The following is a 144,179-nucleotide window of genomic DNA, read 5'->3' on the forward strand; positions in this document are numbered from 1 at the left end:
CACACACAAAACAAAAAACAAAAAACAAAAATGTACCAAAGCTTGAATAGAAGAATTACTCAGTTATGTGATTAAGCCTAGTATTGATAGATGATGCAATGCATTCTCATTACTTTGGGTTTATGGACAATTATCTTTTCTGTACAAAAGGGGTCTTGCATTTGTCTTAAAGCATACAGTACAATATAAGAAAGAAAGAGATAAGAGACTGCAAAACACACAACAACGTTTGCTTTAAGTGAAGTAAACAGGAGCTCACATGAAAGTAGAGACATTTACATTTTTAACAGTTTTTTGTCCAATGTAAAATGCTTGAATGCTTTTGTCACATGTTTGGCTTTAGAACATAATGGAGGTTCTATAATGTGATTTAGTACTGTCTATCACTCAATATAAATTTAGGTTTGAAAATGTGAATAGTCTTTCTCTAACCTGCATCATCATATAATACAATGTAGATGTAGTTCTTCGTGATTTGGTTGCAAATAGTGCGTTCGTATTTTCAGACTAAATTGCAGAATAGTGTGTTCATTTGATGTGCATTTATGATTTATTTTTAAACGGGGAGAACTATTGATTTTACGTTGTACAGATTCTTCATATCCTGTCTGAAGACCTACCACTATTTTGATGCATACTTAAGCTTAGAAAGCAGACATGGATTAAATAAAGTATATACCCGGCTTATCAACACTTCTCATTTACATGTGCACAAATTGAATTTGCAATTCTTTCCGTTTATCGGTCATACAGCTTTGATTAACTACTGTATCACCAGGTTATTGAACCAAAACATTTCCAAATAATAGTTTCATGATGTAACACCATTCTTACGCTTAAATATATGGTTTCCTGAACTTAAAGAATTTATAGGGCCTCAACAAAATCACCTCAAAATGTTGGTTGTTTTTCTTTAGCTGTTGCTTTACAAAAGATATGGTTAACTTTTGGCAAACAAGCCGTTATGGACGGTCTTTCTTATGATCCTCACACAGAGCTCTATGGATGAGCGTTATTACTGAACGTGTAGTTAAAAACCGCAAAATTACAAATGCAACATATACAGAACCAAGATTACAAAAAGTAGTTTTAAAGTAAACAGACGTCAACATATTGCAACCAGCCCCACTGATTGCTTAATAAAACCCATCCAAATGTGCAAATTAAAGCTATGGGAAAGACTGGATTCCAATTTAAGATCATACAGCTTTTACTGGTCTGACAGACAGCAGAACCTATTCAGGTTTGTGGAAAAAGGTTTCAGATAAACATTGGGTTTAGAATTTCATTTGTATACTCATTCGATTGTGAAAAGTCTTTGTTTCGGTACATTTCAATACCTTTATTTTATAGTCCGATATCATGCACAGGACAGTAGCAGCTTGCAAATGTGTGTTTGTGTGGCCATGTATGATCTTGCGTATTTACTACAAATACTCTTGATAATTCTTCATTTAATGCTTGGATGTTTAACACAACATGTTGTATTTATCTTATTATTATGAAATCAACACATGTTTAAATTACAAGCCAGCTTGAAGCCCAGGTAGCTGTAAATATGAGAAGAGTGTATTTCACCCTGGCGCCTTGGATCTGTTTGAGTCAGTGAAAAGAGTTTATAATACCCTGCTGGCAGGAAAAACTCGCTGCTGTTCAGTCAGCCAACCTGAGTTGTAGTTCAAGTGAATAAATAAGGAGATATTGGAAACATCTCAGCAGTTACACTCATTGGATTAGTCACTGGTGGTGGAGGATCCAAGAAGCACTCTCATCTCGCTTTTAGTCTTTCCGATTTTCACCGATTACAAAGTGCAATCTATAATACAAGAAGTTACCAGCTCCCGTAGCAAAGGACAGAAACACCCAGAAACAAGATGCTTTCATCTCCAACAAACTACCAATGGAATCTTCAAAAGGAGAGCTGGGTGCGTTACACAGAGCTTCCAGCTAATTCTATATATCAGTGTAAATTAAAAGTCTTTTTCCCTGCATTCCCTAGAATAATTTTTTCCAAAAAGTTCAAAAAAATTGAAGAAAAAAAAAAAAAAATACAAATCCATTCTCCCCTGCGGAAAACATCTGGTTGTTACATATATTTGGTTGTAGTAGCTTTAGCTTTGTCCATTGAAATATTTTTCTTTTTTAATTTACGTTTTGTGTATATTTATTAGGCACAAAGGAATTAGGGAGAGGGAAATTAGGTTAGCTCTAGATGTTAAGCAGGTCCTCGTCACTGTCATCATGAAAAGAAGCTACGTTCCCGCTGTCTTTTTTACTATGGTTGGACCTGCCTTTTCCCGTCTTTCGATTAACACCGTTTGACATGCCAATCATGTTGTCATCACTCCCAGAACCGAAATGGCTCTTTGACCGGTTAGCATTCGCCTCTTTCATTCTGGCCGAATGAATTCGTACTTCCGGTACGGTGAGAACTTCGTCTTCACTGTCAAGGTCATCCACATGTAGTGATGTGAAGGTTCCAGGTGCGGCATGCCTGATGCTGCCATTTTCATGGTGTGATTTTGTGTGGTTCATAGACACTTCTTCTATGAGCCATTCCGTCTCGTTGCCATCAGCTTCTTCTTCTGTATTAATCTACGTGAAAAGAGGACGCAAGAAATATATATTAAAATATATGAAAATATTCACCTAATTAGTGAGCTATACAATACAGTGCTTCCGGTTAGGATCTGAGGTTTACTAGATATTTGTAGGCAGCATATTTAATGTCTCTAGATGAAGAAAACAAAACAAAAACACCATGCTCCAGCAGAGTATGCAAATCATTGCAGTTTTATTAGTATTAACAACCTTGACATGAGGAACTGCACTACATGGGGGAGCCAAAGCCTAACACATTTTAGACCCAAATGCCCTTGGTCATAGGAATAAGCATACTAGTTACATACACCTTTATGTACCCAAGACCCATATACCCCACCGTGGATGTCAAACTCGTCTCTTAGAGACACAGACTCAAAATTGCAGACAATATACAAAAAAAAAAAAAGGGGGAAAAAAAGAAATATATATTTACACAGAAAAACAATAAGTTCATATTAGAGTATAAATATACAAAAGGTATATATAAAGATACATTCAAAGTTAGAGTAAACTATTTAAGGTATTTTACTATATTATATTTAGCATATTTAAGGTTTTGCAGCGTTTCGCAATATACGAAAGCGCCTTAGCTAAGCCCCTTCATTGTATCTGTGATCCATAATGTGACGGGGTCAGTGTCTGTGTGTGTGTGAAGGAGTGTCTGTTGTACTGGGTTTATTGCATTTTGGTTTGTAATACTATGGAAATAATGGCAAACTAAAATGCAGGTTAATCTTAGAAACCAAATTTGCCTGGTATGGGGTACCTATTCTTCCACAGCCAAGTGTTGTGAGTGCACCAGGCTACGGAAATGCTGTTCAGACGAGGTACACCTGCACAGGCAAATATGATTTCAAATAACCTGCATTTGAGTTTACAATTAGTACAGAGAGAGCATTGTAAACTGAAATGCCATTATAGTTAGAATGTTGAGATGTACTGAGATGATTCTCAGAGAAACTGGTTGAAGTTTTAGCATGCCAGCAAAAACTGGAAAGAAAAATTTATTAATAAAGAATTTGTACAAATTTTATAAAATGCATTTTTTTTAAAGTTCATACAGAACTTGCTAAATTTGCTGAAAACGCTTAATATCAGCCTGGAGTGTTCATTTAAGACGTCCTTTGATGGAAGTATCCGACCAATAGCAAAAGAGTACAAAAACATGATCAGAGATCCTGGATAAGATTATGATAAGTTGCTTGTTGAAAGATTACCTTGCTGTATTTGTAGGACACATTAGAGCTTCTTCGACAGCAGTTTGATATCTTGTACATCACAGTTTCCCTAAAAACAAAACATACAAAACAAGTTAAACCAAATTAAGACATTTTTTTTTTTTTTTTTTTACATATTTTAGCATTAAAAACTTATCTTGGTGCTTGGATTAATAAATCAGGCAATATCTGCTTGAGATAAAGGAATTTTAAAACAAACCAAATAAACCAGAGACCAGTAGATGCTATGCTATAGACACAAAGGAGGAGATTTATCAAAATGATGCTGACACTTGTATATCTAAGTTTGGAGTAATCTATTAAATTTTTAATTTTTTTAAAATGTAATTTTTTTTTCTGCAGTGCTACGGATTTATCCTTCCTCTTTTGGCCAATTCGTGCACATTCATTCGTGACATAAACCTGTTCTGTTTCACTTCTCATTTTTCGGCTTTGCTAAATCGGATTTCTGTAATGTACATTTCAGCAAAAACATTTGATTTACAGTGAACAAAAATTTAGCTTTTCAGATTACTTTTAGAACTTTTAATATATATGATCAAAATAATGACAGAATCGAACAGTCACTGTTCAGAACACTTTGATAAATATCGCCATTAACCTTTGAGGTTTTTTTTTTGTTTGTTTATTTAAGCTATTTTTACATGACACCATCATATAGCTAGGCATGGTGCAAGTTCTGTATGACATCACAAGCATTCTAATGTTTTCGATAATATCTCAGGCATAGGAGGTTTACCTTCTTTCCTTCTTGTAAAGCAGGAGAACGGCCATACAAATGACAAGTATTACAAGTAGCACACAAAGAATGGCTCCCACTGCTTGACTTCGTCCTGATAGACCCTGATAGTTCTGATCTGTTCCTGTAGGATTGTTTTCAGCTCCCTTAGGGCTGCAAAGAATGTTAAAAGCAACACATTTAAAACCTACATCATTATATGGAAACTACAGCCATACATGAAATGTGAAGGCAATTAAAATCGGAAACCAAACTGATTTTATTCTAGTCTCTTCCACAGCCTATACAAAAACAATGTTTGATTCGGGGTTCATGGATTCCTCAGAAATCAGTGACAGAGCTCAGCTCAATCGTGTCTCTATCGTCCTCCCATAAGCCATATCTCTTCCTTTGAATGCAGAGAATAACCATATCCAAGTAAGACTGTGTCAAACAATCCTCTTCCAATGTGTCAAAGCTCTGAAGTTTATTTTGAAAGTAATGAGCTTCAAATTGTACACAAATATAATTATGATCCATTTCTAAGTAATTTGTGTCACATCTGGCATAGTTATAATCTTACTCATGCTCGCTTGTAAGTGTATCAGAAAGTGCAACTTAATTTATGATGTATTGCATACAGATAGGTTTGCTAAACATGACCATAAGAAGTTGCGACCTTGCCCTTGTTAGGTCTTCTAATGCCAGACTAGTGACTGAGAATTCGATTTTCTTTTGTTTGCTAGTGTTGGGAGTTTACTGATGTAAGAAACAATGTATACAGTAATACGTTTTGTAAATGAAAATCAAAAGAGAATAGCCAGACCTTAAATAAAAAATAAAATAAAAAATGCTCTTCGCAAGTGTGTACAGAAGGACATAGCTGAAACAGAACAATTCAAACCTTGGACAATGGGTCCTTTTGCTTGTGATTAGCAGAACTGGGCAATAAGCATTTGATAAAACTAAACTGCTCCATTCACAAGGATAGTACCAAGTTACAAAGAAACATCACAAGTTGATGGCATTAGCATAGGAGTACTTCAGCTTACTTTCAGCCCCCATTCTCTTATGTCTATTGGCCCCTCTTCACTTTCCTATCGTCCTTCCCATGTGTACCATCACTCTCTCTTCCAAGAGACTACCTTCCTCTATTTCCATTACCTGCCCAAGAGTTGGGTCATGGCATTGGTGGTACACTTTTTACAAACACTAATAAAGCATGACTTTCATGTATTATCAATGAATATAGATTGATATTTCTTTTGCTAGTGAATATATGAAGGACAGCTCACCATTACAGTCCATGTCCCAGAAAATGAGTAATGACATGTCTAAGGTCAACTAACTCTTATTTGTATGCAAACCAGATGTCAGAGCGATCTATGATGGTACGTACTAAGCTATGCATACCATATCGTTAACTATTGAACCTATGGAAAATAGCATGTTGAAATTCTATTTTAACTTACACCAAGGGACAAACAACAGACGTTTCCCAGGAGAACAAATACTGGCAATCTGTGGTTTCATGGAGGAACTCCGGGTGTCCTTCACCAACAGATGGACTGCACTGGAAGTACACTGTGGAGGTGGCATTTTTAGATTTATCTTTGCCACACTGTGAATTGGAAGTAAAGACAGCATCCAAGTCATCATCTAGAGGGAAAAAAAAAAATATTAAAAAAAATATGAGTTATTCAATACGAGCAGAAGCATCACCCAATGCTTTATATTCATTGGGGAAGCTGATGAGGCTGAATATTAACACAATTGAATATTTCACTATAAAGTACATTAATTTACCTTAATTTAGCCCTAAATAATGCTACCCACTTAGACTGGCTTGATTAACTCAAAGGGGGAGGGGAGATCCTTACCTGCAATGTAATATTTTACGTTGTTTGAAGAACCGACAGCCCTGGTGAAGTCACCGTTCATTTTAACTTGACATATACTGGCTCCTTTACATTTAGCATAAGGGACATTTTCAGATCCAGAAAGCTGGATTTGATACATATACTTATCATTTTGGGCACCGTCCAATCGAACATCACCAGTAACGTTGTAAGACCTGTAGGGAAGGCAATTATAAGAGATCTGTTCAATCTGCTTATTTTTCAACAATGTTTTAAAACACATGTTGAAGTCAATGAAAGTTAAACAAGACTATATACACTTATTAATAATAAATTAATTCCAGAAGAAAGAAAGCATGACAGCTACCACTAGGGTGAAAACAGCATTAAAGTGGCTTAGATTTACTCACTTATTATAAATATTGCTGAGGCTGATGTTCATTCCATTATCCATACGTATCGTACCATCTACCATCTCAACCTCTTGAGGAGTTATGGCACAGGCTGCTCGAGTTGGCCATATAATGCGATATTCACACTGCTCCTCATCGTATCTAGAACACAGGACACAAACATTCCATTTCAATGCATTTCAAGGTGTCTTGGGCAGCCTACAAGATCTTATTCTGGAAACGTTTTCTGTCAAATTGCTGCACTGAAGGGTTAGTCTGAGTTGCACACCTTTTTAACTATCCCTTGTGGATTGTTTAGTGCAGTGTTTCCTAACCCAGTCCTCAAGGCACACCTACCAGTCCAGGATTTAGGGGTGACACAGTTTTGTCTAAGGTGTTTTTTCTTTTTTTTTTCTAAAAACACCTTAGACAAAACTGGGTAATCCTTAAATCCTGGGCTGGTAGGTGTGCCTTGAGGACTGGGTTGGGAAACACTGGTTTAGTGGATATGCCTGCAACTGCTCAGTCTGGTCTATGAGAACAGATCTTAGGCTTCTCCTTTTGCCACTTGCCTCTATATATATTCATGAATATTTATCTTTTCTTCCTTGCACTGGATCGCAATAACCAGGAGCCACCATGTTTTTTCTCCTCTGCCTATGAGGTCTGCAGCTTGCCCTTGTGGGGGATTATTTTGACTGATGATGTATGCAAATTAAATGCAACCATTTAGCTTAAAGAGCAACTGTCACAACGAAATGTAAACAAATTAGAAAATCTCATCCCAACCTTTAGTATATGACAGGATTCTTCAGCCATATACATGTGCCTTTGGTCAGAAAGAGATTGAAAACAGACAGGTCTTCCCTGTTTCGCTATACACTAAAGAGACTGTTTTCAAACACTGTCTGAACCAAGGTGCATATATACATGACTAAAGGTTCCTGTCACATAATAAAGGTAGGGATGAGTTTTTCAATTTTTTTGCATTTGTTTTCACTAAATCCATTTATCTAAAAGAAAAAGCACAGTTAAGCTGCAGATCTGCTGTCTGCAGCCTTTGCAAACCCTGCTCTTTTCCCAATCATGGCTTTCTGTGGCTGTCCAATTACAGACTTCCTAATGCAGATCAATGAAAAGTCTTGAGCAAATGTTGCCTTTTGAGTTTAGCTCCACTGAGTGACCCAACCAGGAAGTCACATTAATAAATGTGCCAATAATATCCACAGAAAATCTACTCCTTTTAAAAAACAAAAAAAGAGAACACACTCTTCACACAAAGCACTTCAGCAAGCAACAAGTGCGACACTATGTGTAGAAACCATTACCAATGCAACAAAAACGCAGATGGGACCGTTTCATTTTGGTTGTGGGTTGCTGGCAAAAAAAAAAAATCAGGCAGACCTCTAGTCGACATACTTATATTCATATAGGCATTATCACTAGGCCATTGTCACGATTACTATAGGATCCAACACGCAGAACTATGTAAAACACAATGAACAAGGATAACGTATACCGGGCCTTAGAATGGCCGGACTTAACGTAAATAAAGAATGGTCAAAATCTGAGGTCAGGGACACAGAAAGAGACACAACGAGGCAATAAGCCAAAAGTCAAGGATACCAGAAATATGGGAAAGTCAAAATACAAGCCAAGGTCAAATACTAAAATAAACTCGAATAGGAATTCACTCTCTGTTAACCAACTAGTGGAAACCATGACAGGGCACTGACCAAATGCTATTTTGACTTTAAATAACCCTCTTAAGGCTCTGATTGGTTGTACATAGCCTTTGACCCCCAAAATGTGCATGTGCGTCAGCGACATATTTGTTGGACGGAGGCGGGGCTACATAGTTTGAGGGACCACAGCGGCCAGCGTTCGTTCGGGAATTGCTCCACTAGGGTGTTGAATGGCAAGCTGACATGCTTTAGGTAAGTTTTTTATTATTTTAACAGCATGACCGCAGAGATCGGATGCGGCCACGTTGTATGTAGGCACGGGGGACGTGACAGCCATTAACGAGTTTAGGAAAGTGTTTGGGGAAGGCTTTTTGCACTCAGAAATTTAAATGGACACTACACTTTGAGAAATCAAAAGGTTTATAAATCTGCTTAGTAAAATCTCCCAGCTGTCAAACAGACAATGAGGAGGATTTCCTGCCTCACTCACATTGAACTATAGTTTCTGTGTTGGTGTGTCCCAATGCTTCTTTGTAGGAAACACCTGATTTGAATAAAGTCATCAGTAATGACGACTTTAAAAGGATCAAAGCTGCAATGAGGAGATTCACCAGGAGCTAGAATAAAGGCAGGATCAAGTGATTTTAACAACACATTCAGTGCTGAAATGGGTGATGGTAATCTAAAGCAATTAAGGAAAACTTTAATTAAAATATCGTATAATATATCAGGGCTCACAATTTGAAGTCCTGTTCTTCTAATAAAGCGTTAAAATGTACTCACCACCGCAAGCCATAGCTTACTTACCAGGGTTGAATTTTTACTCACTAGGGCTAAATATTGACTCAAAAATTGCTAGTGGAGATTTTGAGATGTAGATCTCTCAAAATTTTCACTAGCGAGTAAAGATTTAGCAATGGCGAGCTGAAATTCAACCCAGTATGTGTATAATATATACACCCATATATATATATAAGCTTATTATCCTTGATGTTAAACTCACCTTTGAAGACTTGGTGTACCAACAGTTTTAGAACACGTTAACTCTAGCGTGGTAGATAGCCTTTTGCCTTTTGCACATGTATCTCCATTGGAATATGTCACATAGATTTTATTATCTGGTGAATACATTAAACCAATTCATTAGTGGGATAAAACAGTCACTGAGACAATTGTCAGCCAAACAATGTCTTAATTTAAGAATTAAAAGAAGAGGTCTATCCAACGTTGAATAATGAAAATCACAAGTTACAACTCAATACACTTAAAAAAAATAAATAAAAAAAAAATCCTAATAAATGAACCTAAATAAAAATTCAAAAACATTGCTGCATCTAAAAGAAAGGGCCAAAGATCTCAGGAATTTGTATATAGATGGTTCTAGTTCTCCAAGACTCTTATCAGCAAAAACTTTTTAGGAATCCTTAAAGTAAAGAATTCCATAAAGAATGGACCAAGCACTCGTTCAGTTAATCTAAATAAATCGTACAGAAGCAATTCACATAAAAAAATAAAATAAATAAAAATATTTTATATCATAGCAGGAAGAACATTTAAGCAGCTCTGAATTTAACATTTCAAATATTCTCTCTTTTTGGACTTTAAATGAGGAAATCTTGCAGCCAAACACTGATATGTAATAATAGAGGAGCAGAATTCAGATATTGGGTTGTACAAGTAACAGGATGCTACTATTCAGGACCATCTAAAAATCAGGTTTACCTTTCACACTAAAAGTCTGGGTATGCACCTGACCCAGGACCTTAACGGCTCCTAACTGGCTTTTCATGCACACACTGGAACTTCCTGTGCAACCGGATGGGCCCTGGTTCACACGCTGACAAAGGTTCAGGAAATAACTGTAGACACAAATAGGAAAATAGAGCTTTGTGAAAAAGGCAATTATTTTGTCTCAACTCTCCTCTTTAAATAAAACAAACATGTATGGAGCAGGTACAATGACTTTTCAAAAAATAAAAAAAATATTTTTACAAAAATAAAAATTGATTATGACAAATGACTATCCAGATGAAACTTATCTTTATCTGAGGTTCCTTTTTTCATGTGTGTGTTTAGTGGTTGCAATGGGGACAGATTACTTACATATAGAGAAATATGAGGTATATAGTAGCCCTTCCTATACAGCCCCACCACACCAGGGGGGACTTACCGTATATACTCGAGTATAAGCCGACCCGAATATAAGCCGAGGCCCCTAATTTTACCCCAAAAAACTGGGAAAACTTATTGACTCGAGTATAAGACTAGGGTGGGAAATGCAGCAGCTACTGGTAAATTTCTAAATAAAATTAGATCCTAAAAAAAAATATATTAATTGAATATTTATTTACAGTGTGTGTATAATGAATGCAGTGTGTGTATAATGAATGCAGTGTGTGTATATGAATGCAGTGTGTGTGTATGTGTATGAGTGCAGTGTGTGTGTATGTGTATGAGTGCAGTGTGTGTGTGTGTGTGTGTGTGTATGTGTATGAATGCAGTGTGTGTGTATGTGTATGAATGCAGTGTGTGTGTGTATGTGTATGAATGCAGTGTGTGTGTGTGTGTATGTGTGTGTGTGTGTGTGTGTGTGTGTGTATGAGTGCAGTGTGTGTATGTGTATGTGTGCAGTGTGTGTGTGTGTGTGTATGTGTATGAGTGCAGTGTGTGTGTGTGTATGTATGCAGTGTGTGTTGCAGTGGTGGGGGGGTGGGCAATTTTATTATTTTATTTATTATTATTTTAATTTTTTTTTTCATTATTATTTCTTCTTCTTCTCTTTTATTTAATTATTATTATTTCATTTATTTTTTCGTCCCCCCTCCCTGCTTGCTAGCTGGCCAGGGAGGGGGGCTCTTACTCCCTGGTGGTCCAGTGTCATTAGTAGTTCAGTGGGGGGGAGAGGGGGCTGCAGAGAGCGTTACTTACCTGTCCTGCAGCTCCTGTCAGCTCTCTCCTCCTCCGCGCCGTCCGGTCAGCTCTTCTGTCAGCTCACACTGTAAGTCTCGCGAGACTTACACTGGGAGCTGACCGAGGTGCTGAACGGACGGCGCGGAGGAGGAGAGAGCTGACAGGAGCTGCAGGACAGGTAAGTAACGCTCTCTGCAGCCCCCACAGCCCAAGTCTGTCTACATATCCTTGAGTGGGGATCATTCCACTTCACACATTCCAAACCAGAGCTGGATTTAAGCTCTGGATATTCCTTTACCCGTGACTACACATCTTACCTGTTATTCCACCAAGATCTCCCCTTACTGCTGTGGATTACTTTACTCTGGACTATTGCAGAATTACTTGGACTTTAACAGATTATAACAAGCATTATTTCATATTATTTGTTGTTTAGGCGCACCCTTCTCTTCTCTTTTCTTTTACCATAACCATTTAAGTAAACCAGATTTGTGATAGATTTTTCTTTAGAACAATATTAGATTTATTCCAAGCATTTGTGAGTATTCCCATCATCTCTGTGGGGAAATAATTTCAATCTTTAACACACTGCCTGATTTTAATAGATTTCAGGTACCATATGCATGTCTTCACTTTGAATACCTCAAAACTAACTAGTAACTTCTTTTTCTGAACAACTAAAAGAGATTTTAAATTCGAAGCAGTCGTCATACTGCAAATGATCTAAAACCAAAGACAGTGACACTTTATTTTGCGGATCCCTCTCTGAGTGCACATGTGTTTTCAGACAATTTACCTCCCAGCAGGCTATGTTAGTAAGATGTAGGCCCTAATTTTAGACAAACTAACATCATAAAATGGAGGCAGATAATGGTGCACTTCTTAATAATGATTAAACCGTAATTACTTTGGAGATGTACATTTTCCAATTGGTACATATTAAGAATAACATTTCATAAGCAATCAAAGGTAGATCTTTGGAAATGAATACATTTTAGGTAAGGCTTTTGCATCTGTACTCACACATTGCCTTCATGGGTAAAAGTCCAGGATCCTGTTAATGAAGAAAGCATTCTCAGGTCATAGGTCTTATGCTGCTCTATAAACTTGCACTCCACCCTTCTTGGGAGACAAACTGCTCGGGTCTTCCACTCGAATGTAGCCGAACAGCCCAATGTTTCACTCAACAGTACAGGACTTTCTTTGTCAGCACTTTCATCACATTTAAATAAGATGATAGATTGCCTCTGCTCAGTAGCTGGAAGAGAAGGATTTTGTGATTTAAAACAAGTAACTTTGAATGTTTAGATTTTAGCCATGCGTACGATACAACGAATGTTTTGGCAACAATCATCATTTAATAATCCTGAAAAGATAAAGGAAACTATTCATCCACGGTGAGTTTCAATGAAGTTGCTAGTAAAGACGAGTCAATTTGAATCAAGATTGTCCAATTATTAGATTGCTGCAGGATGGATTACTAGTAGGGCAGACCGATTCTTTTATTGTGGATTAATTATATGAGTCAATGTATGCACTAAAGTACTTTGGTTTTGTTTTTTTTTAGGTTAAATTATTAATAAAATAAAGCATACATTTTTGGAATGATATATATCATTTAAATATGTCAAACCTGGGGAAAGAAATTCAGTTTGAAGAATACAACACTAAACAGCTCGGTTTATTTTATAGATACAAAGACTGAGCCATGTTGCAATTTGTAGACATGGCGAAACCCAAATAATATTGTAAAGAGAAGCATTTACTAGCTTGGGTTCCAATCCAATAACTATTGCATATAATAATAATTATATAATAATTATTAATAATGCCAATATTGTAAAAGTAATCGTCACATCTCTGGAACTGATATCAATGAACTGAACATTGAAAACCTCTATAAATTCTATTATAGATTTTTATTTTCATGTGTTTTATCGGTTTACTAAAGATTTAGTAATTGACATTACAGCAGATTTAAATGAACATCCTCTTTTGTTGCTAGAGGCAGCTGCAATTTAATCAGGAGTATTAATTATTCCACTATATAAATGAATGTCAATGTTGGATCATGGACACTGGGCATGAGCAATCGGCAGTGGAAGCAGGGCATTTTGAGACTGGAAAGAACCAAATTGGATGGATGTAGGGAAAAAAAACTATTTGTTTTGGTTTTATATTTAGTAGTATCTAGATAACATTCGTCAGGAATATCAAGCAGAGGTAAATCATTTAATAAAGATCACATATGCCAAAGTTCTTCGTGTGCATGTGAGGTCGATTTAATTTCTTTCCCAGCAAACAAAAAAAAATGGATAGGATTTAAAAATGTAATTTTGATACTTACAAGCAGAACAAAAGCCCCATTTTCCATCACTGTCATAGTCTGAGGTTGTTGCACACCATGCTCCCGCGCGGTCTTGCGTAATGCATGTATTAACGGTCTTTCCCTTGTATTTGAATGGAAGGACACATAGATCCCCTTTATCAGTCACTGAAATTAGAACCAATAATGGTCAACATTAGAAACCTTGTCAATACATTTTCTCTACATACAAACATAAAATGTGTCCCTTGTGTATTCTTTAGTCTCAGAGGGTTTAAACAATATGTCTGCTGTAAATTAAAACAAAAAATGTGACTTCGCTGCTAAAATGGAATGGGTAAGCATGCAGTGGGGAATTAATCTCACCCACCTAACACCAGGTGGGACCTCAGGTTCCCCCTATTCACATCACTCAAATTGTAAAAGATGAGAGGCTAACTTTAAATAAAAAGGGCACACTACTTGGATGCATTGTGTCAGCAGCATTATTCCGTGAGCAGTCCAAAACTCACTACTGATGATTAGCCCCTCAACTCGCAAGGGAGATAGAGGAAATGGGGGAACTAAAATCAAGTTTTCTCCTCCTTATTAGGGGGGGTCCTATGAATCCCTGCTAATGTCCATTTTTAGTATTTTTTTTTTTTTTAAACACTTTGCCTATGGCCTATTTATTAGGTGTTAAGCTCCACATTTCCAGCGTTTAAGTACAATTTGACTGTAATTCAGTTTTTGATGAATACTTGGATTGAGATGCAGACTATTTTACTGCAGGGCTAATATTTTTAAACTATAGTCCAAAGAGGAAAAGAATGCTTCTCATGGAGGAGCATTTTTGTCAAAGTGCTTCCCTATGAAATGCATGTGACTAAACACAAGTCATCAATAATGATGATTTCACAGGAGGCAGATGAGGAGGACTCTCCTGGTGCTGGATTAAAGAGCTTACTGGATTTTATCCCTATGAGTGCTCAAATAGAGGGTACAGTAATCTAAATAATGTATGGAACACTTCAATCAAGAACATATATTTACATTTTCAGAGTTTTTTTAAATTGTGTTTTCTTTCGGAGAACATAAATACCTGGTGGGCAGGGATCTCCTCCTGCATACTGCAATTCTACAGTTTCCTCTTGGTGGAGATAGTTCATTTTCATCATCTTCACATTGCCAAAAGAATAGGAATCCTTTCCTGATACAAGGCATACAGCTCCATCACACTTGGCGGACGGAACAGTCTTTGCTGCCGAGCATACACCAATGTAATATGTTCCGTGGCCAGAAGTCGGCTGAGTCTAAAAAGATCAAGCATTACAAAATAGTTAGCGAAGGTTAAATAGATGTAAGCTTTAACCAAGAGGAAAATGAACAGCAGGAACCTTTATACATAATGCTACAGGTAGACATAGAATTATTTCACATAAATGTGGATTATGACAGTTTGATTTGGAATCAAACTATCGTCATCAACATATAGAAGGCCTGCTTGTCACTTGACCTTCAGTCTTTTTCCTGTCCTCCACAGCAGTTTGGAAGTTGCACACTTTAGCAGGCCAGAATGCTTACTTTATCCTCACCAACCCAATATTTTTGTAGGCTGTTCAGCCTCTTTTCCATGAAGACCCAGCAAATGGCACATGTGACAAATGCCCCTTCCCACGAACGTTTGCCACGGACTCTGGGAGGAGTGTGGAAGCCGGCCTCCTGCCCAGGTCTGGGACACCATTTGGGAGTTACTCTGATCAGTCGCCACGTACAGCTTTTTCTGGGTGCCCCTGGTTCTGCACTTTCCCTTCATACTAACGGAACCGAATGCTGGCTCTCTGGCCGCTTGCATGAACCATACCCACGAATAGTCCAAGGGGTACTTAGCCGCGACTGCTATGGAACTAAATTCAACATGAGGACTTCGTGGGTTCCCTGTCACCTCACCGGGACTTAGCCACGAATGTCATGGAACAGTTTTCAGCATGAGGTGACCGTGCAGTTCCCGCACAATTTTGTTCGTGGTTTTGAACCACTTTGCAATTCGCCAAGAGAGCGCTTTTTGGAGGGAAGGTGCCTGAGACTAAGGGCAACAAACACTACCTAAGAGCCAGGCGGAGCACCACTTATTGCGGCCACAGGAGCTCCCGAAAGTTGATCGTCAAAAGCACCAAACGCCCTAGAACTATTTTGGGCATAGGACCACCTGTGCGGCTGGTCAGAACCTTAACACGGTGGCATTTCCCCTACACTTCAGGGATCTGAGCACTTTTCTGAGAACTTGGGCACTCAGATCAGGGCTATTTAAAGATGTCTTATTTGTGGGGTTATTTTATGTTAATTTGATGTTTTGGGGTATTTGTATGTTTTTTGTTGGGCTCTCTGTTCCTGGGAGATAATTAGCTTACTGGTCTTTAACGCAATTATGTCCCAGGCCCAGAGATTCCAGGGAGGGGCTTGTGCTGAATACAATGGAGACCCCCTTCCTGGGGTCTGTGCATAAAAGGCAGAGTTTGGATAATTAAAATCAGTTGTACTCCCAGAACTATGTGTCGTCTAGTTACTGGGAGGGGAAGGACTATAATCACTGCTTAGCACGTTGTTCCAGCTCTTGGAGGATTAGGCGGGGAAAGTCCTTGTAAGGACTAGAGTTCCCAGGACTGTGTGTCGTCCAGTCCCTGGGAGGCAATAGAGCAAGTTCCCTTTCCTGTTCCAGTACAGAGAGACTCCAGCAGGACCCCAGTCAAGTCACGGTGACTGGGGCAGAAGCCGCTGAGGTTTTCCCCTGTTCCAGCTAGGAAGCGGTCCTTGGCGGAGGTACCAAGCCGGGGTACAGGGAGCTCCGCTACAGCACATATGCAAAGGTGACTCCCTGGGTGTACTTATTTTAGTTATTGAGAGTCAGTCCTAATTTTTCTACTGTACATGGGATGCAGAGGGAATTCTATAGTTTAAGCATATCAGGCTGCTAATTTGTAAAATCTCCATTTGCCAGCAGAATACAGACCCGCAGCAATATGTCGGCTATCATCATGGCTACTTTGTTGGTTCATGTCTCACGTAGAGCATCAGTAAATTAGATGTCTGGGAAATATCATTAAAGTGGCTTCTGTTTTTTCAACATCCCTTTTACTTGCTATTAGGACATTCTTATAACAGACGGGTCACAAAAACCAAAACAAACTTGAATGTGAGCATGCGTGTCTATCAACAAGGTGCTTTTTATCAAGCCACTAGGTCAAAGAGCTCAAACCAAGTATGCAGAATCACCACGTTCTTCGCTATTGCTTTTGTTTTCTTGCAACATGTGTGTTTACAAGACATTGCATTTGGCAGGGAATCCAAGCACTTGCACATGCAAACAGCACTATAAACCTGACTTGCCAGCATCTTATGCAGAAAAGAAAATATGAAGGTCATCAATTCCGCTGTATATTAAAATCCAAAACGTGTGTTTTATGTGCTCTACAACAAGATTGCATTTAAAAAAAATATATATATATATATATTATTCACACCAGCGTTCGTTCCCTACATATGCACAAAAACCTTGAAAGTCATTCAATATTTTTCCTGATAGGCATCTTTTAAAAATAAGTTTGTGAAAGTCGTCATAGAAAAGAAACCATACTGTCAATGCATCTCTGACATTAAAATAAAACGACATTATTGAACAACTATAGATTACCACATTTGACCCATGTGGTGCCTTCTAGCACTATGGACTTCCATGCTTACCTTGTATTCACCTCCTTTAAGGCTTGATAAGCTAAATGTGTAATTAAGGCGCTGGTCAGTCAAAGAACATTCTGAACTGGTGACTTCATCTGGACAGACTACTGGCGTTTCCCAGTCAAACACAAAACTGCAGCCAGATGTTTGTACAATTCTTGGTCTTCCCTAATGAAAACATAAAATAGAACTTCAGATCGAGAAAGTAGTATAATAAAATGTGTAATCCATAAGCAACCACTTAAAAATAGGTAACTTTTGGCACCCCAAATGTTGTGGACTACATCCCCCATAATGCTGGCAAAGCATCACGGGAGGGGTAGTCCAAAACATCTGCCGTTCCGAAGGTTGCCTATGCCTGCTCTAGACTATATCTCTCTGGATCTAAAGCAGGACCAAAAGAGATGAAGAGTAACATGCAAATTACTTTCCGCGTGCGCGCGTACACACACACACACACACACACACACACACCCCATTTCCAGTTGATTAAAATGCAAATCCTCTTTACTGAACATCAAATTAGGATTTGCATTTATTTTAGACTGAAAGTAGTATCCACTTGAAATTAAGGAAACTTTTAGAACTACATTAAAAGCAGCTATTATTTGTTGGTACATGTGCTTTCTGGCTGTGCTCAGTACTTACCAGATCGGTTCCAACCTTACAACGAAATATGATGACAGAAGAGTAGTTCATGTGTGGATATATGGCACATGGTGTTGGACTTTCCAAAGTAACGAACACATTCAAAGAAGCTTCGCTGATTTGAGGAGGACTAGGTGTGCGACCAATGTCCTAAACAGAAAGAAAGCAAATAAAATCTTTATGGTTATCGTTAAAAGTCATCCAATGAGTGCACACAATAACCAATAAGATAACAATTGTCATAAATGGGCAATTGTCAGGTATGAGTGTGGGAAATTGCGATACACAGTGACTCGATGTAACACAATCATGGAACTGTAGACAAGTTTAGGCGGCTTCTAGTAACCAGACATAGGGAAAAAATAAATCTGAAATGTTTATGGGGGGGGGAAAAAAAAAATGTACCCTTGCTTTGTGCACAGTTAAAACAAAGCTGCATTAAAAGCCACGATCAAAGTGTACACGCTTGTTTATGCATATTCCCATGTTGCTGTATATGTACTGCTTGTGATGTCTTGTCTTGGAATAAATAAAGAATAAAAAAACAAAAAAAACAAAGCTGCATTGCTAAGCATCTACCCATACTTATCTGAAGTGTCACACTCGTTAATCACCATGACTGAATTCACAATCAATACTGCATTAAATCAAATCCATCCTTGCTCTCTAAAGGTGGGTGAACAGGTGTGAACTCATTCTTGTTTCCATCTGTGAGCTCTCAAGACTTCCTCCACTGCTCCCATTTTTCGGTTCAGTCTGGTCTATTTCCCCCTCTTTATCCTAACATGTGCTGAGAATCTATTGAGGACTTCTGAGAAACATACAACTGGTACCTGGCCCTTTAAGGTTTTCACTGATATATTTTGTATTACTGTATCATTTTATTTAGTGAATTTTATTTACTGCAATGTCAATTTTTTGACTGTTCATTGCCTTGATTTTATATATATATATATATATATATATATATATATATATATATATATATATATATATATATATACATACATATAAATAAATTTATTTTTTTACTGCACCCTTAACAAGAAATAAAAGGAAAAAAAGAATTTGTGATGAAATGCATTGTCCCTTCAATTTATATAGAAAGACAAGGTTTTACTTACAAACGGTTGTCCATTAACCGGATCCATGCACACGTATGCTCCTGGTGGGCACTTAACATCTTCAATTTGGTTTAAAGGCTCGCATATATTGATGTAATAATCAGACGGGTCTTTCTCTGTACCGCTTTCCTCTGCTTTAATATATCCCACATGCTTGGTCAAAGGACTTAGGTCAATAAGAGAGCTGCCATTCCACACAGAACACTTTGTCTATTAGAGAAAGAAAAATAAATAAAGACCTGAACATGGTGCAAACCGGAATTGGTTCTGAACTTTATGAGAATCCACAAGAGAACTAATAAAACACAACAAATTAACGTCTGATGGTCAAACTAAATTGTTGGTGCAACAGAATACTAAATACAAAATAAAGAAAGATAGGGATGTTTGGGTTGCTACTAAAATGCTTTCTTTTACGGTATCCATTATATTTATATTCAAGTTAGTTTGTTTGTTTTAACAAAATGGCATGTTTAGAAATGCCTAGTCTATTTCATAGCTCTCAAATTTACACCAAAATTCTTAGTGGAAAGGCAACAAAATAATTTGTTCTAGAAATAAACCAGTTAAAACTAGAATCTTTCTTGCAAAAAAAACAAAACAACCTATTGTTTAAGAGATAATGTTTTTGAGGATGGTCTGGTCATCTGGAACTGATGCAGTGTGAAGGAAAATTTTCATCAAAAATCACTTTCATTTTAGTTTACTTTACTCGACTGCCCTGTGAGCACCCATTGGTGCCATTCACAGTTTTTTGCCTTCATCACATCTTCGCATTGAGGGCTAATTTAGCACGACTCCTTGACACAACTATACCACACTCTACAAGTCTATTTCTCATCCCAACTCTGGCACATCCTCTGACTTCCTCTGTATCTAAACATGACTGGCATACTTGATGAAACTACCATTGTATCCTTTATATAAAAAAATAAAAATAATAATAAATAAAAAAAAAAATTTGATTCATATCACCTATGCCATACATATGTTTCCAATTGATTATTATTATTAAGCCTATACCTGCTGCCGTCGCATTGTAGGCGTTTATGTTTTTTTGCTGCTTATCGGCTGCCAAATCTCACAAGTAGCGACAGGAAGTTACCGGCTGCCACTACTGAAATCCAATCCAATTCCCTTATTATCTATAAGAGGTGCTACCCACTAAACTTGTTTTTGACTGGTTTACAAACCAATGACTTTTGGTGAAGTGGTTATTGAATAATGCAGTCTTAAGTTCAGTTTGCTGTACCTTGTACTCGCAGACCAGTGGTGTGTGCCAAGTAAAGTACCATGTGCAGGTTTCCTCATCAAAAGACTCAGGGACGGGATGGCTGCCCATCATGGTGTCTGAACCGCAAACAAAGTTAAAAACACTCTTGTGCTTCAGAATGCTGTTTGCACTGCACACATTTCCATCTTCATAAACGAGACTCAAAACCTGATCTGTGTATGTGATTTTATCCTGAGACATTCCAGCGCTAATGTGCTTACCACCTTCAGTGACACACACACCTGTTGGCAAGATTTAAAAAAAAAAAAAATGAGATTTTTCCCTGCTTGATAAAATATGTACATTTTCTGTACCTGTAGCTCACAATAATAAAAACATTAACAACCAATATATTATCAGCCCAGTGATGCAGATGTAAAATGACAGATCAAATTTGTATCTTGTAATAGCTTTTTTACTGGACTAACAGAATTTTGTAATGACAAGTGTAGTGGAGCTCCCTGTACCCCGGCTGGGTAGTTCTGCCAATGACCTCTTCCTAGCTGGAACCAGGGAAAACCTCAGTGCTTCTGCCCCATTCGCCGTGGCTTGACTGGGGTCCTTCTGGAGCTCCTCTGTCCTGGAACAGGATAGGGGACTAGCTCTATTCCCTCTCAGGGACTGGACGACACACAGTCCTGGGAGCTGTAGTCCTTACAAAGACTTCCCCCACTGAATCCTCCACGAGCTGGAACAAGATGCTGAGTAGGGATTAGCCCTTTCCCCTCCCAGTAACTAGACGATGCATAGTTCTGGGAGTACAACTGATTTTAATGAGCCAAACTCAGCCTTTTATGCACAAACCCCAGCAGGGGGTCTCCACTGTATTCAACACAAGTCCCTCCCACGAATCTCTGGGCCTGGGACATAATTGCGTTAAAGACCAGTAAGCTAATTATCTCTCAGGAACAGAGGGCCAAACAAAAATATAAAAACATAAAAAGTACCCCAAAACCTAATAAAAACATAAAGTAGCCCCACAAATAATACATCTTTAAATAGCCCTGATCGGAGCGACCAAGTTGTCCAAATAATGCTCATATCCATGACGTGTAGGGAAAACGCCACCGTGTTAAAGTTCTATGCCCAAAACAGTTCCAGGGCATTTGGTGCTTTTGCTGGTCAACGTTTGTTCCCCTTAGTCTCAGGCACCTTCCCTCTAAAAAGCGCTCTCCAGGAGGGTTGCAAAGTGGTTCAACACCCCAAAGCAAGTTGTCCGGGAACCACAAGGTCACCTAATGCCTAAAGTCCCACTGAGGTGACCGGAAACCCACAAATTCCTCATGCCGAAATTAGTTCAATAGCGGTCGCGGCTAAGTACCATTGAAGACTATTCATGGGTTTGGTTCATGCGAACTGCCGCCAGAAAGCCAGCGTTCGGTTCCATTCCCATGAAGGGAAAGTGTTGAACCAGGGGCACCCAGGAAAAACTACTAATGGCGGCTGGGTAAGGTAACTCCCAAACGGTGTTCCAGACCTGGACCATAGTTGGTGGGCAGGAGGCCGGCTTCCACACTCCTCCAGGAGTCTGTGGCAAACCTATGATGGAAGGAGTTTTTGTCACAAGCTTTCGGGAGGACCTCCCTTTCTCAATAAAAAAGGTATTACAAGATATGAATTTTAGCTGTCATTTTACATCTGCATCACTGGACTAATACGGCCACAATCTCTACTTTATCTCGATAGATCAATATAGATAATACATTGCTAAACACAAATACATTCCAGTCAAGCCATAAAACCTGCTATTCCCACAGAAATCTCACTTTAACAGTGCTCTCACTACTGCAAGGGATTCTGGGTAGGCATATGCAAATGAGCTCAACAAAAAACATATTTTTGCCTCAGAATTTCACTTTATACATGGATTCCTTGAAGTATGTGTGTGCTGTATACAAAAGCTTTGAAAGACAACTCAGGAAGAGGAGCAAAGCCAGTGAACCACTCATGGACAGCTGTTTCATTGTTAATGCAACTCATCAGCATGAGGTTGGTTACTGGCTTGTTACGGAGGCTAGGCGTTACTCGTAAAGTACATACCAATAGAGTTGTGGTGGGGAACAAAGTGTGGTCCACGCTTTTTTCCCCCACCACAACTTTATTGGTATGTGTAGAATATATATATATATATATTTTACTTGCTGTAAATTTTCCTTTTTCCTAGCACTAGCTGCAGTACAAACCTGTGGGTTTGCCTCCATTACTTACCTTTACAAGCAGCACACGGACTAGAAGCCATTAAAACAAATTAAATATGCAGGGAATGGCATTATATGAAATGTCAATGAGATTGTTCTTAGGAGGGTTTCTTCCCTAAATGGGCAACAATGGATGAAAACGAAAACCTTTGAGAAGGTTCCATCAGAACTGCCAATAATTGTTCTTCTAATATTTCTGCCATCTGCCTCAAAGGGAAATGATTGTGGAAAGCAGACACCCTACAAGCATTCCATTGCGGACCATAAACATAGTGAAGACAAGAGCAGCACTCTAAAAGAGAAAGGACTAGAAACTCCCAGGGAGCAGCCACTGTGACCCCATTTTCCAATTCTGAATAAAATAAAAATGTGAATGCTATAAAAAAGGGCCTGTGCTGTACAGGGACAGGCAAGAACTTGGGTGTTTGGTGTTTACATATACAGTGCTGATGGGTGGTGTTTGGGGTGTTTCTCTGCACATGTAATTGTTTTGGGGACTTTTGGTAAGTGGAGGCAAAACCCATAGATTCACACTGCCGCTATCTCCATGAAAAATGCAGGATTTAAATAATCGTATAGCAAGACAAGATTAAACAAAGTATTTAAAAAATAAATCCTGATGACCTACAGTCAAATCTGCAGATATTTTAACTTGCACTGCTTGTGAATGGCAACAGAGAAGCAATATCACAGTGATGGGTGAGAAAATTAGCCAAAACGAGCAAAGATAAAATATTCCCTATTAGAATAATGATATGCCTGGCAGCCAGAAAGAAAACAGTCTTACGAACGGTTCCAAAACAGGCCAGTTAAATGGTACTTACCAACTCCATCTCCACACTCACTCTTAACTGCACCGCAGATGTTTAACTTAATCGTTCGTTTGTGGTCTTTTAGAACATAGCCATCATTATTTGTCAACGAAGAAAGATCAAAGGAGTGACCTACAGGAACAAAAAAATATATGATTTGCATGCAGGTAACGAATAACACTTTTCAAAATCATGCCCTTATGAGCACGCAATTGACAGCAAGGATGTTCTTTAATCCTTGTGTCAGAAAAACCCTCTCGTAGATCATCCAATAAAATGTGTACAGTATATGAAAATACAGGATAAAATTAATAAACATATTTCCTCCTAAATGTACTACTACACAAAAACATTCTGTTGTACAAGAAAGTATGAATCACCCCATATAGTCTAATTTTATACCATTAGTATATATATATATACACACATATTATATATATATATATATAGTTTGCACGTTCTTATGTGTGAAAATTAATAAATGAGAATTCTGATTTATAAAACAAAAAGCCACAAATCTCTAGCAAAGTTAATCACTAAATTGAGAATTCCCAGTGAATTCCAAAATGTAAGGCCAATATAGCCGAACTCGAGAAATTCTCTAAGTCAGCTATGCTACCAGTTCAGCTGCTCTGGCCGAAAATTTGAAATTCACTTTGATTTCTTACTTTATTGAATAACGCTGTGAGTAGGTGGCATTTGGACATTCTAGTTGTATTTCATTTAATTGTATTGTTAAATGAAAGTCACTACCCCAGCTGGATCCCCTAACTGAGCTCAATGCAGTCCTCACCTGTAGCAGGGTTAGATGTTCGGCATTTATCCTGTGATTTGCTCTTTAGTGGACAGGCTGCGGCAGTGATCCAAAGGAAGTTATACTCACAGGACTGCAAGGCAGTTATGAACTGAGGTTTGCTATCCTACAAAGGAAATTACCATTATACCAAAGATTAATAAGAAATTAAACTTAACTAGGAGTCTAGAAATGATTATATTGTCAGTTTTAGAATTATACACAGATATTCTTATTACGAAACAAGACAACATAGTTTTAGTGTGTACTACAAAATAGTAAATAACAAAATTAATTGAGTTACTTTTTTGATGGTGTATATGATTGTTTTTTTAAGGGACAAATATCTTTTTTTAAAACTGCATTAAAAGAGTATGTGTGAGAGTTTTCATGTTCTAACTTACAAGGCCGGGCCTGGATTTCTGAGATAAAGTATTGCATAAGGCATTATAAAAATTCCGCAGGATACTCCGTGTACAGATTATTCGCCATACCACATACATAAAGCAGGCACTGATACAAGTCCATAAAAACTACACACGAATATCAGATCCAGTACAGGTTTCAAAAGGAGCTTCAGGTCAAAATGTCATGAGATCTTCATTATTTAAAATTGTCATTACATTTTCAATAAAATTAAAAGTATTCCTGACCCTATAGTGTTAAAACCACCATCTAGCCCCCCTGGCCTCCCTAAATATAGTAAAATCGTACTTGTATTTAAGTCTACAGCTGCTGGCAGAAGTGGTGGTCTGAGCTAATTAAAAATAAATTTTTCTATAGGATTGGCTGAAACTGTCAAGGAGGCAGATCAGGGGCAGAGCCAGCACAAGTCAAACACAGCCCTGGCCAATCAGCATCTCCTCATAGAGATGAATTGTAAAGACCGTGTTTACAGCAAAAAGCCTAAAGAGAACGATTTTACTCACCAGAACAAATACAATAAGCTGTAGTTCTGGTGACTATAGTGTCCCTTTAATATCATTCATCTTTTACTTGAAAATATACAGGGCAATTCACTAAAGCATGGGTGTCCAACATTTTCGTTTCTCTGGGCTGCATTGAGCGCAGAGGAATGGTCTCTGGTCACACATCAAAAATATAATATAGATCAAGGGTAGGCAACATTTGGCACTCTAGAGGTTGTGAACTACATCTCCCTTGATGCTTTGCCAGCATTATGACTGTAATAGCATTATGGGAGATGAAGTTCACAATATCTGGAGTGCCAATGGTTGCCTACCCCAGATATAATGTATATAAAGTATTATATATTTAGAAGCCCTTTTCTTAATTTTGATATTTCAATTGGATTATTAGAAAACTTCCTTATTTGTTATCCTTATGTGGAATTGGCATATTTAAGGATTATCAAATTAGGGAGCAATCTACCAAACACATACATGTGTGTATACATATGCACACATAACCCCAGATACACACGCGCGCACACACACACACACACACACAATCACAAATACAAATACACACAATCACATACAAACCCATCTCATTAAGAAAGCGTGTGGCCTCCCAGAGCAACCTCTACATCACATACCAGTCTCTTGCACTCTCCTAAAGGGCTGCACTGTACTCGCTCCTCCAACTCTGCCTCACTCCCACCTTATTTGATTGCTATTTCCTGTCCTAATGTGTTTTATACCCCACCTCCTATAAACTCTAAGTTTTCTTGTAATTGTCCTAGTTAAATCCCCCCCTCTAATAATATTGTAATGCCCTACGGAATCTGTTGGCAATATAAAAATGACAATAATAATAATAATAAAATACATACACAGACATAAAATCACATACATACAGGCACACACACAATCACAAACTTACACACACAATCAGACCTCCCTCTCTCCCCCACACCTCTAATCCCCCCCCCCCAAAAAAAACCACAGCCAATTACTGACAAAACATACATAACAATCACATGCACACACATTTAGAGGTCCACCCACCCTCCCTACCTTGCTCTGGAAGGGTTGGAATGGACTCTCTGTCCCTGGTGGCCAGCGGTTGCTGCTGGGCGGTAGCCGGAGACCTCAGTGCTCTCCCTGCACAGGTCCCTCAGGCGCCCAGCAGTGATGCCGGGATGATGTCATATCCAGGCAGCCAGCTGGGCAGTGAGGGGGCAGTACAGGAGGAGCACAGAATGCAATAGGCTCCCTGCCTCCCTCTTTGCCCGGCAGTGCAGACGGCAACCGGGGCTTACTGCTAGTGGTCCCGAGCCGCATGCGGCCCGCGGGTTGGACACCCATGCACTAAAGTGAGAATTTAAAGGGAATTTAAAATGTACTTACAAATTGGTTTTCATCACACTTGAAACGTATTGTTGTAGTTCTGTTCCTTTTTTTATCAGAACAAAGCTCTCCATTAGTATATTGAAGAACCAACACTCCATTGTCCCACCTTGGTCCACTAGCAAGTTCACCCAAGTTTATAGACTTTGATCCATCCAGCTGACAGGCAGCAGCACCATGTGGGCATGAAGATGGGCCTAAATAAACAAGATATAGGAATTAATATTATTTTGGTCCTTAAGGGCATATATATATATATATATATATAAAAAACGAAGAAGAGATAGCACTCCCAGGACTTGTAAGTAAATATAAAACTTAACTTTTAATCAATCGGCAAGAGGTCGACGTTTCAGTCTGTTAACCACAGACTTTCATCAGGAGTCCTGATGAAAGTCTGTGGTTAACAGACTGAAACGTCGACCTCTTGCCGATTGATTAAAAGTTAAGTTTTATATTTACTTACAAGTCCTGGGAGTGCTATTTCTTGTTCGTTTTTTGTATTTTGCTGGACAAGCACCGGGCATTCACGTTTGGATTGTGGAGTGCAGGATTATTTTGTATGTATATATGTATATGTATATATATATATATATATATATATATATATATATATATATATATATATATATATATATATATATATATATATATATATATGTGTGTGATAGTTATAAGTATTTTTCTACAAGAGGAAATAAGCACAGAGTCTTACCAGGCAAAAGCAGTTACTTTTTGGTGCCAATTCCCCATCAACCCTTAACACTTCTCATCACTGCCAGAATGAAAACATATACTTAAAGGCAAACTCCACTGCCCAAATACAAAATAAATAAAAATCACTGTTTAGTAAATATACCCCATATGAAAACATGCATACATTGAATTATGGAAATAAAAAAGAGAAGTAGATGGCGCTTACACAGTAAAATCAAAACACAGTACTGGAGTGAAAAAAGGTGTTCCCCAACACCCTATAGTCAAAGTAATAAAATAAGGTATTGAAAGCAACAAGTGCCAAATACACACACCACTCCCTGTGTCTAAGATAAGAGATAATAATACTTATATATATACAGGTACATATGGAAGATGTTCCATGCAGTCAAGTCCTATAAAGACAAAAAATACATAGTATAGACTGTATGTATAAAAAGAAATATATGAAAGTGATTGAATACACTCACGGATTCCAGAGCCGTACCAGGCTCTGTATATAGTGCCCAAGGGTGCCTTAGAAGGCTATATGGAGAAACTTGGATGATGTCCCCCAGAAGCAGGAAAAAGCAGCAAGTGATGATAAAAAAAGTATTACATTTATTGTAAATAAAATTTTTTAAAAATAACTGTGCAGGTCCCATATGGTGACACACAAAATCACAGTAATGCAGACGCGTTTCAACTCAGTCCGAGTTTTCATCAGTGCATAAAACATCCAGCTGCTGTTCCGTTTTAAGTTCTCCGCTTTTCTGATTGCCGGTCACATGGGCGGAAGTTCGGGTGGCCGGCGTCTGACGTCACTTCCGGTGTTTTCGGCGCTCGTTTTCTGGCTTCATTCTGTTCAATGCATTTGCCCAATTGAAGCTGGAAACTCCATATTATGAATGGGCACCTTGTATAGTCCTTAAAGTGCATACATATAAGCAGTAGCTTGTAATAGGGAAAATGACATGGTTATATATACAGATAACGGAGAATGATATAGTAGAGGGACTTAATGACTTAACAACTTATAAATACATAATGCATAATGTCAATATTAATTTGTTGGTGCATTTGCCCAAATGATGCAAAGGTCTCCATATTAAGAATGGGCGTTTTTCATATCTTACAAAATACATTCATATAAACAATGATTAGTAGAAAAAAATAATAACATAGTTGCTTATATAAATAGCAGCAATGAAGCAGAATATATATATGTATTAATAAGCAACATATGGGCACATAATATGTAATGCCTTAAAGGTGTATATCGCCTCCAATTTATATGGATATAGCCCCTATAGAATGAGATTGATGGAGTGGAAGGACCAAAAATGAATATAGATATAAATGTAAAGAGAGTATATCAAAAAGTATATAAAAGACTATGTAAAAAAACCGTATTTATAAAAAATATATATATTATAAAAAATGAGCCAACTCAAAATCTAAATTTAAGCCATTGGGGGATAAAGTATTTAGTTCGAATATCCACCTACTTTCAATTTTGCATAGTTCTTTAAAATTATCTTCCCCCCTCCAATCTTTTTTCTTTTGGGCAATGGCAATAAAATTAACGTGTGAAGGATCACTATTATGGCATTGTGAAAAATGTGCAGAGACACTGTGTTTGGCATACCCCCTCTGTATATTACCCAAGTGTTCCAGTATGCGGGTTTTTAAAGTTCTCGTGGTCATTCCCACATACTGTAATCCACAGGGGCACCAGAGGAGGTATATCACATTGCTTGAGTGGCATGTGAGAATAGAATTAATTTTATATTCCTTTTTGGATATGTTGGAAGCAAAATTAGTACGTGTATCTTTTTTAAATTTTGTTCTTTTACAGGCTGTGCACATTTTACATGGATAGAAGCCATGTTTTTGATTAAAAGTATTAATATTGGCAGTATGGGTTTTTATATGATTTTTAACCAATAAAGTTTGGAGATTTTTTGTACCTCTATATACGATTTTGGGTTTATCACCAATGATGTCATTAAGACCTTCATCAGTTTTCAAGATATGCCAGTATTTCTGAACAATAGATTTTATATGTCTAGCATCACCACTATAGTCCAAAATTAATGGAGGTTCCTTTCTCTGCTCGATTATTTGTCTATCTCTATATTCTAATAGGGACTCTCTATTTAGTTGTCTAGTTTCCTTGATTTGGTGATCTAAAATAATCGGATCATATTTCTTTTCAACAAAAAAACTTTTTAAACGTCCTGCCTGTTCCTCATATTCCTCAATGTCACTGCAGTTTTTAAAGATACGGTTGAACTGACTTTTGGGTACATTGCGCAACCACGGGTCGTAGTGACAACTCGTGGTGTCAATGTACCCGTTAACATCCACCGGTTTAAAGTACGTCCTAGTGGAAATATGCTTGTTAGAGATATAAATCTCTAAATCTAGAAACTGGACCGACGTTTGGCTAATTTGACTAGTCAAATTAGCCAAACGTCGGTCCAGTTTCTAGATTTAGAGATTTATATCTCTAACAAGCATATTTCCACTAGGACGTACTTTAAACCGGTGGATGTTAACGGGTACATTGACACCACGAGTTGTCACTACGACCCGTGGTTGCGCAATGTACCCAAAAGTCAGTTCAACCGTATCTTTAAAAACTGCAGTGACATTGAGGAATATGAGGAACAGGCAGGACGTTTAAAAAGTTTTTTTGTTGAAAAGAAATATGATCCGATTATTTTAGATCACCAAATCAAGGAAACTAGACAACTAAATAGAGAGTCCCTATTAGAATATAGAGATAGACAAATAATCGAGCAGAGAAAGGAACCTCCATTAATTTTGGACTATAGTGGTGATGCTAGACATATAAAATCTATTGTTCAGAAATACTGGCATATCTTGAAAACTGATGAAGGTCTTAATGACATCATTGGTGATAAACCCAAAATCGTATATAGAGGTACAAAAAATCTCCAAACTTTATTGGTTAAAAATCATATAAAAACCCATACTGCCAATATTAATACTTTTAATCAAAAACATGGCTTCTATCCATGTAAAATGTGCACAGCCTGTAAAAGAACAAAATTTAAAAAAGATACACGTACTAATTTTGCTTCCAACATATCCAAAAAGGAATATAAAATTAATTCTATTCTCACATGCCACTCAAGCAATGTGATATACCTCCTCTGGTGCCCCTGTGGATTACAGTATGTGGGAATGACCACGAGAACTTTAAAAACCCGCATACTGGAACACTTGGGTAATATACAGAGGGGGTATGCCAAACACAGTGTCTCTGCACATTTTTCACAATGCCATAATAGTGATCCTTCACACGTTAATTTTATTGCCATTGCCCAAAAGAAAAAAGATTGGAGGGGGGAAGATAATTTTAAAGAACTATGCAAAATTGAAAGTAGGTGGATATTCGAACTAAATACTTTATCCCCCAATGGCTTAAATTTAGATTTTGAGTTGGCTCATTTTTTATAATATATATATTTTTTATAAATACGGTTTTTTTACATAGTCTTTTATATACTTTTTGATATACTCTCTTTACATTTATATCTATATTCATTTTTGGTCCTTCCACTCCATCAATCTCATTCTATAGGGGCTATATCCATATAAATTGGAGGCGATATACACCTTTAAGGCATTACATATTATGTGCCCATATGTTGCTTATTAATACATATATATATTCTGCTTCATTGCTGCTATTTATATAAGCAACTATGTTATTATTTTTTTCTACTAATCATTGTTTATATGAATGTATTTTGTAAGATATGAAAAACGCCCATTCTTAATATGGAGACCTTTGCATCATTTGGGCAAATGCACCAACAAATTAATATTGACATTATGCATTATGTATTTATAAGTTGTTAAGTCATTAAGTCCCTCTACTATATCATTCTCCGTTATCTGTATATATAACCATGTCATTTTCCCTATTACAAGCTACTGCTTATATGTATGCACTTTAAGGACTATACAAGGTGCCCATTCATAATATGGAGTTTCCAGCTTCAATTGGGCAAATGCATTGAACAGAATGAAGCCAGAAAACGAGCGCCGAAAACACCGGAAGTGACGTCAGACGCCGGCCACCCGAACTTCCGCCCATGTGACCGGCAATCAGAAAAGCGGAGAACTTAAAACGGAACAGCAGCTGGATGTTTTATGCACTGATGAAAACTCGGACTGAGTTGAAACGCGTCTGCATTACTGTGATTTTGTGTGTCACCATATGGGACCTGCACAGTTATTTTTAAATTTTTATTTACAATAAATGTAATACTTTTTTTATCATCACTTGCTGCTTTTTCCTGCTTCTGGGGGACATCATCCAAGTTTCTCCATATAGCCTTCTAAGGCACCCTTGGGCACTATATACAGAGCCTGGTACGGCTCTGGAATCCGTGAGTGTATTCAATCACTTTCATATATTTCTTTTTATACATACAGTCTATACTATGTATTTTTTGTCTTTATAGGACTTGACTGCATGGAACATCTTCCATATGTACCTGTATATATATAAGTATTATTATCTCTTATCTTAGACACAGGGAGTGGTGTGTGTATTTGGCACTTGTTGCTTTCAATACCTTATTTTATACATTGAATTATGCATTATAATTTTTTTAAGAGTATATCTAAAAACTGCAATTCTCCTGTCTGCTGCCTTTGCAGGCCCTCCCATTCTAACTCCGCCCAGACTTTCTGTGGCTGTCCAATCACAGACTTCCCAATGCAGCTCAATGAGAAGTCTTTGTAAGGCAGGTGCTCTGGGCAATTGCCTTCGGTTGAGTTTAGCTCCACTGAGCAATGACAACCAGGACGTAGCATTACCTGTTGTCTGCTTGAAAGCCGGTGTAACGATTTTAATTTAGCAAGTTACAATGCTTTAGGGGCCTGGAGTCTCCCTTCAGGAGATGGAATGGTAAATAGTAATGTACAAAAATATGCATTCTGCATCTCACAATCAAATTTTTAATTAAATTATTATTTAACCCCTTAAGGACCAAACTTCTGGAATAAAAAGGAATCATGACGTGTCACACACACGTCATGTGTCCTTAAGGGGTTAAAAAAAGGAACCCCCACCAATGCAAACCCCCCCCCCCCCCCAAAAAAAAACACTATCTCCACCAATAATTTCGTCTAAGTTTTGCAAATCTGTTGACAGCTCAGTACAGTTAACCATTTAGTGAATACTCCAAGTTTATTTATCTTACCATTTTGAAGTGCTAAAGGCTTGCACACATTCAAACGGTACTTTTCTGTTAATCCAGGTGTAGGCTCGACCTCCCAGTTATCATTATATCGCGACAATGACGAAAGGTCATAGGAATTTCCTTCCGTGTCCCTGGAATAAAAAATTTAAAATGACAGACTTTGCAAAACCTAAATTTGGATAAGTGGCCATTTTAAAAGAACTCAACCCTTAGAGCCCACTGTAGTGTTTATGGTGCCTGGAGTCCTCTGGCATCATCCCACAGAACAATGTTAAGCCATTTCAGCATGGTTTGACAACTTACCTGGGTCCTGACAGGTGCCTGCACCACATATGGTCTTACCCAGCAAGAAGAGTCAAATGTCTCTGTAAAGCAAAGCACAAACGATGCCAACAGCACTCAGCCAACGAGTGTGGTGCTGCATGGCCCTGCTTTGTTCTATAAAGTGATTCCGGCTTCTACTGCTGAAGCAGGCCGGATGTAGTGGATACAGTGCTGGCGCCCTGGCATGCTGTCAAGTCATGCTAAAACGTTTGGACACCTTACCGTGTGACGGTGCTAGGACACTCTTGGCACCAAGACCACTAAAGCAGACTGTAGCAGTTAAGCTGCTGGTAGTTAACATTTACCAATGGTGACATTACCTTAAAGAACAGTCGATGGGCTTGAAAGGAAGACAAGCAAGGGGTGTACGCCATTCAAACGTATATGAGCAATCTGGGGTTTCCTTTAGAAATACTGGCTGGAATTAAGAAAAAAAAATAAGATACACGTTAAAAAAAAAAAAAAAATGATAAAGAACTCTTATTTGTCTGCTTTCTCTACTCAATCCTCTGAAATTGTTGGGTTCTAATTTACACATTCTTCACATAGTAAGCAAGTTGCCCTTTGGAGGCCCAAGATCCACCTTTGAGGGCAACACAGGTGCGAGAGCTGTTATCAAGCAACTCTCAATGTGTTATCTCAGGAAACCAAGCATTAATCCCTTGCTGGCTTACAACCAGAGACAGCGGTCCAGGCTGTGAAGCTGGGAGGATGGTTGTAACATCGCCCACCACATGGCAACACCGAGACACGATGGGGAGGACAAAAAGTAATTATGGGCCCCAGCTACATGCTCAGATCAGGAAAAACCCATTCTGACAAATGTAATGAGAGAATATAAAATGTTTGTGTGTGCGTGCCTGAATGCTTATGTGTCTGTATAGAAAACAGTGCATTTCCGGTCTTATCACTACTCAATCTTCATTGGTCACAAGCAACACATATCTAAAGACAATGCAGGTAAGTGTGCGGGTTCTAGTTCTCATGTGCAAATGACTGACTGGCATCTCAAAAATGAGAAGTCTTAACAGGAGCACAGAGTTTCCAAACAGGACATGGCCGCCACCACCTCCACCACCACAGAGCAAGGGAGTGCCAAAAGATGCACTAGAAAAAGAGATATTTACTAAAATGTACAAGAGGCTAATAAAATCAGTGATAAAGCATGAATTTTATTTGGAGGGCCTTGTAAAAAATATTGAAAATTTGAAAATAAACCTGTACTGTACAAAACATTTAAATGAAGCAGACATACCGGTATATATATTACCAATAATAATAATATTTATGATAATAAAAGTACCTGTATAGGTTAAATTGTATAGTTAACAGAAGATAGCAGCCAGGACAAGATATTGCACATATCCCATCCATGGAATAAACAGGGAGTCGACACTTACATTAGCGGGGGGAAATAAAAATGTTCCAATGTAATACACATCTTAGAACAGCGTATAGAAGGAAGTGCTCTCTTATATATTACGATGAATATGTTTTTCAAGAAAGAACACTTTGAAGGTACACATCCCCAGTTGAGGTGTATGCATCCAGAACTAACAAAAAAATAGTTTTTTGCTTTTTAACCTTTTAATACAAACCTGTTTATTTTCACTGTCACAGGAGAAAATTATAGCAGTTGAGCGGTTATAAATCTTGTGACAGACATCTCCGCCTGTGTAGTTTATCATTAGGAGTCCATTTTCAAATCTAAGTTTTTGTGTAATCAAACCTAATTTAAAAAAAAATAAGAAAAATAAAACACACACACAATATAAAGTATGACAAAAGGCTCTGAATAGGGAAATCGTAATTTCATGGACTGCGCATACACGTAAATATTCAGTCATAGAAAATGTGCTTTTGTGATTTGCGCCTTTAAAGAAATTGGAATGGCTTTTTAATTTTAATTCTTTTTTTTACGGGTTTACTGAACCATGTGAGCGGTTGATAAATCTAGAAAAGCCATTCATTTTCCATTTTCCTGGATGCAAGCTTGAAAACACCTTTAGATTATTATAATAGCTAAACTTTTCATTTACAGCTCTGCCATCAGACTTTGGGTGCAGTGAAAGTCATAGTAACCATTTTAAGAGCTGCTCTTGCAGACTACCCATCCCATGATGCATTGATATCCTTGCCATGTTATTCAAAATATTGACAGCACTTGTTAAATGTAGCTGGAGAAGTTAACATCTAAAGCATGTTTACACAAGCACATCAGTACTTGAAACCGACCGACAGTATAATGGGAGCTGGAAATGGACACACAAAGAAAATTAACCAGATATGGCCCATAATTTATAGAAGAGACCAAAATGTGCACATGGTGACCAGGGCAGGGCTGCCCAAAAGTTAAATCCCAAAATTAATTAAAAAAATATATAATAATATTTTTTATTTTTTTTTATAACTACAATTTCCATGATGCTTTGCCACTCTAAATGCTGGCAAATAATCATTGGAGTTGTTCTACAACATCTGGGGATCTGCCCTTTTGGCTCCCTAGACTAGGAGGTATTGAGAAGGTTGGTCGCGTAACCGATGCTGGACGTCCTCACGCTATGCATTAGGACATTTAGTGTCACCCAAAACCCCATAGGAAATTATACAATGCTTTCCTATGGGGGAAATACTAATGTGAGCGAGACCATCACTGCATATGCGCATTAGGTCTCTCTTGCCGGCAGGAGCGGAGGCAGAGCCTGAACCAGTGATAGAAGGAGGTTTTTAACCACTTCTACACCATGGGGGACTTTAACGGAGGGAGACACTACAGGGAGCTATAGTGCCAAGAAAACAACTTAGTAGGTGCTGGGCAGCTGGCAATGATCCTGCTACATGTGGCAAAAAGGAGACCTCATCAGGATCTTTTCAGACCCTTGGAGTCTCCCTCACACTGGGGGATATTGTGCAGGCTGTGGAGAGAGGGCATACTGCTCTCCCCCAGCGCCATTTGAAGGGCTATGAGCAGCACTCACATTGTACGCGCAAATAGCTCAGCTGTCAATCTGGGGCCACAGCGGACAGAGGGGACTCCAAAGTATCAAAAGATACCCAGGGGTCCTTGGTACCTTTATGGCATGATGGACTATGCCATCAGTGAGCATGAAATCCCTGCACTGCATGACAGCACAGTCTGTCATATGGCCCTTCAGTGGTTAATATAGGCATGAAAATGTTTCATGAACATGTTATATACCAAAACAATAACCAGAGACTGAATACAGAGCCCAAAAGACAAATGGTTCTGTGCACGGAATACAAACAACACAGAAAATGCTTACCAGCTATTTTGGAATCAGTGCCCTTAACCTGACAGGAAGACACAGTTGTTCCAGGTTTTGCTTTGCTCAAGCAAGGAGAAGAAGTGATCCCACCACAGACTTTAAACTGGTAAGTATAATCATTAGACTTGACTTCAACATCTTTGTCTCCAAGAGCCTTCAGGTCAAAGATGTGGCTATATTTTGGGTGCTGTACTTGGCAATTCTCACCTGGTAACAGACAAAATAAAAAAACTGTACAAAAGAATAGAGTGACAAAATCTCTTAGCGACAGCACCTTAATACAATGCAGGACTTTTACCACGGCAAAACAGGTGCTATTTTAGGTGTAAAGTGCTACATTTTGAGAAACATTCTATTGGTTTTAAGGGGCGATTGCTCCTTATTTAACTCTTTGCCACAGAACAGCACCTGTTTTTGTCTTGATAAATCTTCCTCAAGACACCAGGCTATAAGATTTTTAGAAAATAATTATTCACCTGTCCATACACAAGTTCTGATCTGATGTTGATACCGGTCAAAGTGGCAATTTATACAAATGTGGTCAAAATGTACACAGGGAAGTATAATGGCCTCCTAAACAGAAATATTACTTAGGTCCCAATAGAGTTTCTGCCCTTATCTACAACTCATATCAATACATTTCTGCTTTCTTGAACAGGCTTGTGCTCATCTCTCTTCCTACCTATCCATCCCATACGAACAACTCGAAGCCCTTTGTCATCTTCCTTTTTCTTTAGTATTTTAGCTTTCAGCTTTCTACTTTACACTAGGCTGTTATCCTAAATCAAGACAGATCTCTCTCTTCCACATACATTCACCTCTATCCACACACGACCCAATCTTATTTTTTATACTCCCACTTTATTATTGGAAGATGGTGTCTAACAAAATAACTGAGCACCCTCACTGACTTGCCCACTTTTTTAAAATGATGGTGACACATTGAGTAGGCGATCTGTGTTTTTACAATTACAAAGAGATCTGTGCCACCAAATTCAAAGTTCTTCTGGGCTTACACAATTTACACAAACATAAAGGAGAGCAACTGTATAAAGGCATGTCCAGATGCAATGCACGAGCTAGATTTCCATCCTTTAGTTTGCAAAATTAAAACGGAGGCACTCTTGCTTTTTCTACACTGAGATACTCTTGCTTTTTCTACACTGAGATACTCTTGCTTTTTCTACACTGAGATACTCTTGCTTTTTCTACACTGAGATACTCTTGCTTTTTCTACACTGAGATACTCTTGCTTTTTCTACACTGAGATACTCTTGCTTTTTCTACACTGAGATACTCTTGCTTTTTCTACACTGAGATACTCTTGCTTTTTCTACACTGAGATACTCTTGCTTTTTCTACACTGAGATACTCTTGCTTTTTCTACACTGAGATACTCTTGCTTTTTCTACACTGAGATACTCTTGCTTTTTCTACACTGAGATACTCTTGCTTTTTCTACACTGAGATACTCTTGCTTTTTCTACACTGAGATACTCTTGCTTTTTCTACACTGAGATACTCTTGCTTTTTCTACACTGAGATACTCTTGCTTTTTCTACACTGAGATACTCTTGCTTTTTCTACACTGAGATACTCTTGCTTTTTCTACACTGAGATACTCTTGCTTTTTCTACACTGAGATACTCTTGCTTTTTCTACACTGAGATACTCTTGCTTTTTCTACACTGAGATACTCTTGCTTTTTCTACACTGAGATACTCTTGCTTTTTCTACACTGAGATACTCTTGCTTTTTCTACACTGAGATACTCTTGCTTTTTCTACACTGAGATACTCTTGCTTTTTCTACACTGAGATACTCTTGCTTTTTCTACACTGAGATACTCTTGCTTTTTCTACACTGAGATACTCTTGCTTTTTCTACACTGAGATACTCTTGCTTTTTCTACACTGAGATACTCTTGCTTTTTCTACACTGAGATACTCTTGCTTTTTCTACACTGAGATACTCTTGCTTTTTCTACACTGAGATACTCTTGCTTTTTCTACACTGAGATACTCTTGCTTTTTCTACACTGAGATACTCTTGCTTTTTCTACACTGAGATACTCTTGCTTTTTCTACACTGAGATACTCTTGCTTTTTCTACACTGAGATACTCTTGCTTTTTCTACACTGAGATACTCTTGCTTTTTCTACACTGAGATACTCTTGCTTTTTCTACACTGAGATACTCTTGCTTTTTCTACACTGAGATACTCTTGCTTTTTCTACACTGAGATACTCTTGCTTTTTCTACACTGAGATACTCTTGCTTTTTCTACACTGAGATACTCTTGCTTTTTCTACACTGAGATACTCTTGCTTTTTCTACACTGAGATACTCTTGCTTTTTCTACACTGAGATACTCTTGCTTTTTCTACACTGAGATACTCTTGCTTTTTCTACACTGAGATACTCTTGCTTTTTCTACACTGAAATACTCTTGCTTTTTCTACACTGAGATACTCTTGCTTTTTCAGAGTGGGCTCCTTGTACATGACATAAAAGGGCTATTAGAACATCCAAAGCAACAGCACTAGTACTTTCTGACACCATTTGCAATAAAAGACAATTTGTGAGAAATGCAACCCTACACACGATCACATGGATCTGGCTCATTATACACCTAATTATGTACTTACCTTCTGCTACTTGAACAGGGCAAGCCTCCGGTGTCCTCCAAAAGAAGACATATTCACAACCATCCTGATGTTGGAAAACTGGAGACCCCTAAAAAATGCATACAAAAACCAAGTAAATATTTGGTTGAATGTTCCTTTCTCTGACACTTATGGCGAGGTTGGAGCCTATGCAACCCATGATAAAATCTCATATATGCTTCATTTATTAGTCCATGAGATAGACTGCTTTATCTCAATTATTCCTGAACAAAGTCTGCTGGAAGGATATCCTTGGAATCTGCTATTTGGTAGTATGGCCCACATATTGATTCGAGGTGTTCTACAACAAACTTTATGGTTTTAAGAATTTGAAACAACTGGGCAAGGTCCGTAGCATATTCCCTTGTAGTGTCTAAACGACAAAAATGCTGTATATGAATATTTACATAGATCTAACAGCAAGGGAACACAATCTATCGAGTTTTTGTGGTTAGTAGATACAGGAATGTGTACACAAACTATTATGCGAGATGACCAGGATATGTCAAACGTATCAAATGATAAATGAACAGGTAAATATGTGTATATTATTAAATATGATTGTCTTACTATTTCATGGTCACACTGAAAGATGATCCGTGTCGAGTAACGCTGTTTATCTGTGCATTTGTCACCATTCATGTAAACAATACTAAGAGAACCATCGTCAGAAGCCTGAGGGCTCATCTGGATATATCCAAGATTTAAATATTTATTTTCTGCAGTCTTCATGCAAGATCCTATTGCACCTCCTAAATATATAAACACGCAATTACAGGTATTTCACTATTAAAATCAAATGCAACTAAAATAGCACAGTCCACAGATAATGTCTTTATCCCATTATGTACTACTGTAAGAATTTCCCTCTGCTCTGTAAAAAGGTTCCTGTTCTAATCGAATCTAAATTAGATTCATTATTTCAAACCCAGGCTATAGGTTTTTTCTTCTTACATTCAAATGTTTGAGATGACCTTATATTCACACGAAAATCATAAATTTCAAGAAAACGGACGTATGCAGTTTACCGATGCCTCCATAACCTTAACACACGCATCACCCTATGCATCTGTTTGTTATATGCATAACATATGTCATTCTAACTGCCCCTCTACGTGCTTATTGTGGGAGTCGTGCTGGAAATAGAAATACAGTGTTAGAGGGGCAGTTAGAATGACATCTGTTACAGTAGGTTATAAAGATAGTAGCAAACAGACAGCCATTTGTTTGGGAATCTGGAAATATATACACTGATCAGTCACAAAATTAAAACCACCTGCCTAATATCATGTAGGTCCCCTATGTGCTGCAAAACAGTTCTGATGCATCGAGGCAACAAGACCTCTGAACGTGTCCTGTGGTATCTGGACACCAAGACATTAGCAGTAGATCCTTTAAGTCCTGCAAACTGCGAGATGCGATCTCCATGGATCAGATTTGTTGTTCTAGCACATCCCCAGATGCTCAATCAGATTGAGATGTAGGGAATCTGGAGGCCAAGGCAACATTTTGAATTTTTTGTAATGTTCCTCAAACCATTCCTGAACATTTTTTGCAGTGTGGCAGTGTGGCATGGTGCATGCTCTTGTTTAAAGAGGCCACTGTCATCAGGAAACACCATTGTCAAGAAGGAGTGTACATCAGACCTGGATACCTTCTTCCATCGCTCTATGATCCATGCTCATGTCCCCATTGAAGGCACTTTCAGCTTTGGATGGACATCACGGGCACTCTGATGGGTCTAAGGTTACACAGACCGAGATACAGCTAACTGCGATGCATTGTGTGTGCTGACACCTTTCTATCATGGCCTGTATTACAGTTTCAGGAATTTGAGCTGCAGTACCTCTTCTGTGTGATCTGATTTAATGGACTAGCCTTTACTCTCCAAGTGCATCAATGAGTCTTGGGCGTCCATGACCCCAACACTGGTTTTCCTGCTGAGACTGTGAAGGAGGCAGATCAGGGAAAGAACAAGCACAAGTCAAACACAGCCCTGGCCAATCAGCATCTCCTCATAGAGATGAATTGAATCAATGCATCTCTATAAGTTAAGTTCAGTGTCTGCATGCAGAGGATGGAGACAATGAATGGCTGTGCTGCTCACTGTGCAGCATTGCCCCAGAAAGCACCTCTAGCAGCCATCTGAGGAGTGGCCAGTGAAGTTATCACTAGGCTGTAATGTAAACACTGCATTTTCTCTGAAAAAAAACGTGTTAACAGCAAAACGCCTGAAGGGAATGATTCTACTCACCAGAACAAATACAATAAGCTGTAGTTGTTCTGGTGACTATAGTGTCCTTTTAAAAGTTACAGAAAATGTGATTCATAGAATGATGCTGATACTGTAAGCATAGTTTCTTATTAGGTGTAATAAAATACTGTAAAAACCAGGGTGTGAAAAAGTGAGATGTTAAAATGACAGATAATGTTATTAGGTAGATAAATATGCACATTATGTTATTTGTGCACGTGTATACATATAGACACACAAATCTATGTAACTTGCCTGGGCATCCACGGACATTTCTGAGAGGTTTACAAACATTCATATAAAAGGTTTGTTTATTTGCTTTATCCGAAGTGTCAACAGCTGTCCAAGGTTCACTATCTTTGCTTAGGTCACTCAAATCATACTCCTGTCCACTAGAATCTAAAAAAAAATAAGGTAATCAGCATAGTAAATGAATTTCTCAATGTCCAACGAGAGCCCTTTCTCTTTTTCTTAACGTACCTGTAACTTGGCAGTTAACCTCAGCTGGGAGACAAGCCAGGGCGGTTTTAAACTCAAAGAACGTGTCGTACAGGTCAGTGTTAATCTCCTGCTTGCGGAATGAAAGTTCTCCAGGAAAAAGGTCATAATCACAAACAAACCTTATTGTGTATGTGTCCCAGCGCCCTTTTAATGGGGAGAAAAAAAAAATTATTTAAATTTTTTATCAAAATACATATATATATATATATATATATGTCCTGTAGGATACAAAGGTGCTAAAAATGCAACAACAACAAAAAAACTATGTAAATGCATCACAGTTGTACATTCCCTGTGTGCAAGTGTACCCAGCGAAAAAAAGAGGACTTGGCACACATGTAATCTGTACAGTGGAGGGCATTTATCATTGATAAAGGGACAGGGCCCCGAAACGTCTGTACTTTGAATAAACTTAAGCTGCACTAGTGGGCCTCTATAACTAAGCTGTGCTTTGTGGATGAATACTTTGAATCTGTACAGTGGTTTATAATCAAAGCTGCCCACTCATTGCCAAAGATGGTGGCAAACATAAACTGATCTATAGATTCTCTAGCACAGTGGCCAGCAAAATCGAATTCAATTGTATGCTTTAACACAACGTAGGCTTTGCCATCTGCCTATTTGTATGCCTATATTGTTAGAACATTTAGCCACAGGCCACATCAGAGTCAGTACACAATCCAAGTACACAAAATAAGTTAAAAAAATAAATAAATAATAAACTCTGTGCCTACTATTATATATTTGGCATATACACAGATATTGCCCCTCAGCCACACAACACACCGTAGGTCAGTATTGAACTGTTCCAAAACTAACAAATTACATTACTAAGACGAGCCGACATCTGTGAATTATGATTCAGACTCACCTGAAACTGGTTCAAGCTCCCCTCGGTAGATGAGCGTGAGGTCATCTTCTGCTGACAATGTCAGGGACTGATCTACTTGCACTGGTCTTATGGCTGCTCCGCTCTCAAATTCACACCCAGCGGCTGATTTACTGTTGACAGAGCCACATTCCTTCACAGGGCCACAGATATTGAGCTGTAGAATTGATCAGGAAGAGGACTTGTGTATGGTTATCAATAGGGTCCAGAGACAACTCTATGCAAATGAATTCTAGTTCATACACAGAAACACTCTAGCATTACAACAAATATATAACATGTGATAAGTAGATTTAGATATTAATGAAGACACAGGAATACAAAGTTCTCTCTGTAACTATATTTTTAGATTGTTTTTTTTAGTTAGTGTAAATTCCAGTGATAATTATATACACACACACACACACTTATTTACCTTAAATGTTTTTCCATTTCCAGAGACCGTATATCCAGAGTCATTTTTCAGAGCTTGGAGGTTGAAAACAAAGCCACGATTTGGATCTTCCACCGAGCATGTCTACAGGAAAAGTAAAACAAATAGCCTTATATTAATTATATCTTATTTACTTAATTTTATTTAACAACAACATGTGAAATCCCAAGATTAGGCTTTTTGATGCATCACTGACAAATTAAACAAACTTATTATCTGCAAAAGGTTTTAATGAAATGTAAGAAAGGAAAAACGACATATAGCCAGTCTTTAATGCCTAGATATTAAGTACTGAAAATGCCTTAAAGGGGCATTCTAAGCGTCATCATCACTGTTGCTCTTTGTAGTGGTTATGGTGCTAAGCATGTGTATTATCTTCCCCCACATCCTGGTCTGTGTCAAATGGTTTGCACGATTTGGCAACAACCAGAGCTCTCCTGGTCCATCTGATGTGACTTGTGAACTTCCACATTAACCATCTGATGAGACTTGTGAACTTTTCGCATTAACCTTTTTTTTCCCCCATTTTAAAGTTTTGTTTATTTTTCCAAAATAATAGGTGGGGACGGGGTACAGCTGTTTAGTTTCGTACACAGATGTGTTGTCCACATCACAATGAAGTATCAAGTAGTATCATACGTACAATTGTTCATGGGTTGGCTTACAATATCCATTAACATTAGACTATCAGCAAGTAAACACAGCTTTTAGTACATGTACAGGGACTTTCTAATCATATGACCAGTATGAGTTGGTTTGTACAGAGTGGTTCAGGTACCCAATCTCCATGTGTCCCGCAGTTGCCATGAATCAAGGCGAGTTTTATTGGGTGAGAATATGGGGTTAAGGTTCCGTTCAAATGAGCAATGCTTATCAACTTCAAACAGTACCTCTTTAACAGAAGGTCCAGCGCTTGATTTCCAAGCTCTTGCAATTGATCTTTGCCTCTGTCAGCGCTACATGCATAGTCAATTTCATCTTGCATTTTGGTATGATGGCCGGTAAATACAAGAGAAGGAATGTGTGGGGTGAGAAGGGGAGTGTGCACTCCGCCAATCGTGTAATATTGGTGTGTATGACAGTCCAAAAGGGTAGTAGGGCTCTACACTGCCACCACACATGTAGCACAGATCCTATTTCTGTTTCGCATCTCCAGCACAGTGGGGAGGTATCGGGGTATAGTTTGTGTAGGCGGCTGGGTACCATATACCACCGGTAAAGGGTCTTGCAATGTTGTTCTATGTGAGCTGCTGATTTTATCAGTTTCCTAGGTAGGTTAATATATTCCCATTTTTCTGGGTATATGTGCATTGCCAGCTGGCCTCCCAGTGTGTAGCCAGGTTGGAGTTTGCAAAATGTATGTATTGCGATAATAACTTGTAACACATGGAGATTGGTTTACACGTTGATAACAAGGATTGATTACTGCACATTTGTGCCCACCCAACTTTTAATGACCACGATTGGCTGAGTGAGTTAGCCTAATGCTTGTGGTGCATCCCCTTTTGTAAAAATAGTAATAAAATTAATAAAAAAGAGTTACAACAACAACTATAACAACCAATGACATTTCCTGGAAGAGATAATGAAAATGACCGTGAGAATGGCCCCACATATCATATGATAGAAACAGATAACTTGAACGGGTCACGAGCTTCATCCTTTACATATGTATGGTAAACTGTACTCTCACTCAGTATACATATTGACAGGGTTCCATTAAATGGTTTAAAGGAATTGCATGTTACCTACCTGAGCTCCACTTTTCGATAGCATAAAAGGACAGGCTACTTCAGTTTCCCAGACAAATGTGACCATGCAATCCTGATTGGACAAAAACTCTGGGCTGCTGGACTAGAAAACAGAACAACATTGTTTTTAGACAAATATATTCATGTATGTTAGAACATTTTATTAGTACAGACACTTAATAAAAAATAAAAAAATAAAAATCCACAAACACGTGTTTTCATTAATAAAATCACATACATTCAAGGTAGGCATCCACTTTTTAAAAGGAATGGTCAATTCAAGATTTTTAATATTATATCTACCTATAATCTATAATTAACAAATGTGTGAAGTACTCTGTCATGTCCGAATATTCCACCAGTAATACTTATTAATGCTACCTTGCTGAGTGTTTATGTCTGACACTCAAGGTTACCCACATTTCTACTCTATTGAACTCTGTCGACTTTATACAATTGAAACTCTTTAAATAAAAATTGCAATAAAAAAAAAAGTTTTAAAAGTAAAATTGTAGAAAGTCACATTCCTGCATTTAGCTCTATCCTGGGACTGAGTGTCTATCTTGGCTCCCTGTTAATTACGGTTATAAGCTCTGACCTTTACTCCTATGTGTCAGTATAGATAGAGAAGAATCAGGAACGTTTGTTTTTCCTCCTCCAATACAATGTCGGCCTTGGCTGTGAGAGGAGTGAAATGATTTGTGATGGCAATTCCTAAATCTTTATCATACATTTAAAGGGACACTATAGTCACCCAGATTACTTGACCTCAATGAAGTGGTCTGGGTGTAGTGTCCCTGTCCTTTTAACTCTGCACTATAAAACATTTTTGTTTGCACTGCAGAGTTAAATCCACCTTTAGTGGTGGTCATGCTGACAGCAATTAGAGGTGCTTTTTGCTGCACTGACCAAGTAGAATCACATGATGCAGAAGCCCCCATAAAAAAAGAATTGACTCAAAGCTTTCTAATGGGGAAGCTTGAATGTGTGCAGCCCTTGCCACTCATTAGGTCCTCAATGTTCCTCTATAGATTGTACCATGCCAGAGGAGGTCATGCCTCCTCCAGGACATGGGTAGAGGGCTAGGGACTACAGCTAGGGACTTGGGCACTCTAGTATTCGGAATAAAGATTTGTATTCCTAAACCTATAGTGTTCTAAAGAAAAGAAAAAAAAGGAGTAGCTCATGAAAAAAAGGTTAACATAAGGTTAACATAGGATTTCTAGGCAATTTTCAACATAAGAAAGGTTTTGCTAGGTGGCCAGTGATAGGCTGAGAGCATACGCTGACACTCTCAGCCCATCACTGGCCACCCATTGAGTGAAATAGTATGAAATAGCGGACATTCTGGCATACTTACAATAGCTTTCTCTTTGCAAATTAGATGTATTCTTGTTGTATAGAAGGTATTTTCACCTTGACCATTGATACATTCAGAGCCATTAATATACTCCAGAAGGATTCTTCCACTATCTTCAATGACGGGACCTTTGCTGACAACACCTAAATTGCTGATGGCTGCAGCCTCATGTGAAGAATCCTGTAATTTGGAAGGTGTTTAGATTATTAACTCAGCAGGTTGACACAATGCATGTTGCAGACTGACTAGTGCCAACAGTAACACATGAGGGAATCATAAAATCAGCGAACGTAAAACTGGGGGAAAGGAACACTCGAGCATGGGAGCGGACAGACTGACACACATCATTATGTAGCTAAAAACGTGTGCGCAAAATTATGTTTAAGAAAGTAAAGATTTAGCAATTAATAAATAAATGTGGCATGTAAAACATGCATACATTGTTCTACCTTCATAATCTGCTTTCAACAAGAAACAAACTCCAAAAAGTAGTTGAAAATATTATAAACCGTAAAATAAAAACAGTATTGCTATGGGAGCTTACATTTAGGACACCAAGCTCTCCCTCCATGGGAGCATTAAAATCATACTACGGTGATGTTGGAGACATTGCTACAGTATCTAACGGTTAGTCACGTCAACAAATGTTCATTCACAAACATAAAATAAACAATTCACTGGAGAAAATATACTTACGCCATCCTTCTTGTATTCCATAAGGCAGGCAGAAGCAAAATGGTCACATCCTGGAACTGGCAGCAGGGACCGGCACACATTAATGTAGTACTTCTTGGGTTTATTAGTGGAGGAATCCATTGCAAACCAGTTTACAGCATGCTCTTCATTTGTTTTAGATAATCTGTACAGAAGACAAAATGACTTTACAACAATGACTTTTCAACATAACTATTACATAGCAATTAGTGTTATTTTTTCAAATCAACAGCTAGCAAAAAAAAAAATTTAAATCTCCAATAAATTAACTCCTTAAGGACTGGTCCAATTGTACAAGTTGTGATCAAAACAAAACGTAAACAAAACCTGGCATTTGCGCTGTGTGTCTGTTCAACCGTAATTCACCTCTTTCATATTATGTGCACCCACACTTATTACCGTATTTATCAGCGTATAACACGCCCCGGCATATAACACGCACCTCATTTTAAGAAGGAAATTCCCCCCCCTCCCATAGTATTCTCCTCCCTTCCCATAGTGTTTCTTCCCCCCCTTTCCATAGTATTCCCCCCCCCCTCCCATAGTATTTTCCACCCCCTCCCATAGTGTTCCCCCCCTCATCCCATAGTGTTCCCCCCCCTCATCCCATAGTGTTCCCCCCCTCATCCCATAGTGTTCCCCCCCTCATCCCATAGTGTTCCCCCCCTCATCCCATAGTGTTCCCCCCCTCATCCCATAGTGTTCCCTCCCTCCCCTTGTCCCATAGTGCACTTTTCCTCCCCTTGTCCCATAATTACTTACCTGTCTTGAAGCGTGGGCCGGCTTCACAGCACGCACCGCGGTACAGGAACTTAAATTTCAGGTTCCGGTTTCCGGCAGGACTGAAAGGAAGTGTGCACACTGAGTGCGCACTTCTTTTCAGTCCCGCCGGAAACCAGAACCTGAAATTGAAGTTCCAGTACCGCGGTGCGCGCTGAACACCGGCCCACGCTTCAAGACAGGTAAGAAACCCTTCACATTCGCTCCATAAGACGCACAGACATTTCCCCTCACTTGAGGGGAAAAAAAAGTGCGTCTTATGGAGCGAAAAATATGTATATCGGTGTATAACACGCATACATCATTTGCCCCCTATTTTCAGGGAGAAAAAGTGCGTGTTATACGCCAATAAATACGGTAATCATCATTTTATTTAGGGGAAACAGGGCTTTCCTTTAACGTCAAATATTTAGGTATGAAACATATGAATAAAATATTTTAAAAATGGGAGAAAATAAGAATTTACATTTTTTTTTTTAGTTTACGTGACATTCTAACTGTGAATGTCATAATGCTGTTTGCCTTTACTGCAATAAAATACACATATTTGTATTCAGCGATGTCTCACATATAGAACAGCACCCCCTATGTACAGGTTTTATGGTGGTTTGGGAAGTTACAGGGTCAAATATAGCGTGTTACAGTTTTCACACATTGAAATTCGCCAGATTTGTTACGTTGCCTTTGAGACCATATGGTAGCCCAGGAATGAGAATTACCCCCATGATGGCATGCCATTTGCAATAGTAGACAACCCAAGGTATTGCAAATGGAGTATGTCCAGTCTTTTTTAGTAGCCACTTGGTCACAAACACTGGCCAAAGTTAGTGTTAATATTTGTTTGTTTGTGTGTGAAAAAAGCAAAAAACTCATTTGAACGCCAATTTTGGGTGGGGGCCCTAAAATATAATAGAGGGGGGAGACCTACTGCCTCAATGGGTGACAGGTGGGGGCTAAATGTAAACATTACACCACTCCAAGATAACTGAGTCCCCAAGCCCCAAGTCACCCCCTCAAATAAAATAAAAGCCTACCTACCCCCCTCACTTTAAAAATAGTGAGGGGGTGGGGTGGAGGGGAAAACCAATAAACCTAAATACCTGGAAAAAAACTAAAAACTTAACATTAGAATTCTTTTTTCTAAAACCTTCTTTTCACAGCCCCCAAAAAGGCCAAATAAAAATCCATAATTCTTGTCGAACTTATAAAATAAAAAAAACTGACCCCCAAAAAATAAAGAGCGTCGGAAAAAAAAAAAAAATCATCCATCTTCACCCAGCGAATGCACTGCGCAGACTGAGTTCCGTAGGCGAGGAAAGGCTTATAGAGCAATAAGAGTGCTCTGATAGGCAACTCTTGAGCCTTGCCTGATTGGTTACTTGCAAGGCTCAAGATTTACCCGATCAGAGCGTAGAGCCTTTCCTCGCTCTACGGAGCTCAGTCTGCGTGGTGCCCTCGTTGGATGCAGATGAATCATTTTTTTATTTTTTTTTATAATTTTGATGGGAATTATGGATTTTTATTCGGCCTTTTTAGGGCTGAAAAAATAAGGTTTTACAAGAAACCAAAGGAAATGGAGCGGACTTAGCTCCTCCCCGGGTCAAAGCTGGGCAAGTGTAGGAAAAATACATAAGTCAAAATAGTCCCTACTTTGTCTTATGTTTTAAAGAAAACTAGTTCAGATAGGAAGAAATGAAGAACAGATCCTGAGAGAGTGAGAGAAGAGGAAGCGATTGGGGAAAGGTCTGCATTAAACAGAGTTACTGGTTACCATTTCTAAACCCAAAGTCATGCAGTTCTCCTAAAGAATGACTGTTCATATATATCCTGGATAATCCCAAAAACCCCAAAACCCATATCTCTCCAACATTTGCATACTTAACAGATAACACGTTCCTGTTCAAATACTGCAATGTCAGGAGAAAGATTTGCATACACAGTGGAGAAAAATAATTGCACAGTATATCTTGGCACAATAAATACCATTTCCGTCTCCTACCTGGATAAGTCATACTGTTCACCTTTCGATTCATCCAGCACAACACATTCAACAGGTATCTCGGGGCAAGCGTATTTTGTATACCATTTGAAGTTGTATGTCTGGTTATCTTCTTTCTACATAAAAATAAATAGGCGTGAGATCATGGCCAAACTTGTATCATCTCAATAGACTAGATGTATTTCAAAGACAAGAAAATGTCAGCAGTTATGACACCAGTTATCAACATAACATTTAAAGATTTATTAAAATCAGAGTACTGGAGAATCCAGTGGAAGACTCTAAGCCATCTAGTGTTTTGGGGTGTTTTCACTATTTAATTTGTTTCTATATAAAGATAACAAGTAGGGTTTAGTCTCTGATGGAGAAGGTACTTTACCTTTGTGTAATTCAGGCCAGTGGGAGTGGATGCAATGAAAAACTGATAGAGTGGCAAGACATTGATATAATCTTAAAACGTTGTACTCGGTTGGTACATGCTCAGTGATACACAATGCATCACTGCAAAAGGATAGATTTCAAAAAGTTGACAAAGAAGGCAGAACTCAGTGGCAACACAATAGTTCCCACCAACTTCATGTGTGCACTGTAGCTCTCAATGCGGTGAAATTAAATACGTCAGGATCTGAAGTACATCATTCTCCAATCCTAGCGTAGTTGTCCTAGGTCTTCAAGCAATGTTGGGGATGATGGGGTTTGTGGGTTCCAATCCAGATTTTAGTAACAGCTTCAGAAATAAAAGGGAATAATGATGGAATATTTCCGTCATGTGTTCATAAGGGCTTCAACTCTATGTCCCACGAACTTAAGAATATTGGGTGACATTACCAATCTTCAGGGGATGTAGCCAAAATGGGAGGTCAAGCATCACTAAGAGGAAAATCTCAAGTGTTTATTATTACCTGGCTCTTCACTAGTACCAAAACAGTAGAGGCCTAATGGTGCAAAAAAGTCCCATAATGTATCCTTTCAAATCAGAATGATGGAAAATATGGTCAAATGGACAGGAAAATGTTTAGAGTAAGCATTTTAACATGATACACATACATATAATCATAAATAAAAAGAAACATGTAAGCCTTCCAATCCATAATTGAACTTGTCACTTTCAAACATTTGTACCTGATATTCCGGCTGGCCAACATCGACTCCCCTGTCACATAAAAAGGTAATGAGGGAGGAGCGATGGGTTTTCTTTTCATCATTGTAGGGTGTCCCATCCTTGTAAGCAAGCTGAATGATCCCATCATAGTACGAGAGCTTTGAATTGGGAACCCCGAGATTCCAATGATTATCTTTACTGCAAAAATAAGTTAACAAATGGAGGAAGAGGAAGAAGAAAAAAAAAAAGGTTACAAAAAGGTTCACAGTGATGTACAATTTATCTATAAATCTAACTCATAATTAATCAGAGCGTCACGTGAAATAATCAACATATGTGTGCCATAGGAGGGCTGCATAATCGCGATTCAAAAGGATTACTCCAATTATCATAACCACTACAGCTGCTGGAATAGTTAGGCATAGTTCCCCGTATGGGTGGCAGACCGTTCCAAGCAAGCTCTGATGCTCCCTAGTGCTCCAATGATGACCTTCTGGCTTCTGCTGAATCGCAGAAGACAGAAGCCTGGTCTTCGCTATTCATTGGTAGAGGAACACATCCATCAGCAGTGGGGTTTAACTCTATATGTGAAGAAAATCTCTGTAGGCAAGTAAAGACTCACGCTGAATGTTAGAGCACGAGAAGTTTAAATGTATCTTCATCCTAGGAGTAGAATGTGCAGGTTCTGTAACTGCTTAGAACATGAAGTTGGGCTTCATGTTACTAATGCTTAAAAGCAAAATACTGCACATTCAGGTTCCAGGAACCATGACCACATCAAATCACTAAAGTGGTGATGGTGCTTATCATAACCCTCCAACTCATAAATTGCACAATTATTGAGCCATTACACTGCAGGACATGATCATACACCATAACCACTTTATTAAGCTAAAGGCTCTTTTGGTGCTTGGCCTTGGCTTAGGTTGCAAACCCAGTGACCTAGCGGAGTGTTGAGCTTTAATGGAAGGAAATGTAGAAGAGGAATTATGGGTAATACCTTTTAGTCACCTGGCAGACTCCTGCATTGTCTTCACACAGTGTTTCTGTTACATTGCCACAAACATTGATAGAGAACTCATAATCGTCATTAGTGACACTATAACTCCCACTTTTCTTAGTTAGAGGTGACAAGTCAAATGAAAAACCTATGAAAAGAGGAAATCAGTAAATCATTTTTAAAACCACTAATCTAGATATATTTTCTAGTACTCCGTCTTATCATTTTGCATGTCCTTTAGATTTCATATTTCTGAGAAACCACAGATCACGTTCATTCCAACAGTTCAGCAAGAAAGACCGCATGTACCTAAACTCCGAGACTGTACTGCACCTGCGTACCTGATGCTGAATATTGTGTTGAGTCCTGCGTATGATTCTCGGACTCTGCTTGTTCTTTATTTTTGATGTGTATCCTGCGTGTGTCTAAAGCTAAAAGTCCTTAGAATAGCCGGTTCGTTGATACCCTTCATCAACCTTATCCAATAAAGACTGTGGTTTTCTAGATTTATTTCCTTAGTTGAACTCTGTTCCTCTTTTAGACACCATTACAACCTCAAGATGTAGTTGAAATTTGTGATACCTGCCTCTGCAATTGTATCCTCTAGATCAGAAGTTAAAGCCGTTTACTTACTAATAAAGTAAATAGATGCACATAGCTCGACTTAGTGTGAAATATCCCTCGCACTGAGCTTCCCCCCTGAATTTCTAGCACACAGTTTAACATTGAGAATAGCACTGAACACATGGTTCTGGGATGGGAGTTAAATGTTCGCTTGCTTGAGAAATCCTAAAATTCTGGCAAAGATTTGGCTTCCAAGAACTGAACTATAACTCTCAGGCGTCAAAAGAAATTCTCACGGTCCTTACCTGCCTGTGGGTTGGAAACTCTGCAATCGGCTCCTTCTGTCTTGGATAAAACACATGCAGCTGCAGTATGCCACTCAAACTCATACAGGCAGCCATCACGAGTTATGCTTTTCAGAATTGGAGGGCTTTCCAGATCACCTGTAAGCACACATACATTAGAAATATTAAAAACCTGCATAAAAGTGCAGTAGATTGATGTCCAATACAGATTTTCCTTATTTATTTGGTACAATATAGGATGAGACGTACCTGGTTTACAGACAAGTGTGATGTTTGTTTGAATCATTCTGTTCTGTGTACAAGGTGAGCCTTCAGTGTACACAAGTTGAATATTATCACCGACCTTTTTAGGAGAAGACATAAACTTGCCCAAATTTTTCTTCTCATTGGAAACTGAAGTAAAATAAAAAACAGCTTACTATTTAAGAAACAGTAGCAAAATAAATGTATTTTACAGCCATATATAGCAGGTCTGTGAGCTAATTCATTTAATACTCTATCGCAACAGAACCACAGCCAAATGTTGTTCTGTTGTCGTATTTCAGATGTTTCACAAAAGCCATAATACGCTCTTATATAATCATCGAACAAGCTGTCATAATAGGGTACTGGGGGCAACTGCATTCTTAACATCTTATTCAGCCTCAAGGGAAATAAAATAAAATGCTCGGTACGTTTTCTTGTTTGAGAGATATACATCTCAAAACCACCAAAACACATACATACACACCATACAAAATACACAATCCAGCTCACTCGCTTATTCACTAAACAATGATTTCAAATTTCACAGATTGTAATCGTTTTATTTAAAAACCTCTCACCTAGGTGAGTGCAAGCCTAGCAATCTTTGGAGACATATGGAGAAATATATATTTATTTTTAATTAGTAAAGTTGGAGAAGGGTCTTCTCTCATTTGTTCTAAGGTAAAAGAAAATCTATATATTTTTTTTTATTAATACACTATTTCCATTTAATTGTTTTAAATTGAAAACATTTAATTTATTAGGAAGTAAGGAATATCACATCTTTACACATATTCAACTAGGTTGCAATTGGAAAATAACTGGAATATACATTGAGACTTATTCACTGAGAGACTTAATTTTGCAATTATGATTCAATTCACTACAGCTCTGTCATTTAATTAAAAACAAACAAAAAACATCAGTTTACTTGTCATCAGGACGGTAAGTAACAAGGTGAAAGGAGGTTATGGTGTAGGAGATAAACCAAACGTTCCACGGCCAGCTTACCTACGGAACATATGGCTGCATCGTCCTCGCATCCTGCAGCACCCCCTTTCTGTAGTACTTTATGGCACACATTAATAAAATAATGACTTTTTTCATCTTTCACAAAATCCTCAAGGACCGCCTTCCAGTTCTGAGCAGTGCTAGAATCTAAAACAGATTAGGCCATGTCATAAAAACAACTTATAAATGAGAAAAAGCAATTGTATCAAAAAAGAAAAACCAAGATGAAAATGGATTAGTCATCTAAAACTGACTCAACAGAAAACAACCATTTCTGATAGGTACATGCAATCTAAGCACCAGACACGTTCATACATTAATCAAACTTTGTAGGAGTTGACACCTTTCTCTTCACAGAAGGCCGCTGGAAATCTATGGAAGTCACTGCATGATAAATGATTAAAACCCAAATAACAGGTACATCAAACCATAATGCAAAGTGCCCATTTTAACATACAGTAAATATTGGATCATTGGATCTTAGCAGCTACTTTTCAGTGTGAGCTTGGTACATCATGTCAAGTCAAATAAATTGTGTCGGCACTGGTACAACTTGAAATTTATACATTTCTATACAGTAGCTTGGATAGAGATAAAAAGGATTAGCAAAACCATTTTGGATTCTACAATACATAGAATAATGAGATTGTTATGTCAAAACGCACATCAATAAAAATAGAATACTGGCTCAGTAGGAAGAAGACATTCCAGCCATACCTTGTTATAGCCAAACTGATAGAAAAGAATGACGTTAAATGCATGATCTTTGCAGATAACGGTCACCTACTCCAGCCAGTGTCTGAGAACACCCACAATGCACTGCTTATGATACAAAAAATCCCCAACAGTGAACAAGTGGAGGGAGGTTTATCAAGAAAAAACAAGTATAGTTATAAGGTCAAAAGTGCTAAATATTATTATGGGACATTCTATTGGTTACCTTGGTGATTGTTTCTAATTTAGCATGAGGTCCAAAATAGTTCCTATTTTGATCCTTGATATATCTGCTCTGTAATGTATGATGGCTTAGAAGTGCACTGGAGGTGGACATAACCCACGTGTGCTGTAAAAAATACACTTTTTATTTATACATTAGCTTGTGAATAACATAGTGCCTGTGTTACGCATTAACGCAGACAGATCATACGGTTTCTGGTCTGTGACCCGGCACAAAAGATCTTCATTTTCTTTAACACACGCATGTTTTGTCTCCTAAATATGAAAATATTTTAAAATTTTATATTTAGCTTAAAGGGACACGAGGTGTTAAAAACCATGCTCCAATGACCTAACTAGCCCTAGCTTAAAAGTTACACTCGTCCTTATTAGTAATCACATGTTCGTGAATCATATATAGCACTCAGTCAGCTGTTATGCCCATCTCCTAACTAATATGTCAAGCGTGCAAAACACTAGTTAGTTCTATTTCTAAAACTTACACTCAAATAGTCAGCCAGTATAGCCTATGTTTTATCATTTACTGCACCACTGACTATTACCTTGCTTTTTACTGATGTCTCTATTTTATAAAAAACAAATGTGCACTCATTTTCAATGCCACAACTGTCATGCTTTGTTTCCTCTAAAACATGTCACTGCTGTTGGGGCACGACATGAATGTTTGTTATGATAAACTCATGCACGGAAAAATAAAGAATTTAAAAAAAAAAAAAAAAAAAAAAAAAACATGCTCAACAGGCTAACAATCTAAACATACATATCAAATGTTATATAATTTCTACCCATTCTAATGTGTGCATACATTATTATTATTATTATTTTTAACTGTTGACTTTGGTAATAGTGTTTAAATTATCATGCCACTGTATCACTAGAAAGCTAAATAAGCCTAAACATTTTTGTGAGCAATGTTAATGTGGAAAGAGGTGCTTCTCTGCTGAAAATGAAAAAAAATGGGTATATTTTACTAGCCTTACTAACATTGGAAATTGTAATCAGTGGGATGTGGCAAGGAACATGTCAATCACATTACATACGCACTGTTCAGAAACAAAGAGACAGACATACATTCATTTACCTGGGTTACGCATTAACGCAGACAAATCATACTGTTTTTTCTGGTCTGTGACCCGGCACAATAGATCTTCCTTTTCTTTAACACACGCATGTTTTGTCTCCCAGTTAAAGAAATAGGTACAGTCAGTCTCAGCAACAAAATCTGGCTCTCCTACGCCGTCATTCACTTAAATGGCAACGCAAAAATGACAATTAAAACACAATTATTCAAGAGAGCCACAGTGAGCTCTCACTGCAAGTTAAGTATGATTTTTTTTTTTTCTAACTAAAAGAACTATTTTGTACTTCAGGATGATGGAAGCATGTGATCAGTAGAGAATCCCAATATGGGCTCTGGTTCCTACCCCCTTAAGGGCCAAGGTTTTATAATATCCTATATCAAAATGGAATGCCCTGCTGATTTAAAGGCAACATCACTACATAGAGCTGCTAAAGCCATGTGAGAAAAACATTCCATAACGGAATAGAGTTTTTAGGGACCAGATAGCGCAGATTACATTACATATCTACTGGTCTTTAGGGGGTTTACTATACGGAGCAAGTTATAACAAAGACAGAAAAATATTTTAACTTTTTTTTTTTTTTAAACACACAAAACTATTCTTTCCTTATCTTGGAATTAGAAAAGAATTCACAGCTAAGCTATATTTTCAGCTTCTGCCATCTTGTCTTAAACAAACCCCTGATCAATTTCCATTACAGTAATAAACGGACAATGTAAAATGCAAAATTCTATCTTATCTTATTCTAAAATCGTTGGATGTACACACATCCCAAGAGACTGATGCCTCCATTGAAGTCATTTCTGTGTATTACAGGTCATATAGAAAACGACTGCCTCTGTCTAATATTTACTTTAGGACTGTCCTCATATCTTCAAGCAAAGATGCATGGGTCTGGTAAGTACATACTATATTTAAAGATGTATAGACAGTTATATACTACTGCTAAAGCAATCCAAATTACACTGTTGTTGCCATCTTGCAATAATTAGCTGTAGTCTGCTAAAAAGCAAGATGACCGCTCTCTGCAATGGTTTATTGTAAAAACAATTTAGCAAAAATATAAAATATGCCCCGAAAATCAATATCCCATTTTAAAATGTGTCTTAAAACCTAATGGTGCAGGCCTTATAAACTTAACCGTGAACAAAGACATGTCAGATTTTCTCTCACCTGCAGTTTCATTACATTCAAAATTAATGATGGTCATTCGCTGGAAACCTGAGCTACATTCTTGCCCTCCAAAATATGTCAATGTAAGATCTCCATCAGAGTATCTGGAACAAAAGATATTGAACACCGTTATGTGTCACAGACATTAATCTACTCGTTCATCCACTGTGCCACGTAATCCCCTCTCAGCCGAGTTAACCCTTTCAGTGATCCCAGCAACATATTGCACTAATTTGGCAAGTGAGCTAGCAAATCCGTTTAAGAAACGCTAACTTAGAGTGAAATGAAAAAAAAAGTAGATGGAAAAAAAAAAAGTTTTGCACATGAAGACAGCTGCTAACATGAACACAATATAAGCCATGCACTTTGAAGATAATAACGCTGCCCCTGGGGAATTGCTCAGTAAGCACACTGCTGTGAACCTGCTTGTTTTGAAAACTATACAGTAATTAAGGTTTATAATCCAGATCCTTTAAATTACATGTTGCTCTCTGTTACACAACACTGCACTGGGCAATAGGTCTCCAATGAGTACAGTGGATGGCAAACTGAACCGAGAAGCATTGCCTCCTCAAAGCACTTTCTCCTACTTTTAAATTATATATTTACACCTAACCTTTATATATTATATTTAAAGGTAAAACGTGTTGAGTTATGCATAAAGATTGTTATTCTAATCTGCAAAAGATTTTTTTAAAGTGTAATGTTCCAATGCATAGCTCTTTAACTGGAGAGCGATGTCATGCGTTTTCTATTTTGTACTTTAGATTTATTACAACGTTCGTGGGCTAGGCATAGATGAAAAGAAACAGAGAGAGAGAAAAGGGATACATAATGGTAAAACGTATACTATGGGAAAATGATGCCATCAAGTACGTCTGGAGATATTAGAAGCAAGAATGGCTCCGGAACCCTAAAATGGCATTGCTTTCCCATCAGATATTTTTAGTTTAATATGTGGGGGGGTGGGGTTGTTTTTGTTTTAAAATATTTTGGTTTTATTCCTTTCTGATTTCATTCCAAAGTAGCTGGGTATCCATAGATGGTTAATTCCGTGGTATTCAAGCTCTGCAGAGACATGTATGTACAGACAGACATCTGCATCCATACACTGAACAGCAGAAGAAGAGGTGATCAGAATCGACAAAGCTGGGTTATAATTCTGCATGCACTGCTCTGTAGTCACTCACATTGCTTTATGGAGGTTGGATCACAAAGGGAGAACACTAAAGATGTCAGGACAGTACACAATCAAGGCAAGAGAAGTTGCATAGCTGACTTGGAGAATCAGCTATCCATCTTTTTTTTTTATTATTATTATTATTATTATTATTTTTTTAAACAATTCCCACTTTCCCTCACTTTGCCAATTTTTCTGGAATAGAGCTGGGGAGAGAGAAAGGTCCCTGCTGCAGAGCTTCAGTGTATTTTGGTTAGCTCTGTGTGCAACAAACCTTCCGTTGTATGGAGCACCTTTCTTTGTACAGATGCATGCAACAGTTGTCCTGTTGTGAGAATGGTTAAATTTTATCCTCTGCCACTAGGCTATAGAACAGAAGTTAACAAAGCAGGTATTTGTCTCTCTCACTACTTTAAAGAATGCATTTGTATATGTTATGTCAATTCCATTAAAGATTGGCCCAATAAAAAAAAAAAAAAAAAAAAAAATAATGCACCACAACAGCTGACCAAACAGCCTTAATAAACAATTCATAGTGTCAAAGTACATTCAAGAAACATACATTGAAGTCGCTAAACCTGCTTCCATTTTAGTGAAAATTAATTTGCTACTTATAATAAAATGGCGCCTCTTGCCTTTGATGGCTTTAATGAGGTTTTTCACTATACCATACCTGAGGATTTGGTTCTTGCTTGAACCTGCAGACTTTTGTTGCTGGTTGGACAGCTTCACTTGGCAGACAGAGTTATTGTTACCTTCACAGTTGCCCGCTGTAGTGTTCCCACACACGTTTAGGTAATACATATACTGACCACTTGGGTCTTCAGCGCGATAGGGTGACAAATCACCTACAGAAGGGATAAACAAATAAAATCAACAAAACAAAGAGCAATCTGGACACGTTAGATCCTCATGAAAAACACTGAATAATTTTTTTCCAAAAGTTTACTTGATGGCAGAACCTTCGTTACATAAAATATTCAATATGAAGCCTACATGTTAATACACACGTGTGCAGACAGGTTTTTTGGTTTATCACTGGTATTTAAAAAGCGCCAACATATTCCGCAGCGCTGTACAATTAGTGAACATACAATATACACAGACAAATACAAAAAGGTAGAGGGGACCCTGCCCGTAAGCTGAAATCTAGCAACTGAAGCTCTTTTATACAAAGTGATGAACTAGATAGCCTGTGAGCTTACAATCTAATGGATATAATGGGGATTTGAGACAAGAGGTAGCGGGGGGGGGGGGGGGGGGGGATTTGGAAGTTAACAGACAGTTAATTTATTATAATTGAAGACTCAAATACATTCCAATTAACCAGAAGAGCCCTAAATGGACAGACTGGTCACGGTGGGTGCTTACCTATTGGTTTTTTAAGTGGGGACAAGTCGATTGAAATGTCTCTCTGTTCACTTGTGAGTTTACAGTCTCTACTTTCCAGGTAGTCTCGGTGACATGCATTTTCCGTAACCCATTCAATTTCAAAGCGGCAGTTGGTGTTTGCTGTTAATCTTGGACTTGTTCCCTAAAAGGGAAAACATAAACAAAAACAAAAAAATGTAATCAAGTTCTCTCCAATTATCCAAACCACCATTAAAAAGATTTAAACCACTTATTTTTTGTAAAAATAAACAAAAGAGTAGGAAAAAAAAAAAAAAAAACCTTAAAAAACATGCAACAAGCTAAATCAGACATCCTTTCTGGACTAACGCAATCTTTATGCACTGTATGTTACCTCTGTACTTGCTGAAGGACAGATAAACGTAATGGTGACTGCAGGCTGGTGGCCATTACAAAACTCTGGTATGGGTAAGTCTTCGGTCTCATAATGGAGTTCAAGTCTAGATGAAAAGGAAAGAAAACGATTGGTTATTGGCATGCGTGTAAAACATGCATGTCCAGACTAGGAAGCATTACAAAAATAATGCAATTTGGACCTACACCTACAAGGCATCCAAGAACACTAGCTACACAGGGTAAAGTCCAAAAGAAATCATTTTGAAAACAAACTTTTCAAAAAAAATGTAAAAAAATAAAATTAAAAAACCCTGTACCTGTCTTTGAGAGCAGATCTGAGAGCCTCTTTGGGTTTGCCCACATTATAAGCTTTGCCATTTTTAATGAAGCAGGCTGCACTTTCTGGAGGACAAGCGGCAGTGTCCCCTTTTAATGTGCCTGAAAATAAATAAAATGTATTTAAATAATTAGTGAGGAGAGACTTTAGGATTAACACATGGTTCAGACATTTTAACAGCATGGACACTTCAAGAAAAACAAACAAACAAACAAACTGATTATATTTCTACACCCGGGTGGCTCAAATGCAACAAAATAAGGGTTGTTTACGCAAATATGAGAGCTGGCAAAATTCGACAATTTGGCCATTTTGTAATAGAACTTACAATTCCCATGTGGATTCCCTGTGTAATGTGTAACCTCTCATTCTATTCTATGTTGTGCTTAAAGGACCACTATAGTGCCCTGAGGGTGCCCCCACCCTCAGGGTCCCCCCCTCCCGCCGGGCTCTAGGGGGTGGCAGGGGTTAAACTTAACTCTTTCTCCAGCGCCGGGCGGGGGACTCTCCTCCTCCTCCTCGGCTGAATGCGCATGTGCAGCAAGAGCCGCGCGCGCATTCAGCGCGCATTCAGTCAATGAGACAGCCACTAGAGGCTGGATTAACCCATTTATAAACATAGCAGTTTCTCTGAAACGGATATGTCTATAGAAAATGGGTTAATCCTAGCTGGACCAAGCACCCAGACCACTTCATTAAGCTGAAGTGGTCTGGGTGCCTAGAGTGGTCCTTTAACTCAAACTACAATTTAAAGAAAAGTAAATAATAAAAAGGTAGCGGTACAAGAGGATTTATTGTGAAATTTAAAAACAAATGCATAATATGACAGTTCTAATAGTTTATCTGTCACGGGTTGGTTAATCTATATAAATGGTTATGCTTGAGTTGATCCAAACCCTATTTGCAACTAGTAAATCGCAAAACGTCTTTTTTTTTTCCCCCAAGTCAAAACAACCAAGACTGTTTCATGCCACTAATACCAGATCCAATCCTGCTAAACCGGTTTAAAAACCAATAGGTCTGGCAGTGAAACTTGTTGACTTCTCATATGCAATAATCCCAACCTACAGCATACCAAATTTTACTGCATGTCATGTGACTCATTGGGAAGACAGGATAAACAACACTTATTCAGCTACATAGAAAACACTTTGACTTCTCTCCTCAAAATCGGCCAGAGTATGTGTTATGGTAATTATATTATTATAAAAAAAAAATACAAAAATTGTATGTTTATATGTAAATTAATTATTTGAATCTTCCTATAGACATATATTAAAAGGACTTGATATGTTATATCTATATATGTATATGATGTCTATATTTTGTGATACATTTAATGAATTATTTGGACTGATAAAGTTATATAGGGTAAGAAACTGTGTTTTTATGTATTTGATGAAATTTCTATTAAATAAATAAGATAAATGTAAGAAAAAAAAAAAAAAAAAAACACTTTGAAAGCATATTTTGCCTGTGAAATGCTTAAATCAACAGGACCTAAGGATTATATAAATTTTTAATGCATCACAGAAAGTATCTGCTAAGAAATGTCAAGAATAAAATATGCAATGTTCTTTGGCAATCAACCCTACAAAAGGAGCGGTTAACTGCCGACTGCTACTGGTGGGAACGGCACACACATTCTCTCAATATCCCATTGGACGGAAGTTCTAATGACCACAACAATGTTGCAGAGTTCACGGTGCAAAATTTACCCTTTACTCTTTTTTTTTTTTTCTCAGTGTGACTTAAAGGAACACTATAGTCACCTAAATTACTTTAGCTAAATAAAGCAGTTTTAGTGTATAGATCATTCCCCTGCATTTTCACTGCTCAATTCACTGTCATTTAGGAGTTAAATCACTTTGTTTCTGTTTATGCAGCCCTAGCCACACCTCCCCTGGCTATGATTGACACAGCCTGCATGAAAAAAAAAAAAACTGGTTTCACTTTCAAATAGATGTAATTTACCTTAAATAATTGTATCTCAATCTCTAAATTGAAATGTAATCACATACAGGAGGCTATTGCAGGGTCTAGCAAGCTATTAACATAGCAGGGGATAAGAAAATCTTAATTAAACAGAACTTGCAATAAAGAAAGCCTAAATAGGGCTTTCTTTACAGGAAGTGTTAATGGAAGGCTGTGCGAGTCACATGCAGGGAGGTGTGACTAGGGTTCATAAACAAAGGGATTTAACTCCTAAATGGCAGAGGATTGAGCAGTGAGGCTGCAGGGGCATGTTCTATACACCAAAACTGCTTCATTAAGCTAAAGTTGTTCAGGTGACTATAGTGTCCCTTTAACTGCTGTAATTTGGAGACAGACGACTCACAGCTGCATGTCTGTGTGGTCAGTTGGTCAATAAAATCAAGGCACACTGCCTAGTTTACAAATGTGTGAATCAGACTGTATAAAATTGATGACAAGTGGTATGGCGATTACCAAGAGCTCCATTCATAAAATGTGGGGTAGATATAAAGTATGGGGTATAAACTACTTATTCCATAAAGCTCTGCTGGATTAGGTATTTATTTAAATTGCTTAATTTTGAAGTCTAGCTTCTAATAAATAAAACAATTTTAAAAATTATATATTATGTGCAGAACAGTAAACGGTCTACATAAACCATTTAGTGAGCACTTGTACTCCAAATACCCAAACAAGCTACAAGTTTCTAAATTGTAGAACAATTTGTTTTATACTGGTTTCAAAGTTCTAACTATTTACAGGTCTGTTCCTTTTGACATATATTGTAATATGTTTAACTACTTCGGTCCCCTAAATGTGTACACATACAGAGAAAGAAGTAGAACTACGTTCTGTATTTACCTTGGATACACAGAATAAAGAACTTACCAAAAGTTCGACAAACATTAATGTACAAGTCAGCATCAGTATCCCAGTCGTCAACACGGTACACTTCTTTAATCCCAATCATGCGATTTAAATCATGTTTACGATTGTCTTCATCAAAAACATAACACGGCACCTATGAATTAAAGAGACAGTAGTTGGTACACATTTGTGTTTTTAGAACGGTCAATGGCAATTATCTTCAAGCATTTTTAATTATTTCACTCACTAAATTGCACTGTTAAATGATATATGTATAAAACAATCATTTTGTCCGTGTGTTAGGTTTCAGTTCTAGATATATATACTTGACCAGATTTCACTTCACTTATAGAAGTGGAATGATTGTTTAAAAAAAAGGGACAGGCAACCAAGGGCCAGCTAGCAAAGCATCATGGGGGTTGTAGTTTAGTTGAGGATCTTTTTTTGTCATCTCTGCTTACTGCATCCATACAAACTAAATGGGGACTGGAGAGCTACCGCTATGGCTACAAATGGCATCAGAAAATGGCCTACACCTTTAGTGTGACATTTCCAAGCTTTTTACTACATCAGTGGATGTGAGATGACACTGAAGAGATGCCAGGGGTGTTTTTTGTATTCTGTGTCAACTTACTCATTTAGCTACAGTTACAGCAAGCACTCTGATAAACACATTGGAAAGGCTGTTAAATACAATACAGGTACAGAGAGATTGGTTTATACAGTCAGGAAGCAAAGAAAAGATTTATAGTGATACATGTTAAAGGGACATTATAGTCACCAAAACAACTTTTTAGAATAATGAAGCAGTGTGTATAGAACATGCCCCTGCAGTCTCACTGCTCAATTCTCTGCCATTTAGGAGTTAAATAACTTTATTTATGCAGCCCTAGCCACACCTTCTTGCATGTGACTTTCACAACCTTCCTAAACACTTCCTGTAAAGAGTGATCTAATGTTTACACTACCTTTATTGCGAATTCTGTTTAATTTATAATTTCTTATATCCTGCTCTGTTAATAGCTTGCTAGACCATGCAAGAGTTCCCTATATGTAATTAAAGTTCAATTTACTGAGCTGTGACAAACATTTAAAGTAAGTTACATCTGATTGAAATTTAAACCATTTTGTTTTCATGCAGGCAGCCAGGGAGTTGTGGCTAGGGCTGCATAAACAGAAACAAAGTGATTTAACTCCTAAATGGCAGTGAACTGAGCACTGAACTACAAAGGCATGATCTACACCAAAACTGCTCCATTACGTTAAAGTTGTTTTTTTTGGTTTTTTTTTTTTGTTTTTAACATCCAAAGTCTCTCAGATAGAAAACACAGTAATCCTTTAATACGAAGTAGAGCCATATAATTTATCACTAGATGAATTGCCAGATATGAATCAGCAACAGTTTGCATTATTACAGCACAGCAATATGTGCTGAGCTATAACAGATACTGCACGATTGAAGCAGTGTTTCAATATCTATAATGGCTCCATTAACTATGGAGATATATTGTAGCATTTCAGGACGTCAATAAATTTTTCATATGCACCCCAAGGATAAAACAAAAAAAAAAAAAAAAACACGTGAGCCCACAATGATTTGCTTTTTAAAGGGGGCAATCACCAGTATAGATAGTATCAGTTATTTTAAAATAAACACTATATGAGAGGAACTAGCTTTTCCCAACCTTAAAATTCTGGATAGCAGCAAAACCATTACTATCAAAAAGTAAACAATCCTGGTGCTCATTGCAGCTATGTGGGAACAGATGAGGAAGGCCTACTAAAGCGGCGCGATGTGCGGAGCCATTGCATCTGCACACGCAATTTGACAAAAACTTGTGGTCCACTGTCCGCCAAAGCTCAGACGCTCTATTGGTGTTCAACCCAAACTGGCAATGATAGGCTGTGAGAGCGTGGGCAGGTTTAGTCCAGAATTTCCAGTCTTTCATTGGAAGTCAAATAATGCAAAAACTAAACTTTCACACTATAAGAGAGATAGATGAGGGACTGGCCTTTGAGTGCTAGAGAAGCTGGTTTTCATAAAACCAATTGAAAAAGGTTAGACAAAAAGACCACTTGCACAATAACGATTACAAAAAGCTGTAATGGCTGTGGTGCTATAATGAAACCAAATATATTCTTTATTAAGAGAAATGGTCTACTCATTTACGATATGAGGGGAGAAGGAAAATGGCTTCATGGTCTTGAGGCATATTTTTTTCCAACAGAGCATTATTATTGAAAAATCAGGGATACTTTAATGAAAGTCTGGTAATATATCAAACATATTACATGCAGAAACAATACAAAGCACATTTCTTCACAGATATATTGTTTCAATGTTTCTGAACTATTATTTTCTTGTATTCATTAAAAGAAATTCAGATAACCAATAATTGTGTGTGTGTGTGTATATATATATATATATATACACACACACACACACACACACACACACACACACACTAGAAAAACCAAAACAAAACAAAAAACTGCAACTCCACTATTTAACAACTCATGGTGATCAATAAATACCTTATTGATGTTTTGTTTTTAAATGATATGCATCAACTATATACACAGTCATATAATTCTATAGGGTTGGAGCGGTTTCACCAACAATAAGCCATATTTTAGGCATTAAAATTATCTAAACGATCCTCTCTGCATTTACGCCTCTAGAGAGATTCTATGAGAAACTAAAGCATTTGAATATATATATTTATTTATTTTCTTGATTTTCAGCAAACAGTAATCTGATTGAAACAACCTTAAAAATCCTATTGCAATGCAAAATGCATGGACTGCATTGTTATAACTTAATGAAAGAGTACAATGAAATACAAAATAGATAAAATAATTTACCTCTTTAACTGGTTTAAATTTGTTGTTCTTGCATGCTGTGAAGGTTCTCCACTCAAAGTAATGTACACACTCTTCTGAGATCACAAATTCAGGAGTACCCTAGAGTGAGTAAATAAATACAATTAGAGAAAAACCAACAGGCTACGAATTATCACCACCATTTATACAGGGCCAATGTTTAGTGACAAGGAGAAACATCGAGATGGAGGGTGGTACCTATAAAGCAAAGCTAAAGCTTTGACCTAAAAATTGAAGGGATAGTATAGTCACCAGAACAGGTATAGCTACATTTTAATATAAACACTGCCCTTTCAGAGTCACTCAGACGGCCACTAGAGGTGCTTTCTTGGTCAGTGCTGCACAGTGTGCAGCAATGACGTTCAGAGTCTCTACGCTCTGCATGGAGACAATGAACACTCCCATAGACATGCATTGATGCAATGCATCTCTATGAAGAGATGCTGACTGGCACAGCACAGCCAATAGTCTCTCAATGCATTCTTATAGGATACCATTGTTTTGTCTCGGTGGCAAATTTGATGATCTCAGTCAAGAAGGTGGAGCGGGGCAGAACCAACCACAAAGAAGCCTACGAGGCACTGGAAATAAGTGGAGTAAATTACATTTTTAAATCAGGCAACGGGGCTAGCCACCTAAACAGCGTTTTACAACTACAGTGTCAGGAATACCGGTCTGCATTACTAACACTATAGTATTCCTTTAACCCCTTAAGGACACATGACGTGTGTGACACGTCATGATTCCCTTTTATTCCAGAAGTTTGGTCCTTAAGGGGTTAATAATATTAAAGGAAACCCACTAAGCAGAACGAAATGTAAACCGATCTACACACTGAACCCTTGCATGTCCTACACATATCCTATCAAAACGGTTAGTGCTTTTTATTATTACGGATAATAAAAGAGTGCATATAACTTAGCCTGGTTTTGTATTATTTTATAATGAATACATACAAGTTACTACATCTATTAAGTGCATCTCTTGCTTATCCTTGCATTGTGGTGGTGGTGGCGGTGGTCATTAGCCATCTTTGGCAAGAAGACCTACTTATTTGCTTTGAACATGCACAATTTGAATGTCTGGAGGCATTACAAACACATTTTTGATATGCCCTGCATTGCGTTGGTCTGTGGAGTACCAAGCAGTATGGAGGGATCATCCACGGACCAGAGAGTACTTCCGTGCAAGCGGACTGCTGGCAGCTGAAGCACCAGGAGCTGAAAAACCAAGATGGTGGGTGGCGTCTGCAAGACAGAGCGTCAGGTAAGTATATTTACCATTTGCTTCATCCCCAAGTCGCCACACACAAAGAGAGCTGATCACCTTTAGGGTCTTTGCAAAACATGCCAAGATCCACAAAATTAACCGAGCTGCTTTAAAAAGACTGTTTGTGGCTTGTGTTGCACATTTAGAGAAGTACAATGGGCTTCTGTATAAATAGTAATTCTGGGGCATGATTCTAAAACTGGGATGTTCAGTGGGAACAATCCATTGGTTTCCACGGTGACGGTCTACTTTTAAAGCACCATAATTAGTCATATATCCCCAATGTTTTCATAGCGAAATACCTGTATTGGTTTACTGACAGAGCGTATAACTTCAATGAGTTACAATAATCTCCCAATTTTCAGATCACTGGAGCATAAATATCCCAGCCATATAAAATTGGTGAAAAATGGTAAGGCATTGCAGTGGTCACAGACATTTGTTTGGAGGGGAGGTTGCATTTAATAAATACATTAAATAAATTGCATTAAAAATGAAACAGCTGTCCATGTGTGGATGGCTTTGCATCTTTTCCTAAGTTGTGTTTCAAAGTTGTTGTATACAGCAAACACAGACTCAAAGGAATCCATGTTTAAAATGAAATGAGTCAAAAATGTGATTCTTTGTTAAACTAATTTACATATGCCCACCCAGAATTCTTTGCGGTAGTAACATCACTGCAAATGTGTGATTTCTGTGGGAAAAGCAAGTCTTATGGCTTGACTGGTGTGCAGATTTTTGTTTAACATTGTAATATGAGCTCTGGGAATTTTACATAAATAATTTCTAGACACACACACTATATTTTTGAAATATAATAACCACATGGCATACAAAACACTTATAAACAAGTATTAATATGTTTTCTATTGTATTATTATCGTCATTTATATAGCGCCAACAGATTCCATAGCGCTTTACAATATTATGAGAGGGGGGATTTAACTATAAATAGGACAATTACATGAAAACTTACAGGAATGATAGGTTAAAGAGTGCCCTGCTCAAACGAGCTTACACTCTATAGGAGGTAGGGTATAAAACACATTATGACAGGAAATAGCAATTGAATAAGGGAGAGAAGCAGAGCTGGAGGAGAGAGCAAGAGGTTAGAGATAGAGGTTACTCTGGGAGGCCATAAGCTTTCCTAAAGAGATGGGCTTTAACCCCTTAAGGACACATGACATGTGTGACATGTCATGATCCCCTTTTATTCCAGAAGATTGGTCCTTAAGGGGTTAAGGCACTTAAACAATTGAAGACTAGGGGAGAGACTGATGGCGGTAGGCACGCTGTTCCATAGGAAGGGAGCCGCCCGTGAAAAGGCCTGCAATCGCGAGTTGGCCGTACGCAGTGAGCCGTGAGCAGCAGACAGGAGGTGGTCACGGGCAGAGCGGAGAGACCGAGAAGGGGCATACCTATGGATCTGTGAAGAGATATAAGAGGGGCTAGAATTGGTCGATGCTTTATAGGTATGGGTTAGCACTTTGAATTGACTCCTGTAGGATACAGGAAGCCAATGTAAGGACTGACAGAGGGGTGAGGTGTGAAAGGACCGACTAGAGAGGAAAATTAGTCTGGTGGCAGCATTTATTAAAGACTGTAGCGGGGCAATATGGCTTTTGAGAAGACCAATTAGGAGAGGGTTACAATAATCAATGCAGGAAATTACTAGAGCACGGACAAGCTCCTTGATAGCATCTTGTGTAAGAAAGGGATGGATGCAGGCTATGTTCTTAAGATGGAATCTACAGGATTTGGCAGCATACTGGATGTGAGGCTCAAAGGTGAGGCCAGAATCAAGTAGGACGCCAAGACAGCGCGCTTGCAAGGATGGACTGATGTGGATACCACTAACTTGAAGGGAGATCGAAAGAGAAGGATTAGTATTAGGAGGAGGAAAGACAAGGAGCTCAGTTTTAGAGAGATTTAGTTTCAGAAAGTGGGAGGTCATCCAGTCAGAGATGGAAGATAGGCAAGCAGTGACACATTGCAGGACATCAGGGGAGAGGTCCGGGGAGGAGAGCTATATCTGGTGGTCATCAGCGTACAGGTGGTAGTGGAATCCATAAGAGGCAATAAGTTTGCCAAGAGAGACAGTATAAAGAGAAAATAGAAGGGGACCAAGGACAGAGCCTTGGGGCACTCCAACCAAGACAAGATGTCTGGAGGAGGTATCATTAGAAAAGGAGACACTGAATGAGTGTTGAGAGAGATAAGAGGAAAACAACGAGAGGACAGAGTCACAGAGACCAAGCGATTGAAGAGTTTGAAGAAGGAGAGCATGATCAAAGGTGTCAAAGGCCGCAGACAGGTCAAGAAGAATTAGTATGGAGTAGTGGTCTTTGGATTTAGCTGCGATTAGGTCGTTGGAAACTTTGATAAGAGCAGTCTCAGTAGAGTGGAGAGGGCGGAAGCCAGATTGAGGAGGGTCAAGGAGAGACTTGGAATTGAGGAAGTGAGACATACGGGTAAAGACAAGTCTTTCCAGAAGCTTTGAAGAAAAAGGGAGTAGGGATATGGGACGATAGTTAGAAGGGGAGAACGGGTCAAGATGTTTTTGGTTTTTTTCAGGATAGGTACTACAGTGGCATGTTTAAGTTCAGCAGGGACAATGCCAGAAGAGAGAGAGAGAGCAGTTGAACATGTGTGTTAAGTAAGGCACAAAACAACGGGAGAGAGATCTGATAAGGTGAGATGGGACAGAAGCGAGCGGGAAAGTGGTGAGACGAGAGGAAAGGAGAGGCGCTGCCACCTCTAGTTCAGTAGCCGGGGAGAAAGTCTGAAGGGTAGGAAAGGCATGATCTACGTGTGGTTGATAAAGAGAACGGCAAGGTGGGGAGAATTATTTCCTTAGCTGTTCAATCATGTCGGTAAAGTAACATGCAAAGCTATCGGCTGTAAGGTTAGTTTGGGGGGTGGCCACAGCAGGGCGAATAAGAGAGTTAAAGGTGTCAAAGAGACCCTTGGGATTGCGGGAGCATGAACTAATGAGAGAGGAAAAGTATGACTGCTTGGCGAGGGCAAGGGCTGCACTGTATGAACACAATATGAATCTATAATGGAGAAAGTCTGACTGGGTGCGTGACTTCCTCCAGGAGCGTTCAGCACAACGAGCGCAACTTTGCAGGTAGCGTGTTGATTTAGTATGCCACGGTTGGAGGGCATGTCCTCCTCTAGGTGCATGTTTGGAGCGGGGCTGCAGCGTTCAAGGCAGAGGTGAGCGGGGCTGCAGGAGGTTATATGTGGAGATGGACAGGAGAGGGAAGGAATGGATAGCAGTTGTGAATCAGTATCAACTGACAGTTGCTGGAGGTCAATAGAATTAAGGTTCCTCCTGAGTTGAGGGGAGTTGGGCTGAGGTTGTTGGGTAAGGGGGTAATTGAGAGCAAATGATAAGAGGTGGTGATCAGAGAGAGGTAGTGGAGTGTTGCAGATATTGGATACTGTACATGCATAAGAGAAAATGAGGTCGAATGTATTGCCAGCTACATGGGTGGGAGAATTAGTCCACTGCGATAACCCAATGGAGGAAGTAACTGAAAGTAGTTTAGAGGCTGCTCAGGTCAACGGTGGGTTAATGGGAATATTGAAGTCCCCGAGAATTAGGGATGGAATATTAGAAGAGAGGAAGAAGGATAGTCAGGCAGCAAAGTGGTCAAAGAAGAAGAGAGGGGAAAGATACATAATGGCAATGTTAGCAGAGAAGGGTTTGAAAAGATGAATCAAATGAATTTCAAATGATGGGAAAGAGAGGAAAGGGGGGGGGGGCAGAGTTTTAACCCCTTAAGGACCAAACTTCTGGAATAAAAGGGAATCATGACATGTCACACGTCATGTGTCCTTAAGGGGTTAAAGGAGCAGTGGGGGTGAAAGCAGAAAACCTACACATCCACATATACTCTCAGCTTGTCTTGGGTTGTGGGTAAAGTGAAGACCACCAAAGGATAGTGAGGCAGGGGTAGAAGTATCAGAAGTAGAGAGCCATGTTTCTGTTAGTGCAAGTAGCTTTAGGGAGTGTGAGAAAAATAGGTGATGGATGGAAGTTGATTTAACAGTGCTGCACACAGAGCGTGCATTCCACAGGGCAGCTTTAAAGGAGGAATTATAGTGAGTTACATGAAATGCATATGAGACTGTATACCATGACTGTTTTATAGCTCTAGTCATTATGCATGCCCTGTGTTAAATTTGGCCCTGTTCATGTACACACACACCCAAACACAGTATTACTTCAAGGACTGCCAAGGACCATGAACATATATATATATTTTTTTTTTATTTTTTTTTAAAACCACAATACTAAAGTTATAAATTTTTTAATGCATTTCGACCCTACCCACCCCCCCCCCCCCAAAAAAAAACAAAACAAAGATGTATATAAAAATTAGAAAGTACAACTTTATCAAGACCTCAATTTAATATTGTTGAATAGGTTTTTCAAATGATTTAATATTGTAGGATAAACTTATAAAATTAAAGTTTAACCAAAAATATATTATAATAAAAAAAAAAAAAAAAAAAGAAGAAGAACAGGCTACAATGACACAAACTGACCAGTGTTGTTGCACAAATGAGATTGATGCTGCTTTGGATATAATGTTCGCTGTTTTGACATTTTTGCATAGAGTTAAACACAAGGAGATTCTTTGTAGCTTGCACTAGTAAATCACCTGGGGGGGGGGGGGAAAAAAAAAAAAGATTATTTTTACAAATAAAATGAAATCGTAAAAATTAGTATTGGGGGAAAATGTAAAATGACAAATAAAAATGCATATTTAGAAAAAGTAATGCTTCCACTTACATGTTCTAAACAAATTTGTTGTCGTGGAGTGGTTTTATTAGTGTGAATTATGCAAATGTGCAGATTGAACACACACTGGAACAAACATATTCTGTACATTTTCACTTTATTAAGTAAAAAGACATTTCTCTGAAAGTATTTAAGGTCCTGTCACATTAAAACCAGAAGTACCTAAAATCTGCCACTTCATTCCATACTGCTGAGCACAAAGCTAACTGTCTGTTTCAAACATGCATCACAGATAGAAAAGCTGGGGTTTCTATCACAAAACCTGGCATGACAGTCTGCCCATTGGCAGAAGAGAAGCCATATGGTCAAAATGACAATCAATTTAGCCAGTGGCTGTCTGGGCATTACTGGAATTGTAGACACAAACATCTGTATTGCCACAATTATCTACCTCTGGTCTTATCAAAGTTATTTTAAAACATGGGGCAGCAGCTACGGCATGCAAGGCTGCCAGACTTAAACAGGCTCGGGAGATCTGAGGATGCTGCATTGGTCTCTGTTTGACTTCTTCAGGTATCTGCTATTGGCAACCACACATTTAGCACTAGTGGTGAGATGTCGTTCACAATTTACTCAATGCAGTGCCTGGAGGAAGTGATCTCACATCACTACCTCCCAGCACTTGTCAAGAGGGATCTGACTAGAGGCAGCATCGTGCAAAGGCCACCAAAGCCCCTACCTTGAATCAAAACTGGCCAGCTTGGTCCCCACAGCACGACAGAGAAGCCACCCACACAGCCAGATATATACAGCTGCAGAAGAAGCCTCTCCAACTTGCAAATATTATAAGTGACCCACACACAAAACACCACTGACAACTCACACACATGCACACAACTACACAAGCAACATCCCACATGCAATACCAAAAACAGCCACCACAATACAGGACAGATCACCCACAAACACATTACCACAAACAGCCCCACATTTATTTCATAAAATAGGACTGAAACGCCAAAGTACTTTAAAGTCTTTAGAACAGTGCTGCTAAAAAGTCGACCACCCCCTTTAGAACATTTTATAACATTTAAAAAAAAAAAAAGGGACCAAGGTTCTTAAAACAAGAAAATAAAAAAAATAAAAAAAGGGGCCTAACCAGATTAAAGACAACTGTATTGTGACAGATCACTAGGGATTATATGTTGAAACCAGCAGCATTTATCTTCAAAGCATGTCAATTATGTTTGAAAAGCAGAAGCAGGTCAGATATCTAAGAAAAACAGCAACACCTACGTTGCATTAAAGGAACACTTAAAGCCCCCTGCTGAAGTGCTTTAGAGATAAAGTGCTAGTTTTCTAGTTTTTTTTTTTTTTTTTTACGCATTTTTCAAAAAAATTTGATTTTACAAGCCCCCTTCAGTAACACCTCTTTGTGGTCAGACAGCCGGGAGTGCTGCTTTGCTCATTCACTTTGAGCGTTCACTTAAAGTGGACGTGGTGACTTCTCTCAGTGGTGGCACAGCAGTTACAATGTACGCATTTAATGCTTTGCTACAAGGTAGAGCGGAGCAGAGGAGAGAAGATGGTCTCACCATTGGGTTAGAGGTAAACAACTGATTGTTCAGAGAAGTGGTGGGAGGCCTAAATCTAAAAATTGCAAACCCCCACCCCAGTGAGAAGCCTGCGCCTCGTTAAGCGTTCACACTCTGAAAACCGCAGCTTTATTGTTTCATTGTATGTGCCTGTGTGGTCGCCGTTCGGCATACGAACCTCAGCGGTGTTTGGTCGTCGAGTGTCTGGAACTCAAATCGGACACTCAAACAACCGAACACCGCTGAGACCTCCAGAGTTTCATAACTCACGAACGGAGAGACTAGGCAGCCCCTCGTTCGGTAAAAGCAATGTACCAAACAAGGGAATTAATACGAATGGAAGATCAGCTGTGGATGGCAGGTATTTCTATGTGTTTTAACTCCCGAACAGAGACCGACCGCAAGGCCAAAACGCATGGAGCCTTTTTCGGATACCACCTCGTGTGCGGTCGGTCAAATTACACCCTCCACCTAACTATCAAACCCCTGGTCCGATCTGGGTGAATTTTGGATATGTTAGTCACCCAGATCAGGGCTACCAGGGGATACCCAAATTATCACTCTCACTGCGTGTTTTGGGGTACATCTAGATTTCAGGGAAAAGTACAGTATGTTTAATAGGATTATGTGTCAGGAGGAGGAGGAGGGAGGAGGAGATGTGTGGGAGGTAACTGTTATATTATTAGCTACTTGACCAATTATAGTGAATCCCTCCCTTGCATGGGAGAATGCTTTAAAAGGAGGTTGTGTGGATTAAAAGTCAGTTCTGCTCCTGATGCTGTGTGTCGTCCAGTCATTGGGATCTGTATGGGGATATTTGTGGATTACTTTGTTTGCTGGAATTACTTCATGGTATTTTTACTACTTGTTCCTGAGCCTCACTGGGATCTTTAATGGAGTTAACCTGTGGAATACCAGGCCTCCGCTACAGTGGGGGCTAGACAAATATACCAACATTGTGTCTGAGCAGATAATGTTAAAAATCAAGCCAATATCCTTCTATTGCACTTACCGACTGGCTGTGAGGTGTTTTTGGCAAAATCATGAGCACAAACGGCTGTCTCGGCACCGCCACAATCTCCTGCTGGCAATTTACCACACACATTGATTTTGTAGTGGATATGTTTCTCTGTATCAATTGCTTCCCACGTGTGACTGTCAAAAGAATAGAGTGAAATAATAGTTTATTGATTTACACAGGGACACTATAACGGCTCAATTGTGGCTCCATTGTCACAGAGCACAAAAGGTGGGAGTTTGTTATCTCATGCCCAGCAGAACTACATTTTTACACTGTCATTTTATTTTGCAGTTTGAACAAGGTATTCAGTCTGCATCCATCACAGCATCAAAAGAAAATTGATAAAGAATGCGTTGCACTTGTTCCACAGCTCTCTCACATATTTATAGATTACTAGCATTCCACTGATGGTAAGTTCATAGATCCAATTATATTGTCGAAAAAGGATTTTCCTTCTGGAGAGATGAGGCATGCATGCAAAGCTTTCTGGGTAAACTCATGCACACATCCTGACAATTCTGGAGAGGAGCAATTCTAGGTTGGCATTATTCTATTAATACTCCCAAAAAAACTGTTAAAGAGCGTTTTTGAATAAAGTTTTACTTACCTTAATCCAGTGACGGGCAGTGCCAGGAAAACTGTTTGTTTTCCTGGCACTGGAGTGTCCCTTTAAGACAATCCAGGCATAACTTTGTCTTTATTTTAACCATTTATTATTTACCAGGTTTTGCACAAACTGTTAAAGCAAAATTTATGTGCATGCCCTTAAAGGAACACTATAGGGTCAGGAACAAAACTCCTCCCACCCCCCCCATAACCCCTTTAGAAGGGGTTAAAACGTACCCCTTTTCCAGCGGCGCGCGGGTCTGCCGGTGCTGGCCCCGCCCCAAATCCACCTACTTGGTGGCATCAGAATTTATGATTTTTAGCCAATCCAATGCTTTCCTATAGGGATTGTGTAAAATCGGCAAGGAGGCGTGATGGGGGTGGGGCAAAACAGCACCTCCTCATAGAGATGCATTAAATCAATGCATCTCTATGAGGAAAATTCAGCATGGAGACGCTGAATGGCAGTGCTGCCTACTGTACAGCACTGCCCCAGGAACCACTGTCTTCTCTGAAAAGGCAGGGTTTGCATGAAAAAGGGAATGATTATATTCACCAGGAAAACTACATTAAGCTGTAGTTGTTCTGGTAACTATAGTGTCCCTTTAACTAACCAGCAAACCAATGCACCATGAAAACATGGTGGATCTGAACAGACTGGAAAGTGAAAATAATGTGCATAAATGCGACTGGGTCTATGAGACAATCTGATAACAATCTCAGCTATTTCTATTTAGGAGGGACAGTCCATCTGTCCCGCTTTTCTATCATAATGTCCTTCTTTTGTAGGAACTCCATATTGTTGTATAACTGAGCTACAATATTTGTCTGTCATAATTTGTCTTTAAAATATAATACATGTGTTTAGCAATCAGTCTGTGTAAAGAAGATACATTGTTCTTACATAAATGTTGTGCATTTTGCAGCTTTTGACTTAAAAATATACACATTTATAATAGATTTATAAGCCAAAAGCCGCAAAATGCATGTGTTCATGTCAGATGCATTATCAAAACAACTGATGTGGTGAACCGCTATCAGGCTTGCTCTGGTTGTGGTAGGGTTATTAGGCAGATAACAATAAGATAATAACTATACTCATGATATCATGTACAGCAGTCACAACCAACATCTCTAAGAATCTTGATTTTAAAAAAAAAAACTTTTTTTTTATTTTTTAAAAGCCTGTCGTTTTGACACTGAACATCAACCAGAACTGCTTCTAAGAACCATTTCTAAAATGTTAAAAACAAAAGTAGGGGCGGAGCTTGAACTCGGAGCTGAGCGGACGTGCGCTGCATGAGCTCCCGCTCGAGGGTCTAGCCTTTTGGGGAATAACCCCGGGAATTTCCAAGCGACTGACGCCAGACTAGGCTAAAATTAACCGGGGACACTAAGACGCCACGGCAGATACCTTTCCCGAAGGCCCACGGCACCGAAAACCGCGGCTACACGTTGGGGCCTGCAGACGGCTAGGAGAGGGAGGGGCGGCCGACTTCCCTGCCGACCGGCACGTCCAGCAGACCCACACTGTTCCTGCCCCCCCCCCCTGGAAGAGGTGCAACTCGCAGCCCCAAAGAAACATCGGCTCAATGACCCAGCATGGAACTTCCCCACAACGGGAATTGGCTAAGGGACCCACGAACTTCCGCGGCAACACAACAGAACCAACAGCATACAAAAATCAAAATGACTTTCGTTCTGTGTCCGTGATTACTAAAATGTGTTTATACCACTCTCCCATACATTATGTTGCTGCGACCACCCTGACAACCCACACTACCCTCTGCCAACACTCTTTCTACACACCCAGTGGCTATAACAACCTGACATAGGCACAGCTCTGACCCCAACATCTCATTCATAACATACCTGACAAAACAGAGCTAACACCTAATGTCCACATTGAAATATTCCTGATAACATGACACAACCACATAAGCCTGTATAAACCAGAAACTCACTTTTAATACTGGCAGTTACTATGTGTAATTCCGCTTGCTTGCTTGCATGCAAATTTTACTTTTCTTGCTAACGCTGTACTGACCCAAGCCTGACCACATTATAAAATTGAGCTTCTTAGCCCATGAAACTCAGATACTAGCATATATCGCATATTTAAGCTAAGATTGATCTATTCAGCATGTTTAGCCAGATACAGCTAATCACTAGCATCTATTACATAGCAACATCAGCTTGAACAACTAGCCTGCAATGTTCTCTATCACCATTATAACCTGTATTACACTAAGTTTTTCACTCTTATTAACAGTCAGCCTAGATATAACTCGATGTTAAACGTTAAAAATTAAAAAATGTGCAGTTTTTTCATGCCTAATTGATGTAAACCTTTGTTCAACTCTGCATACCCTGACTATTGTGGCACGGTGTGCTATATGTGAATTTCCATGCACAAATAAAATAAAGAATTAAAAAAAACCAAAAAAACAAAACAAAAGTAATTTATTCACCCAGGAATAGTTTGGATGGGTGCATAGACAGAGGACCATGTATTTTAGTAGCAATACTGCTAGGAAGGACGAGAGAAAGAACATAAAATAACAGTGAACTATCACTTTCCAGAACCTTAAAATATAATATTGTGTTTACTTATACCCCACATTTAACAAATATTTATTTTTGAGGTGTGAAAAAAATAGAATTCTAGAAAATTTCTATAACTCACAACAAATTTGTAGTAAGGATGGGCCAGACCAGAGCTGGACAAAGAGGTTAATTGCTAAATCCAACATAAATGTATTAAATTCTTTAGTTTTCATTATGCAGGTGTTAACATCCGTTTGACCATGCCAAAACAGCATGTATAAGCGGTTAAGAAATACAGTATTGGTACACATATGGCATGGGAATAACTGCACATTTTTATAGGTTGTTTAACAAGCTTAGGCATACGATTTTGATCCAACATAAATTTAAAGGAACACTATAGGGTCAGGAACACTATAGGGTCAGGAACACAAACGTGTATCTCTGACCCCATAGTGTTAAACCAACTATGTATCCCCCCGGACCCTTTTTGTCTCCTTAAACATAGTAAAAAACAAACCTTATTTTATTTCCAGCGCTACGTGGGTCCTCTGGCAAGGGCTCCGTCCCAACCGCCTCCTTGGCCGACATCATCAGAATGGATAATCTCACCCAATCACCATGCTTTCCCATAGGAAAGCATTGGATTGGATTTGATCATCAAATCTGATGATCTCAGACTTGGAGGTGCGCCAAAGAGAGCCAAACAGCATCTCCTCAGAGAGGCATTGAATAAACCCATCTATATGGGGAAAGTTCAGTGTCTCCATGCAGAGCACTAAAGAAAGCACCTCCAGTGTCCACTAGAGGTGTCCCTGGGCTGTAATGTAAACACTGCCTTTTCAGAGCAAAGGCTATACTAACCGAAACAACTACATTAGGCTGTATTTGTTCTGGTGACTATAGTATCCCTTTAAAAGAAAATGAAGCATCACATGAAAAAAAGGTTAATACACGCTGTAGGTGATTGTTAATGTTTTATTCAACTATGTAATTCTCAGAATAGTAACTGTTCCCCCTTAAATCAGTTTTCCTACACTTGGGAAATGAACAGTTAGTAGAAATTTACTGACGAATACATGGTGTTACATCACCAGGATAATAATACCACCAGGCCAGACTTGTTCAGAATGTTTTTAATATATCAATGGTCATTGCCTACTTTTAACAATCTTAATTGCAGGTGAGCCATGTCAACAATTAATAATCATCAAAATCATGACAGTGAAGGCATAAAATCAACTCATAACCTCAACATTTATACACACATATAAAACTATTTATACGGCAGTCTGCATTTAAATTTTTAATGTGTCTGCTCAAGACCAGATGCACTCCACGAAAAAAAATGTAAAAAAATAAATAAAAAAACTTGTGCAGAAAGGTTTCCCCATCTTGCAATAAATTAGTGCCCTCGGTACACTGTGAAATTAATTAAAGCAATAATCAGACGTGCATTACAAGCTGTGAATTCTACAATTATTGTGTGTTTAGATCATGGGTCGTCAACCTGGTCCCTACCGCCCACTAGTGGGCGTTTTAGGATTTCAGGTGGGCGGTAGGGATTTCCAGGTTTTGACGACCGGGCGGACGGGCGGGCGGGTGCGAGCCGGCGGTACCCCTGCGACTGGGTACCGCCGTGACAAATTGCGGCTCCGGCCCGCGCGGCAAACCGCCGGGGCCGCATATGGAGGGGTCCATCGGGTGGCCCATGCTGTCAGGGCCACCCGATGGATGTGGATTGTAAGGGGGCCCGGTCAGCGCTGGGCGCTTTAACAGCGCGACCGGGCCCCCTGTGATGACATCGCAGAGCTGGGAGGAAGTGACTGCACATCACTCCTCCCAGCTAACCCTGAGAGCCGCGCGGGAGGAAGACCAGGGAGTCAGAGTGGGAACTCTGACTCCCATCCACCTGAGCCACCACTGGACCCCAGGGAAAGTCACCCTCCTGAATCTAAAAGGTAGGAAACAGGAGGGTGACTTAAATATAATGTGTGTGTGTGTGTGTGTCTTTGTATGTATGTCTTGTGTGTGTGTGTGTCTGTATATATGTGTGTCTTGTGTGTGTGTATGTATGTGTGACTGTCTGTTGGTATGTGTGTCTTGTGTGTGTCTGTATGTATGTGTCTTGTGTGTATGTGTGTCTGTGTGTTCCTGTATGTGTCGTGTGTGTTCCTGTATGTGTCGTGTGTGTCTTGTGTATGTGTATGTGTATGTGTATGTATGTATGTGTCGTGTGTGTCTGTATGTGTCGTGTGTGTGTTTGTGTCTGTATGTGTGTTGTGTGTGTGTGTGTGTATGTATGTGTCGTGTGTGTGTATGTATGTGTCGTGTGTATGTACGTACGTGTGTGTCTGTATGTGTCGTGTGTGTCTGTATGTGTCGTGTGTGTCTGTATGTGTTGTGTGTGTCTGTATGTATGTGTCGTGTGTGTCTGTATGTGTCGTGTGTGTCTGTATGTGTCGTGTGTGTGTGTGTATGTATGTGTCGTGTGTGTGTATGTATGTGTCGTGTGTGTGTGTGTATGTATGTGTCGTGTGTGTCTGTATGTATGTGTGTGTGTATGTATGTGTGTCGTGTGTGTGTATGTATGTGTGTCGTGTGTGTGTGTCGTGTGTGTCTGTATGTGTCGTGTCGTGTATGTATGTGTCGTGTGTGTATGTATGTGTCGTGTGTGTGTATCTATGTGTCGTGTGTGTGTATCTATGTGTCGTGTGTGTGTATCTATGTGTCGTGTGTGTGTATCTGTGTCTGTATTTGTGTATCTATGTGTCTGTATTTGTGTCTGTATGTGTGTATGTATGTCGTGTGTGTGTGTGTATGTGTGTGTGTGTGTGTGTGTATGTATGTGTATGTATGTGTATGTATGTGTCGTGTGTGTGTCTTGTACGTGTGTCTTGTACGTGTGTCTTGTACGTGTGTCTTGTACGTGTGTCTTGTACGTGTGTCTTGTACGTGTGTCTTGTACGTGTGTCTTGTACGTGTGTCTTGTACGTGTGTCTTGTACGTGTGTCTTGTACGTGTGTCTTGTACGTGTGTCTTGTACGTGTGTCTTGTACGTGTGTCTTGTACGTGTGTCTTGTACGTGTGTCTTGTACGTGTGTCTTGTACGTGTGTCTTGTACGTGTGTCTTGTACGTGTGTCTTGTACGTGTGTCTTGTACGTGTGTCTTGTACGTGTGTCTTGTACGTGTGTCTTGTACGTGTGTCTTGTACGTGTGTCTGTCTGTTATAGTGGACTATATAGTAAGTGGGCTACCTAGCTCAGCCTTCCTACTGGGCATTGCTACAAGGAAGGTTAAAAAATAGAAAAAAGGGGGGAAAAAAAAGGTGGGGAGGGGAATTGAGGAGGGAGAGGAGATGAGCTGACGCACAAGAAAAATCATAGAGAGATAATATGAGAAATCATATTATGCGCAAACAGAGAAGTCGTCTGAATATCACTGAAAGAGACCTTCGTTTGTTCCTTACGAAAATCGAACCGGATATCAAATATTTAGTCTCGCAGCATCAACCTCAAGGATCTCATTAATCACTAGTAAAGGTAATTTCAATTTACTTTATTGTTTTCTCATTAAACTTTATAAAGTTAAAAACCTTATAAACCTGCATTAAGTAGAAATAAAAAGATAAATGTACGTACATTTATTTTTTGTCAAACACCCTCCTTTCTAAAAAATATTCCGCATTTGCGCGAAAACTGGTGGGCGGTAAGGAAATTTTTTCAACCAAAAAGTTGCATTAGTGGGCGGTAGGTAAAAAAAGGTTGACTACCACTGGTTTAGATCATCCTTTGCAGATTCACTGCACCAGAAGATTTAAATTATTTAACATGACAACTACATTTACAAGTAATTATAGCAGAATACGTTTTCTATTAATATACACCCCACCCTGTAATTTGGGAGAGGCAAGTAAGCAACAGACCCGAGTTTTGGAGCATCCACTGGTTGTGAGTGTCGCAATGAAAGAGGCTCTCAAGTTTAGAGCCTTGGTTGCCAAGGGCAAGAGAATAAAATGATAAAGTGTGTGTTGCAGTATGTAAGTGCATGTGAGCATTTGTAAAACATCCCACAGAGTGAGTTCTCAGCCTATCACTGCCGTCCAGCTAGACCGCCTAAAGAGGAAGGTCAAGTCCAAATGAGAATTAAAGGTGCAGTATCACACTAGGCTAGGCTGTAAGCACAGCAAGAGCGTCCGTGTTTTTCAAAAACTGTCTGAAAACTGTTCCACACAAAATCTGTGTCCAACTCCCACAGACTCTTTTCACCATGACTACCATCTGAATGTTACAATGGTTTTCTTTTAACAGTATGTGTCCAGTTAAAAGCAGATGTATAAATGTGGACTAAAAAAATGTTATGGTGTTCATGAAAAAAAAACACGAATCCACTGCAAGTCCCCTTCCTTGGTATTTCTTGCAAACTGCACCACACATCCATTCTACTTTCACAGTATTACTTAGGGGTGGTGGTGGGGGTACTCGTTTCCCACAATGCCCAGCTAACCGTAAAGACTTATGAGATCACTGCCGGAATCTGATCTGTATCAAAAATAGGCAAGTTCAGTGACTTCCGTATACTTGTAGAATTCTCTATAGGTTATCTTTAACATGAGCTGAACTTAAGTTAAAAAATAAAATAAAAATAAAAGATACAGCTTCTTTAAGGAAGAATCAACATTTGCCAGCAATATTCTAAAGGCAATTTATAAAAAAAAGAAAGAAAAAAAAAGAAAAGAGATATGTGACTCTTGTAGCAGAAGCTTCTGGGTTGTTAAATCCAGGGAGGGAATGCAGACTCAGATGTCCTTTCGATTGAGAAATCACAGAGGTCACATGATAAGCTAGTAAGAAATTATAACTGTTACATAAGCAAAAGAAAAACACGCTCTTGTGAGTTAGAGATGTTACTCGTCCACCTTCTTACTCCTGTGTTCCAGATCTACGCAACATCGCACCATTCTGAGCAAGCATTACTACACCTGTTTTCCTAAAGGGATGGATGCTTTATTTGGAACTCCAAACTCTATTGTTTTTTTTTTTTTTTTTAATATAGCTCCAACATATTCTGCAGCACTTAATTATAAAATGCGGGTATTTGACAAGTAATTTACATACAGAATGTAACAGAGATAAGAGGTGAAGAAGGTCCTGCTCAAACGAGCTTACAATCTATGAGATGACAGCTTCATATAGTGCAAGTTCCACCAGTTATTGTCAAGGCCTAGGGATTCACAAAAAAAAAAAAAACACACATTATAACCACTATTACTAAGACACAGTAATATGAATGTTTCACATTGTCCTTATTCACCTAGAATATTTGTACAGGTAAGCAGGAGTTAACGCTCTCACTGCCACCAAACTGATACACTGGGTAGCAGGACCAAGTCACAAAAACGATGTCCCAAACAAAGAGGCAAGGCTTTGGGTTGCAATAATCATGTTTTGTTTTAGTCAAACTGATTGCAAACGGTTTGATAATTAACAGAGGAACCCTAAAGTGGCCATATGACAAAAGACCAATAAAAAATATCTAATAAAGTCTAACGAATGCTGCGTTTATAAAGCTTTGCCAGAATGCACGTTCCTTGCTTTCGACCAAATGTATCCCCTGACAATTATGTGGGATTTTAGTAGTGTGCGGATCACGCCCCCGTATTAAAAAATAGATAGCGGGCCAATATTACAATTTGATTACAGTTTGGCTTTCAGTAAACTGAGCTACAATAGCCATCATATTGAAAATTTACAGTGATATTGAAAGTACCATGGAACAAGGTGAATTTACAGGGGGTTAGTTTCAAAGAACTTTGGATCTGCTCATAATATTTACAATAACCACATCTTATTATAAGAAATCAAACAACACAATACAATGACATCACTACAAGCTACAGGTCATTGACAAAATAAACAATCATAACTATGTAAGCAACAATCCATCAATTTCAGAAGTTCCCAACTTCCATTATACGATAGTACAGTAAGAGGAAAATCAGAAGAGGAAGCAAAAATGGGAAGTAAAAAAGGGAATTAAAATAAATTACCTAGAATTCACCAATCAACGCTAATGAGTAGACTAGTCCCTGACTGCACAATCTCCAAGTTTATTCTTTAAAAAGTCCACAACACTAACGCGTTTCGACCTCCAGGTCTTTGTCAAAGTGTGTGCTTTGACAAAGACCTGGAGGTCGAAATGCGTTAGTGTTGTGGACTTTTTATCTCTACGTTATTTTAAGCTTATTTCTGTTTCCTGTATTATTTTATCCAGTAAAGTTTATATTTGTTTTCAACAAATTGGATACCCTGGAAATCATTGAAGGGCTGGAAAGAAGCTATCCTGTCTAGGAATTCGAAAGCCAGAATAAGCTTATTATTCACCTGCCATTGAAGTCAGAGCTTCATGTGGCTCTGCATATTGTGAGTGACCCAATACCTTAAAATTGATTAATTTTTTCCTTGTGTAACAGTATTATACTATGTATATATTTTCATTGTAGGAAGATCAGGAGGTGTTCCACTCATTATACTAAGTATACAGCAATATTTTGTATATTTTCTCTGCACCCCCCTTATACTCTTTTCTCTCACTTTATATTTGAGTGCCATTTAGTGATTTTGGGCACTGGGGGTAGTTGCTTATTCCTTGGTTTCAAGCGCCAATACACCATCTCTCTGTTGTGTTTCTATAAATAAAGCTATGTGTATGGGCAAATATATAGTGGACCATGAACATTTAATAGATCAGATGTGAATGTCCTGTGTGCACATAGTTAAACACTATAGGGTCAGGAACACAAACATGTATTCCTTACCCTATAGTGTCAAATAAAAGTAAGATTTTACAATATTTAGGGAGGTTTGGAGGAGCAGGGGGGGGAATTCAATGTAGTATTCATCTTACATGAAGCAGTTTCACCAAATGCACAGAATCTCGCAGGTATATATAGAAACTTGAGTGACTTACATTTGTGCCATGACCTCAACAGGTAAATGTAATTATGCCCTAGCCAAATCATATAACCATAACATCTCGATTAGCAAAATAATAAAATATCAGCAACTTCAGATATCATTGCAACAGAAAGATTTAACAGGTATCAAACATTTAAATGCCAACAAAGAAAAAACAAACACACAACAATACATGGACATACCTTTACTATGGGATTGTAAAAGGTATAATACAGATCTATAAAAAAAAAATAAAAAAAAAATCTACATTTTTGCACAGCTATACAGTACTCACTGAATAGTGGACTCAACCTGCGACTGTCCTGTCACACATATTGTGAAATGACTGCATTTGGGAGACAGCGTAGGTTTAATTGTGTGGCATTAAGAATCTGTAAGACTCCCAAAAAGCTCTATAAAATTAATTTCAGTTTCTGACAACTACACGTCTATAAAATTTTACCAGGTAGTCAAAAGACTGTCTTAAGGTAAACTCCCATTATTTTATACAGTGCTAATCTACATGACTGAGGCCATAAGAAAGCTAATATTTTTTAGTAAGCAATATAATTCTATCAGCCAAAAATATAGCAAGGAAAATGTGAAGGGAAGTTATATTCACCACTCAAATACCCTTGTTTCTAGAAAATGGCATCAAGACTGATCAGGAAGTGGTTAGGTTTTGTCAACCACGACCAGCCCTTCATTCAGCCTTACTTTCACTGGGAGTAATGTGCAGAGAGTCATGGGACACAAAGGACCAGTTGGGGCACCATAACAAATTCATCAAAAAAAGCTGTTATGGTACCAGTGTGTCCATGTCACTGGCTTACCTTCAAAAACCTGACTTTAAATAAAAATTTTTTTTAAAAAAGGGTACGTTTCTTTTCAAGCCACTTTTATGAATGGAGAGTCACGGATTGTCTGAGAGCCACAAGCAACTATTGACCCCGCACTCAGGTTACCCTCAATAGCATCAGCTGACCACTCTCGGTCAATAAGTAGCGCCGCTACACGATACTACAGAGCCTTCTGGCTTAAAGATTTTGAGAAAACGGAAGAATAGAATAGCAGGGAGATTCGGCGCTGGGACACAGAATTTGGGGTTAAACCGCCCGAGAACTGTTAAACCCTTTAAGGTGAGCCAGTGCCAGGGACCTCCTGGCACCATAACTTAATTTTGTTCTGGTGCCCAGAGTGTGAAAATAATGGAGAACATTTAAAAAAAAAAATCAACATCTTTCTGCGTTATACAGAGAATGTAAAAAGACAATCTCACACTGGGCACCTGAAACCAAGCATTAGGTTGCCTGATAAAGATAAAAAAAAATATAAAAAAAAAGCAGAGAACATTAACTTGGGACCTGAACCATTACAATGAAGCAAAGTTGTGATGGTGGTTAAAAAGACACTTTAAAGCATTAGTAGGCAACCTCGGTCACTGTGAATGTTGTAAACTACATTTCCCAGAATGCTTTGCCAGCATTATGGCTGTAAGAGCATTAATGTAGATGTAGTCCACAACATCTGGAGTGTTGAAGGTTGCCTTCCCCTGCTTTAAAGTAAAAATGACAATATAAAAAAGCGTGGCTATTTTAGAAAACAAACTCAAAAGAAATGTCTGAGCTACATACCGGCAGTCTGTCAGTCAACTGCTAACATAAGGTTATAAATAAAGAATTTACATCTATACCTACATCTTCAGAAACGGGCCTCTCCTGAATGTTAAGGCGACATAAACTGGCAGTATAGTGATCATGGTAACATTATCTGAATTGTATGAAGCTTATGTAATCTGCTTAGCAAGAGTTCATCTGAATCATTTCCTCTACTCTACGCATAACAATAAGCATCAGTTAGAGCAGTGGTCCCCAACCCAGTCCAGGATTTAGGGATTGCCCAGTTGTGTCTAAGGTGTTTTTAGAAAAAGTAAAAATACTTCAGACACAATAGGGTAATCCCTAAATCCTGGACTGGTAGCAGTACTTGAGGACAGGGTTGGGAACCCCTGAGTTAGAGGATAAGTGTGCAATTTCTTCCCTCAATATAAAGAAAAATGCATAACCTTGTGTATTACTCTGAAAGAGATTGCTCTAAATTATACTAAAGACATGGCCAAAATGGAGATCCACATAAATTGTAAAACCACTCCCACAATGCTTTGCAAACCAAAAGCTCTATATTTTGGCCACCCCTGAAATCCAGCTCAAAATGGTGAATGTTAAGTAGTTAGCAGATTGAATGCCTTGTAAGATCTTTCATCACTGCTTTCCTGGTGACGCTTTCGACTATATAATGCTACTTGGTAACATGTGACTAAGTAAGCAAAGCTTCCACAGTAACGAACAATATTTACAATACCTAGCAAAGCAGAGAAAGAACACACAATGTAAATTAATAAACATGTGGCAGAGGAGAGCAGTCACAGTACAGATAAGAATATTTTTCAATCAAGCGTGTATAAAGTTCCCATTTTTTTCATGTAAATGCATGTTACAGTTTTATGATCAGATTAATGGGGCACGTCACGTCAGGCAGGGCTTAAAAGGTTCACTCCAACCACCATAACCACTACAGTCCACCACTGTAGTTATGATGCCCACATGCCCTGGCATTAACCCACTGTACGATATCAAGTAAGGATACTGTGGAGGCAGCCAGCAGGGCCCAAGTAAATTGGCAAACCGTCTTAAAACAATTTGACATCGTACCATGGAACAGCTCCAGGGTGCTGATGGCACCATAACCACTATAAGAGCGGTATTGGTTATTGTGCTTGAGGTTTTTCTTATTATATATAGAAATAAATATGCATTAACATTATATGCCACTCTTGGTGATGTCTACATACTGAGTCACATGCCTTCTTTTATAAAAAAGATACTTTCAGGAAAAGGATAGGCTGGATCACTGGTGATGGACCTACATTTAATCAGGAACATATCAGCTCCCCAATATTGAGAGGATCCTGGGCTTGGAAGAAAGAACACCCTGCACCACTGATAGAATGGACATACATCCAGTTGAGCATTTACTAAATACGCCCGAAAAAAAAATGTCTCAACAGCAGACTGCATTCTATGACTGGTAAGGTTTCTGAATAAATGGGAGGGGGTATTTACAGGTGACAGAGTTAAATTACACAATATAATGTTTTAGCCACTTCCTGCACCTACTGTTAGTTCTGGGATGGTGATCAATGCTCGGTGTTGCACATGCCCTTTTTAGCTCTTACATGCACATGGATGTACACCTCAGCAGACTTGGCTGTTTCCATCCGTCCTACATCTGACAACTTCCTCCTTCCTCTCCTGCAGTTATTCCTTCCCACCACTTCTTGGATCTACTTCCTTTTTTCCTTATCTATGCAGTTCATTAATATTAGACACCAATTCATGTGATAAGGATTTCTGTAATGTACACCAGTTTGTTGCTTGTACTTTTATCACTGAAACTTCTTAATAAATTCCTTTTACCTTTTCTTTTTTTTTTTTTTCTTTTTTTTTTATATAAATAAAAGATTTACACTTGTTTGAAATATGTGCATTCCCTGGAAGGTGTCTCATTTCTTCCTAATGAAAGTGAAAGACGACGGGTTGAGCTGTAAAGTAAGATTACTTCAAAATAAATACTAATCGATTGGATGCATTCTTGCACTCTAGAGTGTCCCTCGTACAGTGGAACCTCGGTACTCGAACGGTCACTTAGGCAATACAGTAGTCGAACAAAAAAATTTAGAGGGAACAAAATCACACAGCATTAACCTCGTTGGTACAATGCATCAGCCACTAGCCATACAAAAACTCACCATGGGTCCAAAGAACAATAACATCTCTTCTCCTTTCCACTTACACCATCAACTCTAATCATTACAGGCAAAGTGAAGTTACATTTTCATTTCATTTACCTTGTGTTTGTTTTTCTGTATGGTTTTAACAAACTGTGAAATATGTGTAAAAATGGTGTATAATGGGTTAGTTTTGGGGGGTCTGAAACGGTTTAATATAATTTACATTTATTCTTATGGGAAAATGTGACTTGGTTTTCGAAACAAATCGGATCTTAAACATCCTTCTTGAACAGATTAGGTTTGAGTTCCAAGGTTCCACTGTATATATTTTGCCAACATTAGAACGGCCTTGTGAAAAGGCACAGCTAGGGTATTCTATGTAAGTCAACTTACATCTACCAACAGTCCATGGCATCACAAGCCAAATAAAACAATTCCCTAATTAAGTAAATTGCGAACCAAAATGCTGGTTACTTCATAAAAAATAAAAAAAAATAAAGAATTTATAACAAATCCTGTGAAAAGACTTCACAGGAGATGTAAATCCACCTATTCTGATATTTGACAAAAAGTAGAAAAACTGGACTAGGTATACACACACACACAACATATTTTTTTTTTTTTTTTTTTAAATCCATAAAATTACATACAAATGTAGCTTTTTCAGATACAACCAATGTGTTAAATGCATAGTGTGGGAAAGCGTGGGGCAAGTCTTGGCATGGGAAAGATGAAAGATGTATTTTCTTTTGTAGAGCACAGCGCATTAAGGATTATTTTTTATTACAAGTTGCTGTTTGTGACGCGCTCATTAGAAAAGCTAAAAAAGGAGTTTCTACGTTAAGAGATGAAAACACTAAATGATGTTTCAGCAAAATAGCCAAGGATGGTGACAGGCAGAGCTTAAACAAGCTCTCACTTGGTGTCTGTAGTAGCAGGCTAAAAGTAATTATATATATATATATATATATATATATATATATATATATATATACACACACACACACACACACACACACATTGTGCAACCTTCTACAATAGGTTAAAAAGACAAAAAAAAAAATTTACAGGAACATTTTACAGATTTCCCTGCAAAATGAGCTTACACTCTAAAGGGACGAGTTACACCATTAGAACAATTATTTTTTTTAAGTAAACGCATACAGATTGTGCAAAATGATTGAGATTCTACTTCTGGCATTGGCACAAAGTGTGAGAGTACAAAAGAAATTAGGGAAGTTTGCCATATCACAGCTGAAATTAACTTTAACCTCCATTTAAAGGATTAAACCAGTAATAAGCTTAGCTCACAAACTATTTCCTTTTATCCTTATAATGCTTTGTTTAGTGACAATATTTACTAGAGTTGTGCCGCTGTGCTAAGTGGGTGTTGACAATTGTGCGTATCACAATGTGGTAATTTTATAAGTCTTCGCTGCTAGAGGTTTAAGTTGACAACCCTACCACTGTTTAAATAACTAAAAGAGCACAGTGATTAGCCATTAGCCCACTCCTGTATGAGAGCGCATCATATCTCTGCCACTACCAGACAGCCTACTAGGGCTATCAATCAAGTAGCCTGGACCACTAGTCCATGGCCAGGTGGGTACTAAACTACAGCCAGTTCACTAAACGTGAACTAAAAGTGAATTGGGATGTTTGAAAAATGATAGCAGTTGCAGTATGTCTGCTATCAATCTAAAAAGTCAGCTCCAATCATCCTGTGCAATGGTTGGAACTGCTTTTTGATGATAAATTACTAATGTTAGAATTTCCTGCTGATCAAGGAATTGGGAAACAAAATTTGTCCCTGTAGAGAAGACTCCTGATGGGCAGACCCACTAAGAAATGTACCAAAGAGCAGCTTTAACAAAAGCTATTGTTTTTATGATTACTTAATTCTATATTTTTGGTGCATTATTTAAAAAAAAAAAGCAATGGATTGTAAAATTTGTGACCCATATACAAACACACACACAAATATTAAATTATTAAAACAAAGAATTTAAGAGGTTGTTGCTCCAGCATTATTTTATACATCAGATATTTTTATGTAGAACTCGTAACAGAAACTTGTCGTCATAGTTTGTTATGTCACAGCCACTTGACAAAACAGACTGTTAAAAATAAAAAAGAATACACAAAACTAGTGTGGAGGAAAAGGATATTGATACTTTGTATTCATCTATATAATTACTGCATCAAATTGTTGTAATGGTACTTGGGAGTGATCCTTCAAGGAAGTAAGATATTCAAGGTTAGGGAAAGTAGTTTTCAGGCAGCTATGTTTAAAAGGTTGATAAAACATAAAGGGAAGTTGCCCTTCCAGGAACATTATAGTCTGCAGAACCACTAGAGCTTAATGTAGTAGTTCTGGTTTCTATAGCCTGTCACTGAGAGGAGGAGCATTGTAAACTCTGGCTTTATAGAGAAAAGGCAGTGTTTACATTGCTTCCTAGCAACACCTCCAGTGGCAGTTACGCAGAGGGCCACTAAAAGGGCTTCCTAGTTCTCTGCATGGAGGCACTGAATGTTCCCCATAGAGATGCATTGATTTAATGCATCTATATGAGGAGAAGCTGATTGAGGCAAAGTGGTGTTTTGCCGCACATGTGCTTGCCTCCCAATGTTTTCCTATGGGAAAACACTGGATTGGCTGAAATCATCAAGACTCATTTCAGCCATGGAGGTGGGTCCAGCTGCAGCGAGACAGGCAGGGCGTTAAAAAAAAAAAAAAAAAAAAAAAAAAGTGAATTAAAACACTTTTTTTTGCGATCTAAGGGGAGCAGGGTACCTAAATTGTTAAACGCTATAATGTCAGGAATGCATGTCACTATAGTGTTCCTTTAATTAATTTAGATTGTAATTATTTTTTTTTATATGTAAATAGAAAAAATAATTCTGCCAATAATGTTCAAATTCTAAAAACACAATTTTACATTATCATGCTGTAAGACCAAATTGGATCACTCAAAATAATCAAGCCACCATAAAACTGTCTAACCAAATGAGTCAATATTTTGTAAGATTGTATTCAGATTTACTCACAGACAATGCAGCGTCCAGTTTCACTCATGCGTTTTTTTCTTTTTCAATAAGTAAAAAAAAAAAAAAAATTAAAAATCTTGCTTCTGAGTATTCTTAGAAATGATCTGTCATCTTTGTTTAAAAGCCTACCAGAAAAGCAAAAACCGCCTTTTTTAAACCAACAAGACCCCTGTGCAATCTACAAGGATTGTAACACAAAGATTCAGTCTTATTGTAGAACACAGAGTGCTGCTTTAAATAAACCAGATTATCATTTCTCACTGCAATCTCCAGACTTACAGCGGTTTTATTAACACACAAAAAGGCCCTCCATACAACAAGCAGCTGCCCTCTTCCCCCTGCTAACGGCGCTTGATTGGTCAGGAGTCGCGAGTACAACACTGAAGTCTATGGAAGATCCCTTTCTCACAATGAGTGAGAAAATGCTGCAATTGCTGGGACTGGAAAAAAGTTGACGGCCTCAGACTTTACATAAGAAAAACAAGTTCCTGCTTTGCCTTATGATGTCTTTTGGATTTCATAAATATTATATCTTTATGAAATGCCGGTTTAAGTGTGTTCGTAACAGAGCCTCTAGATTACATGCTCATATGGCGACACTTATCACCTCTTACTCGCGTTCCTCAAGTTTGTCATAATTCACTTTAATATTGGTTTAGTTCACCAACTGGTCAGCTCTGCAGAAGATGCTGGTACTATATATGAAATATTTTAATGACGCAAGAAACCAGAATCTATTCACCATCTGGCAGGAGTGTAAATATAGAACAATATTAAAATGTATTATTTCTGGACGTTTTCCAGTCATCCACTTCAACGGTTTATCTGGGGTTTTTTTTGGGGGGGGGGTTATTGTTGTATCAGTTATTGTTGTATATATTATTGTATATATATATTATTGTTGTATATAAAATATATTTTAAAAAACAATAAATTAAAAAAAAATTAAAAATAAATAAATCAGTGGTGGTCAATAAGTAGCCCTCCATCAATTATAGAGCCAAGATTCCTACGATGCTTTGCTACCAATCAGTAAAGTCAGATTTAAATTATGTCATACTGATTAAAATGTGTTGTACCAATATAGATTGTGGCCCTTAGCCTTTATTTATTTTTTATTATTAGTTTTTACGTAACTGGGCACTCGAGAATCTTGGGAATATCTGTAAAGATACTGTACTAAATTTGAGGCAGAAAGTGAAACGTACAGTTGAGTCAAATTGCTTCCAAGATAAATATAATTTAAGAATAGGAGTGTGTATTCTTATTGTGTTTGCTCTACCCAGTGACCAGGCAAATGTCTGCCTACTGGGAATAAAAAGGTTAGAAAAAGGACAAAGGAAAATAACAGATAAACTGATAAAGGCCATAAATATGGCTTTAAAAGAACACTTACAGAAGAAACTTTATTACAAAGTGCTCCATTTCATAGCATTAGTACACATTACCCACCGACTCACAGCACTGTGTCTTTGCAATGTATCATTTTAAAATCTGTCCAGCAATATAATTAATTATATTTACACAAACAGACTTGTAGCTTTCCAGATAGCTCATTTGGGCAAAATAATCTCAAATAACCCTCTTTTCTCCACACTGATCAGAGTCTTTCTACAGACTTTTATGATCAGTAGTGTGATACAAATTCCAAAGGACAGACTCCACACTAACAGGATGTAGATCCTATACATCCCGTTGATTTTAAAACTCATCTGGGGTTCGCCAAAAATCCTTTGCTGTCTCCTCTGCAGTCAGAAGCTCTGCCACTGAACCAAGCCCTGCTTTGTAACGCCACAATCAATGGCTCAGCTCAGCTGCCGCCTTTAACCAGTGGGCCAGCCCTGCACACCAAAGCTTCCTCAGGGTAGCCAGCAAAAGTTCCTTGTAGGAGCTCCAGAGGAGACAGTGACGGGTGTCCGGGACCCCAGATAAGTTGTCAAACCATTCTTGAAATGGTTCGACTCAAAACCACATCCCGATGACCCACAAATTACAGGCACAATTAGATAAATGGCAAGATTTGGAAATATTGTGGCTTGGTAGAGTGAACACCGTTAAAATGATGGCACTGCCCCATGTCTTATATTTATTCCGCACCATACCCATAGCGTTAAGTGACAAACTACTACATAGTTTCCAAAACATTCAATGCACACATTTGGAAAAAGAAACCACCAAGAATAGCTTGACGTCTAACGTGGCTATCCCCAGCTAAAGGCGGACTGGGCATCCCAAACATTAGAGCATATTACAGGGCAGCAGTCTTAGCACAGGGGCTGGAGATACTATCCCGCACCACTCATCCACTATGGGAATCTCTAGAAAATGCTTGCATCCACCCTCACACAATAAAATCTACCATACAATCATTTACGATTTGGGACACAAACAAAACTTGTCCATTGAACAGCACGAGATTCTTAATAAAAAGCTGGAGGAAATGAGCTGGTTCACTCATAGGTACAAACAACATTTTATATTTTGCCCCCATACAAACAATCTCGGAGTTTTCTGATAATATCAATAGGACACCATGGCGACAAAAAGGTATACTATCAATATCACAGCTGTATACAGAGGAGGGACTAAAACCATTCCCAACTCTTCAGCAGGAGTTTGCACTCCCCTCCAAAGACGTGTTCACATATATTAGAATTAAACATATTCTCCATACCCTACAAACCGTTCATTGTGAGGAATCACAGTTGACAAGCTTTGGACTAGACTGCATGGGGAAAAGTCCGCAAGCAAAACCTTTGTCATTTATAGCTGAATAGCACAAGGATAAAAGATCCGCTTCATAAAACACAAATATATGGAATTGTGGGAATCAGAACTGAATATTAACATTCCTATCCCAATATGGGTACAAGCAATACAAACGACTAAAAAGGTATTTCATAGCCTGTCACAGTGGGAGGCATACTGTAAGATGGTAATGAGGTGGTATTTAGTGCCGACCAGATTGGCAATTATGTACGCATCAGCCTCACATACCTGCTGGAGATGTGATCTCCACAGGGGCAACATGAGGCATATTTTCTGGGATTGCCCCCTACTAAGAGGGTTCTGGCTAACGATAGGGAAAGCTATTGAGCTGATAACGAACCGTACCATTCCACACACACACACACCAGAATGCTATCTGCTACATTTGTCCCCAGAACTGTTGTCGGACAAGACTAACCACGTTCTCATCCACATATTAACGGCAGCAAAAACTAGCATAGCTAGCCATTGGAAAAAGAAACACACACCATCACCACTCGAGGTCTGGAATAGAATTGAAAACATAGCTGATTACGAACGTATGGCGTACAAGTTGAAGGGCCAAACAGAAACATATACCAAACAATGGGCAGGCTGGCATAAAGTCCGTACAGTGATGAAAAACCTCAAAAGTACGATCTAGTAGAGGCTGCTCCACCAGGCACAAGCATTACCTAAGAAGGCATAACCATCAAGGGACACACACCCTTACCCAGCTTCATATCTCACTCACATATCTGGTTTCCTAAGTTACTTTGTTAAGAGTACATCTTAAGCAATAAGTTGAAATACCCCTTTGTTTCCCCTCACCTTCTAAACCCCCTACTACCATCCCCATGCTACAAACAGGAGCAGGGTTCTCATATACAAATCAGCACACTAGACAAATGTACCACGTATTCATTCATAACTCAAGAGGTTAATCTGAATGTTAACAACAGCACCACCAAAAAAGATAACACTGTTAGAATGTCTGAACAATAATGTATAGCATACTATGTGAACTACACAAACATGTATAAACTGACCAAAACCGAATGTATATGATAATGTGTTGTAAAAAAGTGTAACCATTTACCCTCACCCCTGTTTCCTTTCTGTACCCCACTGTTCTTTTTCTCATGCTAAAATTCAATAAAAATAAAATATTGAAAAAAAAATGGTTTGACTCCATTCTCTGGTAGAAAGCCTACGCACTCCAGCAACTAAAACCACTACAGCAGGCTGTGGTGTTTATTTAAATAATTTGACAGTGTCATTTTGATATTAAAATGTCACCCTTTCATCCAAAACAAACAAAAAAGTACTGCTGTTAAAGCAGCACTGTGACCCCCCATTGCAGAATATATCATCTTTATGAAATACTCATACAGACTGTGTTGTAATGTTACTGAATTTCTAATCCAGTCAAAAGATATACAGACACAAAGTAGGGACCACTTTGTCTCACTGTTTTTCCTATGCCTGACACTTTTTAAACATTGGGCAGAGCTAATGCTGTCTAGAAGTGTCAATCTTTTGACACTGTCGCACATAGAAGGCTTATAAATAAACTGCAATCTTTAAAGGACCACTCTAGTGCCAGGAAAGCATACTCGTTTTCCTGGCACTAGAGTACCCTGAGGGTGCCCCCACCCTCAGGGACCCACTCCCGCCGGGCTCTGGAAAGGGGAAAGGGGTAAAAACTTACCTTTTTCCAGCGCTGGGCGGGGAGCTCTCCTCCTCCTCTCCGCCTCCGTTCCTCCCCGTCGGCTGAATGCGCACGAGCTGCGCGCGCATTCAGCCGGTCACATAGGAAAGCATTCATAATGCTTTCCTATGGACGCTTGCGTGCTCTCACTGTGATTTTCACAGTGAGAATCACGCAAGCGCTTCTAGCGGCTGTCAGTGAGACAGCCACTAGAGGATTAGGGGGAAGGCTTAACTAATTGATAAACATAGCAGTTTCTCTGAAACTGCTATGTTTATAAAACAATTAGTTAACCCTAGCTGGACCTGGCACCCAGACCACTTAATTAAGCTGAAGTGGTCTGGGTGCCTAGAGTGGTCCTTTAAGTTTGGATTCCAATATTGTTGAATGGGTTAGGCAGTGGCTGAGTGACAGGCAACAGAGGGTTGTAGTCAATGGAGTATATTCGAAGCTTGCGCTTGTCACCAGTGGGGTACCTCAGGGATCTGTACTTGGACCCATTCTCTTTAATATTTTTATTAGTGATATTGCAGAAGGTCTTGATGGTAAGGTGTGTCTTTTTGCTGATGATATTAAGATATGTAACAGGATTGATGTTCCAGGAGGGATAAGCCAAATGATTTAGGAAAACTAGAAAAATGGTTAGAGCTGTGCCAGCTGACATTTAAATGTGGATAAGTGAAAGAAAATGCATCTTGGACGTAAAAACCCAGAGTAAAGAATATTTTATAGAGTCCTAACATCAGCATCTGAGGAAAGGGATTTAAGGATAATTATTTCTGATGACTTAAAAGTAGGCAGACAATGTAATAGAGCAGCAGGAAATGCTAGCAGAAGAGGTATTAGCAGTAGAAAGAAGGAAGTGCTCATGCCATTGCACAGAACACTGTTGAGACCTCACATGGAGTTTTGTACACAGTACTGGAGACCGTATCTCCTGAAGGATATTCATGCTCAGTGAAGGGCTGGTTAATGTATTGCAGGATAAAACTTACCAGGAAAGGTTAAAGGAACTTAACATGTATAGCTTGGAGGAATTAGAGGGGCAAAGGTTTAAAAAATATCAGGAAGTATTACTTTACTGAGAGGCTAGTAGATGCATGGAATAGCCTTCCAGCTGAAGTGGTAGAGGTTAACACAGTGAAGGAGTTTAAGCATGCGTGGGATAGGCAAAAGGCTATGATAGCTATTAGATAAGGCCAGGGACTAATGAAAGTATTTAGAAAATTAAGCAGACAAGATGGGCTGTATGGTTCATATCTGCCGTCACATTCAATGTTTCTATGTAATATAACCAGTGAAATTTAGCTGTATCTATGGAGGGATCCTCCACAGAGCTCAATGCTGGACTCTTGCGCATACACAGTGATGGCTCTTGGTGGTGAAGCACCAGGAGCAGAAGAGGACCAGCCAAAAGAAAAGGGCAGCGTGTCCCCAGCCACCGGAACATCAATGACGATGTTACCATCAGGGGTCTTCACAAATTATGCAAAGTCCCCAGACGTTGACAGTGCAACTTTAAAGAGGCCATGACTTCCTGGAGTCGTCATTTAGCTGGTAGCTTTCTGCAGCAGATTACAGACAAGTGAACCAAAACCCACAGAAACACTTGCTGTGCCCATAAATCACTGAGGCTGGGGAAATTTCAGAAGTTGTATAAAAAAAAAAAAAAAAGTATAGTAGGCATCAGTCACATATTTGGGGTGGCTTCATTGCAAATTTTGCACAGCTTGAATATTCACAGGAACATTAAATGCATAGCTCCCCAACATCATTGTCCCCTGAATCATGATTCTGGTGTTAAGCAGGCTAAAACGGACTGGCCATAGTTCCCACAGCGTTGTGCGAGCGCTCTAATAATGCGATTGTGCTATGCTTTTTGGGGACAGTTCCTTGGTGTTATACTTTTTGGACAGGACCCCATGATTGGGAGTACTTACATTATTTTGCATTTATTTTAATTATGTTATTCATTATAAAAAAAAAAACACAAAAAACACAAAAAACACACACACACACCTATGACATGTTCAAACCAGCAAGCGGTATCCCTATAAGCCAATGATCACATTTGTAAAGTACTAAATATTGTGCAATTTCTATAATGTCTGCATTGGGTCTTACAGTCTGCCAGTGTTATTCTTTTAAACCGCACTTGTAAAAATGTTTTGTATGTTTTTGACAACAGATGCAGTTTCTCATACATTACACATTTACAGGATGGCGCATTATAACATGTTAAAACAATGATATGCTAAAATAAAGCCAACAGCCTAGAGAGTAAACTTCAGCCTTCCAGTTTTATATCCCATTCCAGTGTTCTCTTGAGTCAGGCACAGAAAATGTATGAATACGTCAATAAAAATAGACAAAAAAGTTAAATAATAAAAAAAAAAAAAAAAAAAAAGGCGCAATAGTGTTTTTCCCATTTTCATTGTTTGCAAATGGTTTACCTTTAGCTACCGTGTATAACTATGTTTAATGGCAGAAATCCTGCATCCTTTTTACTTATTGACAAAGTACAACTGAAAGCAGTCAGGGTGTCATGTGCACCTTACAAGCAAGATGAGAGTCTTGGAAAAAGTATTTAAAAGGGTTACTCCAACCACCATGACCACTTCAGCGATTTGAAGTGGTCATGGTGGTAGGAGTCTGTAAGTTCAGTGTTTCTGCTTGAAATACTGCATATACTAAGATATTTGTAACTTTGTGCACAGTGTTTTTAATTGTGTGCCGTGACTAAGGTTAACCAGAACTCAGTGTAATGTCAATTCTGTGCATATTTTACAACTGCCATCAGCATGCTGGCAACAGATGTTAAAAATATTAAAAAGGTAAAATGAAAAAAATAAAAATAAAATGTTGTTAAATCACCTTGTGCCTGCAAGGTCGTTTTTCCCCTCGCTCCCTACCTTCATAACTTTGTTTATAATTAAGATATCCCTCCAAATTCCCCTTATCCCTCCCCCTTCCCTTAAAGGACCACTATAGTGCCAGTAAAACAAACATACTCGTTTTCCTGGCACTATAGTGCCCTGAGGGTGCCCCCACCCTCAGGCTCTAGGGGGTGGAAGGGATTCAATTTACCTATTTTTCCAGCGCCGGGCAGGGGACTCTCCTCCTCCCTCCTCATCGGCTGAATGCGCATGCACGGCACGAGCCACACGCGCATTCACCCAGTCCATAGGAAAGCATTCTCAATGCTTTCCTATGGACGCTGGCGTCTTCTCACTGTGAAAATCACAGTGAGAAGCGCCTCTAGCGGCTGTCAATGAGACCGCCACTAGAGACTGGATTAACCCTATTATAAACATAGCAGTTTCTCTGAAACTGCTATGTTTATAGAAGAAAGGGTTAATCCTAGCTGGACCTGGCACCCAGACCACTTCATTAAGCTGAAATGGTCTGGGTGCCTATAGTGGTCCTTTAATGAGAAGCCTGTGATTGGACCGCTGTAGGACAGGGCATGGAAGACTGAGCACAGAGACTGATGTCAGGTAAGGTAAAACTTTTTACAGGTTTTAAGGAAGGCGGGGGAACCCAACAGTAATGCCACATAGGATTGGGGTAACCCTTAAAGCGGCACTGTCATGCCGAACTTACCTTTCCTCAATCTCTTCCTCTTCTCCCCCTCTCTCAGGATCTGTTATTCTTTTCTTCCATTCTTCTTTAGTTTTCTTTAAAATCATAAGACAAAGTAGGGACTTCATTTCCGCTGGTCAGAGCAATTTTCCCATGATCCCTAGCTTTCCTCCCAGTTCCCACAATGCTTCCTGTCAGTATTGCCGAAAGTCCTGTCACTTAGACAGAACGCCGGCAAAACTGCCGAATTGCATCCTAACAGAATGAGAACAGTTTCTCCATTGGTGTTAGGATGCAATTCTGTACTTTGTTCGTATCGGAATTTCATTCTAATGAATGAAACTCCGATCCTATGCATTGCTGTGGCTGCATCTTGCAGCCGCTTAGTAGATAACTCCCTAATTCCCACGGTATCAGGGAGCTATCTACTAAAAGGCTGAAAGACCTGAATTGGTCTTGAATGTACTAATACTAAGTAAAGATTACTCGCTATACCGCGAGTAGGGGCATGTCTAGTAAGCAGTGAGCAGCCTGTGGCTGCTCACTGTAAAAAAAAAACAAAAAAAAACACCTAATAACCCCCCCCCCCCCCCCCCTGCGCGGGGGTTAAAGATGGGGGGGACCTACTGTCCTCCCCCCTGGCCCCCACCCCTGCGCGGTGGGTGGGGGCCCTAATAAAATAATAAGGGGGGGACCTACTGTCCTCCCCCCCTGGCCCCCACCCCTGCGCTGTGGGTGGGGGCCCTAATAAAATAATAAGGGGGGGGGGACCTACTGTCCTCCCCCCCTGGCCCCCACCCCTGCGCTGTGGGTGGGGCCACTAATAAAATAATAAGGGGGGGGGACCTACTGTCCTCCCCCCCCTGGCCCCCACCCCTGCGCTGAGGGTGGGGGCCCTAATAAAATAATAAGGGGGGGGGGACCTACTGTCCTCCCCCCCCTGGCCCCCACCCCTGAGCGGTGGGTGGGGGCCCTAGTAAAATAATAAGGGGGGGGGACCTACTGTCCTCCCCCCCTGGCCCCCATCCCTGCGCTGTGGGTGGGGGCCCTAATAAAATAATAGGGGGGGACCTACTGTCCTCCCCCCCTGGCCCCCACCCCTGCGCGGTGGGTGGGGGCCCTAGTAAAATAATAGGGGGGGGACCTACTGTCCTTCCCCCCTGGCCCCCACCCCTGCGCGGTGGGTGGGGGCCCTAATAAAATAATAAGGGGGGGGGGGACCTACTGTCCTCCCCCCCTGGCCCCCACCCCTGCGCTGTGGGTGGGGGCCCTAATAAAATAATAAGGGGGGGGACCTACTGTCCTCCCCCCCCTGGCCCCCACCCCTGCGCTGAGGGTGGGGGCCCTAATAAAATAATAAGGGGGGGGGACCTACTGTCCTCCCCCCCCTGGCCCCCACCCCTGAGCGGTGGGTGGGGGCCCTAGTAAAATAATAAGGGGGGGGGACCTACTGTCCTCCCCCCCTGGCCCCCACCCCTGCGCTGTGGGTGGGGGCCCTAATAAAATAATAGGGGGGGACCTACTGTCCTCCCCCCCTGGCCCCCACCCCTGCGCGGTGGGTGGGGGCCCTAGTAAAATAATAAGGGGGGGGACCTACTGTCCTCCCCCCCTGGCCCCCACCCCTGCGCTGTGGGTGGGGGCCCTAATAAAATAATAGGGGGGGGACCTACTGTCCTCCCCCCCTGGCCCCCACCCCTGCGCTGTGGGTGGGGGCCCTAATAAAATAATAAGGGGGGGGACCTACTGTCCTCCCCCCCCTGGCCCCCACCCCTGAGCGGTGGGTGGGGGCCCTAAATGAACCCCCCCCCCCCATCAAGGTGACTAGGGGTCCCAAGCCCCTAGTCACCCCCCCCACCCAAAACATTCTATCCCCTACCTACCCCCCTCACCCTAAAAATAGTGAGGGGGGAATAAAATAACTAACCTGTAAAAAAAAAAAAATTAAACTTACCATTTGACGTCTTCTTTTTTCTAAATTCTTCTTTCTTCAGCCCCCAAAAAAAGCCAAATAAAAATCCATCATACCCGTCGCACTTTAAAAAAAAAAAAAAAAAAAACGAGCGCAAAAAAAAATTAATCCATGTTCACCCATGGAGGGCACGCCGCGTACTGAGCTCCGCAGGGCGGATCAAGGCTTATATAGCCTTGCCCCGCCCTGCAATTAGGCTTAGAACACACTGATTGGTTGGTTTAAGCCAATCAGAGTGCTCTGTGTCATTTTACACAGCGTGGGAAAATTCAAAATAACTTTCCCACGCTGTGTAAAATGACAGATCACTGTGATTGGATGGTTTTCAAGCCATCCAATCACAGTGCTCTGTGTCATTTTACAAGCGTGGGAAAATTCCAAAGAACTTTCCCACGCTTGTAAAATGACACAGAGCACTGTGATAGGATGGATTTCAATCCATCCAATCACAGTGCTCTGTGTCATTTTACAAGCGTGGGAAAATTCCAAAGAACTTTCCCAAGCTTGTAAAATTACACAGAGCACTGTGATTGGATGGCTTGAAAACCATCCTATCACAGTGCTCTGTGTCATTTTACAAGCGTGGGAAAGTTCTTTGGAATTTTCCCACGCTTGTAAAATGACACAGAGCACTCTGATTGGCTTAAACCAACCAATCAGTGTGTTCTAAGCCTAATTGCAGGGCGGGGCAAGGCTATATAAGCCTTGACCCGCCCTGCGGAGCTCAGTACGCGGCGTGCCCTCCATGGGTGAACATGGATTAATTTTTTTTTTGCGCTCGTTTTTTTTTTTTGTTTTTTTTAACGTGCGACGGGTATGATGGATTTTTATTTGGCCTTTTTGGGGGCTGAAGAAAGAAGAATTTAGAAAAAAGAAGACGTCAAATGGTAAGTTTAATTATTTTTTTTTACAGGTTAGTTATTTTATTCCCCCCTCACTATTTTTAGGGTGAGGGGGGTAGGTAGGGGATAGAATGTTTTGGGTGGGGGGGGTGACTAGGGGCTTGGGACCCCTAGTCACCTTGATGGGGGGGGGGGGGTTCATTTAGGGCCCCCACCCACCGCTCAGGGGTGGGGGCCAGGGGGGGAGGACAGTAGGTCCCCCCCCTTATTATTTTATTAGGGCCCCCACCCACAGCGCAGGGGTGGGGGCCAGGGGGGGAGGACAGTAGGTCCCCCCCCTTATTATTTTATTAGGGCCCCCACCCACCGCGCAGGGGTGGGGGCCAGGGGGGGAGGACAGTAGGTCCCCCCCCCCTTATTATTTTATTAGGGCCCCCACCCACCGCGCAGGGGTGGGGGCCGGGGGGGAGGACAGTAGGTCCCCCCCCCTTATTATTTTATTAGGGCCCCCACCCACCGCGCAGGGGTGGGGGCCGGGGGGGAGGACAGTAGGTCCCCCCCCCCTTATTATTTTATTAGGGCCCCCACCCACCGCGCAGGGGTGGTGGCCAGGGGGGAGGACAGTAGGTCCCCCCCCCCTTATTGTTTTATTAGGGCCCCCACCCACCGCGCAGGGGTGGGGGCCGGGGGGGGAGGACAGTAGGTCCCCCCTCTTATTATTTTATTAGTGCCCCCACCCACCGCGCAGGGGTGGGGGCCAGGGGGGAGGACAGTAGGTCCCCCCCCTTATTATTTTATTAGGGCCCCCACCCACCGCGCAGGGGTGGGGGCCAGGGGGGGGGAGGACAGTAGGTCCCCCCCCCTTATTATTTTATTAGGGCCCCCACCCACCGCGCAGGGGTGGGGGCCGGGGGGGAGGACAGTAGGTCCCCCCCCCTTATTATTTTATTAGGGCCCCCACCCACCGCGCAGGGGTGGGGGCCGGGGGGGAGGACAGTAGGTCCCCCCCCCCTTATTATTTTATTAGGGCCCCCACCCACCGCGCAGGGGTGGTGGCCAGGGGGGAGGACAGTAGGTCCCCCCCCCCTTATTGTTTTATTAGGGCCCCCACCCACCGCGCAGGGGTGGGGGCCGGGGGGGGGAGGACAGTAGGTCCCCCCTCTTATTATTTTATTAGTGCCCCCACCCACCGCGCAGGGGTGGGGGCCAGGGGGGAGGACAGTAGGTCCCCCCCCTTATTATTTTATTAGGGCCCCCACCCACCGCGCAGGGGTGGGGGCCAGGGGGGGGAGGACAGTAGGTCCCCCCCCCTTATTATTTTATTAGGGGCCCCACCCACCGCGCAGGGGTGGGGGCCGGGGGGGGAGGACAGTAGGTCCCCCCCCTTATTATTTTATTAGGGCCCCCACCCACCGCGCAGGGGTGGGGGCCGGGGGGGAGGACAGTAGGTTCCCCCCCCCTTATTATTTTATTAGGGCCCCCACCCACCACGCAGGAGTGGGGGCCGGGGGGAGGACAGTAGGTCCCCCCCCCCTTATTGTTTTATTAGGGCCCCCACCCACCGCGCAGGGGTGGGGGCCGGGGGGGAGGACAGTAGGTCCCCCCTCTTATTATTTTATTAGTGCCCCCACCCACCGCGCAGGGGTGGGGGCCAGGGGGGAGGACAGTAGGTCCCCCCCCCCCCTTATTACCATTTATGTTTTTACAGTGAGCAGCCACAGGCTGCTCACTGTTTAGTGGACATGCCCCTACTCGCGGTATAGCGAGTAGGGGCATTGGGGAGATTTTAATCTCCCTTGTGCTATTATGGGGGTCATATTGACCCCCATAGAGTGAGGGGGGGACCTGGGGGGCTTATGAAGTGGTGGGGAGCACAGCTCCCCACCGCTTCTGTCTTTACATATTACAAGGAGGGAGCTGCACGTCGGTAGCTCCCTCCTTGTAATAAACTGATCGAACAAACGAACACTGATACTCAGTGTTAGTTTGTTCGTCTGATTTTTTCTATTCATTCATTCGTCTGTCTGATGAATGAATGAATAGATGAAATTCCCGTTCGCATGTCCAGGTGTTTCACTGGGCATGTGCGGAAATCTCACAGTCTGTCTAGTGTGGGTAGATGACGTGTCCCACAGGGACTTCACCTACCCACACAAAGATGGCGGCGCCCTGAATAAAGATCGGGGCAGAAGATACAGATTTAAAAATAGGTAATCTGGGGGGCTTAGGGGCATTTGGGGGTGACTAGGGGGTCAATTGGATGTAGTGGAGGCGGGATTCGGCATGACAGTGATTCGGCATGACAGTGCCGCTTTAAAAATGTCTGTAAACAAAAGGGAAAAAACCCGCCCCACACCCTTAGTACTTTTGGCATTACTATTTTTTGCCAGAGGATGATTGCCAAGGGTACATTTACCACAGCCCATGTCTTACACATCCAGTCTGTGAGCAAGAGCAGACACTCACACACACACGCAGTACATCCATGAAAGGTTCATTTTAGTAGATACCATCACAGCTGTATCACACACATATGTAAGGGTCATGCACAAATGGCACATAAGAAGATGCATGGACATCTTCATAGTCTCCTATTGATTTCAAAGGGCTTTGCACTGTACATACACTTGAACACAATGTAGGTGCTCACACTTGCACCATCGACTTGAACTAGAGCTCAATGGTTTGCTGCACATACAGCGCACAAGTAAATAAACACTTCAAAAGGATTGTAGTAACTATATAACTAAACTGTGAACTATCAGTCAACTATAGAATAAATGCATTTTACTAATTTCAATGGTTACTCCATGCATCATAACCACCACAGCCCATTGTAAAGGTTATGATGTTAGGAGTAGTTTGGCGCTGTACCCCAGTAACAGGGTAAACCGTTTTGCCAGGGTTTGCTCTCTTACCAGGTTCTGCTCCAGTAATGGCAGCTAAACGACATTCGTCCTGTGAAGTACTGCAGAAGACAGATGCTGATCTGCTGCTCATTCATTGATTGAGAGCATCAGCTGAGCACTCTCAGCCATTATATGACCCTCTGTGCATATAAATATGCACCGAATTGACATTTGGCAGCTTGGAACTCTTGTAGACTGTGGCAAACCTAGCCACTTCTGGACTGTAGTTATTAAAGGTTGTCTATAGGCTGAATATGTACTGTGTATTTTAACCTGTGTATGTACCGTATTGTGGCCGTTCGCATGCTGGCAGCCGTACGCTGCCAGCATACAAATCCCTTTCGTTTGACGAAACCCGGCTATCCAGGCCGTTCGCCATACGAATGAGGGCTCCCCAGGTAGACCACCCACTCACCAGTCGTGTGGCACCAATTAACCGATTGCAACAATGTTGCAATCGGTAATTAAGGGCTCTCCTAGGTGGCAGTCGTTCGGCTACCGACCATGCGGCAGTCGGCCATCTTGGATCCTTTGTCTCTGCAGCGGTGTTCGGTCGTCGAGAGCCTGGAACTGAAAACGGCTACTCAATGATCCGAACACCGCTGGACTTCCAGAGCGTTCGGGAGTTCCGCGTTCGGCACATTCTGTTCCCCATAGATGTCCGGTACTTTTAAACCGAACTCAATGTTTTAATGTATTTTGTGCGGCGTTCGGTTAGTTTAGCTGGGATCAGAGCGGTATTCTCACTAAATGTGCCCGCCGACCCCAGCTATCTACCGAACGGTCATTCGTCTAAAAGCGAGTAAAAATGTATAAAATATGGATTTCTGTGTAAATTGTCGGTTTTGCTCCACGAGGGGATAATCCACTTAATCGTCCATTTTAGTGGGAGTATCCCTCTCGTGTAGCAATGCCTGTTGGGATAATTACAATGCCTGATGGGAGAAATCCCCTGTAAACTCTGTAAGGAAACCCCTTGCAAGAGGAACTGCATAAATATGGAAGTCTGTGAATAAAGCAAGTTAGTTGACTCCCAAACTGTGTTTCGTCCGGTTATTGGGAGGATGGGGAATATTGCCGTGCTTTCTGTTCTGACTGTGGATTTCCACAGGATGAGGATACCAACGGATATCGTGGACTAATGTACTGCATTCCGTTACATAGACCTTTAAAAGGACACTCAAGGCACCAAGACCACTTTAGCCCATTGAAGTGGTCTGGGTGCCAACTTCCATCACCCTTAACCCTGCAATAATTACCTTGCAGAGTTAAGTCCTCCTCTAGTGGCTGTCTAACTGGTTTGTTTTCCTGGCACTGAAGAGTCCCTTTAATGTAAACTTTGAGACCTAAATACAGCCTCTTGCAGCTACCTCACACACTAAGCTAGACAAAAAAAAAAAAAAAAAACATCAGTGGTGTTATCTGCATATGAACAAGCTTTATCAGTACTGGTGTCAAGATAATTTTCAGGCTGAAGAAGACTAAATAAAGATCACAACTTAAAAGATTTGGTGCAAAAGATCCACAATCAGGGGTCAGGATCATAAAAATAAATAAAAATGCACTCTAAAAATAAAATAAATAAAAGGAGGGGGAACCACCATCACCCGTCCGTTTAAATAGCATAGAAGCAGGAGGTTGCAAAAGTGTCTAAATAATGAGCAGCCCTAGATCGTTCCTATTTTGTGGTATTGCATAACAACTCAGGCCCTGTGCTCATTGAACTGAAATTCAGTAAGACAAGACAAGGGTATTGAGCAGTAACTGCCACTAACACTGAGGCAATAAATGTGGGTAACAGTATCAAAGACCACTGAACCACAGATAGAATGCTAGCAGGTTTTCCAGTAAAGGATGTGGGTCAGGGGAACAGATCAAACTTGCACCCTAGCTGAAACAGCCACCAGCATAATGCAAGCATGTGTTTCTTTAACCGTTTACACATTACATCTAGGGACTCCTATATATGCATGGAAAAGTATTCAATGTTCACTGGACAGAGCAAATAAAATAAAATGATGTAGATATGGGGAAACTGTATAGCTTGTCGTCTTTAGTCATTACAAGCACTTATGTAGATTACTCCAAGTTTAATGGCTTGATCATGGTGTTATTTGTGTTTCACAATACCTGCTAATACACGTCACCATGCTCTGTGGATAATAAAACCAACCTTTTCAAACATTCAGAAGGAAAAAAACGTGCATTCTGTTACCATAAATGTGATAATGCTTCAGGAGCCAAAAAAGTAGTATGAGAAACCCCCTCAGTCATCTGTACAAATCATTTATTTATTTTTTATATTTGTCATTGAGACAGATAACTTATTTTTTACGTTCGCAGCAAGACATACAGCTCCGTATACAAGGGTCCACAAAAAACAATATCCTTCAACTAGATCACAGGAAATGAAACAGACGACAGATGTACAATGATGGCCAATATAGGCCTACCTCTGCCACAACACCGACCCCAGCTTAGATATTTCCAATAACTGAAATCAGTCACACTTTATACTTAAAATCTCAATGTTTCCACCTCAATAGCAGTGAGAAATGTAAATATAAGTGCATGCACACTAATGCTTACACAAGTCTCAACTAAGAGAACACCGTACGTGTGTGTGAAATGTCTCATTTAAAAAGTATGAATAATCCCGGTATTATATCATGCATGTATAAAACGTCCAATGTTTTCTTGATTTTTACAAACTCAGTTCTTAAAATGATGTAGATAACTGACTCAACTGGTACCGGAGAAGAGTTAACTAAAACAAAAAGCAGGACTGCAAAGACACAGGTAATTCTTACCAGAAATAGCAAGGGGAGAGGATTAATCACAGGTCAGACATCTTGCTTGAACCTATGTGGTGGCAAAACCACATTCTTTGTTCCTCTGCTAGCAATATTTTCAACAGCAATGGAACAATTATCTGTACAACCAGTAAGGCGGCCACTCAGAGCACAATATCAACATGTTAGTAACACATGATTTTGCAGACAAATCTAGGTTTGATTTTATTTTTAGTTATAAAAGCCAACAGCTGACATTTAAACAAAACTGTTTAACATCCCCTCTATAGAATCCCCCACCTACCACATCATGTTTTGTGACATTGTAACATCATAATTTTCATATAAAGTCCTCTTTACAAAACACTCAAAACACAATGAAGTTTGATTCAGGCTCAACATAAAATATAAATGACCTAAGGAAAACACTATTAAACAAAGGGCTTATTAAAATAGCACATTGGTCTAACCATGCATCTTACAGTGGTACTGTCACCACCTGGTTGGAAACTTTGTAGAATTTGCAAAGACTGTCGATGACGAAATCGCTGCTGGGGGTTCGATGCCCGGGGGGCAGGCTAAAGTGAGTTTTACTTACCTGCACTTATCTCTCACGGGCACAGCGATTTTCTCCTGGCAGGTCCTCTTCACTTCAGCATCAGGAGAAGACGTCACTGTTGAACTCTTGCATATGAGCAAGAGTACAGCATTGACGCCTATGTCCTCTCTCGCCTTGACTACTGTAATCCGCTTCTCAGTGGTCTTCTGTGTTCCTAACTTGCCCCATTGCAGTCTATAATGAATGCGGCGGCCCATCTTCCTGTCCGCCCTCGCCTCCCACGCCTCCTCCCTCTGTCAGTCCCTGAATTGGCTTCCAGTAAGATTATAGGACTTCATTTAAAATTCTGATACTCGCTTACAAATCTCTACACAATGTTGCTCCGACTTATTTACCCTAATACACAAATATGTCCCATCTAGGCCTCTACGCTCTGCCAGAGACACGTCTAACCGGTGTTTGTACTCCTACCTCTGATGCTCACCTTAAAGACTCTAGAGCTGCACCATTCCTATGAAACGCCCTTCCCCTCTCTATTAGATTTTCACCCAGTCTCCACTCCTTCCTAAAATTCTTTGAAAACTTACTCTGCATATCAATTAAACTGTGAACAGTTTTCTCTCCCCACACCGATTCCTCTCCTGAAACTGTCATCAACACAAAACACTAAGCCCTCAGAGAATACTATCCTAGCAACCTACTTTTCTACCCTAGCCTTACCTTTTGTGTCACTATACCCCACTCCCTCTAGCATGTAAGCTCATTGAGCAGGGCACTCAATCCCTCTGTTCCTGTGTGTCCAACTTGTCTTATTACAAATATGTGTCTGTTAGTCCAACCATTGTACAGCGCTGCGGAATTTGTTGGCGCTTTATAAAGAATGATGATGGTTGATGAAGGGTCCTGCAAAACTGTGGGTTCCTCGATAGATAAAGCCAATTCCCTGCAGCAGATTGATACTTGTAGATGGCAGTAGCTCAGCCCAGTGCCGAGAAGTGTCAGCCTTAGGAAATATACAGAGAGAAAGTAGTCCCTAATTTATCTTAGTATAGCTTTTGACTGTGTTGAAATTTCAGAGAAATTCCAAACACAGTCAATAGGAGTATTTCATAAATATTCTATTTTTATTAAATACTACATTTTTCAGGATGGGGCTGACAGTGCCGCTTTAAAGCAACACTCCACACACCTAAAGCACTTTAGCCTGCTGAAGTCCCTATGTGTGAAAAAATGTGTCCTCTTTTTTTCCATTTTACAAAAAGTGCAGATTTCAATAGAAATTGGTATAAAAACCACGGTTGACAAAAGTTGAAGTTTTAATCAAGTTCCACATCATTTGTCAACTTGTCATTGATTGCCATTTCTTACACACAAAAAAAATGTATTTTTATTTTTTTAATTATTTGGGCAGTGGACCGGCTGAAAGGGCTTTGCTTTTGACTTGATGAGTGCAGTTGTATTTCTGTAACGCAGCTTTCTGCATTTTCCAATGACTAACTTATGTCTGATCACCCAGAGATCCAGATTCAGTGTGACTAGATACATGTTTGGACCCTCCACATCCTGTTCAATTCATGTATCCTAAGCAGAAGTACTGTGGACAGTGTGATAGCACATAGATTGTGTGTACTGCTACCATTATACACAAGCAAGTTATAAATATTAAACAGAAGTATTAACAGCCAACATGGTGCACAGTCATAACAGTATATAGCATGGATTAATTATGTATCCCAGCAAATATCAGCTTGTGCACTAGGATTGAAGAGAAGGGAAAGTACTGTATAACAGTACTTTTTAGGAGGGTGCTACTAAACAAATGATTATTATAAAAGGTAAGCCCAACATGGAATAAAAAAATAAAAAAAAATAACAGACTAGTCTAAAAAAAGTGAACCTCTAATCAATTTGGATATATTACCTTTTACTATGGATAGTACAATACCAAATGGAGCATAAACCAACGATTACGGGTGGATGAAAAGTACTGACATCATCACATTAGCACAATGCAGAAGAAATATATTTAGCAGGGGCATCGCCTTCTCAATGATTACAAAGTTTGTTTTAACCCCTTAAGGACACATGACATGTCATGACTCCCTTTTATTCCACAAGTTTGGTCCTTAATGGGTTAAACATGGTAGGTGACTGTTTGCCACATTACGTGCAGTCATTAGCTGCACATTATTAATGTTATCTAGTCCCCACATTCTATTAGAAAACACATGACATTCTAAATTCAAAACACAGAGTGCCATACAGATGGAGGTATGACCATGATATATATTGACACCTATAGATCATGTAGGTTTCTGAACTCCGATAAGGCAGCATTGCGATCGGTGCTGTACCCCTGGGTATACTCGGGCTGTGCATTGTCCTGTATTGCCCACACATGCAGATGACAATGCTACTGATGGAGGAAGTAACACCTATAATGGGTCAGGGTAACCCCCAACTCACCCGCAGAGTTCGCCCGGTGCTGTATTGGTGGTCTGTCCGCTGCTGCCGGTAATGACAAGCAGGAGGAATGCCAAGCCGGTAGCTGCCTGGTATCTCATCCTGGGGCCGATGGACGAGCTGATCCCCTTTGCAGCTGCACGTCCAGCCCTGTAATACAGCGTCATGTGACTGTCACATGACACCCCCGCCTGCTGCACACCACGTGATGACGCTCACTTCCCCTTCTACCACAAACACTTAACGCAGACATTCAGGGAGTGCTGTGTAATGGCTAATGATAGGGGGACACTGATAATGTGTCATGGGGATAGCTAGTAACTCTAACGAAAACCATGGTAAGGAAATGAAAAAATAGACCTTAGCTATGATTGTGGAAGGACATTGAAAAACCAAAACAACATGAGATAGAAAAGAAAAAAAGTAGGAGGTAAAGTGTTACCTATCCTCTACCTCAGGGGTTCCCAACCTAGTCCTCAATTCCCCCTACCAGTCCAGGATTTAGGGATCATGCTGTTGTCTTTTATCCCTCTCTTTTTTTCTAAAAACACCTTAGACACAACAGGATAATCCCTAAATCCTGGACTGTTAGGGGGGACTTGAGGAATGGGTTGGTGACAGAGAATGAAATGTTTTACCTGTGCAATGCTTAGTGAATATTCCCCCTAGACATACAGCGCGATGCTGGATATATAGATATTGTATGTTATAGGGTGTCAGTCTCATGTCCTGCTTTTTTACGTCTGTAGTTCTTATTACTAGCTAAAAGTATATACTATATACAGGGCTTGGAAGATTGAATGGTCAGTAAGCCTGATTATAATACAAGATAGTCATGCTGTGCAAGGGTTAAACTGGCATTCTTTAAACATACTATATTTTTTCTGTTGAGAGCCTGACAAGAGTTTCCACTATAGTGTATAAACAGCCTGCCGTTGGAAAACGTAACATTCTCTCTAACCATTTGAAAATTTGATTTAATTGGGTTCCTAAATCAAGGACTGTCATGTACATCAGTTTTTGTCTTGGTGAAGTCTTTCCACATCTGCAAGGGTTAAAAGCAAGAATTCTATCACCTGTCTGCTATCTTGCAAGCACAACCTCCCTTTTTTCTTTTCTCACAAGATAACTGTGCAGAGTTACCAAGAAGACGTGCTAGACATGCGCAGTAGAATAACTGTAATATGTAATGTTCTATGAATAATTATACTTTTTGCACTGAACGTCTATGATTGGTTGATTTTGTCTTTTGTTGGATACACCACTATGAAAACTGTTTCATATATACGCAGTACCCGCATTAATAAAAGATCACTTCTTTCAGCATAATGACTGGTCTGCTTTAATTGTACATTAACCCCTTAAGGACTGAGCCAAATGTACACGTTGTGAACAAAACAAAACGTAAACAAAACCTGGCATTTGCGCTATATGTCTGTCCAACCGTAATTCACCTCTTTCATATTAAATGCACCCTTATTATATATCATTTTATTCAGGGGAAACAGGGCTTTCATTTAATATAAAATATTTAGCTTTGAGACATAATTTAATATGAAAAAAATGGGAGAAAATAAGAAATTATTTTTTTAGTTCTATATGACATCTTAACTGTCAATGTCATAATACTGTTTGCTTTTACTGCAATAAAATACACATATTTGTATTCAGCAAAGTGTCACGTGTAAAACAGTACCCCCTATGTACAGGTTTTATGGTGTTTTGGGACGTTACAGCACGTTGCATTTGAAATAGAAATTTGCCAGATTGGTTACGTTGCCTTTGGGACTGTATAGTAGCCCAGGAATAAAATTTACACCCATAATGGCATACCATTTTCAATAGTAGACAACCCAAGATATTGCAAATGGGGTATGTCCAGTCTTTTTAGTAGCCATTTGGTCACAAACACTGGCCAAAGTTAGCGTTAGTATTTGTTTGTGTGTGAAAAATGCAAAAAACGCAAATTTTGGCCAGTGTTTGTGACTAAGTGGCTAATAAAAAAGACTGGACATACCCCATTTGCAATACCTTGGGTTGTCTACTATTGCAAATGGTATGCCATCATAGGGGTCATTTTCATTCTTGGGCTACCATAGGGTCTCAAAGGCAACGTAACCAATCTGGCGAATTTTAATGTGAAAAAAATTAAACACAAGCCTTATATTTGACGCTGTAACTTTTGAAAACACCATAAAACCTGTACATGAGGGGTACTGTTGTACTCGGGAGACTTCGCTGAACACAAATATTTTTGTTTCAAAACAGTAAAAAGTATCACAGCAATAATATCGTCCGTGTAAGTGCTGTTTGTGCGTGAAAAATGCAAAAAACTTCACTTTTACTGGCGATATCGTTGTAATACATTTTACTGTTTTGATTTTATTTTTTTACGTATTTACATATTTTTTTATATTATATATAAATATATATATATATATATATAACAATAATTATATATATATTTAATCAGTATCAGTCTACGTGTAATTTGATATTAATATATATATATATATATATATATAATTATATATATAGTAATAGTAAAATACACCTAGACAGTGTATGTGTGTGTATGAATATATATATATATATATATATATATATATATATGATATAAGTATATATTTATATTTTTAAACTTTATTTGATTTTATTTCCAGCCAGCAGGGGGACTACCTGTCATTACAGGCAGTCCCCCTGCTGGCAATGCAGCAGGCAGCTAACCTGGCCATGTGATTGTGAGGTCCTCGCAAGGACCTCACTCTCACATGGCCGGGGGGGCTGCAGGAGGCAGGATCCACCGCGGGGGACTCCCTGGGAGTCCCCCCAACCGCGATCGCCGGCGACCGGGTAAGTAAAAAAAAACAAACCGCAGGGCGTACTAATACGCTCTGCGGCGTTTAGAGCCGCTTAGAATAGGGCGTAATAGTACGCCCTCTGGTTTTAAGGGGTTAATTGTTTTCTGCAGTGAACATATACAAAGATTAAGGAAAGCAGGATGTGTTATCAGCATAAGTCCATGGCAGTGTAAGGGTTACAGACCCTGTAAAAGTCTTAGAGCCTAACAGTTGGGAACCACTGCTCTCCCTGGATCATTCTCTAAAGAATGGAAATTCAAAATATACGCTGTTCTTCCAGTTTGGTTATTTTGGCCTCGAGCTTGAAATTTACTTATAACTCGTCACAATTCTCAGGTCAGCAAATAACCTCTTTGTATGTAACAAGAGAGTTTTGCAAACGTGACAGAAAATATAATACATTTCTTGCACAAAATAAAGTGACATATTAAAAAGAATGCGCTACACCCACCCACGGGCAATACCCACTGTCCGTTGCCTCAAGTAGACTTTCCTTTTGGGATTCGACCCTCTATTAAATTGTCATGTTCCATTTCTTAGGAGTTGGGCTACAAATCCTATGGGTAAACAATACAGACCTCTATAGTGGTTATGGTGCAAGTGTCACCGTTTCGTTGCAAAATCTAAGTCATGTTAGGAAGCTTTAACAACTTTCCTAGGTCCCATTGCATCAAGTCTTCTCCAGCATAGCCAATGCAGGACCCAGGTAATAGGCTGAGAGGGCTCGAATGACACTCTAAGCCATGGGTCATCAACCTTGTCCCTACCGCCCACTAGTGGGCGTTTTAGGATTTCAGGTGGGCGGTAGGGATTTCCAGGTTTTGACGACCGGGCAGGCGGGTGCGAGCCAGCGGTACCCCTGCGACTGGGTACCGCCGTGACAATTTCCGGCCCGCCGCATATGGGGGGGTCCATCGGGTGGCCCATGCTGTCAGGGCCACCCGATGGATGTGGATTGTGAGGGGGCCCGGTCAGCGCTGGGCGCTTTAACAGCGCAACCGGGCCCCCTGTGATGACATCGCAGAGCTGGGAGGAAGTGACTGCACGTCACTCCTCCCAGCTAACACCGAGAGCCGCGCAGGAGGAAGACCAGGGAGTCAGAGTGGGAACTCTGACTCCCATCCACCTGAGCCACCACTGGACCCCAGGGAAAGTCACCCTCCTGCATCTAAAAGGTAGGAAACAGGAGGGTGTCTTAAATATAATGTGTGTCTTTGTATGTATGTCTTGTGTGTGGGTATGTATGTGTGACTGTCTGTTGGTATGTGTGTCTGTATGTATGTGTCTTGTGTGTATGTGTCTGTCTGTGTTCCTGTATGTGTCGTGTGTGTATGTATGTGTGTCGTGTATGTGTGTGTGTGTGTATGTGTCTGTATTTGTGTATGTGTGTGTGTGTGTGTGTGTGCATGTATGTGTGCCTGTCTGTTATAGTGGACTATAGTAAGTGGGCTACCTAGCTCAGCCTTCCTACTGGGCATTGCTACAAGGAAGGTTAAAAAATAGAAAAAAGGGGAAAAAAAGGTGGGATGGGGAATTGAGGAGGGAGATGAGATGAGCTGACGCACAAATGAGAAATCATATTATGCGCAAACAGAGAAGTCGTCTGAATATCACTGAAAGAGACCTTCGTTTGTTCCTTACGAAAATCGAACCAGATATCAAATATTTAGTCTCGCAGCATCAACCTCAAGGATTAATCACTAGTAAAGGTAATTTCAATTTACTTTATTGTTTTCTCATTAAACTTTATAAAGTTAAAAAACCTTATAAACCTGCATTAAGTAGAAATAAAAACATAAATGTACGTACATTTATTTTTTGTAAAACACCCTCCTTTCTAAAAAATATTCTGCATTTGCGCGAAAACTGGTGGGCGGTAAGGAAATCTTTTCAGAGTTGGCACCCAAGAGGACACAGGTAAGCTGCCCTGCCATGCTAAAATAGTTTGACATCCTACTGTGGGACTGTGCCAAAGCACTCCTGGCACCAGCCTGTTGTAGTAGTTATAAAGCTTGGAGGGTTTCTTTCAAAACACTGCTTTGTCCTTAAGACTATTGTAACATTGTTACTGTTAAGCATAATATAGATAACTATCAAGATAATGGAATATGCTACACAAACAGTATTGCAACGTGGAAAATGGTGTAAAAGTCACTAAAGTAATAACTTGTAGATAAAACTATTACAATTATTAGAACTATTAGCATTAGTCATCTGCACCAAAAAATAATCCGCTAAAATGACATAGATTGTTGAGATGTTGATAAATCTGCCTAAATATATTAATGGCACAGCCTGTTATTGGCATCCCATTGCATGTATTGCACATAAAATGTACATATGTTTACTCGCAATGGGCGGCCAGTGATAGACTGAGAATGCTACCTGATGAACAAAAACAGACTGCTGGTGGGCAATTAGTACTGCTTTGGGAACCTCTGTCCTATATAAATGTCCTAGAAATCATGCCTACTGCCCTTACTGGAAACCATGTGATGAAAGATCTCATCTGTTTCTGGACCCCGCAGATAATGTTGGAATTCGGATACGAGTGTCTTTTTGTTAATGTATTGCTATGTGTGTTAGTATATTAAAATGGGGTGCTAAAACGCTGAACATGCCTTAAAAGGCAGCTTGTTCACTTATCTGTGATTGATCTATAAGGAAAACATGACTGAATCAACTGCTTTTTTGTGATCTCATCTCAACTTCCCACTCATCACTTGAATGAGAAACTGATATTTTACTGTTTCTGTCAAGCTAGAAACCGGTAACAGACTTCTCAGAACAAGAGAGACGCAGCTGTTCACTAATGCTAATATAGTTATAGTGTGACAATTAGTCAATAAATGATATTACAAATTAAGAAGAGTTCTCTTTCTTACTTAAATTCTCTGGGCAACACCAGCGAAGTTGTTAAACTAATGATGCCAAGTTGATAACCTAGGTGTGAATAACAGATTTACAGAACTGCAAACTGTGCTCCAGTTAATGACCTGGCATCACTATACAATAATCTAATTAGCATCGCAAGTGAGATTTCAATGAACATCCCATCACATTTTTAACTCTTACTCTACGTCTGCAAGACTAGAATGAAAATTATTGTAATTCAAACATAGATTCACATTATGTATTTTCTTTTTACATCCTGTAATTCATGATATTTAGAGTAGATTCTCAAGAAATGTGGAACATAGTTAAAGCAACATATACATTCATGTATAAGAATATCAAAATGCAGAAAGAAAGCACAAAGAAAAAATATAAATCAGTAACAAGCCAGAAAAATCAGTAAACCTGTGGAACTATACAAATACCTCCCTCTAGTGTGCACTAGGGATAGCAATTTTTATGTAAAACTGACAGAGCTATAAAATAATAAGGCAATTCACATGTAATAGCACAGTCTGTATACAATAAGGCAGTCTTATAGTGAAAGTTCTACTTTAAAACCTCTCACTAAACCATATATCAAAGCAATATGACAATAATATAAAAATCCTCAATATAGATTTAATAAAAGTTCAATGAAAGGTAAATGTAAACGATTGTAAAGCAGGGGTAATTATAATATTTTCAATTCATCATTTCAAGTTTCAAAGTTCACTGAGTCAAAAATTCAGTAAGTCACTGCACTGTGAAGTATTCCCTTTAAAACAAAACATATATATATATATATATATATATATATATATATATATATATATATATATACATACCATTCCCTTATAATACAAAGTGTCCGTCAGTGTTCCATCTAAGCTGTATCTCCACTTGCTTGATAAATTCACTGCCAAAACAGCGGCTGAATAATCCAATAGGTGGATATCCACTAAACCACACATTTTCAACCCTTGGTACGTGTGCCCCAGGAGGTATGCGCACCACAACCAGGGGGTATGCCAGATTGCAGGTGCCTACTCTGCACGAATGTGCTGTATCCAGATGGGAGAATGAAGGTAGACGGTGAGGAGCACTGTGTAGAGCAGGGGTAGTCAACCTTTTAAAACCTACTGCCCACTTTTGTATCTTTGTTGATGGTAAAATTTCATAGCGCAAAGGCAATTTTTTTATTTTATTTTTTTAGAAAGATTTTTTTTAAATGTACTTAAACGTATCTATTTTTTTCTATTCTATTCTCTTTTTTTTCTATGCGTATCTGCGAGGTGCTGTGTGTGTGTGAAGGGTGTAGTGTGTGAGAGGTGCAGTGTGTGTGAAGGGTGCTGTCATGTGTGCATAAAGGGTGCAGTGTGTGTGAAGGTTGCTGTGTGTGTGTGAGGGTGGCTGTATGTGTGTTTAGGGTGCAGTGTGTGTGTGAGGGGGCCGTGCATGTGTGTGAGGGTGCTGAATATGAATGAGGGGTCCAGTGTTTGTGAGGGTGGCTGTATGTGTGTTTAGGGTGCAGTGTGTGTGATGGGGCAGTGTGTGTGTGATGGGTGTAGTGTGTGTTTGTGTGTGAAGAGTGCATAAGGTCTATTCTGTGTGTAGGTGGATGAGAAGGAACATCCCCACTTGTGAGTACTGCCACTATACGAAGGGAAAATATATATTACTTTCTCCCTCTCCCTTCTGCTTACCTTTTAATAGGGAGGGGGGACGCAATGCTGAAAGCCCTGGTGGTCCAGTGCTGGCATGTTAACTTTAGCCTGCAGCTCCTGTGGCTGCAGGCTGATGCTCCTACCAGCCTACTCACAGGAGAAACACAGAGCCTCCCAGGCCCTTCCCTCCTTCTGCTGGAACTAAGTGCCATTGGGCCGGTAAGGGAGATCTTTGATTTCCTCACCAGCCCAAGAGGGCTTTCAGAAAGGCTGGCTCTGCATGGGTCGGCAGGTGAGATGAAAGGATCTCCCCTGCCGGCATTGGTCCGCGGCCATCGAGGTCCACTGAGTGTTTTCTGCAGAACCCACCACCGCCCACCTGAGATCCCAAATAGCCCAGGTGGACTACCCCTGGTGTAGAGGATCCCCACTGGACTTGAGTGTGTCTGTGTCCTCGGTGTGTAACTATTAAGTGTGTACTACATTTCATTTTGTGACTTTTATACTTCAGATTAATAGTACATTATTAGTACACTATTAGTACACTATTCCTTACATACACAATAGTCACATTATGTCATATCTGTGTCGGTCAGTGAGTGTGTGTGTGTGTGTGTGTGTGTGTGTGCGTGTCTGTGAGTGTGTGTATATTTGAGAGCACGTGTCTGTCAGTGAGTTTGTGTTTCAAGATTGGCTGAAGTTCACAGGAAATAGCATGAAGTTGACTGAGCGAGATCCTGACAACCAAGATATTGTTTTGTTTTATTTACTTCAATACTTGTTTCTCGCCTCTAGTGGCCTCCCTAGCCACTGGTCAATCCTCTCTCTCTCTCTCACCTGCCTCGTATGGTCTTCCAAGTCTGCTATAAAAGGCCACACCCAACTAAAGGGGTTGCCTTTACATTGAGAGAAGTTGTGTTCTGAACCTGGCTCTTACTAAGACTTGTTTATAGTCTGATACTGACAGCTGCTCCTGGCATTTACTGATACCTGACAAACCTGTTCTAGTTTTACTTACCTTGAACCATCCTGATTTATTCCAACCTGATCTCCAATACAAACCTACTTCATTTATAATGTACACACAAACAAGTATGTCCCAGAGAATGAAAGCATCTCAAAACACCAGTGAGGTATCCCCTTCACAAATACAATGATATGATACAACAAAAATAGGTGGAGCAGTATATAGCAAATATGAATACTTCCCTCTCTTCAATATTACAGCCAAAACAATAGAAACTGAAACAGAAACAGAGGGAGATACAATAGTGTAAATCTGATAAAATGGAGGTAGGTCACTGTATCTTTAAATAGCACACTCACAAAAGTAGAGCCATAAGATAACCTGGCTCTGGTCTGGATAACAATAGGATACTTTAGGGAGATCCAAATCCCACTCCAGCGGATGAAAAGGATAATACAGGAACAAAAAGATGCTTCTAAAAAAGATAATTTATTCCAGAAATAGAAGAACAGCATAAAACAAAGTCCATATAGTCACCAAAGTCACCAAGACGCGTTTCGCCAAGTAGGCTTCCTCAGTTGGTGAATATTCAATGTGTGCAGTCCCTTTCCTCTTTAATACATTTGATTTTGGCGCCTTTTTTCATCCGTGGAACGCACGAAATTCATCAGTGGAACGCATCGCTTCCGGCTTGGTGTTCGCTTCCTGTATTGTCCGGTCACGTGATCGGGCTGCTTGATACTTCCTGTATTAGTCCGGTCACGTGATTGAACTGTTAGATGCTTGTGGAACGCACATGCGTTCCACCCCTCCCCACGTCCACCTCCTGCTCCAGAAAACCAGCGGACATGACGGCCGTGGAACGCACCTGCGTTCCACCCACGAAAATTTAAAGAGAAACATCCCTTAAAATAAAATAACATTAATTATAGGAACTGACTTCGAAAAATCTAAATAATTTATGGCATAAACATATTAAACTCTCATATTTGATAAAATCATGCAAAGAGATCAATAAAAACGATGTCACAATATATGTGAATAGCCAGGAAAGTGTATAGTGATACAAATGAGTAAAAAGGATAATATATAGATAAAGTGCCAATATGTAATATTAATATATTAAAAGACTTTTAAATAATAAAAGGTTAATATGTACCACAAGCATATATGATAAAAAAGCTATATAAAAAGAATAATACACATGTTTAACACACTACAAATGATGTCACAAAAAATGGCATAATTATTTAACACACTACAAATGATGTCACAAAAAATGGCATAATTCAAAGTCTTGGTTCAGACCGTTTGGAATAAGGGTATTGAAATTATATATGTATCGCATTTCTTCTTCACCAATTCTTTTGCTGAAATCTCCTCTCCTCCAATTCTTTGAGACTAATTTAATAGCGCAAAACATTAAACCTTTTGGATTGCTATTATGACATCTTTTATAGTGTTGTGAGACGCTATGTGTCTCTAAACCTTTTTTTATGTTCCGTATGTGTTCGGCAATTCTAATGTGTAGGCACCTAATTGTTCGCCCCACATAAATTAGATTGCAAGGACACCTAAGGATATAAATCACATTCTTCGAGAAACAGGTTAACTGATCTTTAATGACAAATTCTTTTTGGTCTTTATATATAAATGAAGTTATATGTCTTTTTGTATTATTCGTTTCCCTACAAGCGAGGCAGGAACCACACTCATAAAACCCTTTATTTTTATTTAAAAAGTGTGTTGGGGGTTGTGCTCTAAAACTACTTTTCACTAGGAACTGTTTCAGATTCCTACATCCACGATAAACCATTTTGGTCGATTGGGTAGAATTTGGCGTAATACTGGATCTTCTTTTAAAATAGGCCAATACTTGGTAACAATGTTATTGATTTTGTGATTATTGCCACTATAATTACATATAAAAGGCATATTTAGTGCATGTTTATCAACAGTATTTTTATGTGGCTTTTTATAGCGTATAAGGTCTTTTCTATCAATCTTTTTTACTTCCTCAATGCAGTTCTGTAAAGTTCCGGTCTCATAGCCTTTATCCAAAAATTGTTCTTGAATTTTTTCTACTTGCCCAAGTCATCTGGCGTTTCGAGCCCGTTACAGCATTTTCCAATTGGAATGCGAAGATACACTGGCTTTCCGCAGCAATTCGAAGGCAAAAGAAGGCATCTTTGAGATCTAAGACAGTAAAATAGGTAGCCCCGCCCGGAATTAAAGCAAGCAGGTTATATGGATTGGGCACAACTGGATGTATACTTACGACCGCATCATTGACTGCTCTCAAGTCCTGCACAGGGCGATACTCATCTGTACCGGGCTTTTGAACAGGCAGCAATAGGGTGTTCCAGGGGGAAGTACAGAATTTTAGGATACCATACCGTATGAACTTATCCAGATATGATTGGATATTCTTCTTAGCCTTTTGCGGGATATGATATTGCCTTAAGCTCACTGGATAGACCCCAAGTTTCAGTTCGATTCGAATTGGTGGGATATTGCGAGCAAGTCCTGGTGGGTTGTTCTCTGCCCAAACTCCTGGTATATTGAACAAGGATTCATCACTCTTAGGGTTTTGGCTAGTCAACGCTGTATAAAGTCGCCACTCTTCTTCCTTTGGTACAGATATTGTCATTATACCTGAAGGTCCATTGAACTTTAAAGATGTTGTTCCATTTGGTAGAAACGTTATCTGTGCTTGTAGTTTTGACAGCAAATCACGTCCTAGCAGTTGGACTGGACATTCAGGCATATAAAGGAATTGATGTTTCACTACGTGGCATCCCAATGTACAGAGTCGACTTTTAAGAACCGGTTTTGCAGCACTCCTTCCAGTTGCTCCTATTACGGTAATATTTCTTCCAGATGGAGGAGCAACTAGGTCAGTCACCACCGAATGTTCAGCACCAGTATCGATCATGAACGCACTCCTTTTTCCCCCTATTGACACATCGACCATAGGCTCCGCTCGGCCAAGGAGGATGGAGCCCGGTCGGTATCAATAGTCCTCCATGACCGTGTCAACCAATCCTACAAAGTCCCTATCTTCTCTATCGCGGGATCTCTGCGCTGCTGGATAATACCTGTCTTCTCTAACACTTCCTCTATTGCTACCATTACTCCCTCCAGGACCTCCTCTACCTCTCGCTCTGCCTCTATAATTACCATATCCTGCCCTGGGTCTGTCTCTCTCATACTGTTCCCTTTGTGGACACTCACTTCTCCAATGCCCTTCTTCCCTACAGTATGCGCACTGATTCCTACTCAGGGGTTCCCTATTCCACTTACTATCGCCTCTATCTGTTCCCCTATACACTTCCTTCTCCCTTCTATCTACGCCTGCGATTGCTACCGCTAGCATATCTGCCTTTCTACGCATCTTGCGCTCGTCCTCTTTCTTCGTCTCGGTTTCCCTGTTCATATACACTTTATTCGCTACCTCCATTAGTTGGGTAATAAACATCCCTACAAACCCTTCTAACTTTTGTAGCTTGCGCTTTATATCTCCGTAGGCTTGGCTGACAAAGGCAGAGTTAACCATCCGGGAATTCTCAGGGGCCTCCGGATTAAAGGGGGTATACAAGCGGTATGCCTCCAATAATCGGTCATAAAAGACACTGGGCGATTCATCACATTTCTGTAATACCTCAGCCGTCTTAGACATTTTAATCACCTTCTTTCCTCCAGCTTTCATGCCAGCAATAATTGCGTCCCTGTAAGCTTTCAAATGAACCATGTCTGCGCCATTGACATTCCAATTTGGATCGGTATTTGGATAATGGGTTGTGGCCCATGCTGCTGGGTTGGCCTGATTTTGTGTACTATCCCCTTCTTCCAGCGCTTTAATTGCCGCTTGATTTATCCTAGTCCTTTCCTCGTTATTAAATAATGTCATTAATAATTGCTGGCAATCAGCCCAAGTGGGATTGTGTGTCTGGACTATCGAGGTAAACAAATCCGTCATGGCTTGAGGCTTTTCGGTGTAAGAGGAGTTATGGGTCTTCCAATTAAAGAGATCGGTAGTCGTAAAAGGGACATAAACAAAGACTGGATCAGCGTATTGTATCTGGCCGTCATCGTTAAGGTGTGTCGAGCCAGGAGTCAATCGAAGTGGCATTTGATAATGTCGGGGTTGGAGGGTACCGGTCAGTTGTCGGGTTAGTATGGGGCTTCGTAGAGGTGCGTCAGTTAGGGGTTCCGGTCGAGGGGTAGTAAGACAAGGGGATGGGGAAGCTTTACTAAGGGGAAGGTTGGTGAGTAGAATATTCCGGGCCGGGCTAGGGGGAGCCTGACCGGAAGCTAGATATGGCGCCAAATCTGGGTATGTGGGGTTAACGGAAGCAGGTATCGGAAAGGGGGTTTTGAAACAAGGGGGCTGGACTCTGAGCTAGAGGAGGAAGTAGGTGGGGACAACGGGGCAAGGGGAGGAGCGTCTCCAGCAGCACCTCCTCTTCCTCTTCCGGTGGAGGAGGAGTAAGGGGGCGGCATAGGGATCTCAGACTCAGGGGGCGTGTCCAAAATGGGCGTAATTACGGCCCTAGTGGACAAGCGAGTCCTGGCCACCATGAGGCGACATTGTTCCTCGTGGCATACTCGGATCCATTTTGGCGAGTCATTTACGGCCTGCCTCCAACAATCAATATATGGAAACTGGCCATAAAGTTCAGGCCTACCCGATACAGCCACGTGTACACGTTGTACCAGATTAGGATCCAAACTGCCACGTGGTGGCCATGCGGCAACCAAAGTAGGCCATTCCCTACTACACAATGTATTCAAGCGTGCTGGAGACATCTTTACCCCAAAATCACATTTAGTGTATCCCTTTTTAAAATTCTTTATCATGCACCCTAAGGGATCCAAAATCGTCGAATCTGACGCGCCCATACTTAACAACGGAGCGTCGTTTCCAACAGATACTATGCAAACACTCTATCAACGGTCACACCCGTTCCCTCGGCAACAGCACCACGTGGTACAGTTACTAAGTGAAACGCACACAACAAAACACTCAGGAAATTCCCGTACACACACAGCTGTTACACCAGTCACTAAGTAACTAATACTGTGCCCTTTGGCGAAACTATACGGTCACCCACGCTATAATTCCCTATATTTGAATTACCCGTCTATAACATACCCCAGTAACATCGTCTTTACAAACAGTAGTTACAGTACGGTTAGCATAGGTTAAAGTACAATTTAAAGTCACAGTACAATTAGTAGTGGTTATGGTGTTAAACATGCAACACAGACGACAATTATTAGTACTTATTTACAGTGTCAGTAATTATACATGGTTATGGTACCGTGCGCTATAATACAATTACACACTATTCACACTCTCGCTAGACGGCAGAGCTCACGCTATCTAGCAAGATATACACGCTACTAAAACAATCTTTAACACATATACAATTCCCAACTAATCTATTGGCCAGTACCTTGATGGACTACCTAAAACTATCTACATCCGTTTCGGTTAGCCACACTGCCCAAGCACCACATATAGCGAACTAGAGGGCGGAATTTACAACAGTACCCTCTTAGTCTATCTACTCTATCAATAGTTTAGTGGGTTCCAAATTTACACGCCTTCCCACTTAGCCAAGATAGGTTGAGATCTAGCGAACCGAATTTACACAGGCGCCGCTTAGTCTCCCGGTCCCTCCGACCTAGCGAACAAAATATACACCCTAGAACGCTAGTCTAGACAAGACACCGGTGTCCGGCTAGGGCTATTTACACCAGAACCCCGCCTGACTCCAAACCAAAATTAAACGGGCTGACTACAGGGCGTTTAATTGAGCGGTGCGCCTTCGCTTATTTCCTCCACTGGAGGGGGCAGATTCCAAATAACCCCTTATGGGCCTACCGCACAATCGGTATCCAATAGCCCTAGTGGGTCCGCCGTCTAAAATAGCGGTCGTCTTACCTCCTCGTTCCTGAACCTGAGTTCACACTCATCGACGGGGACACCCCAGCACTTACTACGTAGAGGCCGATGATCTCCTGGACAACAGACCAGTGGCGCCGAGACAAAGGGAGGTCCACGCAGAAGTTCAGGGGTGCAGCCGTAGAGAACGTGGGCAAAGATAGACCGTCTAACTCCTCTGCTTCTCAGCTACCGTTGAACGATGAGCTTCCCGGCCAACGCACCAAATGATACCGGAGAAACTGACGGAAGCCAAGCACAGAGAGATGGACACAGGTTTCTTCAGGAAGGAAGAGATTCTTTATTCGGTTCACCGATCGGGACTCAGAGGGACTAATGTCACCAAAATACAACAAGTTCTGAGCCCCGGACAATAGTGTAGGCTCCTTATATAGGCATGTAACTCCTCCCATAATAAGCTCCACCCACACATTCTCTTACCCAATCAAACGAATAAGAACTAACTTCCTGTTTGACCGCATGGCTTGCCCAGCACAATGGAGGAGGGGAATACTACATCCGGTATTCTCGCACATGCTCCGTACACTACTGATTGTATCTTTGCCACGTGCAACCGACCGACCGATACACCAGTATATGCACGTACACATGTCACGTGGTAATCTCGGCCTACTAAATTTATTTTTACCGAGATTCCACCACATAATCAAATACAGGCATTTAGGCGATTCAAGTAGCCAGTTCCATTCGATAGCTAATCTGGCTCATGTGCTACCTTGGTCGTCTGACAGTATAATCGTGCCTGGGAAAAAATAAAAAAAGGCCTTGTTGATGTGTTTGTAATATAATTCATGGATAGAAACAAATTATATGTTCAGATCACTGTCACAATATCTGCTCACATTTGCCATTCTTAAACCACTTGTTCTGACTTAAGTCACTCTTTCATCAATTGTGACACTTGAACGCTTCCTTTCCACCCACTCTTATAGTCCTGTAACCTGCGTCATTTAGATGACACCACTACCTTCACGTTTTGGAAAAGCAGGAATGACTCTTTTCATAAGACCTCTCCTCACATTTTGCTATTACAGTGGAACCTCGGTTCTGGAATGCTCCCTCACTCGAACAGTTCGGTATTCAAACAAAATATTTTATTAAAAAATGTCTTGGTATTAGAACAAAATCACACAGCATTAACCTCATTGGTAGCTCTTTGGAATCTGGACTCTATGCATCTGTGCATGCAGGGTTTACGATAACGTTAGATACAGGGGGGTTAAAGATTACTTAGGATGTTTAGGGTTAGGAAGGTTAAAAGCTTGAGAGGGATTAAAGTTCTAGTATAAAGGCTGTTTAGGATAATTGCATTTAGGGTAGAGTTGGGTTACATTAAGTATTGGGGTACCTCCCGAGACAGAGGAGCGCAACGGGCTCTTGCAAACAAGCAGAGACCCAGGAGAGTCCCAAAGGAGACCATTCAGAGATCTCATAGACGCTGACCACACTGGCAAGGAATGAGACCCATTGCTGGACCAGCGGTTGAGCAGCCACTTCCACCACAGATGGGAGCAGCCTGATCATCCCATGTGCATCTCCCTGCTGGAGCCACAGGCTCTCTGGCTAATGAATCTAACTAAAGAATGTGCATTACCTAGAGCTGGCATGGGCTAATCGGGACTCTGGGTTTATGCCTGTGCCACCATATTGCAGCCATGGCACCTTAGCAAGGCTCATATCGGTTGATAATCGAAACAAATTCCTGTGTTTAAGCTAATAGCCTATATTCACTTTCAGCCACGAGCACTGTTATATCTAGCATATGTTAGATTTAAATTCCTGAAACAATTTATAGTGTCAAGGTTAGCCATCACTGCCCTATAGTGTTAAAACCATTATCTATCTCCACTGGCCCTCCCTCACCCCCCCTAAATATAGTAAAATCTTACCTTAATTCCAGTCTGCTGTTGATGACCCTGCCCCGATCTGCCTCCTTGGCTGACATCATCAGAAGTGATAAACTCAGCCAATCACAATGCATTCCCATAGGAAAGCATTGGAAAGCATTGGATTGGCTGAGCTCGCCGAGGAGGTGGGCCGATAGCGGAGCCAAACACTGACCTGGCCAATCAGCATCTCTTCATAGAGATGCATTGAATCTACGAGGAAAGTTCAGTGTCTGCATGCAGAGGGTAGAGACGCTGAACGTTAGTGTTGCACACTGTACAGCACTTCCCCAAGAAGCACCTCTGATAGTCATCTGATGAGACCACTGTAGGTGTCCCTAGGGAGCAAAGTAAACACTGCCTTTTCTCTGAAAAGACATTGTTTAATTGAAAAGCGCTCAGGGACTGACTATACTCACCAGAACAACTATATTAAGCTGTAGTTGTTTTGGTGACTATAGTGTCTGTGACAAAATGGCTTTTGTCACTGGGTCTGCATGTGACAAACTGCCCTGCCCCCCTATCTCTTGGAGGAGTCGGATTGCTAGCCTCTTACCCTGGGATGCTGGCCCGTTAAGTCATGGGGTCTTAAGGCACTTGGGACAGAGCCCTCTGTCTCTGGATCACATAATTCACCTTACTTGCTTGGATTGTACATTTCCCCTGTTACACTCGTATGTGGGTTCGTGCAGTTTAACTTCCATTACAGCTGGTGAACTTAAACTTTACTCGACGTTATTGAGAACTGTGTTCGTGGGATCTGAGCGCTATTCGCCTATAATATGCGCTATCTGGGGGGGTGTGGAACATGTGGACTTCGTTCAGCGAAACATGAGTTATTGATTTTAATACAGTTTTGTTAAAGCGGCACTGTCATGCCGAATTCCGTTTTTTTTTTAACCCCCCTCCCGCCTCAACTACATCCAATCGACCCCCTAGTCACCCCCAAATGCCCCTATGCCCCCCACATTACCTATTTTTTATTCTTTATTTTCTGCCCCGATCTATATTCAGGGCGCCGCCATCTTTGTGTGGGTAGGTGAAGTCCCTGTGGGACACGTCATCTACCCACACTAGATAGCCCTGAGATTCCCGCACATGCCCAGTGAAACATCTGGACATGCGAACGGGAATTTCACCTATTCATTCATTCATCAGACAGACGAATGAATGAATAGAAAAAATCAGACGAACAAACTAACACTGTGTATCAGTGTTCGTTTGTTTGTTCGGTTTATTACAAGGAGGGAGCTACCGGCGTGCAGCTCCCTCCTTGCAATATGTAAAGACAGAAGCGGCAGGGAGCAGTGCTCCCCACCACTTCATAAGCCCCCCAGGTCCCCTCCTCACTCTATGGGGGTCAATATGACCCCCATAATAGCACAAGGGAGATTAAAATCTCCCCAATGCCCCTACTCGCTATACCGCGAGTAGGGGCATGTCCACTAAACAGTGAGCAGCCTGTGGCTGCTCACTGTAAAAAAAAAAAAAAAGGGTAATAAGGGGGGGACGGAGGACCTACTGTCCTCCCCCGCCGGCCCCCACCCCTGGACGGCGGGTGGGGGCCATAATGGGAATGAGGGGGGACCTACTGTCCTCCCCTCAGGCCCCCACCCCTGGGCGGCGGGTGGGGGCCATAATAGTAATAAGGGGGGGGGACCTACTGTCCTCCACCCCCCGGCCCCCACCCCTGGGCGGCGGGTGGGGGCCATAATAGTAATAGGGGGGGGACCTACTGTCCCCCCTCCGGCCCCCACCCCTGGGCGGCGGGTGGGGGCCATAATAGTAATAAGGGGGGGGGACCTACTGTCCTCCAGCCCCCGGCCCCCACCCCTGGGCAGCGGGTGGGGGCCATAATGGTAAAAGGGGGGGGGACCTACTGTCCTCCCCCCCGGCCCCCACCCCTGGGCGGCGGGTGGGGGCCATAACGATAATGGGGGGGGGACCTACTGTCCTCCCCCCGCCCCCACCCCTGGGCGGCGGCACTAAGTAAATTCCCCCCCCCCCATCAAGGTGACTAGGGATGCCCAAGCCCCTAGTCACCCACCCCCCACCCAAATAAAAAATGCCCCTACCTACCCCCCTCACCCTAAAAAATAGTGAGGGGGGAATAAAATTGCTAACCTGTAAAGTAAAATTAAACTTACCATTCAACATCTTCTTTTTTCTAAAATCTTCATTTTCAGCCCCAAAAAAGGCCAAATAAAAAACCATCATAGCCGTCGAACTAAAAATAAAATAAAAAACCCGAGCGCAAAAAAAAAAACCAGACGAAAAAGAAAAAACCCGAGCGCACAAAAAAATAATCCATCTTCACCCATGGAGGGCTCAGCGCAGACTGAGCTCCGCAGGGCGGGGCAAGGCTTATAAAGCCTTGCCCCGCCCTGCAATTAGCCTAAGAACACTCTGATTGGTGGGTTTAAGCCAATCAGAGTGCTCTTTGTCATTTTACAAGCGTGGGAAAGTTCTTTGGAATTTTCCCACGCTTGTAAAATGACACAGAGCACTGTGATTGGATGGCTTGAAATCCATCCAATCACAGTGCTCTGTGTCATTTTACAAGCGTGCCCAGGGGTGGGGGCCGGGGGGGGAGGACAGTAGGTCCCCCCCCTACTACTATTATGGCCCCCACCCGCCCCCCAGGGGTGGGGGCCGGGGGGGAGGACAGTAGGTCCCCCCCCTCTTATTACCATTATGGCCCCCACCCGCCGGCCAGGGGTGGGGGCCGGGGGGGAGGACAGTAGGTCCCCCCCCTACTACTATTATGGCCCCCACCCGCCGCCCAGGGGTGGGGGCCGGGGGGGGAGGACAGTAGGTCCCCCCCCTCTTATTACCATTATGGCCCCCACCCGCCGCCCAGGGGTGGGGGCCGGGGGGGGGAGGACAGTAGGTGCCCCCCCCCTCTTATTACCATTATGGCCCCCACCCGCCGGCCAGGGGTGGGGGCCGGGGGGAGGACAGTAGGTCCCCCCCCCTCCCTACTACTATCATGGCCCCCACCCGCCGCCCAGGGGTGGGGGCCGGGGGGGAGGACAGTAGGTCCCCCCCCCTTTATTACCATTATGGCCCCCACCCGCCGCCCAGGGGTGGGGGCCGGGGGGGAGGACAGTAGGTCCCCCCCCCCTCATTATCTTTATGGCCCCCACCCACCGCTCAGGGGTGGGGGCCGGGGGGGGACAATAGGTCTCCCTCCCTTATTTTACTTTACAGCCCCCACCCGTCGTTTAGGGGTGGGGGGCAATTTTTTTTTTTTTTTTTTTTACAGTGAGCAGCCACAGGCTGCTCACTGCTTACTAGACATGCCCCTACTCGCGGTATAGCGAGTAGGGGCATATTATTTACTAAAACCAATTCATTTTTACTTAGTGTTAGTAAATTTGGCTGAAAGACCAATTTAGGTCTTTCAGCCTTTTAGTAGATAGCTCCCTGATACCATGGGAATTAGGGAGTTATCTACTAAGCGGCTGCAAGATGCAGCCACAGCAATGAATAGGATCGGAGTTTCATTCATTTGAATGAAATTCCGATCCGAACAAAGTACCGAATTGCATCCTAACACCAATGGAGAAACAGTGCTCATTCTGTTAGGACGCAATTCGGCAGTTTTGCCGGCGTTCTGTCTAAGTGACAGGACGTTCGGCAATACTGACAGGAAGCATTGTGGGAACTGGGAGGAAAGCTAGGGATCATGGGAAAATTGGTCTGACCAGCGGAAATGAAGCACACTTTGCTCCTCCGCTGGTCAGAGCTGGTCAAGCGGAGGAATCCTCCATAAGACAGAGTCCCTACTTTGTCTTATGATTTTAAAGAAAACTAAAGAAGACAGGAAGAAACGAATAACAGATCCTGAGAGAGGGGGAGAAGAGGAAGAGATTGAGGAAAGGTAAGTTCAGCATGACAGTGCCGCTTTAAAAGGTAAAAAGCACATGTTTCTCTCTGCCCGGAGATAATTAGGTTCTCTGCAACCACTTAAGTTAATTATCTCCAGGATAGAGAGGAGGGGGAAGTTAATTATCTCCAGGATACAGAGGAGGGGTTACACTCTTCCTGTGGGTGTGTATAAGAATTGTACTGTATACTGATTGGTTCTGTATATTTTGTTACAGTCTTCCACAAGGTCCCATGTGGGAGTTCCCTTGCTGGGAGACCATCATAAAAGGGCTGATTTTGGCCATCAATAAACACATTCGTTTTACCCCTTCATGAAGTCTCGACTCATGTTTGGGGGATTGGAGAACTACACACTGGGGATTGCTATAATCACTATACTCCCCAGGGTATAATCGCTGAGCTCTGCTAAGAGCTTGTTCCTGTTCCAGCTCTCTGGATTTCGGAGAGGTCCACCTACTGGAAGCTGGACCCTGGTCTTGGGTCCAGAGTGGGTGGAGTCGGCGAGACCCCAACCAAGCTGCGGCGGTTCGTGGGGTCTGCAGTGGTTATGTTGTCAGGCAGAGTGCTTGGAGACCTCGGAAAGCACTAGGAGCATCCGTCAGCGAAGGGTACCCGGTCGGGGTGCCCGCGGTTCCGTTACAGTGTCCCTTTAAATATTCCATGCTTTTTGCAATGCATATAATAATCTAGTATTTACCTGTCTAGTCTTTTCATGTGTGATAGTGATACATCTGTTTTATAATCTATTCCTAACAAAAAAAAAGTGCAGCATCTCTTGATTTATAATTGTATCATATACGTTATCTGTCATGTCATTTGTCGTTACTGAGTTGTGTGTTTGACACTGCACTACAAAATAAAGATTGTAAAGAAAAAAAAAAGTATTGAGGTACATGAGGTGTTGGGTTTTTAAGAGTAGTTAAACTAAATTAAGGTTTATTTTTATGTTTAGGCTCCGAGTGCTGAAGTTTGAAGAGTTATTTGCTCAATTTGCTCATTTGCTCACCCTCTAATGTCTTCTGTAGAGCCATCAGATTGATAATATTAGAGCTGCAGGAACTGCTATACAGTGTGCATCCTTCAAAGCTTCCCCTTCTCCTCCTGCAATACACTTCCTGTGTGAGAGGGTACTCGTCGGCAGATGGGAAGTGATCCCTATCCAGCCTCACACACAGACACTGTAGGACCAGCATATTAAACTCAAAGTCTAGCATGGGACACATAAAAAAGGTTTAAGTTTATGTGGGCCGCAAAAAAAAAAACACCTTAAATTTTCATAGAAACGTAGGTTGATTTTGAAAAGTACAGTATAAAAAAATCAAACTAGCATCCCCCTCTACTAAACCACAGCACCCCCCTCTTCTAAATTCCAGTCCCCCCCATATACTAAATCCCAGTCCTCCCTCTCTACTAAATCCCAGCACCCCCTCTAGCCAACAAGTAGACTCCACTCACATTGCCGCTGCCAGTATGTGACTCCGGAGTCTGGCCTCTGGTATACCCCAAATGGATCGGTCCGTCCCCTGTGCCAAATTTGATCCTCCCGCTACTTCTTGAAACTTTGTGAAGGTGCAGCATTCCGATGTCACATCGGAATGTGACGTGGCGTTGCGTGCCTCCATGCACCTCCAGGTACTCCACTGTCCAGTCGCAGCCAATGCAGCACTGACCAACACACACACACTCACTGACAGACACACAGACACTCATAGACACACACACTTACTGACAGACACACACACAGACAATGACAGACACAAACAGACACTCACACACACTCACTGACAGACACACAGACAGACTCATTGACACACACAGAAAGACTTACTGACAGACACACAGACACTCACTGACAGACAAACACACACAGACACACACACATTCACTGACAGACCCACACTCACTCACTCACTGACAGACACACACACAGACAGACACACTCATTTACAGACACACAGACACTCACTGACAGACACACACACAGACACACATACTCACAGACACACACACTGACAGACATACACACACTTACACATTCTTGCACACACATCATTTTCTTTATTGCTCCCTACCTTTGGAAGCCGATGTGGGGCCACTCCCTGGGGTCAGCTGGTAGACAGATGGCCTTAAGTTCTCCTGCAAAATGTCTTGATAAACTTGGGAATTCATTTTTCCTTCGATGATAATAATCCACCCAGGCCCTGAGGCAGCAAAGCAGCCCCAAACCATGATGCCCCCACCAAAATACTTCACAGTTGGGATGAGGTTTTGATGTTGGTGTGCTGTGCCTCTTTTTCGCCACACATAGTATTGTGGGTTTCTTCCAAACAACTCAACTTTGGTTTCATCTGTCCACAGACTATTTTGCCAGTACTGCTGTGGAACATCCAGGTGCTCTTGTGCAAACTGTAAACGTGCAGCAATGTTTTGTTTGGACAGCAGTGGCTTCCTCTATGGTATCCTCCCATGAAATCCATTCTTGTTTAGTGTTTTACGTATTGTAGATTTGCTAACAATGATGCTAGCATTTGCCAGTGACTTTTGTAAGTCTTTAGCTGACACTCTAGGATTCTTCTTCACCTCATTGAGCAGTCTGCGCTGTGCTCTTGCAGTCATCTTTACAGGACGGCCACTCCTAGGGAGAGTAGCAGCAGTGCTGAACTTTCTCCATTTATAGACGATTTGTCTTACCGTGTACTGATGAACAGCAAGGCTTTTGGAGATACTTTTATAACCCTGTCCAGCTTTAAGCAAGTCAACAATTCTTAATCGTAGGTCTTCTGAGAGCTCTTTTGTACGAGACATCATTCACATCAGGCAATGCTTCTTGTGAAAAGCAAACCCAGAACTGGTGTGTGTTTTTTATAGGGCAGGGCAGCTGTAACCAACACTTCCAATCTCATCTCATTGATTGGACTCCAGTTGGCTGACATCTCACTCCAATTAGCTCTTGGAGATGTCATTACTCTAGGGGTTCACATACTTTTTCCACCTGCACTGTGCATGTTTACATGGTGTGTTCAATAAAAACATGGCAACATTTCATTTTTTGTTTGTTATTAGTTTAAGCAGACTATGATTGTCTATTGTTGTGACTTAGATGATGATCAGATCACATTTTATGACCAATTTGTGCAGAAATCCATATCATTCCAAAGGGGTCACATACTTTTTCTTGCAACTGTATAACTGGTTAAGACAGGGGAACACTTAGGAGAGAAGTTTCAGAGACAGTTACAGCAGTTACTGACATAGAGACAAGAGCTATTTCAGCACTGCCTTGTCTAACTAACATGAATTGGAAAAAGCCTGACGAAGTCTTTTAGCCAAAAGTAGAAATTTATTTTACACTTAGTGAGTTTTATAGATTCTAAGACTATTGAAACAAAAGCACATTTTAAAAAAAGTTGATGTGAATAGATTTATATATTTTTGTTATAGTGTGTGTTTTAGATCTTGTTTGGAAAATATCCCCAAGGACCAGTTTTTGTGGATAAAGAGGAATGTGTGCAAAGGAAGGATGTAAAAATACAAATGGACAAGCTAATTCAAGATTTTAGGGCTAAAAATATACTGAACAAGCTGCTCTAGAGACAACTCATGAAGTCACCATTCAAGTAAATATGACATAGAATATAAGAAACAAAGTGGGAAATGCTAAAACACAATAAACAGTGTAATACTTACCGTAGATCTGAGCTTCCAATGGAGTACAGGAATAACAGGTCTATATACACCCTGTTCCAAATTATTATGCAAATTCTATTTAAGTGTCACAAAGATTAAATATTTTGTTTTTCAGTTTAACTCATGGATAGCATTGTGTCTCTGGGCTCTTTTGATCACTGAAAACAATCTTGGACACCTGTGATAATTAGATTGCCAGGTAAGCCCAATTTAAGGAAAAACTACTAAAGGAGGGTGTTCCACATTATTAAGCAGAGCACCATTTTCATGCAATATGGGGAAGAAAAAGGATCTCTCTGCTGCCGAAAAGTGTGAAATAGTCAGGGGTCAAGTCCTGGGGAAAAAAGTGTGGGAACTCACCCAAGATCCCCCCCCCCCCCCACCCTCCCCCAGCCCCCAAATAAATATATATTTCACAGAAAATTCAGTGCAACATTTATTGTAAAGTGCCAGTTTACACAAACAACTGCAAAATTCACATGCAATAAACAAATATATACAGAACAGTTGAAACAAATTAAATTAGCTATGCAATAAACAAATGCATATAGAACAGTTCTAACAACTGTGATAAAGTGAATGGTGTTGTTTGTGAGGGAGTTAACTTGTTAGTCATACTAACAGAATAATCACCACAATGGGTGATCTTTCAGGGAATTTCTAAAACAAATAGTGTATAAGAACTAAACACACAGCCCATTAGAAAATATCCCACAAACTGGAATAACGTTGCCCTTGCTGTGCAAGATTATCAACTTTTCGAGATTTAGTATCATCTGCTCTGCGATGTGTGGTCAGCCATTTTGTGACGTATGGTAAAGGATCCCATAAATGCACAGGAGGCCCAATGAGACTAATAAACAAAAGAGAAGACAGGCGTTCAATGCCAAGCCCACTCCTAATGGGTGACATCACCAAATTCATTGTACTGAAGCCCCTTTCACAATCACCGGATGTCACTGGAAGACTGTTAACTGCTGTCACCACTGGTTTTAGATTCTCAGGAATCTCTGCACCACCATTATCAATGTAGTCTCTGAAACCTTCACAGATGGATGCATAGCTGAGACGGAATCTTTTGCACAGCTGCTCCAGCTTCACTTCACCTTCAAACCATGGACTGTCCACATTGATTGGCCAGCGTTGTAAATTCAGGATGTCAATTTCAGAGACAAGAGTTTCAAATTCACCTGACTGTGATGAAGCTGCAGGTCTGTTGCACGCAGTTAAAGCAAAGTGTCTGGAGCGTAAATTATCCACCAAACTTTGATAAAATTGAGGGAGATTTATCCTCACTTGGCCTTTTGTACTCTCTGGATTGATGGTCACACCTTTGAAATTCCCTTTCTCCAGCGATTCCATGGCTTCTTTCAGATGTTTGCCAGGCACGTCTTTCATTTTTTCAATGGCACGAACTGAACGATTAATCAGCTGATAGGCTCATGGAAGTGTGATGTCATCTCTTTGCAGAGCTTCAGATAACAGTCCCATTTCCTGAACAGCATCCGCAACCCCTGCAAGGTTTAACAAATAATCTACTGATGTCAAGACCTTGTTAAGGCCACTAAATACAGATTTCTGCTTACTGTTATGAGCTGAGCTTAAGCTTGCTTTCAAGAAATGACTGTGTAGGGCAGGGTATGACTCCCAAACTGCTCGTATAGCTCTCTGGCTTGAAGCAACCCATCTAACTGAAAAAAACTTTTCCAATTTTAAGAATTTACACTTCTAATTCTTTTGCACATTCTGAGAGCTCTGTCAGATTTTTTGGTGACTGATGATACACAGCATACAACTTCTCAAAAAATTATGTTACATGATGAAGACCAGGAATAGAATCAATTGTATCTGAAATGCACAATTCAAGCCTATGACACAAGCAGTGCCATTTCACAATCTTTGGATATTTTTGACTGAGTCGTTCCAGAACACCCGACTTTCTTCCAAGCATTACACTTGCACCATCACTGCAAGCCCCAATCCAGTTCTCGGCAAGAAAGTCATTACTGAACCCAAATTTAAAAAGACAAGCCAGAAGAGTGGCTTCAATAGACTGTGCATCTGCTTTAGGCAAATCAAGCAAATCGAGGAGGAAAGTGACTGGGTCTTTTCCGTTAACAGAGGCACGAATATAAACTATTAACACTGAATGGGTAGAAACGGTTGTAGACTCATCAATATAAACAGAAATCTTTGGAGTCTGCTCAACAATTGCTTTGCAAAGCTTTTTTCTCATTTCACTAGCAATGCAATCTATTATTTGTGCTGCTGTGTACTCACTATGGAGAATACATCCTTAGTCAGCTCCATTTGCAACCTGCAAGCTGATAAGATCTCTGAAGTCTGTGAACGGGCGATTTTTTTTCGCACAAAAGTAGGCAGTGCGAAATACCTTAGTAGTGGACGCAAACTTAGGCTTCTGCTGTTCAGCAATATTGGATTGCAGAACCTCCTTTCTGGATACTGCTTGGATATCTCCTGCCTTTACATGTGCTTCTGAAATCTTATGTATGTGGATTTTTTTACGTAGTGAGGTCAACATATCTTTTTTTTGTTTTGCCATATGGTGTAATTGTACCAGTGCTCCATTCTTTAGAAATGGATACACCCTGTGAAACAGACACTCCAAGGTGTTTAACCTCGCGACACACTTTGCACCCTAAAAGACCATTGTCTACAAACAGCCAAGGGTACTTTTTTTAAATTCTAGCCACTGATTCTGGTCCCAACATTCTGCAAGAATGTTATCACTGACATCGGCATCTTCAGCTACATCAGTAACCATGTCCACTACAGCCGATTCACTGACTGGTGTAGTTTCTGCAGCGGACACCACCTCCTGAAGCAAAGGCTCAGACTGAGTGGAGCAACTTGCAGAATCAGCATGTGATTTTTTATTGGATGCCTTCGTGAAGAAATCCGTAATGCTGCTTTTTCGTTTGCTCATTTCTGTACAAATAAAAACAATTTTTTAAAAATGGTGTTAAAAAAAATGTATGATAAAAAGACCTCTTTAGTTAAAGAATTCCCCATCCGTTCTGTTATTACCTCTTTTTGAGAAAAACTCTTTCCTCTGTTGTCTCTGCTGGCAGTCAGGGCCGGATTAACATAGGGGCTGATGGAGCTGCAGCTCCAGGCCCAGGCCCATGGAATAGGCCCATTGAAAAAAAAATTAAAAAAAAATTTTTTTTTTTACATTTTTTTTTTTTTTTTTTACACACACACTACTCTTAGGTTTGCCACCTGACTGGTATTTTACTGGCACAGCCGGTATTTGAGACTGCCTGGCCGTGCCGGTATTGCAGTAATACTGGCAATACAAATGCAGGTATTTTTTCTCAGAATAAGTGGAGATTACTCTGCAATACCAGCACCGGCCAGTAGGGGTCACTGTGTGTGGAGAGAGGCAGGGATAGGAAGTTACAGCATATCCCCATAGACATATAATACCTAGACGCCGCATTGACCTCGGGGGACCATGAAATGCGGGCACCCGTTGTGGTATTATATGTCTATATATTAGGACTTCTGTCCCTATTTTTTTTAATTTACTTTGCCTTAGTGACAAATCTCACTTTAGTAAATAGTGATGTGATTGTTTGATTTCTCCTATTCTCTTTATGCTATCTCCATGCGGACTTCAAAGTGCAAAAGACAGAGCTCACAATAATAAAGAGTTGTAGATATCTACATTTTATTTTGCATTGTTCCAAAATCCATATTAGTTAAAAATAGGTGAAAAGTAAATACATTACAAATCAGGCAAAGATCCAGTCCCAGTTTAAAACATGTATATTAAGATGATAGATTGTGGGGTTAGTTCACTAAACTTATAATTTTAGCAAACCTAAATCCAAATGCAACGCATAGTTTCAATCTGGAAATTCAAATAATTTCAATGTATTGAGTAAACTTAGTCGATAACGTAAATAACCACAGAGGTCTTAAAGCAGCAAATGTCAGTTAATTGTATTTAATATCCCAGGATTAAACATCATGCTACTGGATCTATACACCCTCCAGGTGGATTTTAAGACTAACCATGTTTACTTTCAGGACCTTGCTCTGCAGATCATAGACATATATATTCTATATATGTCTATGCTGCAGATCACACTGTGACCGATCCAAGATGGCGGCCCCGCAGCTCATCAGCGCTAATAGGAAGTAGCAGTCAATGCGGCGTCTAGTATTTTATGTCTATGCATATCCCTGCCTCTCTGTACTACTCACTGATCCGTGGGGACCAGCAACACAGCACAGAGTCCAGAAAGCAGCTCTACAGCTCAGATAAGTGAGGGATGGGGGGGAAAGGCAGCAGGGACACATGGGGACACTGAGACACTAGGGGACACATGTGGACACTGAGACACATGTGGACACTGAGACACTAGGGAACATATGGGGACAATGAGACACTAGGAGACACATGGGGACACAGACACTAGGACACATGGGGACACAGACACTGGGAGACCTGGGAACACTGAGACACTTGGGGACACTGAGACACATGGGGATGCTGAGACACATGGGGACGCTGTTTCTCCCAGTGTCCCCCATCCAGTGTCTCAGTGTCCCCAAGTCTCCCAGTGTCTGTGTCCCATGTCTCTGTGTGCCTAGTGTCACCATGTCTAAGTCCACAACTGTCCCCATGTCTCCCAGTGTCCCCAAGTGTCTATCTCCCAGCCAGTGTCCCCTAGTCTCCCAGTGTCCCCTAGTCTCCCAGTGTCCCCTAGTCTCCCAGTGTCCCATAGTCTCCCAGTGTCCCTAGTGTCTTAGTGTCCCCAAATGTTTCAATGTCCCCATGTCTCCCAGTGTCTGTGTCCCTAGTGTCTGTGTCCCCATTTCTCCCAGTTTCCCTAAATGTCTGTGTCCCCATGTCTCCCAGTGTCCCCGGGTCTCTCAGTGTCCCCGGGTCTCTCAGTGTCCCCAGGTCTCAGTGTCCCCATGTCTCTCAGTGTCCTAGTGACATGGGGACCCACTGAGAAACTGGGAGAAATTGGGACACTGAGACACTGGGAGACTAGGGGACTGGGCGACATGGGGACACTGACACTGTGATACATAGGGACACTGAGACACTGGGTGACTTGCGAGACTGAGACACTGGGAGCAATCCATCTATACAGCAGAATCAAACTGTGAGTAGTTTGTTGGTGATTTTACAGAATTTTCTCTGATGTCACTCCTTGTGATTATACAAAGGATTAAGGCTGGTATTTTGTTCCAAGAAAGGTGGCAACCTTAACTACTCTTCACATACTCTTGCTTAAAGTAGCACTATAGGGTCAGGAACACAATCATGTATTTCTGACCCTATTATGTTAAAAACACCACCCTGCCTCCTTCTTGCCTCCCTAATGATAGTAAAATATAACTTGTATTCAAGTCTGCAGCTGCTAGCTCTGCCTCTGAACTGACTGTCTGCTGACATCATCAGAAGTGGTGGTCTGAGCAAATTACAATACTTCCCCATAGGATTGTCTGAGACTGTCAACTAGGCAGATCAGGGGCAGAGCCAGCACAAGTCATAGCCCTGGCCAATCAGCATCTCCACATAAAGATAAATTTAATCAATGCATCTCTATGAGGAAAGTTCAGTGTCTGCATGCCGAGGGTGGAGACACTGAATGGCAGTGCTGCACACTAGGCAGTACTGCCCCAGGAAGCACCTCTAGCAGCCATCTAAGGAGTGGCCAGTGGAGTTATTTTCTCTGAAAAGACAGTGTTTACTGCAAAAGGCCTGAATGGAATGATTCTACTAACCAGAACAAATACAATGAGCTGTAGTTGTTCTGGTGACTATAGTGTCCCTTTAAGTTTGGAAGCTTAAGAGGGATGTGTGGGAACAAAACTTGTGTGGACTGGCTGACAATAAAATTAGTTTAGGTAATGCAGACGTTGGTCTCTCTAACACTGTGGCATGTCCCCATTCATCTACACTCACTACATACACCTTTTATCTGTCTCAGACTATATACCAGGAACTTCTGCCTGCTAGTAAGAAGGTAAGGAGACAAGTGGACCAGCGAGTGCTAGGGGACAGTCCTTAGAAAGCATTGAGTGAGCGCATCATTAGACACATTTATGTTAAGCTCAGGGTGCTGCCTGCATAGTATGCCCTTAGTTGGACAGCCTGCATGATTGGCGGGCAGCCTGACATGCATTCATGCCAGGCTGTCCTTCAAATTCTTTGGACAGACATGCCCCCTTTTTGGGCATGTTCTCCCCTTTTGGCAGGTCTGGTCACGTGATTCGCACCAGTGGCCACCCTTTTACCCTGCCCATTGACTGCCTGCTTCACTGGACACTGCTGTTAAGGGTTATGGATTTAATTGAAAGATGAAAGATATAAATTAGAGAGAGATTAGCATAGAGTATGTGTTTTCTTATAGCTGCATCTCCATCAGATACATGACGCTTGGGAGGTATGACTGTTTTAGTGTTTTTGGTCAATAAGATTCCGTAATTAGGCCCATCATAATTGTCAGCACCAGGCCCAGTGTGCTCTTAATCCGGCCCTGCTGGCAGTGGTGGGGTGGTCCGGTGACTGTGAGGTGCAGGGTAAGCAGGGCCGGACTGGGAATAAAAAGCAGCCCTGGAAAAATGTTATACCAGCCCCATCATAAATTGTGCCAGCTGTGACAGATATACAGTTACAATTATTTAACCAACAAGAAGGAGCGCACTCACAGGACTTAAAATAAACAAAAGAGCTGTTTTATTCTAATCAGATGTGCATCTTACTTCAACGTTTCATCCTTATAATTTTGAAAGGTCCAGTAATGGGAATGAAACATTGACTGAATGCTGCTGCACGTCTGATTTAAATTAATCTTATTTTGGTTAGTCCTCATTCCTATGAGTGCCCTCTTCGTTGTATGTAGTTTGATACCAGGGAATGAACAACTGAGAGAAAGGCAGGGTTATCCACTAAACTAATATATTTGTGAATGAAAATGTAAATTGCTAAATTTAGGCTACAATAGTCGAGCTGTCACTATACCCAAGTTAACATTTTGTTTCAAATCCGCTATTTTGGTTTAAATTATGAAATTTTGATTTTCACTTTTTAAAATTAAAACTATTAGTAATAACCCTTTGGCAAATGTCAAACCCTTCATACATTATATATGTATATATATGTGTGTTTGTGTAATTTCCAAGTGTATTATGCATAAAAATATTATAAACATGGCGGAGCCTAACCGCTGAGCTGGACGGACGTGCTAAACACCAGCTCCTGACAAACGCGACATAATAAGGGACATAAACCCTGAAATCCAGCTAATTCACCCACCAAAAAGCACAAGCGGAATAGGGGGAACCCGGGGGAACCAGACGGCACCAAACTCGACATACCTACCGCCCGGGATCCCGCAACATGCAAACGAGGCCTGACTGTGGCCGAGCCGAGGAGAGGCGGCCGCTCTCCTGGACGGTAAAACCGCGGACGGATCCCTCGATGTATGTGCCTCGACCCCCCCCCTCAGGAACCGGCGGGGGTTATCCCGGTCCACACAGGGTGACTGGATCAATCAGCCGAGACCCTACCTTGCTCCCATATGAAAAACAGCATGCACGACACAGAGCCCACAGCAAGTCTCCTTGCAGCGCCTGGTGGTGATTTTTAACCGCTTCTGGGACCAACTACGAGAGCGGCATCGAGAACACATACCCGACCTGCATGACCCACTAACAACGGGTAAGAAGAATCGCAGACCGCGGGAGGTGGGGGGAAAACCCCAGGGCGCAAAACCACAACGCTCACCCACCCACACCATATCTGACCCACCTGGGAAGCAGGCCATAGCAGAGACCAAACGGAAGAATCTCACGAACACACGGAGGCAGAAGCGGCCCAAATGACTGCAGACTACCGGTCCCGCCACCAAAAATGCTGCACTCCACCGACCAGAGACACTCACTCTCTTCCCTCCGTACGACCTTGGACCCAGCTTATGCAAGAATCCACTAACAACTACGACCCTCTATGCACCGCACGCTGGCTCCCATGGCCTCGAGAGGTCGGGCATCGGATGAGCTGTCTCAGGGACTAACGCAAGTAGGCTGTAGCTCAGAGATGCCACTCATAATATGCAGCATTTTCCCTTGCCTATAGAAGGGTAGGATTTCCAGAGCTACTTGGCTAAAGCGACATACCCCATCCAGTAATATGACCTCAAGCTAAATTGTGTTTGGCAGCATGTATAGCCTGAATGTTATCTTTACTTTGAAACGCCTGTATATGCTTGCTTCTGAATCTCTATACTCTGCGTACACATCTTGAAATATCAGTCGCAAGCTGTCAGCTAGCATGTACTGTTGTTATTGTTTCTTCACTTACTGACAAAAGGGTAATATGTCTAACCTAGCTGTTTTATGTCCTCTGTCTATTACCGCTATATTAACGTAAACTACATTGATGATAATAAGGCTACACCACTGTCTCAATGCCATGCTTAAGTCTAATCGTGAAAATGCTTATACTAGCCGACATGGCACGGACAGACGTCTTTAGCAATGTTTAATCGACTATAATCACTTCCATACATGTTAAATTCATAACACGTCTATTGTCCTCAACTGGATAAATCCGACGTGGCCTAACACAACAGACGAGCAAAACTAGCTTGTACTTACTATGTTTAAATTGTAAAAATGTTCCAAGCCTGTTTTATTCATACAAAAATGTGCAGTATATTCTTGCCATAACAATGTACACCTTTGAAACGCCTGTGACTGCTGTTGTGGCGCCACAGGCTACTCTGTTAAGTATTCAAATGCACAAAGAAAAATAAAGAATTTAAAAAAAAAAATATTATAAACATAATAATTATTAATATATATATAATACCATTTGTGCATATGTATCTATGCAGAATACTTTCACAAATAACATAGATAAAGCAAAGCTATATTTTATTTTTTTAATTCAACATGTCATTTTAAAAAAAAAAAAACACAAGCATAAACACAGATTTTTGATTAATGGATACTCACTGGCACGTACTGATGCCCACACACTCACATACACTGGCGCACAATGATCCATACTCACACACATACAGTCAGTGGCGTACTAAGGGGGGGGCGGGGGGGGCGGTCCGCCCCGGGTGCCATCCAGTAGGGGGGTGCCACACTCTGTACCTCCTGCTGGTCGTCCTCTCCCTCGCGGCTCCGGCGCCCAGTGAGTGAGTCAGAGCACAGGGAGGGGATTCCCAGCCTGTGTTCTGAGTCATCACTGAGCACCAGGGATGCTGTTATGGAGTGTGCCA

General features: G+C 40.5%; 1 protein-coding gene and 1 pseudogene across 1 annotated transcript; both read right to left on the reverse strand.

Annotated features, from left to right (window-relative positions):
- Positions 1-418: 418 nt before the first annotated feature.
- Positions 419-111,239, reverse strand: IGF2R (insulin like growth factor 2 receptor). Its single transcript, XM_063443608.1, has 48 exons — positions 111,098-111,239; positions 74,563-74,705; positions 71,760-71,875; positions 65,916-66,014; positions 63,072-63,204; positions 60,190-60,310; positions 59,871-59,976; positions 59,498-59,660; positions 58,800-58,974; positions 56,947-57,050; positions 55,773-55,937; positions 53,735-53,881; positions 52,727-52,870; positions 52,478-52,615; positions 51,609-51,756; positions 50,629-50,806; positions 49,507-49,622; positions 46,710-46,872; positions 46,014-46,193; positions 44,655-44,756; positions 42,885-42,986; positions 42,452-42,626; positions 41,560-41,724; positions 41,335-41,478; positions 39,396-39,577; positions 38,808-38,895; positions 36,157-36,366; positions 34,471-34,601; positions 33,193-33,290; positions 32,549-32,679; positions 26,607-26,803; positions 24,295-24,421; positions 23,514-23,633; positions 20,471-20,733; positions 19,219-19,428; positions 18,095-18,244; positions 17,453-17,614; positions 14,814-15,024; positions 13,754-13,900; positions 12,430-12,664; positions 10,219-10,355; positions 9,500-9,614; positions 6,830-6,973; positions 6,441-6,634; positions 6,033-6,219; positions 4,582-4,734; positions 3,822-3,891; positions 419-2,595 (listed from the first exon to the last, which is right to left on the reverse strand). Exons 1-48 carry the CDS (start codon positions 111,193-111,195, stop codon positions 2,209-2,211), a joined length of 7,374 nt encoding a protein of 2,457 aa, XP_063299678.1. The 5' UTR covers positions 111,196-111,239; the 3' UTR covers positions 419-2,208.
- Positions 100,858-101,006, reverse strand: LOC134593909 (small Cajal body-specific RNA 11; annotated as a pseudogene).
- Positions 111,240-144,179: the final 32,940 nt, after the last annotated feature.

This window comes from Pelobates fuscus, chromosome 2 (assembly GCF_036172605.1).
Source record: "Pelobates fuscus isolate aPelFus1 chromosome 2, aPelFus1.pri, whole genome shotgun sequence".
Taxonomy (NCBI): Eukaryota; Metazoa; Chordata; class Amphibia; order Anura; family Pelobatidae; genus Pelobates; species Pelobates fuscus.

Excerpts from the sequence above, each read along its gene's own strand:
- IGF2R (XM_063443608.1), bottom strand. The coding sequence starts at position 111,195 with ATGAGATACCAGGCAGCTACCGGCTTGGCATTCCTCCTGCTTGTCATT. Across the intron at positions 53,882-55,772 it reads TGCGTTAATGCGTAACCCAG|ATTCTAGCACTGCTCAGAAC; the intron begins GTAAATGAATGT and ends AATCTGTTTTAG. Across the intron at positions 52,616-52,726 it reads CACACTTGTCTGTAAACCAG|GTGATCTGGAAAGCCCTCCA; the intron begins GTACGTCTCATC and ends GTGTGCTTACAG.